The sequence below is a fragment of the Chanodichthys erythropterus genome, chromosome 10 (genome assembly GCF_024489055.1).
Source record: "Chanodichthys erythropterus isolate Z2021 chromosome 10, ASM2448905v1, whole genome shotgun sequence".
NCBI lineage: Eukaryota > Metazoa > Chordata > Actinopteri > Cypriniformes > Xenocyprididae > Chanodichthys > Chanodichthys erythropterus.
This window is the reverse complement of record NC_090230.1, coordinates 36472345-36616523: the sequence shown is the minus strand read 5'-3', so window position 1 is coordinate 36616523 and position 144179 is coordinate 36472345. Positions and strand designations below refer to the sequence as shown.

At 38.6% G+C, this 144179-nt stretch overlaps 10 protein-coding genes and 3 pseudogenes across 11 annotated transcripts; 5 read left to right on the top strand and 8 right to left on the bottom strand.

Moving 5' to 3' along the window:
- Positions 1-829: 829 nt before the first annotated feature.
- LOC137028297 (trace amine-associated receptor 13c-like) lies at positions 830-2419 on the bottom strand (annotated as a pseudogene).
- A 2712-nt stretch (positions 2420-5131) lies between these two features.
- Positions 5132-6127, bottom strand: LOC137028296 (trace amine-associated receptor 13c-like). Its single transcript, XM_067397069.1, has one exon. The coding sequence runs from the start codon at positions 6125-6127 to the stop codon at positions 5132-5134; it is 996 nt and encodes a 331-aa protein (XP_067253170.1).
- Positions 6128-10523: 4396 nt separating this feature from the next.
- Positions 10524-11498, bottom strand: LOC137029484 (trace amine-associated receptor 13c-like). Its single transcript, XM_067399098.1, has one exon. The coding sequence runs from the start codon at positions 11496-11498 to the stop codon at positions 10524-10526; it is 975 nt and encodes a 324-aa protein (XP_067255199.1).
- Positions 11499-13954: 2456 nt separating this feature from the next.
- LOC137028295 (trace amine-associated receptor 13c-like) lies at positions 13955-15007 on the top strand (annotated as a pseudogene).
- A 6307-nt stretch (positions 15008-21314) lies between these two features.
- LOC137028294 (trace amine-associated receptor 13c-like) lies at positions 21315-22317 on the top strand (annotated as a pseudogene).
- Positions 22318-28317: 6000 nt separating this feature from the next.
- On the bottom strand, positions 28318-29313 carry LOC137029483 (trace amine-associated receptor 13c-like). The gene has a single exon (XM_067399097.1). The coding sequence runs from the start codon at positions 29311-29313 to the stop codon at positions 28318-28320; it is 996 nt and encodes a 331-aa protein (XP_067255198.1).
- Positions 29314-68530: 39217 nt separating this feature from the next.
- Positions 68531-70735, top strand: zgc:172131 (uncharacterized protein LOC100002821 homolog). Its single transcript, XM_067397067.1, has 3 exons — positions 68531-68734; positions 68825-68901; positions 70084-70735. The coding sequence occupies exons 1-3, from the start codon at positions 68531-68533 to the stop codon at positions 70733-70735; spliced, it is 933 nt and encodes a 310-aa protein (XP_067253168.1).
- Positions 70736-73492: 2757 nt separating this feature from the next.
- Positions 73493-74681, bottom strand: zgc:113625 (uncharacterized protein LOC553227 homolog). Its single transcript, XM_067397066.1, has 2 exons — positions 74633-74681; positions 73493-74253 (listed from the first exon to the last, which is right to left on the bottom strand). The coding sequence occupies exons 1-2, from the start codon at positions 74679-74681 to the stop codon at positions 73493-73495; spliced, it is 810 nt and encodes a 269-aa protein (XP_067253167.1).
- Positions 74682-74861: 180 nt separating this feature from the next.
- On the top strand, positions 74862-81311 carry LOC137028290 (GTPase IMAP family member 8). Its single transcript, XM_067397065.1, has 5 exons — positions 74862-74871; positions 77395-77992; positions 78093-78169; positions 79821-80407; positions 80616-81311. Exons 1-5 carry the CDS (start codon positions 74862-74864, stop codon positions 81309-81311), a joined length of 1968 nt encoding a protein of 655 aa, XP_067253166.1.
- Positions 81312-82275: 964 nt separating this feature from the next.
- Positions 82276-84707, bottom strand: pcna (proliferating cell nuclear antigen). The gene is made up of 6 exons (XM_067399096.1): positions 84226-84707; positions 83586-83683; positions 83376-83443; positions 83087-83281; positions 82874-82997; positions 82276-82792 (listed from the first exon to the last, which is right to left on the bottom strand). The coding sequence occupies exons 1-6, from the start codon at positions 84444-84446 to the stop codon at positions 82716-82718; spliced, it is 783 nt and encodes a 260-aa protein (XP_067255197.1). The 5' UTR covers positions 84447-84707; the 3' UTR covers positions 82276-82715.
- A 5938-nt stretch (positions 84708-90645) lies between these two features.
- On the top strand, positions 90646-98228 carry trim69 (tripartite motif containing 69). 2 transcript variants are annotated; one of them, XM_067399095.1, is made up of 6 exons: positions 90646-91225; positions 91302-91397; positions 93469-93702; positions 94883-94905; positions 95010-95125; positions 96016-98228. In XM_067399095.1, exons 1-6 carry the CDS (start codon positions 90704-90706, stop codon positions 96558-96560), a joined length of 1536 nt encoding a protein of 511 aa, XP_067255196.1. In that variant the 5' UTR covers positions 90646-90703; the 3' UTR covers positions 96561-98228. The 2 variants fall into 2 exon arrangements, with proteins under 2 accessions (XP_067255196.1, XP_067255195.1); XM_067399094.1 differs by having other exon boundaries at positions 95007-95125.
- A 1775-nt stretch (positions 98229-100003) lies between these two features.
- Positions 100004-136306, bottom strand: bmp1b (bone morphogenetic protein 1b). Its single transcript, XM_067397589.1, has 20 exons — positions 136177-136306; positions 131818-131937; positions 128659-128808; positions 128251-128368; positions 120928-121106; positions 120651-120756; positions 115855-115979; positions 115342-115457; positions 113432-113534; positions 113104-113220; positions 112864-113009; positions 109226-109421; positions 109022-109147; positions 106182-106342; positions 103811-103991; positions 103328-103453; positions 100933-101060; positions 100602-100815; positions 100273-100523; positions 100004-100162 (listed from the first exon to the last, which is right to left on the bottom strand). Exons 1-20 carry the CDS (start codon positions 136304-136306, stop codon positions 100028-100030), a joined length of 2928 nt encoding a protein of 975 aa, XP_067253690.1. The 3' UTR covers positions 100004-100027.
- A 2526-nt stretch (positions 136307-138832) lies between these two features.
- On the bottom strand, positions 138833-143263 carry npffr1l1 (neuropeptide FF receptor 1 like 1). The gene is made up of 4 exons (XM_067399093.1): positions 143194-143263; positions 142387-142680; positions 142038-142137; positions 138833-140669 (listed from the first exon to the last, which is right to left on the bottom strand). Exons 2-4 carry the CDS (start codon positions 142661-142663, stop codon positions 139859-139861), a joined length of 1188 nt encoding a protein of 395 aa, XP_067255194.1. The 5' UTR covers positions 142664-142680; positions 143194-143263; the 3' UTR covers positions 138833-139858.
- Between the last annotated feature and the right edge of the window lie 916 nt (positions 143264-144179).

The window sequence follows — 144179 nt, the reverse complement described above, 5'->3', positions numbered from 1 at the left end:
TGACAGAGTGTTCATCACAGTACAAATCATGTTCAGTTTTCTCAAGAATATAAGAAAGAAAATTCAGACAGAAAACAGAGTTTACTTTGGGGCTATAGGTTTTATAGTGCTTTTAGCAATACATAACCTGTCATGACACACTGCTAATGCCAAGGCAAAGAATGTGCAACTGTTTCTGCACAAAAACACTTTCTACCAGATCTGTATACAGTTATTACTTCAATTTAGATTTGTTTATTCTTTATGTACACTTGAGGTATTGTGTTTCAATCTATTGACCCAATTTAAATGATTTAATTTGACATGTACTTTAATTTATTTTTACTGATGTTTTTCCACTTTTGCATAAGTCTGGCCCATTGTTTGATTACATTAACTTTGTTAAACTAAACAAACATTTGTACACAAGTATGTGGGTAGTTGAAAACCGTTAAACCTATTTTTTCTAATATAATCATTATAAAGAACTTATTATAAATTCTAACTTCACATTGAGATGATATATAATGTATTTGTACTTGTATTTTGGTACCATTTAAGATCAAGTGAACTACTAAGAGGTAAAAAAAAAAAAAAAAAGAAATGCACACCATACACATTTTTTAAACATAACTTAAAATCTTGATGTAAGAAGAAACAAGTCCTATTTGCTGGGGTTCTATGAATATTATGTATGTATTTTCATCAGGGAGCTTTTAACCTTAACTTGCTTGCTCAAATGCAAAGTAATGAATACTGTACAAGAAAACAATAAAGACTAGATCAGTAACTCTTTAAGCAAAATCCTTACAAACTCTTTTAAAATTATTCTTAAAAACATATTCCTTAATTATTTATCCTCTGGGAAAAGGCTAAAGTATTCTGAAGATGGTTTACATATTTTTAGAGTCACAATGTGTTTAGCTGATAATCGGAACCATTTATAAAACAGAGCATAGATAAGGGGATTCATACAGGAATTCATGTACAAAATCCAGCATGTAACATTAAATTGAACTGTTGACTTATTTCCTTCAATAAGAGTGACTATATAGTATGGTATCCAACACATAAAGTAAACCATTACAACAATACCCAAAGTTTTTGCTGCCTTTCTTTGTGACCTGCTGACACCTGTGACAGAATTTACAACCTTGGCCTGATGCTTTGCAACACAGAAGATTTTCACATATATAGACATGACTACAGAAGAAGGTGTGACAAAAGTGACTATGAGGTCTGTGATAACATGTTCGAATTTAAAAGCAACTGTACATTCGCCGTAACACTTTCCGTGTATCTCTGTGTAGAACATAGTATTGTACAAGATAATAACAGAATATATGCTTGAACACAGCCAGTTTGTAATAATGCAAAAAACAACTTTATCAGTTGTGACCCTCACTGTGTATCTCAAAGGGTCACTCACAGCAATGTAACGATCAACAGATATAAAGACTAAATTACCCAGAGATGCTGAAACAACCATAAAATCAATGAATAAATATAGAGAACAAAATGTCTCTCCAAAGTACCAGCATGATTCTATGAATGTGATGCCCATAAATGGTGTAACAATCAGTCCCACAATCAGGTCGGCCACAGCCAGAGAGAGAATGAGCAGGTTGGTTGGAGTGTGAAGCTGCTTGAAGTGAGAGATGGAGATGATCACCAGCAGGTTCAGAAACACAGTGAAGATTGATAATAAAGAAATGAAAATGTACAAAATGACGTATTCCACTTTGACTTTGGTTTGATTTCTCTGAAACATGACAAACTGTTGTTTGGAAAGCAATACTGGATTTCTTGACTTTTGTCCTCATCCATTATATACTCATATAAAACATTTTCACAACTGATTATATCCTCATATGTAGCCTGACCCGTTCTTCATCAAAATACCGCTTTGTAGCTGTGGTGTAATGTTCAAGCTGTCAGTTAGACTTACTGCCTTCCTTTACTGACTCAACTCTAATTTAATAATGTACAGAAAACAGGGACAACCAATGAAATGTGAGGTTTGATTATACTGCATTAAACCCACCTACAATTTAAATATTCAAAGCATGCCATGAGGAACTGGATGATGTATGTATTAGGGGTGTAATGGTATGCAAAATTGACAGTTCTGTACAGCAGGAGTTTAAAAACTAAACTTACTTTTTGCTATAAAATTAAATCGTTACAATTAACAACAGAGCCCTAAATCCAGTTGCTATTTATTTTTAGATGTAATAATCAACACTCACAAATTGTATGCAAACATGTAAATTGCATATAAGCCAGTTTTTGCATTAACTAAATCTTATTTTAAAATTACGTTTCTACTCCTGTGAATGTGTAGGGCTTTAAGGGCGTACTCACACCAGGCACGATTGCCTTGTACCGTACCCTGGTGCGATTATCCCTCCTCCCCACTCACCTGCTGGCCTGCACTCATATTGCACTTAACCTTCGGGGCTAGAGCACGCTTACGTCATTTGCAGTGCAACTTTTTGTTTAATAGATTTATCAATTAAGCCACATAGCAATTTTCACTTGATTGTGCTGCACGTATCAGATTATTACAGAAGCAGCTTTTTTACAGAGACAGAATTTGCAGTTTTACTCCAAAAAATTATAATTCCAGTTCATTAATAAAGGTGAGAACCTGACCAGTAAAAAACCTAAATATAGTCGATGATGATGTCATTAACCTACCTAACTACCTGGCAGCTTCTCTGTACAAATAGTGAAGCTGTGGGTTTTAGTTACTAAGAAATATACACTAGAACTTTTCAGTTTCTAAGCTATTTTACTGATAAATCACAGAACAGTGCTGACAATACATTTCTGCATACTGAATGATTCCGTGAGCGTGCGCGATCTGCGCGCTACTGTCTGTGTGTGCATAATATAGCAGCGCAATTTAGAACAGCAATTAACTTGTACAATAAGCTGTTTTGCTTGCGTCCAATCAATACTGAGAATTCAGATTGGAAAATGTGCCTGACTGATAAATCACCGTCCAATCAAAATCACTTTACAATTCGCGACATGACATCGGGAAATGCCTCTTTGCATTATGCTATCGTATCGCATGTAGACTAGAAAATTGGCCTTTATTGCTTGTTCAGCCTCGCTGGTGTTCAAAATGATTAAAAAAAGTGATAGTGGTGCGCAAAAAAGGAAAAATAAGCTTGAAAGGGAGAAAAGGGATGCTAATCTTACAGCAAAAATTACAAAACTAACTAACTGCTTCGGTTCACATAAAACATCCGAGCCAGTGGAAGACCCCACGTACAGCGACAGCTCACAATTTCACCCACCGACACCGTCGCCGTTCTGCGTGCTTTACACGTTGAAAAAGGTGAGATAGCAGCTGCATCAAGTTATTATTTTTATTACGAGTTAAGCCCTATAGTAATTCGGATAGTAATTGTTTCTCATTAAAACGTAAGGTGTTTTCATCATTTACAGGGACGAGTCGATTGACTTTATTGCCGTTTGAATTCAGAATGTCAGTGTTTTTCTCTCATCATCATCACCCGTGTAAAAATCCCGAATTAACTTTCCTACAGTTTTTTGACGAACACCAATGTCGTGTGACTTGTCTCCATTATCTGCCTTTGAAGCACATTTTATCAGTTGCAGTTCTGGTGCCGCATCCGTACATCTCGACCTCGACACATTCACATCACATGTTAACACAGCGGTAGAGTTACTCACGGGACACTGCACTTATTCGCTATCACAAAAGTTATTTGCATGTGCTTTAAAGCCCTGCCGGTTAAACATGCCATTCGTGTGCTGTTCTGAGATGCGCTTTTTCTGACCCCATACACCCAAAGCGTGCACACAAGCCTGTCAAACAGCACCTGACTACTGGACTTCATCTTTCTCGTCTGATTGCGCTATAATACTGTCAAATACACAAAAGGTTTACATAAACACAGTTGGTTATGTCTGAAGTGAGTTGAGAAAATCGGACGCGTGCAGGTCTTAAAGTGACAGCATCCTAATACTTAGCATGCGGACCCTTGTCCTTAAAGGGATAGTTCACCCCAAAAATTAAAATCCTGTCATCACATACTCACTTTCAAGTTGTTTTAAACCTGAATGAGTTTCTTTCTTCTGTTGAACACAAAAGAAAATATTTTGAAGAATGTGGGTAACCAAACAGTTGCTGGTCCCCATTCATTTCCATAGTAGGAAAAAAATATATATAATGTGGAAATCACTGGGGACCATCAACTGTTTGGTTACCCACATTCTTCAAAATAGTTTATTTTGTGTTAATCAGAGGAAAGAATTATTGTGTCAGCAATATATGCAATACAATTTTAAAATATGTTAAATAGCATGGAATAGTTAGTGTGCTTATGTAAAATGATTTGATAAAATGAAATTTGTAAAAAAATATAAAAATAAAAATAATAATAATAAAAAAAAAAAATCTTGTGGTACAAGACACTGTGGCATGGCAATCATATGAAAGGGGGCCCTTAGTGTTGCTATAGCCCCAGGGCCCAACGTGTTCTTAATCTGGGCCTGTCTATAGGCCATGGCCAGCGACCAGCGACTAAAGTCGACTAGTCGGTAAAATATAAAATGTACTTGAATTAATTGAAAAGTGTTTTCTCCAAGTAGTAATAGCAGATGTTTGCTGTCGTAATGGTGACAGTAGCACACACAAGAGTAGAAGCTGTTCCATGCTAGGGCACGGTAAGTGTTCACACTACATGCGTACTGCGCCCGAGCCCACCTCTTCAAGAGGGCCAAGACACAGTACGGAGCGATAACACCAGTCAAAGGAACCAGACTTTGGGGGTCAAACATGCTCAGGAAAGGAAAAAAAATAGTCTGACAGAAATGTTGGAATAAAAATCATGAAAAAGCTTACTTTGGGTCTATTTGCATCTTTCAGTCTGTTCAGTGTTAAACAGCTTATTTTTTCATAACAGAAACAGCGCTCATAGTACAAAACGTGTCTAGTTTTCTCAAGAATAAGACGAGGAAAAAAATATCAGACATTGCCAATGTGTCAAATAAACCTTCTTTTGAACAAAATTTCAAGCAATGTGACGTTCTAAAAGTATTTAACTTCTAAAAGTATATAAACAGCATAGAATTTCATCAAATACAAATAATCATAATTAATAATTACATAATTTCATAATTTATCCTCTGTGAAAATACTAAAATATTCTGATGATGGTTTGAATATATTTAAAGTCACAATGTGTTTAGCTGATATTCTAAACCATTTATAAAACAGTGCATAGATAAGTGGATTCATACAGGAATTCATGTACAAAATCCAGCACGTTACATGAAGTTCAACTGATTCTGTTGACTTGTTTCCTTCAAGAAGGGTGACTATGTAATACGGTATCCAACACATAAAGAAAACTGCAACAACAATTCCCAGAGTTTTTCCTGCCTTTCTCTGTGACCTGCAGATACCTGTGACAGAATTTACAACCTTGGCCTGATGCTTTGCAACACAGAAGATTTTCACATATATAGACATGATTACAGAAGAAGGGGCAACAAAAGTGACTATGAGGTCTGTGACAAAATGCTCAAACTTAAAAGAAACTGTACATTCTCCATAACACCTGTTGTGTGTCTCTGGATAAAACATAGTATTGTACAAGATAATGAAAGAATATATGCCACAACACATCCAGTTCGTAAAAATGCAAAAAACAACTTTATCAGTTGTGACCCTCACTGTGTATCTCAAAGGGTCACTCACAGCAATGTATCGATCAACAGATATAAAAAATAAATTACCAAGAGATGCCGTAACAACCATAAAAATAATGAATAAAAATAGAGAACAAAATGTCTCTCCAAAGTACCAGCATGATTCTATGAATCTGATGCCCATTAATGGTATAACAATCAGTCCCACAATCAGGTCAGCCACAGCCAGAGAGAGAATGAGCAGGTTGGTTGGAGTGTGAAGCTGCTTGAAATGAGAGATGGAGATGATCACCAGCAGGTTCAGAAACACAGTGAACACTGATAATAAAGAAATGAAAACATACAAAACAATGTATTCCACTTCAGGTTTGATATCTTTGAAACATGATAAATTGTTGTCTGGAAAGCAATACTGGATTTCTTGACTGTTGTCCTCCACGATCCTCATGTCAAACATTTTCACAACTGATTATATCCTCATATGTAGCCTGGCCCTGTGCACCCTGTTCTTCATTAAAAGACCGCTTTGAAGCTGTGGTGTAATGTTCAAGCTCTCAGTTCAACTTTCTGCCTTCCTTTACTGACTCAACTTTTATTTAAATCTACAGAAAACAGGGACAACCAATTAAATGTGAGGTTTGAGTATACAGCGTTAAACCCACCTACTATTTAAATATTCAAAGCATGCCATGAGGAACTGGATGTGTGTAATATTGTGAATGTGCAAGCAGTGAATGTGTAAGGCTTTAAAGCATTAGTTCACCCAAAAATGAAAATTCTATCATTATTACCCTCAGTCATTCCAAACCCGTAAGATCTTCATTCATCTTCAGAACACAAATTAAGATATTTCTGATGAAATCCAAGAGCTCGCTGGCTCCTCCATAGACAGCAATTTAACTACCACTGGCAAGGCTCAGAAAGGCAGTAAAGACATTGTTTATTGTTTATTGTTTATTTTATAAAGCGACAAGAATACATTTTGTGTGCAAAAACAAAACAAAAATAATTTTATTTAAGAAATTTGTCTCTTCCCTGTCAGTCTCTTATGCTATTTACGTTCAGCTCTTCTGGGTTCTACGCCAGGATGCAGATTAATTATTGGCCAGCTCCTGCGTCAACATCACACGCATGCGTCATGGTGCTCACATGTACAGCATCGGCCAATAATGAGTCGCTGTTCTGATGTAGAACCTAAACAGACTTTTAAAAATGGTGGTTGAAATAAAATGCTGTGTGGAGTCAGCCAATCAAAATGCTGCATGAACTCAGACAATCAGCTTGTTCAGTTCCCAAGTCCCACCCCTGAAAGTACCTGAACTTTAAAAAAGTACTACCTCGCGAACAAAGACTTTTTGAGGGGGAATTTTTACCTGGAACTTTATTCAGACTAGGGATGCTCACATTGACCGTTTAACCATTAACCGAAAGTAAGAATTTTAGCCGATTAATACTATCAGTTAAACTTTTTTTTTTTTTTTTTTTGCTGTTTGCTGCATGGTTAAAGAAAAATATGCTATATATACATATATGCTTATTTGTTAACTCGCGGGGCGTTTCACACTTGCCAGACATATTTCGCTAAGCAACAAGCAAAATGAAGCAAGCGAAAAGTACTGACCATTTCGATAGAAAGGGTCAGGCGCGCCGTTGGCACGGGAGACAGGGGGGTCAGGACCCCCGCAGTTTTGAAAAGACAGAATTCGACCCCCGCACTTTTGATAAGGGCTGCTTCAATCAGTCTCAATATATCATCTTTTAGCTTAGGATATTTTCTTTCAAATGAGACCATTTTCATGTTTCTGTGAGCTTTCGTTCATAAATAATCAACTGTTTTGTTGCAGATGTGAAGAAGAAGAAACACGCGATCTCCAAGCAATTGATCAAAGCGTGCTAATGTTTTAGGACAGGTCGATGGTATATAAATCGTGGCCGAACATTAGCGTTTGTCAATCAAGCAAAACCGTCCATTAAGAAACCGAGAAATTTGACACTTTAAGGTAAGAGGCTGATCTCTCAGATTGACGCGCGAGCTGGCTTGACTGAAGTTTTCGTGAGGATTTGTAGTTTATGGACTGTTTTGAGTTCGGTATCTAGAAAGTTAAAAGCATTGATGGCATCTATAAAAGAGATATCTAAAAGCGAAACGAAAATTATTGCCTCGACCGGCGACACAGTGGGGAGGACGCACGAGAGGAGACCTGCGCGTTTAATTTGTATGTGTATAGCTACTGTAATACTGCATTTACAAAGCTTATCAGTGGCATGCACTTTCTGTTGTTTATCTATTCTATGCTGCTGTTTGCATGTTAAAATAAACCCGTGGAAGACACAGACACTCGTCAATTGTATTTTTTATTTAATGTCATAGCCTATATATGTCATATTATCATCATATAGGCTATACAATATTATAATCTTATCAGTTAACGGTTAATAATCGGATAACGAGCGTCGGTTGTCAGTCGAGAAATTTAACCGAAATGAGCATCCCTAATTTAGACCCTGGCTCCTCTGGTCAAAACACACCGAGTACCACCCCAAAGTACCTAGTTCTTGGAGAAAGTTCCTGCAGTGGAATCTGAGCTATAGTCTGACAGAAATGCTGGAATAAAAATCATGAAAAAGCTTGCTTTAGGTCTATATGCATCTTTCAGTCTTCCCTGTCAGTCTCTTATGCTATTTACGTTCAGCTCTTCTGGGTTCTACGCCAGGATGCAGATTAATTATTGGCCAGCTCCTGCGTCAACATCACACGCATGCGTCATGGTGCTCACATGTACAGCATCGGCCAATAATGAGTCGCTGTTCTGATGTAGAACCTAAACAGACTTTTAAAAATGGTGGTTGAAATAAAATGCTGTGTGGAGTCAGCCAATCAAAATGCTGCATGAACTCAGACAATCAGCTTGTTCAGTTCCCAAGTCCCACCCCTGAAAGTACCTGAACTTTAAAAAAGTACTACCTTGCGAACAAAGACTTTTTGAGGGGGAATTTTTACCTGGAACTTTATTCAGACTAGGGATGCTCACATTGACCGTTTAACCATTAACCGAAAGTAAGAATTTTAGCCGATTAATACTATCAGTTAAACTTTTTTTTTTTTTTTTTTTGCTGTTTGCTGCATGGTTAAAGAAAAATATGCTATATATACATATATGCTTATTTGTTAACTCGCGGGGCGTTTCACACTTGCCAGACATATTTCGCTAAGCAACAAGCAAAATGAAGCAAGCGAAAAGTACTGACCATTTCGATAGAAAGGGTCAGGCGCGCCGTTGGCACGGGGGACAGGGGGGTCAGGACCCCTGCAGTTTTGAAAAGACAGAATTCGACCCCCGCACTTTTGATAAGGGCTGCTTCAATCAGTCTCAATATATCATCTTTTAGCTTAGGATATTTTCTTTCAAATGAGACCATTTTCATGTTTCTGTGAGCTTCGTTCATAAATAATCAACTGTTTTGTCGCAGATGTGAAGAAGAGGAAACACGCGATCTCCAAGCAATCGATCAAAGCGTGCTAACGTTTTAGGACAGGTCGATGGTATATAAATCGTGGCCGAACATTAGCGTTTGTCAATCAAGCAAAACCGTCCATTCAGAAACCGAGAAATTTGACACTTTAAGGTAAGAGGCTGATCTCTCAGATTGACGCGCGAGCTGGCTTGACTGAAGTTTTCGTGAGGATTTGTAGTTTATGGACTGTTTTGAGTTCGGTATCTAGAAAGTTAAAAGCATTGATGGCATCTATAAAAGAGATATCTAAAAGCGAAACGAAAATTATTGCCTCGACCGGCTACACAGTGGGGAGGACGCACGAGAGGAGACCTGCGCGTTTAATTGGTATGTGTATAGCTACTGTAATACTGCATTTACAAAGCTTATCAGTGGCATGCACTTTCTGTTGTTTATCTATTCTATGCTGCTGTTTGCATGTTAAAATAAACCCGTGGAAGACACAGACACTCGTCAATTGTATTTTTTATTTAATTTCATAGCCTATATATGTCATATTATCATCATATAGGCTATACAATATTATAATCTTATCAGTTAACGGTTAATAATCGGATAACGAGCGTCGGTTGTCAGTCGAGAAATTTAACCGAAATGAGCATCCCTAATTTAGACCCTGGCTCCTCTGGTCAAAACACACCGAGTACCACCCCAAAGTCCCTAGTTCTTGGAGAAAGTTCCTGCAGTGGAATCTGAGCTATAGTCTGACAGAAATGCTGGAATAAAAATCATGAAAAAGCTTGCTTTAGGTCTATATGCATCTTTCAGTCTGTTTAGTGTTAAACAGCTTTTTATCCACAACAGAAATAGCACTAATACCACAAAACATGTCTAGTTTTCTCAAGAATGGGACAAGGAAAAAATATCAGACACTGCCAATGTGGAGAGACAAAGAATGTGCAAGTCTTTGTGTCAAACAAACCTTTCTACAGGTCTGCATATACAGTTACTACTTAAAATATATTTTAAGAATAATAAATATAAATTTAAGTACTTTGTTTCTATAGTGCCCATTTAAATTATTTCATTTGATGTGAACTTTATTTTTTTTTTCACATTTATTTTCAGATTTTTTTTTTCCAATTTTGCACAGGTTTGCCCCACTGTTTGTTTACATTAATTTTATTTATTTATTTTGAATAAACATTTATAAAAAGTTACGTGGATAATTGGCATAAAATTCCAAGCAGTGTGACATGCTTTACTACTTCTAAAAGTATTTAAATTCTAAAAGTATATAAACAGCATAGAATATCCTCATATACAAAATAATAATCATATATATACACATATATTTACAAATACATATATACACACACATATATATTATATATTGATCATTTATCCTCCTGGAAAATACTGAAATATTCTGATGATGGTTTGAATATATTTAAAGTCACAATGTGTTTAGCTGATATTCTAAACCATTTATAAAACAGTGCATAGATAAGTGGATTCATACAGGAATTCATGTACACAATCCAGCATGTTACATTAAATTCAATTGATTCTGTTGACTCATTTCCTTCAATAAGAGTGACTATATAGTATGGTATCCAACACATAAAGTAAACCATTACAACAATACCCAAAGTTTTTGCTGCCTTTCTTTGTGACCTGCTGACACCTGTGACAGAATTTACAACCTTGGCCTGATGCTTTGCAACACAGAAGATTTTCACATATATAGACATGATTACAGAAGAAGGGGCAACAAAAGTGACTATGAGGTCTGTGACAACATGTTCAAATTTAAAAGCAACTGTACATTCGCCGTAACAGCTTCCGTGTGTCTCTGGGTAGAACATAGTATTGTATAAGATAATGACAGAATATATGCCTGAACACAGCCAGTTCGTAATAATGCAAAAAACAACTTTATCAGTTGTGACCCTCACTGTGTATCTCAAAGGGTCACTCACAGCAATGTAACGATCTATAGATATAAAGACTAAATTACCAAGAGATGCTGAAACAACCACAAAAACTATAAATAAAAATAGAGAACAAAATGTCTCTCCAAAGTACCAGCATGATTCTATGAATCTGATGCCCATTAATGGTATAACAATCAGTCCCACAATCATGTCGGCCACAGCCAGAGAGAGAATGAGCAGGTTGGTTGGAGTGTGAAGCTGCTTGAAGTGAGAGATGGAGATGATCACCAGCATGTTCAGAAACACAGTGAACACTGATGCTAAAAAAATGAAAATATACAAAATAACATACTCCACTTCAGGTTTGATATCTTTGAAACATGATGAATTGTTGTCTGGAAAGCAATACTGTATCCTTTGCCTGTTGTGCTCCATAATTCTCGAGTCAAACATTTTCAAAGTTGAATACATCCTCATATGTAGCATGCCCCTGTTTTTCATCAACAGACCACTTTTGAAGCTGTGGTAAAATGTTCAATCTGTCGGTTTGACTTACTGTCTTCCTTCACTGACTTGACCCAATTTATATGTACAGAAAAAAGGGACATCCAATGAAATGTGAGGTTTGTTTATACTACATTAAACCCACCTACTATTTAAATATTAATAGCATTCAATGCCTGTGTTTACATGTGCACCAATAATGTGATTATTTCCAATAATCAGAGTAAGGACTTAATCACAGTACGATGTTTACTTGACCCAAGCAAACGTTGTCACCTATTTACATGGAATTTTCATTCTGATTATTCGCTAAGAACTGTAGTTATTTTTAACACAATTATTCACATACCACAGTGTACAGCACAAATGACAGTAAATAAACCTTTTCAGGGCTTTGTGGTAAGGTTCAGATTATTACTTGCCCTGCCAAAATTTTCACTAGCCCCATCACAAAAAATTAATAAATGAAAAATATTAGCTGCCAGGGGAGTCACTAGGCCCTTTTTAGGGGGGCTTCAGCCCAGCCCCCCTAAAAAAATATTTGATTAATAAATTTTTGATCGCTTCAGTCCCCTTTAAAAAAAACTCATTTGAAACGGCGGCAAGCTGCGTCAAGTTTCGGCTGAGTCTGAGTCTGCTTGGATTTAGCGCATTTTTCAATCTGCAGGGGCGCCGAGCAGAGCGAACATCAGAAAGCACAAGGTGTGTGTCGTGTGTGCGTGCATTTATTGATAGATTGCTAATGCTATGATATTACATCTGCATCGGTGCAGTTCTTTGTCATAAATGCATTGCAGTTTACATAATGTAATGTTACTGGAGCATTGGGAGCACACGGGACGGCTCATATTGGTCACTATTTACATCTCATATCATCTGTAAACTCTTGCGTTACCAGGGCAATGACTGACACATTTGTTTACATTGCAAAGGGCGACCATAATCAGCGCCACAGAGGAAAATGAAACTGTAATGAAGTTTGGGAAGGATGCAGGAACTGGTGAACGTTCAAAGTAGCTTGTAATTCATTATTAGTCATTATAAAATAAACTAATAACAAAAAGAAAGTAAAGCAGCAGCCCCTTACGCGCGACTGCCGTATAAAAACATAATAAAACAACATAAATAATCCAGGCCTGGTCCTTTCTCATCTATCCCTGTCGTCACTCCTTTTTTCCTTCAAGGAGTTCTTCCTTGAGGCTCTGTTCCGACAGCTCTCGGCCCCACCCTGCTTGCCACAAAAAACCATATCCATACCAACTGTCCCAGATCAGCACGGAATGGAAGAGCGGAATGGTTTGGCACGACGGTGGAAAAGTGGATTTTGTTTTTGTTGATTTTGATGCATTTAACCTTGTATTCTTCGAAAATATAAGCCCTTACTTTTTTTTTTTTTTTTTTTGTCTGTTTGTTTTAAGTAAAATTCTGCAGTTTCCTGTGAATTTTAAAATACAATTTTAAAATACGGTTTGTACAGTATAAAAACCATTATGCCAATGGAATGTCCCCACAATTCACAAATTGTGTGTGTGTGTGTGTGTGTGTGTGTGTGTGTGTGTGTGTGTGTGTGTGTGTGTGTGTGTGTGTGTGTGTGTGTGTGTGTGTGTGTGTGTGTGTGTGTGTGTGTGTGCTTTTGTTTATATTACATTGTGGGGACCAAATGTCCCCATGATGTAATATAAACCTGAGTTCACCTACATCGTGGGGACCAGCCAGCGGTCCCCACAATGTAAATGGGTTTATAAATCATATAGAATGAGTTTTTGTGAAAAAGTAAAAGTTTGCACAGTTTCCTGTGAGGGTTAGGTTTAGGGGTAGGGGCAGGGTAGGGGGATAGAATGTACAGTTTGTTCAGTGTAAAATGCATTGAAGTCTATGGAAAGTCCCCACAATTCACAAAAACAAACATGAGTGTGTGTGTGTGTGTGTGTGTGTGTGTGTGTGTGTGTGTGTGTGTGTGTGTGTGTGTGTGTGTGTGTGTGTGTGTGTGTGTGTGTGTGTGTGCGTGTGTGTGTGCTTTTGTTTATATTACATTGTGGGGACCAAATGTCCCCATGATGTAATATAAACCTGAGTTCACCTACATCGTGGGGACCAGCCAGCGGTCCCCACAATGTAAATGGGTTTATAAATCATATAGAATGAGTTTTTGTGAAAAAGTAAAAGTTTGCACAGTTTCCTGTGAGGGTTAGGTTTAGGGGTAGGGGCAGGGTAGGGGGATAGAATGTACAGTTTGTTCAGTGTAAAATGCATTGAAGTCTATGGAAAGTCCCCACAATTCACAAAAACAAACATGTGTGTGTGTGTGTGTGTGTAGATGGTATATGGGTTGGTCAGTCTGATCAGTCACTGTATAAATGAAAGGACAGTAAGGAAGGCAGAACAAACTCCTAACAGGAGGAGACTCACTCATGGCCTATGAGACAGAGGATCATGAGACTCAATACTGCTTTCCTAACATCAACTCATCATGTATCAAGGGAAAACGCTCCAGTCATGAATACAATATCATGTATGTGTTTTTTTCATTGCTGTCAGCATGGACTGTGTTTCTGAACCTGCTGGTGATCATTTCCATCTCTCACTTCAAGAAGCTTCACACTCCAACAAACCTGATTATTCTCTCTCTGGCTGTGGCTGACCTGCTTATTGGACTTATTGTGATGCCCATAGAGGCCACCAGGCTGATTGAAACATGCTGGTACTTTGGAGACACTTTCTGCAGACTGTTTTTAATAATCATGGGACTTCTCTTCTCAGCATCTCTCAGTAATTTAGTTTTAGTTGCTGTTGATCGTTATGTGGCTGTGTGTCACCCTTTTCTGTACCCACAGAAAATAACCACAGCTAAAACTTTAATTATTGTCTGTATTTTCTGGGTTTGCTCTTCAGTGTATAACACTGCAATAGTTATGAGTGTCTCACACAAAAAGTATGCATGTTATGGAGAATGTACTATTATGATTACTTTTGACTGGTCAGTCTCTGATCTGTTCTTGTCTTTCTTGTTTCCTTGTACCCTGATTATAACTTTATATTTGAGGATATTTTATGTTGCACATCAGCAAGTGAAAGTTATAAACTCTCTGGTGAAGACTGGAAAACATGTAACTGAAGGTTCAGTGAGGACGAAATCTGAAAGAAAAGCTGCTCTCACATTAGGAATCATTGTCACAGTTTATCTATTTTGTTGGATTCCTTTCTTTATTTTGTCCCTAACAGGAAACACAGGAATGGCTTCTACCACAGCCTATATTCTATTATGGATTTTGTATATTAACTCAGGTCTGAATCCTCTTATCTATGCTTTCTTTTACCCCTGGTTTAAAATGTCAGTTAAACACATTTTAACTCTTAAAATATTCAAGCCAGCATAATATCTTTTTGACTTGACCATAATAATGAATAGCATAATATTATCAATGACAGAAATTCTATGATTATTGGTTAATAAACACATGAGAAATTGTGGGCTAAACAGACATGAATAAAAAAAATAAATACTATATATGTGATAAATAAAAAAAATCATAAGAATAGAAGTTGTGCCAGTTCATTAATCACATTCCCATGATGTTATACAAGAAATCATAAGAGAAAAACCCTAACCCTAGACCTCTGGATCAATTTTAAGTTCTGCTCTTGATTTTAAAATAACAAAAGTTACATGATTCGTTAATTATATATATATATATATATATATATATATATATATATATATATATATATATATATATATATAAAAATTTCAGTAGCATAAATTACTACTGGTTAACTGAATGAGAAAGATGTCACTGACCAGTATTTTATTTATTATAATATTTTTCTTTAAAATGGGTTGTTAAATAATTAAAGAGAAAAGGTGTAATCTATATATATATATATAAAACAAATACTAATTAAATGTAAAGAAGACACATATATAAGTCTGAGCCATCAGCTGATAGAACAATTGTTTGGTCAATTAATCAAAAAAATAATAAACATTTATTAAACTGCTATGTTGCATCAGAGTGGGCAGAAGATAGGTTAGCCAGCCTGACCTAAACTACAAATATATTGGTATTAATTATAATATGGAATTGTTTCTGTAATTCTCACACTCTATAAAAAAAAATTAAAATTCTGTCATCATTCACACAAAAGGGGTCAACTAAACTTTAGGCTTGCCCTCAAAGACATTTATTGCCCAATGCTGAAAAAAAAAAAAAAATAATAATAATAATAATTTGTGGTGACTAGGTGGTACTTGGATGTCATAAAATGACAATCACAGTGGATCCACTGTTCCACACAATATAACAACAACAATCATCTTTTAAAAAATAAAAAAAAAGTCTAGAGCAGCTGGCTATTCTGAACTGCATACACTGGAAGAAAGGTAACTGAATAAATTAACTACAAAAAGATAATGCCATGATGTTAAAGTGGTATTATAATAGTAATATTTCATATTTTGTATAATATTTTTATGTCGTAATTATAGTAACAAATATAGCTGCAAGCAGCAATTATCAGGGCTAATCACAAAAAAGAACAATGAGACATGCCAGCATGGCTGGGAGTTTCAGAAAATGTTGTGGTCAGTGTGAGAAGACAATGACTCATACAAAGTTTGCTGTCAATATACCAAAACACCATAGAGTTACAGCTTCAGAATCAGCTTGGCCCCATGCCATCAAATTTCTTGATGCACTGTTTGAGAACGGTTTGGTCAATCAAAAAGCTTTTGAAAACTTTTGGCCGACATGGGCTGAAGATGGTCTGAGCTGATTTTGGTGAAAATTGGACCAAAGGTCTTGAAGGAGCACAGAAAAGTGGGTTCCCTTTTGTGGGAACTATCGACGCTGCATGATAGCGCATTGGGAACCTTCTGCGTGATGTCGTCACTGAAGCACTCAGCTCTCGAGGGGGCTCTCTGTGTCCACTGCGAAAAGCTCACCCTCAGAGTTTTAAGATCACGCCGGGCACTCTTTAATAATAAAGAGGGTGCTCCGGTTGGTGTTCCCTGCGGATCGGGCCCCGCTGTTGCCGAGGCACAGCGGCGGCTTCATTCGTGGGGTTCGCAAATGGAGCTGGCAGAGGGGGTTGAGACGGGCCCAGCCTTATCTCGCCCTTTACCTGCCTGCCCCAGTGCCTCTTCTCAGGCGGCGGAAGCACGCGTAGTAGTTTCTTCCCCCCAGAGAGAGGCACCAGCGCTTCACCTCTCTTCCTCCGAGGAGGTTGATATGATGAGCGTGGGGGAAGAGGACCCGCCATCCTCTTCCCCAGCATATGAGGAGCTCCTGGAGGTAGTGACCAGGGCTGTGGCCAAATTAAAAATCGACTGGCCAGCAGAGCGGACAGACACAAAAGCAAACTGGATGAGCGCTTTCTGCCCGCTCGGTCACTACCCCAGCGTCGGGGTTTGCCTTTCTTTCCTGACCTCCACACCGAGGTTGATGTGGCCTTAAGTGGCTGGGTGGGCAACGTCTGGGTTTTCAGCGACGATGCGGACTCAGGGGAGATATAGCCCGCAAGTGTCTCTTCCACCCGAGGCATCGCAAGGCTTACGCGGCAGCAGGTCAGGCGGCGGCATGTTTACACACCATGTCGCTTTTACAAGCATATCAAGCTGACCTGCTGGGGGAAGTGGAAAACAGCGGGGAGGCCACGTATGAGTGCATCCAGGAAATCAGGATGGCAACTGACCTGGCTCTCCGTGCCACCAAAGAGACGGCAAAAGAAATCGAAAAGAGGGTTACAAGATTCAATTTGGGTCTCGCCCGCCCAGATTCAACGGGGTTCTTCCCACAGTGGTAACCCCCGAGCAGTCTCTGGTTATGGAACAAGAAGTTACGACACTTTTGCGAAAAGGAGCTATAGAAAGGGTCCCTCCTACCAGCAATCAGTCAGGATTTTACAGCCGTTATTTCATTGTTCCAAAGAAGGATGGAGGTCTATGACCTATCATAGATTTACCTGTGCTAAATCGCTCAATACAAAAGCTCAAGTTCAAGATGCTGACACTCAAACAGATTATACCACAGATCAGATCCGAGGACTGGTTTGTGGCAATAGACCTGAAAGATGCGTACTTTCATGTGTCCATCCATCCTTCTCACAGGAAGTTCCTCAGGTTTGCTTTCGGGGGCGAAGCTTACCAGTACAGGGTTCTTCCATTTGGCCTATCATTATCACCCTGCACATTCACGAAATGCGTGGACGCAGCTCTGACTCCATTGAGGATCCAGGGCATTCGCATACTGAATTATATCGACGATTGGTTGATTCTAGCTCAGTCAGAGCAACTAGTTCAACATCGAGATGTTGTTCTGCCCCATATGAAGAGGCTTGGGCTGAGGCTCAATGCCAAAAAGAGTATGCTAGTTCCAGCTCAATCCACCAATTATCTGGGTGTAGTGTGGGACGCCACCACGATATGGGCACATTTGTCTCCCGCTCGGGTGAGTGCCATTCTTATGGCTATGAAAGGGTGGATCTCCTATGGAAAAATTTCGGTCGAGCGGAAGTCTACCTGTTTGCTTCGGGAGAGTCAACCCAGTGTCCTCTCTGGTACTCCCTAACACATCCAGCGCCTCTGGGTCTGGATGCTATGGTACAGACGTGGCCGAGGCTGCGCCTGTACGCATTTCCCCTGATCGCCCTGCTCCCGGGAGTTCTGGAAAAAGTACACCGAGAAGGGGCCAACCTAATACTGGTAGCCCCATTCTGGCCAACCAGGATATGGTTTTCAGACCTAGTGTCATTACTCAATGGCTCCCCAATGGAGCTTCCTCTCAGACAGGACCTCCTGTCTCAAGCGGGCGGCACGATTATACATCCCTGCCCAGAACGACTGAAATTATGGGCTTGGCCTCTGAGGGGGCCAGGCTCTTAGATGTTGGTCTCCCAACTGAGGTTGTGGAGACCATTCTTAATTCCAGAGCTCCCGCCACGAGGAAGTTGTATGCCTACAAATGGAATTTGTTTTCTACCTGGTGTAGACACAATAATACGGACCCTGTCCTTTCTTCCATTAGCTGTGTGCTAAAATTCCTCCAGGAAAAATTCTCTGAGGGTCTATCTCCCTCAACCTTGAAGGTTTACGTTGCAGCAATTTCAGCATATCATGCTCCTCTTGAGGGGAATATCTTGGTAGGTCGAGACCCCCTCGTCACACGCTTCCTCGTGGCACACTGAGGTTGAGGCCTCCAGTACGCACAGGGGTTCCGGCCTGGGACTTGGCCGTGGTCTTACAGGGGTTAGCTGAGGCTAAAATTATTTAAAAGCTATTTGCATTTTTGGAAATTTCATAATTTTTTACCAGAAGGTGGTGCTGATCCAAAACTTTTTGAATACCTTCAGGGAATGGTACAGAATGGCCTACACCCACTGAATCAAAAGAGACCAGTTTTATGATTAAGCAAACTGTTCAAAAGTTATTAGCAAAAAATATTTATCTTTCGCTGTGCCAAAACACTGCATGTAGCCTCTGGTCATGCTTGTGATGAAATGTATCAAGACTCAATCCAATTTGACATGCTCTTCATCAAATTCGGCCACCATTACTCGAGAACAGTTGGGTTTATCAAAAAGCTTTAGAAACGTTTTGCAAGCATGGTCTGAAGATGATATGATTGATTTTTTGTGAAAATTAGACAAACCATCTAGAAGGAGTTTGAAAAAGTATGTTTTTCTCAACATTCAAAATGGTGGAAACATTTTCATGACAGAAAAATAATAAATGCTAACATTAATTAATGTATTTTTTTTTTTTTTTTTTTTTTTTTGTAGCTCACAAATTTCACATTTTGTTAGTTTGGTTTTTTAACTTAGTTTGACATTCACTTGCATGGATATTCAATTCAGCTGATCAAAAGTGGTAAGTCAGGTCACTGACCCATGACTCATCAACAAAGAGAAGCTGTTGCATCAGTCTGTTATGTGTGTTTGCCTGTGTTATTCACACTTTTAATGAACAGGTTCCATTAAGGATCATCTCTGTAATCAGCAGAGATTTTAACATCACCCTCAGGGGCACATTTTGTAAAAACATGCCATAACCATAACTGGTCTTCAGAGTGTACTGTAATTGATTTACTCAGATGTTCATATCATCTAATCATGAGGGGTCACTGCCTAATGTTTACGGCTTTGATCTACTAACTGAAAGGCTCTTACTTTAGTCCCATGAAGGATAACGGGAATCATCTGGCATCTGTGGCCTTATATATCTAGTGGTTCACAATCAATTAATGCCAAGCCCAACATTAAGGCATTTACAAACATCACTGCTCATCTCATATCATATCATCGTTCATAACATGTCCACATTATGAACAGTTTTGGCTGTTGATAAACAAATTCAAGCATAGTTCTCTTCACAAGTTCTTAGCTGATAAAATTCCATCATATGTACACACCGGTCCTAAAACTAACTTTTTGCCACACCTGCCAATGGCCAGTGACATATATAATTTTATATGACTTATATAATAAAACAAAGACACAAATGAAATTAAAGCTGCAAGCAGCAATGAAAAGGGCCCTTGTACCTATGTCACCGCCACACAGTGGCTTTAGGAAAACAGAGCAAGGTGGGCAATATGCATTAGAGTATATAAATATAGGATGACTACATCAGTCATTTGTATTTGCCACACTTCCTGCTACCGTATGGTGGTGACTATAACTACATTTTTGCCGTGTAGTTGTCTTCAGGCCATTCTAAAAATGTTTTAGAATGTTTGTAGTACGTTTAGTACTCAATTGAATATTTTAGTATGTTGCTAGTAGTGCATCACAGTGGTAAACGTCACTTGGGTGCCAGTGGGTGGCGCTATTACTATAACTGAATATTGACATGTATTCCTGAGTTACAACAACTTCCCGTTTCATGGCGTTAATCGCATATACATTAACACATTTTAATTTTTTTGATCCACACCAAAAGAACCAAGAGAACCAGATTACAAGTGTGAACACACATTTACTCTGCCTCATGTCATTCCAAAACTAAATGACTTTCTTTCATCTGTGGAACATAATATAAATTGAGAAGTGTGTTTTTGTCCATACAAAATAAGTAAATGGTCTCCAAAGTTGTTTGGTTCCTAATGGTGTTCAACATATTTTGTGTTTAAATAAATTTTGTATTCTGCAGTTTAAATAAACTTTACATCCCACATATTTCAACGGGGTATCTTGCGTTTTTAATATGTATTATGAATTTTTTAATTAACCAAACTTTAACAACATGAGGCAGATGAGGCAGATCCATCGAGTGCAGCTGATGATTCTTTAAAGTGATGCTTGAGTGATCAAGAACATTCCAATATACAAATAACATTTCCTCAGTCCTCGTTTTCTTTCCTTGTATCCTTTCCTCACATCCTTTAGGTGACAGATTATTTTTTGTTACAGAAAAGGAATTAATTATCAGACAAACCATACTCACGTTTCAAAAGCTTATCCATCTCTATCTCTGAAAAATGAGAAATAATGGTTTGAGGAAGGAAGGAAGGAAGGAAGGAAGGAAGGAAGGAAGGAAGGAAGGATGGATGGATGGATGGAAGGAAGGAAGGAAGGAAGGAAGGAAGGATGGATGGATGGATGGATGGATGGATGGATGGATGGATGGAGTGCAAAAAAAAGTTGCAGCATCAGATTGGGTGGTAGATTGGTTGTGCCAGTCTGTCAAACACTGTATAAATGAAAGGACAGTAAGGAGAGCAGAACAAACTCCTAACAGGAGGAGATTCACTCATGGCCTATGAGACAGAGAAACATGAGACTCAATACTGCTTTCCTGCCATCAACTCATCATGTATCAAGGGAAAACACTTCAGTTATGATTACTATTTCATGTACATGTGTTTTTCACTTCTGTCAGCATGGACTGTGTTTCTGAACCTGCTGGTGATCATCTCCATCTCTCACTTCAAGAAGCTTCACACTCCAACCAACCTGATTATTCTCTCTCTGGCTGTGGCCGACCTGCTTACTGGACTTATTGTGATGCCCTTAGAGGCCATCAAGTTGATTGAGACATGTTGGTACTTCTGAGAAACTTTCTGTAAACTATTTATGTTCATCATGGGACTACTTTTATCAGCATCTCTCAGTAATTTAGTTTTAATTGCTGTTGATTGTTATGTGGCTGTGTGTCACCCTTTACTGTACCCACAGAAAATAACCATGACTAGAATGATAATTATTGTCTGTTTTTGCTGGCTTTTTTCTTCAATGTATAATATTGCAATTGTAGTAAGTATCTCATACAGAACAGATGCGTGTTACGGTGAATGTAATGTTATGCTTACATTTGAATGGAGAGTAATTGATTTAATATTTTCCTTCCTGTTTCCTTGTACCCTGATCATAATTTTACATTTGAGGATATTTTATGTTGCACAAAAACAAGTTAAAATGATAAACTCTCTGATGAAGAGTGGAAAATGTGTTGTTGAAAGGTTCAATGAGGAGGAAATCTGAGAGCAAAGCTGCTCTGACATTAGCAATCACTGTGGCAATTCATCTGCTTTGCTGGATTCCATACTATGTCTTGACTCTAACTGAAAACACAGCAATCCCACCCACTGTACTGTATTGTCTAATATGGGTCTTATACATTAACTCATGTCTGAATCCTCTTATCTATGCTTTATTTTATCCCTGGTTTAGAAAAACTGCTAAGTACATCTTAACTCTTAGAATATTTCAGCAAGCATCCTCTCGGCTTAATATTTTTACAAATCATCATTCATGAATTAACACAATTTGTGCTTCAAACTGGTGAAGCAATTCCTTATAAAGTGCGCCATATACTGTCATTTAGAACTTAGTTTAGATTATTTTAATAGGATAAATAATCCATAATTAATGTACTGTACGTACCAAATAAATAAATGTAACTTTTTGCAAATGTAACAAAACAAACCTGTTAATGTTTATTCAGATTGTCAGGAATCTTAATTATCCTGATCCTATGATGCTATTCATATTAATCAACTAATTACAACATTCATGTACATCTGCATCTCTAAATAGGTTCAAATCATTAAATAAGGAATATCAATGAAATTTAGTAGGTGTCAATTTGTTACAACATCACATAAAGACTTCACAATCTAATCTTCACAAGAAACACCTACATATACTATATAATTCTGCATTAAAATCTTCTCAGGCCAAGTGAGTTTCTTAATAAATGGACAGAGTGTCCCATTTAAAAGAGATTACTAGATGCCAGTAAAACCAAAATAGGGCCTTTACAGTTCCAGGACTTCGCATCTAATTTTGATAAAGCTTCACAGTCATTTGTCAAACTTTTTATTCCATCTATTTCTATAAGCTTTAATTCAATGTAAGTGAGTAGTCTGAGTTAACAGTACCATTGTGTCATCTTTCTCATTTTCTTTTCCTTTTTTCTATTGTAAACAAAAAAAAAAAAGAACACTACACTATGCTATTATAGAATTTCAGAGAGGGTGGTAGATGGGTAGACTATAAATGGAAGGAGAGTAAAGAGTTCAGAGCAAACTCCTAATAGGAAGAAACCACTCATGGCCTATAAGACAGAGGATCACGAGACTCAATACTGCTTTCCTGCCATCAACTCATCATGTATCAAGGGAACACGCTCCAGACATGAATACAATATAATGTACGTGTTTTTTTCATTGCTGTCAGCATGGACTGTGTTTCTGAACCTGCTGGTGATCATCTCCATCTCTCACTTCAAGAAGCTTCACACTCCAACAAACCTGCTCATTCTCTCTCTGGCTGTTTCCGACCTGCTTATTGGACTTATTGTGATACCCATAGAGGGCATCAAAATAACTGAGACGTGCTGGTACTTTGGAGACATATTGTGTGGAGTGTTTATAAATACCCTTGGGCTGCTCCTATCAGCATCTCTCAGTAATTTAGTTTTTATTTCTGTTGATCGTTATGTGGCTGTGTGTCACCCTTTACTGTACCCACAGAAAATAACCACAACTAAAACTTTAATGATCATCTTTCTCTGTTGGTTTTGTTCCTTAGCTTACAATACTGCCATTGTAATAAATAATAAATATTTTGACACATTTCACACAACAGACGTATGCTATGGAGAGTGCCCTTACATGATGAGTTCTGCCTGGAGAGCTAGTGACCTGATCTTGTCCTTTGTGTCTCCTTGTATCACAATCATAACTTTATATTTGAGGATATTCTATGCTGCACAACGGCAAGTGAAAATTATTAATTTACTTTTAAAGACTAGAAAAAGTGTAAAGGAGGACACCTTAAAAAGGAAATCTGAGAGCAAGGCTGCTCTAACTTTAGGAATAATTGTGACATTTCATCTGCTTTGCTGGATTCCATTCTACATTCTTTCTTTATCAGGAAGCACAGTCAACACTGCAATTATGTCAAAATTTCTAACATGGACCTTATATGTTAACTCCAGTCTGAATCCCATTGTCTATGCTTTATTGTACCCCTGGTTTAAAAAGGCAGTTAAATATATCTTAACTCTTAAATTATGTAAGCCAGCATCCTCTTATGTGGACATTTTTAATGATTACCATTAATGATTCATGTGAATGGCAGTACTGCAGATATTATACGACAAATACGAGAGATACCCTTTTAAGATCAAATTAACAAATTATGTTTGGAACAACACTGTATGTGCATTAAAATTATTGTTCTGACAAAAGATTTAAATGTTATGCCTAGAGTGTATGGTAATATATATCTGAAATGAATTGTAACATCATTTGACATCTATATTTATGTATCTTTTCAGAAGGCCTGTCACAATAACTACTTTGTGTTAGGCAATATATTGTCCCAGAAATAATTGCGATAAATGACATTATTATCATTTTAAGACCATTTTATACCACTGATTATATATTGTTAATATAACAGCATAATAATGCAAGTACACACTTTCAAATAAAAAAGATCTGAATTGAATTGAAATGTCAAAAAAGTAATATCAGAGGTAAATAAAATTTGAATGAATAATAAACCTTTCTAAATAAAAAGTGCAAAGTAACAAGCACGAAAAAAAACTAACATTTGACAAAGTCAGTTTAGACTTTTAAAGTGTACTTACATAGCAAAAAGGCACTTGTGTGATTTTAAATTAACAGATTTTTCTCTTTACTCTCTAGACATGTTTTTTAAAAGGTGAACTTCTTTTAACTTGAGGGCTCTGTGTTGAGGGCTGTGCGCTCTGTCGTGCACAAGACACTGCAAAAGATGCAAGTGCAATAGTTAAAGATGTCCATCTACCGCACGTTTACATAGAAAAACAATGGAAAAACAGAGCAGTGGAATGCAAAAACGCATTCTCTGCTTCAAAGCCATTGGTGAGCTATTCCATACAGTAATGTTTATATGTGCACTGGAACAGTGGATTGCGGCTTTGAAATCAAGTCAATCTGGACTGTCTGTAGTCCTCAGGAAAGCACTATAATGCCTCGAATAATGCCTTTTCTTCACCTATGTCCACTCTTTGTGTAAAGAGGAGCTTTCTCAGCCTTGCTTTCACCTCTGACACAGAGAGTAGACAAGATGACAAAGGCAGTACGACTGACTAAAATGTTTACTATTACAAACTGATATGGGCAGACAAGTATGATTTGAAACATGCCAATGCAATTCCACTAATGCCAACATAATGCAAATGCAGCACTATGATCCAGTAACACTACTAGACAGAAACAACCACGATCTGATGATAAAAGCAAATCATTTGTAACTCTAATGAGAGCAGTCTTAGTACTATGGTACAGTCTAAATTCTGACTGGAAACCTCACAAATACCATTTCTTTCTAAAAAAGGAACATAGTTGTGATGAGTCCTGATTATGTGACTTGAATACATATTAAAAATTTAATTTGGGGAAAGTACAACTGTACTTATTTTGTAGTGTTGTCAAAAGTACCGTTACTTCGGTACCAAGTCGGTACTGAAATTTTGAAAATTTGACGATACCCGCATTTCGGTAGTACCGAGATTCCGGATATATTCGGTACCCACTGATAGGGTTGTGGCATTTACTTGAATATGACACGAGTGAAGCACAAAGCTTTGATTACAAAAGAAATAATAGGTTAGCAATTAAATGTGACATCGCAGCCATGGAAACATTTTGGTTCATGCCTAATGACAGAGGTACGCGAGTCCATACATTTAAGCTTTGTATTCTGTTTTGCAAGTCGCGATGTGGTTATCTGATTCGCAGAGGATTTAACAATATTCCATTAGTTATTCCACATGGAATCTCTGTTTCTTTTCCCAAATCTTCACTCACGTAGGGGATTATAAACATTTCTTTTGTTCGCATTTAGGCCTATTATAGGCTATTCGCATTCTTTACTGTGGTAAAGTAAAAAAAACACCGTAGGACAGAAACCTTTTTACTTGCACGTCAATTTCTATTTAACAGTTTGTGCTCGTTATTAGACTATATAAGGTGCGTCAAGTTATTTTGTATATATCGCGTTTCATACACGCTGGTGATTTTTACTTTAGTTTTCTCTGGCAGCACTAAATCAAACATAGCCTGAATGTCTTGCCCCTGCAGAGGAAAAAACTCGCTCTTCAGACCTTTTACAACAAGTGTCAGTTGTTTTCTCAGGAGAAAACCAATATTTATTTAATAGTTTTACAGTCTGTAGTGTGTTGTTTCTCTGACGGAATAGCTAAAATAAACACGCACGTCTGTTACCCCTGTTGAAAAAACGAGCATATGCTGGTAAAGTAGGTTTTGAAGCTGGTATGCTGGTTTGAGCTGGATTATCCTGGTCCAGGACCAGCACTTTACCAGCATAAACCAGCTCAAACCAGCATACCAGCTTCAAAACCTACTTTACCAGCATAAGCTCGTTTTTTCAACAGTACAAAATGGATGTTTGAGGAGCATTTATTTTATTTATTTTATATTTCAAAATTTATTTCATTGAGGCAGCCTATAGGTACACACACAAACATGCTCCAAATCATATTTAATGTTTTTAAAATAGGCTATATAAAATAGTTAAATAGTTTCAACAGATTTTGCTGTGGTACTGAAATTGGTACCGAGAACTGTAAAATTTTCATGGTATCGGTACCGACTACTGTAATTTTGGTACCGTGACAACACTATTCTTTTGTATAAAATGAATGTCAAATTTGCAGAGGCATTTCAAATACAAGACAATTACTGGAAAAGCTTTATAAATGCAAATGCAAATGTAAAACCTTCAAATGTATTGATTGATTTTTGACAAATTTTATTTATAATCAAATGAGAAAATTTAATAGTTAGATTTGATAATTAAAATATTATATTAGACATTTTATTAATATTTTTCCTTTTACTCACAAGCACAATTAAAACTCAAAACATTTGAAATCATTAATTCAGTTGTTTTTTTAAATAAAAAAAATAATTAATTAACTATAAAAGTAACTGTTTGCATCGTTCAATAAGTGAAGTTTAGGGAGGAGCAAGCCCATCTAATCTTCCAATCAACAGCCAGAGTATATAAGCAGCTGTTTACCTCTCTTCAGTCTCAGCTGTTCCAGCATCCCTCCACCTCCCCAAACTCCACCTTCATCTCAGATACCTTGCCCTATGTAATCAAATCCTATATTTATTCACTGGGGGGGTGTGTATCAGAGCTCGAGTTGAAGATGCTTCATCGAGCCCCTCCTCAGTGGACAGCAAGCCAAATTAGCTAACCTAATACCCTAAATATTATATGGGCAAACAAACTCGTTAATTTGACCTCTAACAATAACCTCATCAGTTCCCATGACCTGTATATACTTTAGGTCAGTTTAAATTAAAGGAGACCTTCACTTTTAATAACAAAAATGTGTAAAGTAGATATAGATTTACTGATTACAGTATCATCTCTTGAAAGAAATTGTGCTTAGTCACACTTGGATAGGCTCCATATCTCTGTAGGTGTGTGTTAGACAAGTTAAATACAGTACAGGCACTATGGAAAAACAGGAAACGATCCATATCATCACTCTAACTAATCCTTAGTCATTTCATCCCATTTGTCTTGATCTCAGTTATTAACATTTTTAATTAATCTTTAGTGTTGAAACCTGAGAAGTCTTAATGAAAGTATCACTGAACATGACAAAAAAAAAAAAAAAAATTCTCTCAATTTCCATCCTTTACAAGCAAAGTGACTTTTTCCCATCACATTTCTCTGGCCTTTGCAGAATAAAACAGACCATAACTAACTTTAAAAAGTCCCTTTAGACACTACACATTCCATTGTGATAAACACTAACAGCAATATTCTTCATGTCTAAACACGATTTGTGTGTACATTAGTTTTCCACTTAGGAAATTCTTAGAAATAAGTTCTTTAGATGATCTTAGTCATTTGAAGGACTTTAAGTCAACAACAAAATCAGAACCATACATGCTACACAAAGATATAGTCTTTTCCTTCACAATGAAGATGATACTACTTATTTGGAAACGGATGATCTTAAATGACCCAAAAATCATCATTTACTCAAACTCACTGTTCTAAATGTACACATTTCTTTCTTATGTGGAACGCACAATTATATTTTAAAGAATGCTGAGTTATCTCTCAAAATATGCTTTACGTCTTAAAACAGTTTATGTTCCGAGGAAGAAAAAGATTTAGAACAACATGGGGGTGAATAAATGACATGATTTTCATTTTGGGTTGAAATATACCCTTTATGTGTGCTTTACAGGCTTTACAGTTATGCAACAGCTTGAGATCATTTCTCTTCCAGGAATAGGTTGAAGTATTCTGATGAAGGTTCGAATATTTTCAGAGTCAAAATGTATTTTGCTGATAATCGAAACCATCTATAAAACATTGCATAAATAAGTGGATTCATGCATGAATTCATGCATAAAATCCAATACATTAAATTAATGACAAAAGAGTCACCTGTGTCTTGCCCAAGAGTAAGAGCAGCTAAATAATATGGTATCCAACATAGAAGATAAACCATTACAACAACACCTAAGGTTCTTGCAGCCTTTTTTTCTGACTTGGCCTTTTGGTCTCTGAGTGAGTTGATATGCTCAGCTTGATGTTTTGCTACAAGGCAGATTTTCAGATATAAAGAAATTATTAAACAACAAGGTGTCACTAAAGTAACTAAAACATCTGTTATGATATATCCCAACTTAATAAAAAGTACACATTTTCCAATACATGTAAGATTTTTCTCTGGATAGAGTAAAGACTCATACAAAAGAAAAAAAGAATATATGCTGGAAAATACCCAGTTTACAACAATAGAAAAAACTGCTCTGTTAATATTTACCCTTGATGGATATCGCAAAGGGTCATTCACAGCAATGTAACGATCCACAGATATAATAATCAAATTACCAAGAGATGCTGTAGTAACCACATACAAAATATAAGGAAATATAGAGCAAAAAATTTCTCCAAAGTACCAGCATGGCTCTATCAATTTGATGCCCTGTACTGGCATAACAATCAGTCCCACAATCAGATCAGCCACTGCCAGAGAAAAGATCAGCACATTGGTTGGAGTGTGGAGCTGTTTGAAGTGAGCGATGGAGATGATCACCAGCAAGTTCAGAAACACAGTGAATACTGATATTGTAGAAATTAATATGTACACAATAATGTACTCGGCTCCAGGTTTTACATTTTTGGTGCAAGACAAATTGTTGTTCGGAAAGCAGTATTGGATTGTTTCATTTTCTGTGTTTGTCACACCCCAGTTAGACATATTGCCGATAGCTCAATTTTGAGTAGACTCTATGCTTCATCAGAGAACTATTCCAAATCCATACAAAGATGCGTGTCAGTTTGGCCTCCTGGAGCTCATCACTGACATGCCTCTGTTATATATGTACAGAAAGCACAGAGACCACCCTTTCAACATGACGTTTGATTATTCACCTTTCGACCCACCTACTACTTATATATTCATTTTTTACAGTTACATTGTACGCATTAAAGTATCTGTAATGACACACTTTCTGTAGGTTTGACGTAAACTACTATCAGAACAAATCTTTCAATTCCACTCAAATATTTATGCATGTTAATACAATAAACAACCCAATACAATAAACATGTACAGTTTGCACAGACAAAGGACAAAATTACAGTCATATTATTACTCTGAAGTTTGCATTCCAATCATACTGCCATCAAAACTAAGCAAATTTAAGAATGCCATAAAATGCACACTTCAGGTCTGATTTTCTTGTCTGTGGGAAAAAAGAAAATGCTTTTTCCTGTAGAAATCAAGAGTAGCCTAGTATGAACTAACCTGTAATAGTCTGGTCCTAATTGCATTTCACTAACCAGTCCATCCCTTCTGTTTGTTCATGCCATGTCAGAAATATGTAAAATATAAGTTCACAAATTCATTTTATGTTGGTGGGTATTTTGGTTTGGCAGTATAAAGTGTCTATCAGTAAAGATTTTGCTGTATTGTGAATTTGCATGTAAATATAGCTACACAACATAGGACTGCTGAATGTTTTTAGAGTGAAAGAAACATTTTGTTCTTATTTTTAATAACAGTGATAAAATAAAATAACAAAACTAACTATATGTTCTTAAATATTTTATTGTGAAAAATTACTCATATTGTAAAAAAAGATTTGTCATATCTCCCAACTCTAGTAGGCATGAATTGTGTATTAACATTAATACATCATGATGCACCAAAGTGTGTTGCAGACCACTGAATCAGCCTAAAGAATAATTCACTGAATCAACTCACCAAATCTACTGAATCAACATGACAACTTCCATGATAATGCATTATCACTTATAATTATGCTGCTCTTACTTGCTGTGCCACCAAGAAAGCAAAATATATATTCTTTCTTTATACCAGTCTTTGTTCCTGGTTTTTCTATTTTTATAGCCATCATTTAGAAAACAGACAAATTAATACTCTCATCTGAACTGGCACCACCTTTACTCTGACAAGTCTAAAGCCACTTTTCCACCATCGGGCCAAACCATTCTCATAACGATTCAGCCTAACAGCTCGATTATATGCTGCTCTGGCCCAGCCAGTACTGATATGGTTTCATTTCCCACTGTGGTGGGCTGATAACAGAGTTCTTTGGGATGTAATAGCAATACATCAGTCACTGACTTGGTTACGCAGAAGTTTACAGATGATATGAGATTTAAGTAGCGACTGTGCTATGAATAATGATTAGATATTTCTTTCAATTTTATTATTAACTTTGCTCAAATCGTGCACTTGGCCAATTACAGAGAGACTGGCAGCCAGGCAACAAACAATTGGCCAATCCTGAGTGGCGACGTCACGACACACATTTACCAGCACAGTACAGCACAACCGTGCTGAGAAATCTGGGCCGAGAATGGTTTGTAACTGCCGTTCCGAACCAATCTCATGTGGAACCGGAACCATTCTGAGAACCATTTGGCCGACGGTGAAATATGGCTTATGATTCGACAGTGTTGTACAGGGAAAGCATCTGTAATGATGATGAAAGTGGTTATGACACAAACAACAGCAAGGAGTTCAGGCTGTTCAACTACACTATCATTTTTTAAACATTATATACATTTAGCTGCCTCAGAAAACTAGACAACAATCTTGTCTCCCATGCAACAAACATCCTGCTGAAGAAGCAGACACTAAGATTAACTGAGATTGCAGCAACATGTATATTAACTGGCCATCTAACACAGAGGCGATCTAAACGCAAAGTGTAAAGCGCACGGCGCAGGTGCACTCAGGGCGTGTCCAAATCCACTTTTGCTATTTTAACGACGGAAAAACGGTAATGAAAATGGGTTGTCCCTATTCTTTTAATGAGTAATGGGCGTAACGTTCAATAAACCAATCAGAGTGTCATCTCCCATTCCCTTTAAGAGCGAGATGCGCTCGCGCCATGGCGGATTGCTATTTACCTGGCGGAATTTGTTGGCGGAAAAGCTGAACGCAACTTTTCAAGAGAAGAAACCAATCTGCTTGTGCGCGAAGTTAAAGCGGGCTTGCAAATGCAGGGTTTCAAATAGCTCTGCGCGATGAGTCAGTTAATATATATGTGTGTGTATTGGCACGATTGTTCAATTAATTAGCCAATTTCGTTCATCATTATAAGTAGCAATAGGCTGAATTGAAAATAGGTAGCTTAATTCTAATACACGCAATGACTATTCATCATTACATTTTTATATTTATGTAGCCTACACAATAATATTCTTTTACACTGTAATCCTTTTGTTTTTAATATTTGGCATGTTTGTGTGATGCGCATCCCTGTGTGTAATAAGCAAAGTCAACGCGCACTGTGGACGCGCCCAGAGGCGCAGTTTCTACCAACGCGCTCTAACAAAAAAATATTGCGACATTGACTTTAGCCTTTAGACCAGGTTTGAGTTGGCCTATGGCGCAGTCTATTTTCAGCTCCTTAAAATAGCAGTGCGCCGGCAAATGCGCCTGAACACACCTCTTTTTTAGACCAGCACGCCCATGGGCGCACTAACTGGCGCAAATGCATTTACTAATTTAAGGACGTGGCGCTGAACGGGAAAACACGAACGGCGCCGGACGCAAACTAGCAAACACACTTGCGCTGCGCCTTGCGTCGCATTGCGCCGGGTGTATTATAGGGCCCAGAGACACTAGTGTTACCCTCGAAATAAATAGAGGAGAAAAAAAACATTTATAAACCTTATTATTTACTAGATGAGGCCGAAACCTTGTGTTTATGCACACAGAAACATTCACAAAGTCTTGTTTTCTGCCAAATATTCTAAAGTTTAAACCATACATTAAAGTGACACTTTTGTTTGTCTTGTACAAAGTTTGATTGACGTTCTAAGTGTTTTGGTGTAATAATGAGAAACCCACTCCCATTGGGAAAGGATCTCAGCTATAATCTCTATGCTAGCTCTGGTTGCCTCAGCTCAAGACTGTTTACCTAACACCTTTGATTGTTAGGCTTCAACAGCATGTTTAATGAGACTTTGGATGACAAATGTCTGTGACAAGTACAAACGGACTCTCAAGAGAGTTACACATTTTGTGTTGATTGGACACAAGTGGTCACAGAATCATTGCATAATATGTCAAGCACAGAGACACTAGAGACCATGCTGAACTTAATTTCAGACTCATTACATCATTAGTGTGGAGAAGACTGAAAACAAGGTTCAACTTTGACCCTTTCCTTTAAACTCTCACCTTCATGATGGAGTGGTTTGACAGGATTACTCAAATTACATTTTTGTCCTTTTCTTCTTAAAGATGATGAATCCACTGATTAACAATACATCTATCTACCTACTTTTCAGCCTGGGGCTCTCATGCACACCTACTGACCAATCACTTGCAATGATTTTTCCAACACTTTTCCAGTTCTAGATGTGGAATGACATGTATGTAAATAACAGCATTTAACAGAATTTTTTAGTTCCAATATGATGAAATATTTACAGCTGAAATTATACCTAGAAGCATGTATATTTACTATGAAGCATTTTGATATTTTATTAATTTACATACATTTTCTATACAATGACTTTAAAAATCATCATTATAATGTATATAATTAAATATTTTTACAGCCAAGTATGTGAAGAAACATGCATATTTACTTCAATAACTAACTAAAAAATTCCATTACTTCTACAGGCCTGAAAACCAGAATATTAAAACGACAGTCCTACATCCAAGTTTTCTGTAACTGTGGGAACCCTAACATTAATGTTGAAGGGTGTAATTTTTCTGATGGTAAACTATTTCTATTATATAAAGACAAATATAAATTAGCTATTCATGGGTAAACACTGTGGCTACATGGTGCTCTCAAAACAATAAACTACGTTTTGGCATGTCAACTTCTAGTTCAAATAATGGCTTGAGACTGACAGTAGCAGTGTTTAGCAAAACAATTTAGAAACTATCATTATTTTTGCAATATTTTTAGTCACCAGTTACACAGAAATTACACACTTCACCTTAAAGAACTTTAAGGGTGTGTTCACACTTATGTTTGGTTTGATTAAAACGAACACTGGTGTGATTGCTCTGTTAGCGGTTCATTTGAACATCTGTGAATGCTGCCATCCGAAACCTGGTGCGCACCAAACAAGCGGACTGAGACTGCTGAAAAGATGGGTCTCTGTCCGCTTCCAAATGAACTCTGGTGCGATTCGAATGATATATGAACGTTACACAGACCAAAGACATGAAAACGGGAAGATGAGACCCTAAAAAGGACAGAATCCTCACGCATATCGTTTTTTCTTGTCATAGTCGTGAGTTTGCCTCTCACAGGCATCAGATGTGCGTCCCCACACAGCAGATCATTTGTGTGTGTGACAAAGGGATTCCCGCCACTGTTTTGACTCCTTTACACATTTTATAACCTCTTAACGGGTTCCCAGCTGGCCAAAATACCATCATATGCAGGCTAAGTACAAACAAGGAGTGCACTTATCTCAGCACACAGCATTGTTTTGGATGTTCAGTAAGTTCGGAACAAATGAAACAAACGAACCGAACTACAAGTGTGAACGCACCTGATAGTTCACCCAAAATTAAATTCATATGTTTGAACATGTTATGTTATGATTTCTTTCTTCTGTGAAAAACAAAATGAGATAGTTTGAATAACTAACTCTTATAGACAAAAAAAAACAAAAACAAAAAACAATGGAATCGTTTTCAAAGTATCTTCTTTTTGGTGGGATGAACAATCCCTTTGACTTTTTAAAATGACCATACCTCTCTTTGGCTTGCACAGCAGTATAGGTCCCTCTCTGGAGAACTGTGTGGTGTTGTTCAAGCCCCCAGATGTTGAAGCTTTTGATCCAAAGATTAAGGCCTGTTGCTGGAGCCCCAAAAAAGGGAAGATATATCAGAAACTCAAGCAGAGGTTCCTCAACAAAATCCTTGTTGCAAAAAAGAGAATGTATAATGAACAGTATTTTCTGGAGTACAGTGTAATTTTGTAAATTGTAAAAAATACAATTTACACCCACACAGAAAGTGTTTTGCTTTTAAAATTTTACATTACGCTACTTAATTTAGCCTGTTACACCATCCATGGAGCTAACAGTCTCGGTTAACGAAAGAAAATACTTGGCATAAAATATTCAATATCTGACGATCTACATTCTTAAATGTTTACAAATGTCTTAACATACAGTTTTTACTGTATAAACTGTTTTAAAAGAACTTTGTACCTGAAATGGGGATATTAAACCAAACGCTGTTTCGCGCTTGAGAGTAAACCTGTCCCAAGAGCTCCCCCTAAAGGCAGACTGGTGCTGGTGCACTAATTTATTTTTTCCACTTTAAGTTTTATATTTAAAGCTGCAGTCCACAATTTTGGCCCTCTAGCGGTTAATAAACAGAACTGCACACATCTTGCGGAAGAACATTCTAGCCGGAGCTACTTTTCTCCGTGTATGTCTATGGCGAGTCACGCAGTTACTGTGATACTCTGCGGCAGGTCCTACCAGTCCGGTCTGAAATAGTCAGAATATAAACACATATTATAAGTGTACAATAATGATTCAGGGTAAGACAAAAACATGGTTTGGAAAATGGATTCATGTTGCACATTCTCATTATGTAATTTTTGTAAATTTTGAACACAAAATTTACAGACAGCAGCTTTAAAGAAACAAGTTTTTTCTAAAAAAATATATATTTCTGGTACTGTCACAGGTAGAAATGTGGATTGCGTTTTTGTTCATGGCTTACTATAGATTATGATATTATAGATTATGATATTATAATGGACATTACCTGATATAGGCTGTTGTGCAATTGGTTATGGTGGATTCCAGATCTCCCTTTCCACAGGTGTGATCCTGTGTGATGATCTGTAGTGGATCAAGGAATGGATATGATCTATATAGAATGGGTAATACAATCATCTGGATAGACTCAGATGTTTAATCTTACCGCTTGTGTACTTGCAGCTCAGGCGCACTTTTGCAACATGCAATCAGTTGTTTTACTAAGTCACATTGCTCCAGATTTTTTTTAAAAACATACACTTTCCTTCCACATTGATAGAGAATGCTATCCAGGTTCTCATCTGTTTCTTTGTTTGGCCTTACTGATGTCTTATCTTCGCTACTGACTAGAACAACAACAGTGTTTTCCTCCATTTTCTTTCCAAACTTTTGCTGAAAATATGCAAATGTTTCCATATCTGCCTGAGAAACATGTTAACGCTGCAGAACAAATAAAAGCATACATGGACACCTAGATGATGTCTCCATATACCTCTGAGTTACAGCCTGAGACTCTTGAATAACAGTAATCCATCTGGCTCCTATCTGCAGTGATATCTCATCATCAGATGTTGACTGCTCTGGCAGGAAATGATCATACCCAACAATTTTATTTCCTACCAGACACTTACACCATCTGTTTGCCCCTATCAGAAGAAAATGTATGTCTCCACAGAACTTCTCAGTGTGGTCGTGTCCTGTAATGAAGTTCACAAAAGCATTGTTGACTTATTGGAAAGATTTCAAGGTGACATTTCACCATAAGGTCTATCTACATTATGAGCAGTTTTGAGATACTGAGCTTCAAGGTTTTTGCATTCCATTCAACTGTGTAGGTATAACCTTTTTGTTTTCTAAATAATAAGTCCCAAAAAGTCCCAAAAATGGCTTATGATGATTCGACAGTGTTGTACAGGGAAAGCATCTGTAATGATGATGAAGGTGGTTATGACACAAACAACAGCAAGGGGTTCAGGCTGTACAACTACACTCTCTCATTTTTAAAACATTATATACATTTAGCTGCCTCAGAAAACTAGACAACAAGCTTGTCTCCCATGCAACAAACATCCTGCTGAAGAAGCAGACACTAAGATTAACTGACATTGCAGCAACATGTATATTAACTGGCCATCTACCACAGAGACACTAGTGTTACCCTCGAAATAAATAGAGGAAAAAAAACATTTATAAACCTTATTATTTACTAGATGAGGCTGAAACCTTGTGTTTATGCACACAGAAACATTCACAAAGTCTTGTTTTCTGCCAAATATTCTAAAGTTTAAGCCATACATTAAAGTGACACTTTTGTTTGTCTTGTACAAAGTTTGATTGACGTTCTAAGTGTTTTGGTGTAATAATGAGAAACCCACTCCCAATGGGAAAGGATCTCAGCTATAATCTCTATGCTAGCTCTGGTTGCATCAGCTCAAGACTGTTTACCTAACACCTTTGATTGTTAGGTTTCAACAGCATGTTTAATGAGACTTTGGATGACAAATGTCTGTGACAAGTGCAAACGGACTCTCAAGAGAGTTGCACATTTTGTGTTGATTGGACACAAGTGGTCACAGAATCATTGCATAATATGTCAAGCACAGAGACACTAGAGACCATGCTGAACTTAATTTCAGACTCATTACATCATTAGTGTGGAGAAGACTGAAAACAAGGTTCAACTTTGACCCTTTCCTTTCCAAACATTACATCATGATGGAGTGGTTTGACAGGATTATTCAAATTACATTTTTGTCCTTTTCTTCTTAGAGATGATGAATTCACTGATTAACAATACATCTATCTACCTACTTTTCAGCCTGGGGCTCTCATGCAAACAGCATTCACATAGGGTTCCCACACCTACAGACCAATCACTTGCAATGATTTTTCCAACACTTTTCTAACTCTACATGTATGTAAATAACAGCATTTAACTGAATTTTTTAGTTCCAATATGATGAAATATTTACAGCTGAAATTATTCCTAGAAGCATGTATATTTACTATGAAGCGTTTTGATATTTTATTAATTTACATACATTTTCTATACAATGACTTTAAAAATCATCATTATAATAATTCAGTATATAATTAAATATTTTTACAGCCAAGTACATGAAGAAGCATGCATATTTACTTTAATAACTAACTAAAAAATTCTGTTACTTCTACAGACCTGAAAACCAGAATATTAAAACGATAGGCCTACATCCAAGTTCCCTTTCAGTCGATCACGTTCGACGTACGTCAGTAGTGACCGACGAATTGGGATATCGCTTAGAGAGCCCTATCATCTTCGTGTAAACTAAAACAAGCCAATGGAATTGGCGTGCGATATTTGCATAATGCGCACCGCCCCCGACAGGTGTATATAAATAGGAAGCAGATGCAATCGCACTCTGTCTTTCGCTTCGGAGCCATTCACTGGTGTCCTGTTTTAGAAGACTCCTTTCTTCGTTTGTTTTATTCTAAAACATTGCCTCAGAAGAGGATTTACAGCGAGCTTTCAGTGCTGGTGAAAGGGCACGTTCAGCGAGGTCGCGAGTCTCAGAGGAGCTGAGCTATAAGCTCGAAAACTGCTGTTTTCACAGCAACACAAAGAGTGTGTGCGTGTGTAGCGATTTGGGCCGGTTCCTCGGTGTGTCAGGGAGTGATGTACCTGACACATCGCGTCGCTCCCTGGGTGCTTCAGCACGAGTGAGTTGACTTCCCCTTCTAAAAGAGCTTTACAGACGAACCCTGACAGTATGTCATTTCGTCTGTGCGTTAATGGGTGCGGTCGTTCCCTGGTCCCTGCTGATGGGCACAATCGTTGCATCTCGTGTTTGGGCATTCTGCACGCTGAAGCAGCTTTTGTGGATGGTTCATGTTCCCATTGCGGGAACATGACTATCGCGATGCTGAGGTCGAGACTCTCCTTCCTGAAGTCTCAGGAAGCGGGGGTCCCCTCTCCTATGCCGCGTACGACCGTTTTTTCCGGCCCCGGGAACCGGAATGACGGTACGGCGCTGTATAGGAAGGGTGACCGGAGGATTACGATCAGGGCTTCCCTGCCGAGCAGAAACGCTCCTCGGGCCCCTGCCGCCTCATCAGCACCGCAACCCATCGTGCCACCGTTGGTTTCCGCTGGGCCCTCTATGGACTGTCCAGCCGTTACCTTTGGTGTGCTGGCGGCGGATCGGATGTCGATCGCTGCATCGGAAGGTGAGCCTCGGGGGAGGATTCTGACGCGCTGCCGCCCGGGACGGTAGCGTTGCCCGAGTCGGATCCCGAGCTCACGGCTGTGCTCTCCCGGGCCGCCTTGTGCGTCGGGCTTGAGTGGAACCCTCCACCCTGTCCCGGCCCATCTCGGTTGGACGATTGGTACTTGGCGGGGGGTCGCGCTGGTCAAATCCAGCGTCCCGCCCCAATGCCTTTCTTCCCGGAAGTACACGATGAGGTGACCAGGTCTTGGCAAGCTCCGCATGGGGCTCGTACAGGGCCTGGTCCCTCGTCCGCCTTCACCTCCCTGGACGGTGGGCTAGCCAGGGGGTACGCGAAGATCCCGCCAGTCGAGCGGTCTGTTGCGACGCAGTTGTGTCCAACGGCCGCTGGCTGGCGCGGTGAGCCGCGTCTCCCGTCCCAGGCCTGTGAATTCTCAGCCGGTCTGACTGAGAAAGCTTACAGTGCCTGTGGGCAGGCTGCCTCTGCCCTGCACGCGATGGCCCTTTTGCAGGTCTATCAGGCAAAAGCGCTGTCGCAGATGCCCCAGGAAGGTCCTGACCAACAGCTGCTTGGGGAGCTGCGCGCTGCCACTGACCTTGCCCTCCGGGCAACGAAGGTGACAGCGCGTTCTGTTGGCCAGGCGATGTCTACTCTGGTAGCCCAGCAACGCCACCTCTGGCTGACCTTGGCAGACATGAGGGAGACCGACAAACATCGGTTCCTGGATTCCCCCGTGTCTCCGGTCGGCCTTTTCGGCGACGCGGTGGAGAGCTGTGCCCAACAGTCCTCCGCTGCACAGAAGCAGGCTGAGGCTATCAGTCATGTCATGCCACGGCGGTCCGCTGCTGCCTCCACCCAGCCGCCCGTGGCTCAGCCTCAGCCCGCTCGTCGCCGAGGGCGCCCGCCTGCGTCTTCCTCCGCCCCTGCTAAGTTGGCAAAGCAGCAGCCTACACCAGCCAAACAGCAGGGTGCCGGGCGCGGACGTGGTGCCCAGCCCGTCTCTGCCAGCCAGGTGGCAAGCGGTCGGGGAAAACTCGGCCCTGAGACGGGCGACCAGGAGCGGAAGGTTCCTGCCCTTTGGGAGAGTATTCCATCTGCTCTCCCACCCCCGGAGGAGGGCCGGGGGGGATTTTGTGGTGGCTGTCCATCTACCGCCGCTGGCTCTCCGGAGTCCAGCGGTACCCACTTTGCCACAAAAAGAGCAGTTTCCTCAAACTCCAGGTCACAACAAGGGGTGTCTGCCAGTGTGCCAGGCTCCGCCTCGCTGCTGTCAGCTCCCTCCCCATTCGCCAGCAGGTGGCAGTGTGATGGTGCAGACCGCGTCCCGTGCGCCGTCTCCCATGCACACTGCTTCCTCGCAGAGTCCGACCCCACTCCGGGCCGCCCTCAAGCCGTCCGAGTCGGGTCCCTCTCTGCCTTGCTGCCCCACCCCCGGTGCGTCTGTGGTGCCTTTGGTCCCGCTGGCTCAGTGTCTGGAAGCGTGGATAGCGCTCCCCAGCCTGTCCAGTTGGCTCATTCGTACTATCAGACTCGGCTATGCGATTCAGTTCGCCCGGCGTCCCCCGGTCTTCAGGGCTGTCCACTTCACTCAGGTGTCGTTGGACAGTGCTCCTGTTCTCCGGGTGGAGATTGCTGTCCTCCTGGCGAAGGGTACAATCAAGCCGGTCCCTCCAGCCGATATGAAGTCGGGGTTTTACAGCCCCTACTTCATTGTACCGTAAAAGGGCGGTGGGCTACGGCCAATCCTGGACCGTCCCCAGGATTGGTTTGCAGCAATAGACCTGAAGGACGCATACTTTCATGTCTCGATTCTGCCTCGACACAGACCCTTCCTAGGTCGGTCTGCGTTCGAGGGTCGGGCATGTCAGTACAAAGTCCTACCCGACATGGTTGTAGCTCCCAACCGGTTGGGTCTTCAGGTCAACTGGGACAAGAGCAAACTCGCCCCCGGGTAGAGGATCTCTTGTTTCGGTCTCGAGCTAGACTCGGTCGCACGGACTGCGCGTCTCACCGAGGTGCGCGTCCAGTCGGTGTTGAACTGCCTGAGCTCGCTCAAGTGCAGGACAGCGGCTCCACTGAAAGATTTTCAGAGGCTCCTGGGGCATATGGCATCTGCAGCTGCGGTAACGCCGCTCGGATTGCTTCATATGAGACCGCTTCAACACTGGCTCCGCGGCCGGGTCCCGAGATGGGCGTGGCAGTGCGGCACGCTCCGTGTCCCCGTGACACCGAGCTGCCGTCGCACCCTTGTCCGGTGGTTGGACCCTTCGTTCCTGTGGGCCGGAGTACCCCTCGAACGAGTGTCCAGGCACGCTGTGGTCTCCACAGATGTCTCTGCCACGGGATGGGGGGCCACGTACAATGGGCATGCAGTGACAGGTCTTTGGACGGGGCCTCAGCTGCATTGGCATACCAATTGCCTCGAGTTGCTAGCGGTTCATCTTGCGCTGGCCCGCTTCAAGGAGCTGTTGTCAGGCAAGCACGTTCTAGTCCGCTCACTAAGCACTGCGGCCGTTGCGTACACCTACCGTCAAGGTGGTCTACGCTTCCGTCGCATGTTGCAACTCGCCCGCCATCTCTTGTTGTGGAGTCAGAAGGATCTGAGGTCCCTTCGGGCCACTCGTGTCTCAGGTGTGCTCAACCGTGCAGCCGACGAGCTGTCACGGCAGCATCTACTTGCGGGCGAGTGGCGGCTCCACCCCCAGGCGGTCCAGCTGATTTGGCAGCGTTTCGGCGAGGCCCAGGTAGTCCTGCTTGCCTCCCCGGAAACTGCCCTCCGCCAGTGGTTTTATTCCCTGACCGGCGGCACGTTCGGCACGGATGCCCTGGCACACAGCTGGCCCCCGGGTCTGCGCAAACATGCGTTTCCCCCAGTGAGCCTTCTTGCACAACTCATGTGCAAGGTCAGGGAGGACGGGGAGCAGGTTCTGTTAGTGGCTCCGTACTGGCCCACTCGGACCTGATTCTCAGACCTCGTTCTCCTCGTGACAGCACCTCCCTGGCCGATTCCTCTGAGGAAGGCCCCCCTGACTCAGAGACGGGGCACCCTGTGGCACCCGCGTCCCGATCTGTGGAACCTCCACGTGTGGTCCCTGGACGGGATGCGGAGGTTCTGAGTGATCTCCCGCAAGCGGTCGTAGACACCATCACTTCCGCTAGAGCTCCTTCCACTAGGAATCTCTACGCGCTGAAGTGGAACCTGTTCGTCGAATGGTGCGCCTCTCGCCGAGAGGACCCCCGATCATGTTCGGTCGGATCCGTGCTTTCCTTTCTGCAAGATGGGTTGGAGCGAAGGCTGTCTCCCTCCACCCTCAAGGTGTATGTTGCCGCCATTGCCGCACATCACCATGCAGTTGAGGGTAAGTCCCTGGGGAAACACGATCTGATCGTCAGATTCCTGAGGGGGGCCAGGAGACTGAATCCTCCTCGCCCTTCCTCCGTACCCTCTTGGGATTTGACCCTGGTTCTCACAGCTCTCCGGGGTCATCCCTTCGAACCTTTGCAATCAGTCGACCTGAAACTAATGTCTCTTAAGACGGTTCTTCTGGTTGCATTGGCTTCCCTGAAGAGGGTAGGGGATCTGCATGCATTTTCGGTCGACGAAACGTGCCTAGAATTCGGGCCCGGTGCTTCTCACGTCATCCTGAGACCCCGGCCTGGATACGTGCCCAAGGTTCCTACCACTCCCTTCAGAGATCAGGTAGTGAACCTGCAAGCGCTGCCCTCGGAGGAGGCAGACCCAGCCCTAGCTTTGCTCTGTCCCGTCCGCGCTCTGCACGTTTATGTGGACAGAACGCGAAGCTTCAGGACCTCAGATCAGCTCTTCATCTGTTACGGAGGCCAGCAGAAGGGAAAGGCTGTCTCCAAGCAGAGGATGGCCCACTGGATAGTGGATGCCATCGCCTTGGCGTACGAATCCCAGGGCGTGCCTTGCCTGCTCGGGTTGAGAGCCCACTCCACCAGAGGGGTGGCCTCTTCCTGGGCGCTGGCTCATGGCGCCTCGCTGACAGATATCTGTAGAGCTGCGGGCTGGGCGACACCTAACACGTTCGCTAGGTTTTATAGCCTACGTGTAGAGCCGGTATCCTCGCGTGTACTCGCATCCACTAGTCGGTAGACGTGTTGTACCCACTCTAAGTGTCGGCTTGCAATGCCATTCCCGCCACTGGCCGGATACGTGCATACTTTCACTCCAGTCGCGTTCCCCGCTTGGCGAACCCTGTCGAGTTCCTCCGCCTCCCCCTTCGGCTCGGACATTGCGGAGTGTCTGATGCCAGGCCTACATCCGTCGCTGACGCTGTCTGTTGGCTGGGGCCCATATGTCGTGACCCCTCTACGTGAGCGGTCCCATATGTGTATTTTCCACGGTTTAAAACTCCCTACGGGCCGAGTCCGTGTCTTTCCCTTAGCAGAGCCAGCTCTGCTGTCACCTGTCAGATGAGTCTCCCCTAACCAGGTGGAGCCATCCCAGGGACTCCATATGCGTACTGCCCCCCCGGGCCAGTCCATGTGTGTATTCCCACGTAAACTCCTCCCCCATTGGGTAGGTAGTGGTTTCCGCAGCGTCCCTTACGGGTTCGCTTCCCCAGTGTGTCTAGTTTACTTAGTGGGTAGTGGTTAGACAGCAGTAGACTCTCTCGGTGTAAGCTCGCCCCCTTCACCGCCAGCCGGTGCTATGGGCGGCTGAGCTTGTGCTGGGCACTGGAAGGGGTTTCGTAACTGTGGCGCTTTAGTTGGGATCCCAATTCGTCGGTCACTACTGACGTACGTCGAACGTGACCGACTGAAAGGGAACGTCTCGGTTACGTATGTAACCCTCGTTCCCTGAAGGAGGGAACGGAGACGTACGTCCCGTCGCCACAGTTTCTGTACCCTCGCTGTAGTGCGGACACCAGTTGTCTCCTCAGCGAAAAACAGAGTGCGATTGCATCTGCTTCCTATTTATATACACCTGTCGGGGGCGGTGCGCATTATGCAAATATCGCACGCCAATTCCATTGGCTTGTTTTAGTTTACACGAAGATGATAGGGCTCTCTAAGCGATATCCCAATTCGTCGGTCACTACTGACGTACGTCTCCGTTCCCTCCTTCAGGGAACGAGGGTTACATACGTAACCGAGACGTTTTCTGTAACTGTGGGAACCCTAACATTAAAGTTGAAGGGTGTAATTTTTCTGATGGTAAAATATTTCTATCATATAGATACAAATATAAATTAGCTATTCATGGGTAAACACTTTGGCTACATGGTGCTCTCAAAACAATAAACTACCTTTTGGCATGTCAACTTCTAGTTCAAATAATGGCTTGAGACTGACAGTAGCAGTGTTTAGCAAAACAATTTAGAAACTATCAATATTTTTGCAATATTTTTAGTTGCCAGTTGCACAGAAATTACACACTTCACCTTAAAGAACTTTAAGGGTATGTTCACACTTATGTTTGGTTCGATTAAAACGAACACTGGTGCGATTGCTCTGTTAGTGCGGTTCAATTGAACATCTGTGAATGCTGCCATCCGAAACCTGGTGCGCACCAAACAAGCAGATTGAGACGGCTGGAAAGATGGGTCTCAGTCTGCTTCCAAATGAACTCTGGTGCAATTTGAATAATATATGAACGTAACACAGACCAAAGACATGAAAACAGGAAGATGAGACCCTAAAAAGGACAGAATCCTCACGCACAAGGTTTTTCTTGTCATAGTCGTGAGTTTGCCTCTCACAGGCATCAGATGTGCGTCTCCACACAGCAGATCATTTGTGTGTGTGACAGAGGGATTCCCGCCACTGTTTTGACTCCTTTACACATTTTATAACCTCTTAACGGGTTCCCAGCTGGCCAAAATACCATCATATGCAGGCTAGTGATGGGAAGTTCGGATCATTTTACCGACTCGGACTTTTGAGTCTCGTTCAGCAAAATGAAAGAATCTTTTTTCGAGTCATTTTAATTTTAACGTTAATTTTAGCAAATGTAATTAAAGGTGCCCTAGAATTAAAAATTGAATTTATATTGGCATAGTTAAATAACAAGAGTTCAGTACATGGAAAATACATACAGTGAGTTTCAAACTCCATTGTTTCCTCCTTCTTACATAAATCTCATTTGTTTAAAAGACCTCTGGAAAACAGGCGAATCTCAACATAACACCGACTGTTACGTAACAGTCGGGGTGTACGCCCCCAATATTTGTATAATGCCAGCCCATGATTGAGGTATAACACAAGGGCAGAACATCTGGATGTGCACTGCTGAATAATCAGACTAGGTAAGCAAGCAAGGAAAACAGCGAAAAATGGCAGATGGAGCAATAATAACTGACATGATTCATGATATCATGATATTTTTAGTGATATTTGTAAACTGTCTTTCTAAATGTTTCGTTAGCATGTTGCTAATGTACTGTTAAATGTGGTTAAAGTTACCATCGTTTCATTCCTTAATCACATGACAGAACCATACACTAAACCAATGCAGTATGAGCTGGAAAGAGAATTGATTAGTTCATTTCATGAGTCTTTCGGGTTTTTGAGTCGTTCCTTAATCACGTGACAGACCCATACGCTATTTCTGACATTTCTGTCACTATGTTTTTGTTACTGTTTCTTGAGGATCTGTGGTGTGTTATTATTTTATAAATAAATAAAACCCTTTTATAAATAAAATATTGATTAATTTGTCTTTTTGACTATCTATCTGTACAAAAACACTAGGCTAGGGTGAATTGCCCTAATGTGGGACATTTTTTGCATTTCAGACTTCTGTGATATATTGCAATTTGTAGCCAAAACATTAAATTCACACACAATACCATTTTAAAAAACCCAGGATGTCTCCTATTCAAATCAAAAGAGAAAATGGAGATAACACATTCATAAAAGAAATTATAGACATATTAGTGTTCTTAGTGCAAGTTGTCTAAAAAAATCTGGTGTTACCTAATGTGGGACAGTTGTGTCCCTAATGTGGGACACTGAAAATTCTATGATAAAAGGCCAAAATCTGATGATGAAAATAAGAATAATGATAATAATGATCATAATAATTATAATAATAATGATAATAATGATAATAATAATAAAAGGTCTATGAAAAGGCCAAAGTCTATTATAAAAGGCCAAAATCATTTGATTCATGCAGAATAATAAAAATCTTCTTAAGTTAGTAATTCTCTTCTTGGTTATGGATGGACTGATTGATAATTGAACATCATCAGAAAAATAATACAATATGATAGTTTTGATGCATTTATTGTAAAGACATTAGGCAACTATTTTCATAGGCTATGTTATGTTATATATAGAAAATAATTAAATGCACAGTCAGAATTCTTTACTGTTCTCTTCAACATATAGCCTAGGCTTATTTGAATGCAAAATATAAAATCTTGCAACCTACAAAAAATAAATTAAAAATAGCCTTGAACAAACTTTAGGCTGGATTTAACATTGAGTCAAAATTCATAAAAGTGCTGCGAACTGCATAAATGTTAATTTGGCCTAATGTTTTCTATTTCACTAAACAACAAACACACACAATCATTCTATTATTGCATAACAACACTAAAACACTGTAAATAACCATTTTTGTCCCACAAACCATGCCCCACTACACATTTTTGACTGACTAAAGTACTGTCCCACATTAGGCAATCATACTGTCCCACTTTTTGAAACCATATTTCCTAAAGTGGGACAGTAGGAAATTTGATAAAAATATAAAATATATACATTACACATACATTGTTATAGTATTTTTTGATGGACATACATTTCATGAGCACATTAGGCCAAAAGATATCATGATTTTTTTTGTTTAAAATTAATTTATACTCCTTAATGTCAAGTTTGTCAAAACTCTATGTCATTGACCTTTGGGTGGCTTTCACACAAGGTCCTTCCTTTTTGATGATTGCTACATCCTCATATATGACTGGACATTTGAGAGGCTATGTGATTTTGATCACATGGCACCACAGCTTCAGATAACCTATAGTTTCACTGACATTCATGTATTTATGCGGGACCTACAAACACTAAACCTTAGGTGTCCCACATTAGGCAGTGTCCCACTTTAGGGCAATTCACCCTATATAATAATATAATAATCCAAGCCTACAATACAAAGTATTTATAGCCTAGTTTGTTCATTTTTACTCCAATTTTTAGTTTGCTGTTATAATTAGGGCCCAAGCGAATTAAGCGCGCAGGGCCCTCTTGTTCTTCTAAGGATTATTAGGGCCCAAGCGAAAATTCGCGCAGGGCCCTCTTGTTCTTCTAAGGATTATTAGGGCCCAAGCGAAAATTCGCGGAGGGCCCTCTTGTTCTTCTAAGGATTATTAGGGCCCAAGCGAAAATTCGCGCAGGGCCCTCTTGTTCTTCTAAGGATTATTATTTTTTTTTTTATTTTTTTTTTTTCCGTCTTCCGGGGCTTTTTGGGGGCCTTAACATGCTCAAAAACTCTTGAAAATTGGCACACACATTGGAATCCGCGGCCATTAGGACGCCGGAGAGGCTGGTACCCGGGCGTGGCAGGGGGGCTCGACAGCGCCCCCTTGAAAAAAGTCTGAAAATTTGGTCCATATATTAAACATGCTTGCACGTATTAGTATGAAACTCGGTACACATATAGACCTCATCGGGCCGAACAACTTTCGCGCTCTAAGTTAATCGCCACGCCAACAGGAAGTCAGCTATTAAGGGTTGTTTGAAAAACGCATGCTCTGGAATTTGATATACTCCTCCTAGACGATTAATCCGATCGCCACCAAACTCGGTCAGCATGAAGTCAAGACACTGATGATTAAAAATTGCCAGGGGATTTTTGATATCTCGAACGGTTTGGCCGTGGCTAGGCAACGAATTTATGGCGAGAAAAAGGAAACAGGAAATGTGTTATAACGTCTTAATACATATATTGATCTTTATGAAACTTCACGAGTGTGTTCGTTATAGGAGTCTGATCACATGGATGTGACTATTGTGAGTCAAAGTTATAGCGCCACCAACTGGCAGCAGGAAGTGTATCACTTTTTGAAATGTTTTGAGATCACCCTCTTATTTTTACCTGATTTGCTTCAAACTTCATCAGTGTAATGTCAATACACAGCAGATGTAGACCTATGACAGGATTTTTGATATTTGAAATATTGTTGCCATGGCAACAGGTCAAACTGTAATAATATTCTTGAGTGTTTTTGAGGCTCTTAACATGCTTCAAATTGCATGAAACTCGACACACACATCAATATTGTCAACCAGTAGACATGGACAAAGCCATAGAAATGGGCGTGGTGGAGGGGCTCAGTAGCGCCACCTTTTGACAAAAGTGGGGGTTAGTTTTTCCTACAGTCACCAAACTCGGTACACATATTATTCTCATCAAGCCGGACAATTTTCTAATTTACATTCATTAGCTCCGACCAACAGGAAGTCAGCTATTTTGGTTTGAATGTTAATTTTTTGAAAAAACAGGCTATGAATTTTATACTACTACTCCTACAGGGTTTATCCAATTTACACCAAGCTTTTTTTAACTTGTTGCGAACACATTGAAGTTGTTTAATTGCAAACGGATTTTGGATATCTCAAACGGTTTGGCCGTGGCGAGGCAACGAATTTATGGCGAGAAAAGGGAAACAGGAAATGTGTTATAACTTCTGCATACATTGATTGATGTTTATGAAACTTCAGGAGTGTGTTGGTTGTAGTAGTCTGATCACATGGATGTAACTATTGTGAGTCAAAGTTATAGCGCCACCAAATGGCAGCAAGAAGTGTATCACTTTTAAAATGCTTTGAGATCACCCTCTTATTTTTACCTGATTTGCTTCAAACTTCATCAGTGTAATGTCAATACACAGCAGATGTAGACCTATGACAGGATTTTTGATATTTGAAATATTGTTGCCATGGCAACAGGTCAAACTGTAATAATATTCTTGAGTGTTTTTGAGGCTCTTAACATGCTTCAAATTGCATGAAACTCGACACACACATCAATATTGTCAACCAGTAGACATGGACAAAGCCATAGAAATGGAGGGGCTCAGTAGCGCCACCTTTTGACAAAAGTGGGGGGGTTAGTTTTTCCTACAGTCACCAAACTCGGTACACATATTATTCTCATCAAGCCGGACAATTTTCTAATTTACATTCATTAGCTCCGACCAACAGGAAGTCACCTATTTTGGTTTGAATGTTAATTTTTTGAAAAAACAGGCTATGAATTTTATACTACTACTCCTACAGGGTTTATCCAATTTACACCAAGCTTTTTTTAACTTGTTGCTAACACATTGAAGTTGTTTAATTGCAAACGGATTTTGGATATCTCAAACGGTTTGGCCGTGGCGAGGCAACGAATTTATGGCAAGAAAAGGGAAACAAAGTGTTATAACTTCTGCATACATTAATTGATTTTGATGAAACTTTGGCTTAGTCTTCGTTGTACAAGGCTGATCACATGGATTTGACTATTGTGATTCAAAGTCATAGCGCCACCAACTGGAAGCAGAAAATGTGTCACTTTCAGCATACATTGAGATCACCCTCTTATTTTTACCTGATTTGCTTCAAAATTCATCAGAATAATGTTAAAACTTGGCACATGTAATCCTTTGAAAATGGGCAGGGAGGAGGGGCTCTATAGCGGCACCTTGTAGTGCAGTAAATGTGGAGTGAATTTGACATAGCCCTTTGATGTTTAACCGTTTTAAGTGCCTATTGCCCGCTGTGCGCAGTTGCCCTGAAGCCACCGGGGTGGCGGTGCCACCGGGCTTGGGCCCGCCATCGCTGCTCGCAGCTATATTTATTAGGGCCCAAGCGAATTAAGCGCGCAGGGCCCTCTTGTTCTTCTAAGGATTATTATTATTATTTTTTTTTTTTTTTTTTTTTTTTTTTTTTTTTCCGTCTTCCGGGGCTTTTTGGGGGCCTTAACATGCTCAAAAACTCTTGAAAATTGGCACACACATTGGAATCCGCGGCCATTAGGACGCCGGAGAGGCTGGTACCCGGGCGTGGCAGGGGGGCTCGACAGCGCCCCCTTGAAAAAAGTCTGAAAATTTGGTCCATATATTAAACATGCTTGCACGTATTAGTATGAAACTCGGTACACATATAGACCTCATCGGGCCGAACAACTTTCGCGCTCTAAGTTAATCGCCACGCCAACAGGAAGTCAGCTATTAAGGGTTGTTTGAAAAACGCATGCTCTGGAATTTGATATACTCCTCCTAGACGATTAATCCGATCGCCACCAAACTCGGTCAGCATGAAGTCAAGACACTGATGATTAAAAATTGCCAGGGGATTTTTGATATCTCGAACGGTTTGGCCGTGGCGAGGCAACGAATTTATGGCGAGAAAAAGGAAACAGGAAATGTGTTATAACGTCTTAATACATATATTGATCTTTATGAAACTTCACGAGTGTGTTCGTTATAGGAGTCTGATCACATGGATGTGACTATTGTGAGTCAAAGTTATAGCGCCACCAACTGGCAGCAGGAAGTGTATCACTTTTTGAAATGTTTTGAGATCACCCTCTTATTTTTACCTGATTTGCTTCAAACTTCATCAGTGTAATGTCAATACACAGCAGATGTAGACCTATGACAGGATTTTTGATATTTGAAATATTGTTGCCATGGCAACAGGTCAAACTGTAATAATATTCTTGAGTGTTTTTGAGGCTCTTAACATGCTTCAAATTGCATGAAACTCGACACACACATCAATATTGTCAACCAGTAGACATGGACAAAGCCATAGAAATGGGCGTGGTGGAGGGGCTCAGTAGCGCCACCTTTTGACAAAAGTGGGGGGTTAGTTTTTCCTACAGTCACCAAACTCGGTACACATATTATTCTCATCAAGCCGGACAATTTTCTAATTTACATTCATTAGCTCCGACCAACAGGAAGTCAGCTATTTTGGTTTGAATGTTAATTTTTTGAAAAAACAGGCTATGAATTTTATACTACTACTCCTACAGGGTTTATCCAATTTACACCAAGCTTTTTTTAACTTGTTGCGAACACATTGAAGTTGTTTAATTGCAAACGGATTTTGGATATCTCAAACGTTTTGGCCGTGGCGAGGCAACGAATTTATGGCGAGAAAAGGGAAACAGGAAATGTGTTATAACTTCTGCATACATTGATTGATGTTTATGAAACTTCAGGAGTGTGTTGATTGTAGTAGTCTGATCACATGGATGTAACTATTGTGAGTCAAAGTTATAGCGCCACCAAATGGCAGCAAGAAGTGTATCACTTTTAAAATGCTTTGAGATCACCCTCTTATTTTTACCTGATTTGCTTCAAACTTCATCAGTGTAATGTCAATACACAGCAGATGTAGACCTATGACAGGATTTTTGATATTTGAAATATTGTTGCCATGGCAACAGGTCAAACTGTAATAATATTCTTGAGTGTTTTTGAGGCTCTTAACATGCTTCAAATTGCATGAAACTCGACACACACATCAATATTGTCAACCAGTAGACATGGACAAAGCCATAGAAATGGGCGTGGTGGAGTGGCTCAGTAGCGCCACCTTTTGACAAAAGTGGGGGTTAGTTTTTCCTACAGTCACCAAACTCGGTACACATATTATTCTCATCAATCCGGACAATTTTCTAATTTACATTCATTAGCTCCGACCAACAGGAAGTCAGCTATTTTGGTTTGAATGTTAATTTTTTGAAAAAACAGGCTATGAATTTTATACTACTACTCCTACAGGGTTTATCCAATTTACACCAAGCTTTTTTTAACTTGTTGCTAACACATTGAAGTTGTTTAATTGCAAACGGATTTTGGATATCTCAAACGGTTTGGCCGTGGCGAGGCAACGAATTTATGGCAAGAAAAGGGAAACAAAGTGTTATAACTTCTGCATACATTAATTGATTTTGATGAAACTTTGGCTTAGTCTTCGTTGTACAAGGCTGATCACATGGATTTGACTATTGTGATTCAAAGTCATAGCGCCACCAACTGGAAGCAGAAAATGTGTCACTTTCAGCATACATTGAGATCACCCTCTTATTTTTACCTGATTTGCTTCAAAATTCATCAGAATAATGTTAAAACTTGGCACATGTAATCCTTTGAAAATGGGCAGGGAGGAGGGGCTCTATAACGGCACCTTGTAGTGCAGTAAATGTGGAGTGAATTTGACATAGTCCTTTGATGTTTAACCGTTTTAAGTGCCTATTGCCCGCTGTGCACAGTTGCCCTGAAGCCACCGGGGTGGCGGTGCCACCGGGCTTGGGCCCGCCATCGCTGCTCGCAGCTATATTTAGGGCCCAAGCGAAAATTCGCGCAGGGCCCTCTTGTTCTTCTAAGGATTATTATTATTTTTTTTTTTTTTTTTTTTTTTTCCGTCTTCCGGGGCTTTTTGGGGGCCTTAACATGCTCAAAAACTCTTGAAAATTGGCACACACATTGGAATCCGCGGCCATTAGGACGCCGGAGAGGCTGGTACCCGGGCGTGGCAGGGGGGCTCGACAGCGCCCCCTTGAAAAAAGTCTGAAAATTTGGTCCATATATTAAACATGCTTGCACGTATTAGTATGAAACTCGGTACACATATAGACCTCATCGGGCCGAACAACTTTCGCGCTCTAAGTTAATCGCCACGCCAACAGGAAGTCAGCTATTAAGGGTTGTTTGAAAAACGCATGCTCTGGAATTTGATATACTCCTCCTAGACGATTAATCCGATCGCCACCAAACTCGGTCAGCATGAAGTCAAGACACTGATGATTAAAAATTGCCAGGGGATTTTTGATATCTCGAACGGTTTGGCCGTGGCGAGGCAACGAATTTATGGCGAGAAAAAGGAAACAGGAAATGTGTTATAACGTCTTAATACATATATTGATCTTTATGAAACTTCACGAGTGTGTTCGTTATAGGAGTCTAATCACATGGATGTGACTATTGTGAGTCAAAGTTATAGCGCCACCAACTGGCAGCAGGAAGTGTATCACTTTTTGAAATGTTTTGAGATCACCCTCTTATTTTTACCTGATTTGCTTCAAACTTCATCAGTGTAATGTCAATACACAGCAGATGTAGACCTATGACAGGATTTTTGATATTTGAAATATTGTTGCCATGGCAACAGGTCAAACTGTAATAATATTCTTGAGTGTTTTTGAGGCTCTTAACATGCTTCAAATTGCATGAAACTCGACACACACATCAATATTGTCAACCAGTAGACATGGACAAAGCCATAGAAATGGGCGTGGTGGAGGGGCTCAGTAGCGCCACCTTTTGACAAAAGTGGGGGGTTAGTTTTTCCTACAGTCACCAAACTCGGTACACATATTATTCTCATCAAGCCGGACAATTTTCTAATTTACATTCATTAGCTCCGACCAACAGGAAGTCAGCTATTTTGGTTTGAATGTTAATTTTTTGAAAAAACAGGCTATGAATTTTATACTACTACTCCTACAGGGTTTATCCAATTTACACCAAGCTTTTTTTAACTTGTTGCGAACACATTGAAGTTGTTTAATTGCAAACGGATTTTGGATATCTCAAACGGTTTGGCCGTGGCGAGGCAACGAATTTATGGCGAGAAAAGGGAAACAGGAAATGTGTTATAACTTCTGCATACATTGATTGATGTTTATGAAACTTCAGGAGTGTGTTGGTTGTAGTAGTCTGATCACATGGATGTAACTATTGTGAGTCAAAGTTATAGCGCCACCAAATGGCAGCAAGAAGTGTATCACTTTTAAAATGCTTTGAGATCACCCTCTTATTTTTACCTGATTTGCTTCAAACTTCATCAGTGTAATGTCAATACACAGCAGATGTAGACCTATGACAGGATTTTTGATATTTGAAATATTGTTGCCATGGCAACAGGTCAAACTGTAATAATATTCTTGAGTGTTTTTGAGGCTCTTAACATGCTTCAAATTGCATGAAACTCGACACACACATCAATATTGTCAACCAGTAGACATGGACAAAGCCATAGAAATGGGCGTGGTGGAGGGGCTCAGTAGCGCCACCTTTTGACAAAAGTGGGGGGGTTAGTTTTTCCTACAGTCACCAAACTCGGTACACATATTATTCTCATCAAGCCGGACAATTTTCTAATTTACATTCATTAGCTCCGACCAACAGGAAGTCAGCTATTTTGGTTTGAATGTTAATTTTTTGAAAAAACAGGCTATGAATTTTATACTACTACTCCTACAGGGTTTATCCAATTTACACCAAGCTTTTTTTAACTTGTTGCTAACACATTGAAGTTGTTTAATTGCAAACGGATTTTGGATATCTCAAACGGTTTGGCCGTGGCGAGGCAACGAATTTATGGCAAGAAAAGGGAAACAAAGTGTTATAACTTCTGCATACATTAATTGATTTTGATGAAACTTTGGCTTAGTCTTCGTTGTACAAGGCTGATCACATGGATTTGACTATTGTGATTCAAAGTCATAGCGCCACCAACTGGAAGCAGAAAATGTGTCACTTTCAGCATACATTGAGATCACCCTCTTATTTTTACCTGATTTGCTTCAAAATTCATCAGAATAATGTTAAAACTTGGCACATGTAATCCTTTGAAAATGGGCAGGGAGGAGGGGCTCTATAACGGCACCTTGTAGTGCAGTAAATGTGGAGTGAATTTGACATAGTCCTTTGATGTTTAACCGTTTTAAGTGCCTATTGCCCGCTGTGCACAGTTGCCCTGAAGCCACCGGGGTGGCGGTGCCACCGGGCTTGGGCCCGCCATCGCTGCTCGCAGCTATATTTATTAGGGCCCAAGCGAAAATTCGCGCAGGGCCCTCTTGTTCTTCTAAGGATTATTATTATTTTTTTTTTTTTTTTTTTTTTTTCCGTCTTCCGGGGCTTTTTGGGGGCCTTAACATGCTCAAAAACTCTTGAAAATTGGCACACACATTGGAATCCGCGGCCATTAGGACGCCGGAGAGGCTGGTACCCGGGCGTGGCAGGGGGGCTCGACAGCGCCCCCTTGAAAAAAGTCTGAAAATTTGGTCCATATATTAAACATGCTTGCACGTATTAGTATGAAACTCGGTACACATATAGACCTCATCGGGCCGAACAACTTTCGCGCTCTAAGTTAATCGCCACGCCAACAGGAAGTCAGCTATTAAGGGTTGTTTGAAAAACACATGCTCTGGAATTTGATATACTCCTCCTAGACGATTAATCCGATCGCCACCAAACTCGGTCAGCATGAAGTCAAGACACTGATGATTAAAAATTGCCAGGGGATTTTTGATATCTCGAACGGTTTGGCCGTGGCGAGGCAACGAATTTATGGCGAGAAAAAGGAAACAGGAAATGTGTTATAACGTCTTAATACATATATTGATCTTTATGAAACTTCACGAGTGTGTTCGTTATAGGAGTCTGATCACATGGATGTGACTATTGTGAGTCAAAGTTATAGCGCCACCAACTGGCAGCAGGAAGTGTATCACTTTTTGAAATGTTTTGAGATCACCCTCTTATTTTTACCTGATTTGCTTCAAACTTCATCAGTGTAATGTCAATACACAGCAGATGTAGACCTATGACAGGATTTTTGATATTTGAAATATTGTTGCCATGGCAACAGGTCAAACTGTAATAATATTCTTGAGTGTTTTTGAGGCTCTTAACATGCTTCAAATTGCATGAAACTCGACACACACATCAATATTGTCAACCAGTAGACATGGACAAAGCCATAGAAATGGGCGTGGTGGAGGGGCTCAGTAGCGCCACCTTTTGACAAAAGTGGGGGTTAGTTTTTCCTACAGTCACCAAACTCGGTACACATGTTATTCTCATCAAGCCGGACAATTTTCTAATTTACATTCATTAGCTCCGACCAACAGGAAGTCAGCTATTTTGGTTTGAATGTTAATTTTTTGAAAAAACAGGCTATGAATTTTATACTACTACTCCTACAGGGTTTATCCAATTTACACCAAGCTTTTTTAACTTGTTGCGAACACATTGAAGTTGTTTAATTGCAAACGGATTTTGGATATCTCAAACGGTTTGGCCGTGGCGAGGCAACGAATTTATGGCGAGAAAAGGGAAACAGGAAATGTGTTATAACTTCTGCATACATTGATTGATGTTTATGAAACTTCAGGAGTGTGTTGGTTGTAGTAGTCTGATCACATGGATGTAACTATTGTGAGTCAAAGTTATAGCGCCACCAAATGGCAGCAAGAAGTGTATCACTTTTAAAATGCTTTGAGATCACCCTCTTATTTTTACCTGATTTGCTTCAAACTTCATCAGTGTAATGTCAATACACAGCAGATGTAGACCTATGACAGGATTTTTGATATTTGAAATATTGTTGCCATGGCAACAGGTCAAACTGTAATAATATTCTTGAGTGTTTTTGAGGCTCTTAACATGCTTCAAATTGCATGAAACTCGACACACACATCAATATTGTCAACCAGTAGACATGGACAAAGCCATAGAAATGGGCGTGGTGGAGGGGCTCAGTCGCGCCACCTTTTGACAAAAGTGGGGGGGTTAGTTTTTCCTACAGTCACCAAACTCGGTACACATATTATTCTCATCAAGCCGGACAATTTTCTAATTTACATTCATTAGCTCCGACCAACAGGAAGTCAGCTATTTTGGTTTTAATGTTAATTTTTTGAAAAAACAGGCTATGAATTTTGTACTACTACTCCTACAGGGTTTATCCAATTTACACCAAGCTTTTTTTAACTTGTTGCTAACACATTGAAGTTGTTTAATTGCAAACGGATTTTGGATATCTCAAACGGTTTGGCCGTGGCGAGGCAACGAATTTATGGCAAGAAAAGGGAAACAAAGTGTTATAACTTCTGCATACATTAATTGATTTTGATGAAACTTTGGCTTAGTCTTCGTTGTACAAGGCTGATCACATGGATTTGAGTATTGTGATTCAAAGTCATAGCGCCACCAACTGGAAGCAGAAAATGTGTCACTTTCAGCATACATTGAGATCACCCTCTTATTTTTACCTGATTTGCTTCAAAATTCATCAGAATAATGTTAAAACTTGGCACATGTAATCCTTTGAAAATGGGCAGGGAGGAGGGGCTCTATAGCGGCACCTTGTAGTGCAGTAAATGTGGAGTGAATTTGACATAGTCCTTTGATGTTTAACCGTTTTAAGTGCCTATTGCCCGCTGTGCACAGTTGCCCTGAAGCCACCGGGGTGGCGGTGCCACCGGGCTTGGGCCCGCCATCGCTGCTCGCAGCTATATTTATTATTATTATTTTTTTTTTTTTTTTTTTTTTTTTTCGTCTTCCGGGGCTTTTTGGGGGCCTTAACATGCTCAAAAACTCTTGAAAATTGGCACACACATTGGAATCCGCGGCCATTAGGACGCCAGAGAGGCTGGTACCCGGGCGTGGCAGGGGGGCTCGACAGCGCCCCCTTGAAAAAAGTCTGAAAATTTGGTCCATATATTAAACATGCTTGCACGTATTAGTATGAAACTCGGTACACATATAGACCTCATCGGGCCGAACAACTTTCGCGCTCTAAGTTAATCGCCACGCCAACAGGAAGTCAGCTATTAAGGGTTGTTTGAAAAACGCATGCTCTGGAATTTGATATACTCCTCCTAGACGATTAATCCGATCGCCACCAAACTCGGTCAGCATGAAGTCAAGACACTGATGATTAAAAATTGCCAGGGGATTTTTGATATCTCGAACGGTTTGGCCGTGGCGAGGCAACGAATTTATGGCGAGAAAAAGGAAACAGGAAATGTGTTATAACGTCTTAATATATATATTGATCTTTATGAAACTTCACGAGTGTGTTCGTTATAGGAGTCTGATCACATGGATGTGACTATTGTGAGTCAAAGTTATAGCGCCACCAACTGGCAGCAGGAAGTGTATCACTTTTTGAAATGTTTTGAGATCACCCTCTTATTTTTACCTGATTTGCTTCAAACTTCATCAGTGTAATGTCAATACACAGCAGATGTAGACCTATGACAGGATTTTTGATATTTGAAATATTGTTGCCATGGCAACAGGTCAAACTGTAATAATATTCTTGAGTGTTTTTGAGGCTCTTAACATGCTTCAAATTGCATGAAACTCGACACACACATCAATATTGTCAACCAGTAGACATGGACAAAGCCATAGAAATGGGCGTGGTGGAGGGGCTCAGTAGCGCCACCTTTTGACAAAAGTGGGGGTTAGTTTTTCCTACAGTCACCAAACTCGGTACACATATTATTCTCATCAAGCCGGACAATTTTCTAATTTACATTCATTAGCTCCGACCAACAGGAAGTCAGCTATTTTGGTTTGAATGTTAATTTTTTGAAAAAACAGGCTATGAATTTTATACTACTACTCCTACAGGGTTTATCCAATTTACACCAAGCTTTTTTTAACTTGTTGCGAACACATTGAAGTTGTTTAATTGCAAACGGATTTTGGATATCTCAAACGGTTTGGCCGTGGCGAGGCAACGAATTTATGGCGAGAAAAGGGAAACAGGAAATGTGTTATAACTTCTGCATACATTGATTGATGTTTATGAAACTTCAGGAGTGTGTTGGTTGTAGTAGTCTGATCACATGGATGTAACTATTGTGAGTCAAAGTTATAGCGCCACCAAATGGCAGCAAGAAGTGTATCACTTTTAAAATGCTTTGAGATCACCCTCTTATTTTTACCTGATTTGCTTCAAACTTCATCAGTGTAATGTCAATACACAGCAGATGTAGACCTATGACAGGATTTTTGATATTTGAAATATTGTTGCCATGGCAACAGGTCAAACTGTAATAATATTCTTGAGTGTTTTTGAGGCTCTTAACATGCTTCAAATTGCATGAAACTCGACACACACATCAATATTGTCAACCAGTAGACATGGACAAAGCCATAGAAATGGGCGTGGTGGAGGGGCTCAGTAGCGCCACCTTTTGACAAAAGTGGGGGGGTTAGCTTTTCCTACAGTCACCAAACTCGGTACACATATTATTCTCTTCAAGCCGGACAATTTTCTAATTTACATTCATTAGCTCCGACCAACAGGAAGTCAGCTATTTTGGTTTGAATGTTAATTTTTTGAAAAAACAGGCTATGAATTTTATACTACTACTCCTACAGGGTTTATCCAATTTACACCAAGCTTTTTTTAACTTGTTGCTAACACATTGAAGTTGTTTAATTGCAAACGGATTTTGGATACCTCAAACGGTTTGGCCGTGGCGAGGCAACGAATTTATGGCAAGAAAAGGGAAACAAAGTGTTATAACTTCTGCATACATTAATTGATTTTGATGAAACTTTGGCTTAGTCTTCGTTGTACAAGGCTGATCACATGGATTTGACTATTGTGATTCAAAGTCATAGCACCACCAACTGGAAGCAGAAAATGTGTCACTTTCAGCATACATTGAGATCACCCTCTTATTTTTACCTGATTTGCTTCAAAATTCATCAGAATAATGTTAAAACTTGGCACATGTAATCCTTTGAAAATGGGCAGGGAGAAGGGGCTCTATAGCGGCACCTTGTAGTGCAGTAAATGTGGAGTGAATTTGACATAGTCCTTTGATGTTTAACCGTTTTAAGTGCCTATTGCCCGCTGTGCACAGTTGCCCTGAAGCCACCGGGGTGGCGGTGCCACCGGGCTTGGGCCCGCCATCGCTGCTCGCAGCTATATTTATTATTATTTTTTTTATTTATTTTTTTTTTTTTCCGTCTTCCGGGGCTTTTTGGGGGCCTTAACATGCTCAAAAACTCTTGAAAATTGGCACACACATTGGAATCCGCGGCCATTAGGACGCCGGAGAGGCTGGTACCCGGGCGTGGCAGGGGGGCTCGACAGCGCCCCCTTGAAAAAAGTCTGAAAATTTGGTCCATATATTAAACATGCTTGCACGTATTAGTATGAAACTCGGTACACATATAGACCTCATCGGGCCGAACAACTTTCGCGCTCTAAGTTAATCGCCACGCCAACAGGAAGTCAGCTATTAAGGGTTGTTTGAAAAACGCATGCTCTGGAATTTGATATACTCCTCCTAGACAATTAATCCGATCGCCACCAAACTCGGTCAGCATGAAGTCAAGACACTGATGATTAAAAATTGCCAGGGGATTTTTGATATCTCGAACGGTTTGGCCGTGGCGAGGCAACGAATTTATGGCGAGAAAAAGGAAACAGGAAATGTGTTATAACGTCTTAATACATATATTGATCTTTATGAAACTTCACGAGTGTGTTCGTTATAAGAGTCTGATCACATGGATGTGACTATTGTGAGTCAAAGTTATAGCGCCACCAACTGGCAGCAGGAAGTGTATCACTTTTTGAAATGTTTTGAGATCACCCTCTTATTTTTACCTGATTTGCTTCAAACTTCATCAGTGTAATGTCAATACACAGCAGATGTAGACCTATGACAGGATTTTTGATATTTGAAATATTGTTGCCATGGCAACAGGTCAAACTGTAATAATATTCTTGAGTGTTTTTGAGGCTCTTAACATGCTTCAAATTGCATGAAACTCGACACACACATCAATATTGTCAACCAGTAGACATGGACAAAGCCATAGAAATGGGCGTGGTGGAGGGGCTCAGTAGCGCCACCTTTTGACAAAAGTGGGGGGGTTAGTTTTTCCTACAGTCATCAAAATCGGTACACATATTATTCTCATCAAGCCGGACAATTTTCTAATTTACATTCATTAGCTCCGACCAACAGGAAGTCAGCTATTTTGGTTTGAATGTTAATTTTTTGAAAAAACAGGCTATGAATTTTATACTACTACTCCTACAGGGTTTATCCAATTTACACCAAGCTTTTTTTAACTTGTTGCGAACACATTGAAGTTGTTTAATTGCAAACGGATTTTGGATATCTCAAACGGTTTGGCCGTGGCGAGGCAACGAATTTATGGCGAGAAAAGGGAAACAGGAAATGTGTTATAACTTCTGCATACATTGATTGATGTTTATGAAATTTCAGGAGTGTGTTGGTTGTAGTAGTCTGATCACATGGATGTAACTATTGTGAGTCAAAGTTATAGCGCCACCAAATGGCAGCAAGAAGTGTATCACTTTTAAAATGCTTTGAGATCACCCTCTTATTTTTACCTGATTTGCTTCAAACTTCATCAGTGTAATGTCAATACACAGCAGATGTAGACCTATGACAGGATTTTTGATATTTGAAATATTGTTGCCATGGCAACAGGTCAAACTGTAATAATATTCTTGAGTGTTTTTGAGGCTCTTAACATGCTTCAAATTGCATGAAACTCGACACACACATCAATATTGTCAACCAGTAGACATGGACAAAGCCATAGAAATGGGCGTGGTGGAGGGGCTCAGTAGCGCCACCTTTTGACAAAAGTGGGGGTTAGTTTTTCCTACAGTCACCAAACTCGGTACACATATTATTCTCATCAAGCCAGACAATTTTCTAATTTACATTCATTAGCTCCGACCAACAGGAAGTCAGCTATTTTGGTTTGAATGTTAATTTTTTGAAAAAACAGGCTATGAATTTTATACTACTACTCCTACAGGGTTTATCCAATTTACACCAAGCTTTTTTTAACTTGTTGCGAACACATTGAAGTTGTTTAATTGCAAACGGATTTTGGATATCTCAAACGGTTTGGCCGTGGCGAGGCAACAAATTTATGGCGAGAAAAGGGAAACAGGAAATGTGTTATAACTTCTGCATACATTGATTGATGTTTATGAAACTTCAGGAGTGTGTTGGTTGTAGTAGTCTGATCACATGGATGTAACTATTGTGAGTCAAAGTTATAGCGCCACCAAATGGCAGCAAGAAGTGTATCACTTTTAAAATGCTTTGAGATCACCCTCTTATTTTTACCTGATTTGCTTCAAACTTCATCAGTGTAATGTCAATACACAGCAGATGTAGACCTATGACAGGATTTTTGATATTTGAAATATTGTTGCCATGGCAACAGGTCAAACTGTAATAATATTCTTGAGTGTTTTTGAGGCTCTTAACATGCTTCAAATTGCATGAAACTCGACACACACATCAATATTGTCAACCAGTAGACATGGACAAAGCCATAGAAATGGGCGTGGTGGAGGGGCTCAGTAGCGCCACCTTTTGACAAAAGTGGGGGTTAGTTTTTCCTACAGTCACCAAACTCGGTACACATATTATTCTCATCAAGCCGGACAATTTTCTAATTTACATTCATTAGCTCCGACCAACAGGAAGTCAGCTATTTTGGTTTGAATGTTAATTTTTTGAAAAAACAGGCTATGAATTTTATACTACTACTCCTACAGGGTTTATCCAATTTACACCAAGCTTTTTTTAACTTGTTGCTAACACATTGAAGTTGTTTAATTGCAAACAGATTTTGGATATCTCAAACGGTTTGGCCGTGGCGAGGCAACGAATTTATGGCAAGAAAAGGGAAACAAAGTGTTATAACTTCTGCATACATTAATTGATTTTGATGAAACTTTGGCTTAGTCTTCGTTGTACAAGGCTGATCACATGGATTTGACTATTGTGATTCAAAGTCATAGCGCCACCAACTGGAAGCAGAAAATGTGTCACTTTCAGCATACATTGAGATCACCCTCTTATTTTTACCTGATTTCCTTCAAAATTCATCAGAATAATGTTAAAACTTGGCACATGTAATCCTTTGAAAATGGGCAGGGAGGAGGGGCTCTATAACGGCACCTTGTAGTGCAGTAAATGTGGAGTGAATTTGACATAGTCCTTTGATGTTTAACCGTTTTAAGTGCCTATTGCCCGCTGTGCACAGTTGCCCTGAAGCCACCGGGGTGGCGGTGCCACCGGGCTTGGGCCCGCCATCGCTGCTTGCAGCTATATTTATTTATTTATTTATTTATTTATTTATTTATTTATTTATTTTTTTTCCGTCTTCCGGGGCTTTTTGGGGGCCTTAACATGCTCAAAAACTCTTGAAAATTGGCACACACATTGGAATCCGCGGCCATTAGGACGCCGGAGAGGCTGGTACCCGGGCGTGGCAGGGGGGCTCGACAGCGCCCCCTTGAAAAAAGTCTGAAAATTTGGTCCATATATTAAACATGCTTGCACGTATTAGTATGAAACTCGGTACACATATAGACCTCATCGGGCCGAACAACTTTCGCGCTCTAAGTTAATCGCCACGCCAACAGGAAGTCAGCTATTAAGGGTTGTTTGAAAAACGCATGCTCTGGAATTTGATATACTCCTCCTAGACGATTAATCCGATCGACACCAAACTCGGTCAGCATGAAGTCAAGACACTGATGATTAAAAATTGCCAGGGGATTTTTGATATCTCGAACGGTTTGGCCGTGGCGAGGCAACGAATTTATGGCGAGAAAAAGGAAACAGGAAATGTGTTATAACGTCTTAATACATATATTGATCTTTATGAAACTTCACGAGTGTGTTCGTCATAGGAGTCTGATCACATGGATGTGACTATTGTGAGTCAAAGTTATAGCGACACCAACTGGCAGCAGGAAGTGTATCACTTTTTGAAATGTTTTGAGATCACCCTCTTATTTTTTCCTGATTTGCTTCAAACTTCATCAGTGTAATGTCAATACACAGCAGATGTAGACCTATGACAGGATTTTTGATATTTGAAATATTGTTGCCATGGCAACAGGTCAAACTGTAATAATATTCTTGAGTGTTTTTGAGGCTCTTAACATGCTTCAAATTGCATGAAACTCGACACACACATCAATATTGTCAACCAGTAGACATGGACAAAGCCATAGAAATGGGCGTGGTGGAGGGGCTCAGTAGCGCCACCTTTTGACAAAAGTGGGGGGTTAGTTTTTCCTACAGTCACCAAACTCGGTACACATATTATTCTCATCAAGCCGGACAATTTTCTAATTTACATTCATTAGCTCCGACCAACAGGAAGTCAGCTATTTTGGTTTGAATGTTAATTTTTTGAAAAAACAGGCTATGAATTTTATACTACTACTCCTACAGGGTTTATCCAATTTACACCAAGCTTTTTTTAACTTGTTGCGAACACATTGAAGTTGTTTAATTGCAAACGGATTTTGGATATCTCAAACGGTTTGGCCGTGGCGAGGCAACGAATTTATGGCGAGAAAAGGGAAACAGGAAATGTGTTATAACTTCTGCATACATTGATTGATGTTTATGAAACTTCAGGAGTGTGTTGGTTGTAGTAGTCTGATCACATGGATGTAACTATTGTGAGTCAAAGTTATAGCGCCACCAAATGGCAGCAAGAAGTGTATCACTTTTAAAATGCTTTGAGATCACCCTCTTATTTTTACCTGATTTGCTTCAAACTTCATCAGTGTAATGTCAATACACAGCAGATGTAGACCTATGACAGGATTTTTGGATATCTCAAATGGTTTGGCCGTGGCGAGGCAACGAATTTATGGCGAGAAAAGGGAAACAAAGTGTTATAACTTCTGCATACATTAATTGATTTTGATGAAACTTTGGCTTAGTCTTCGTTGTACAAGGCTGATCACATGGATTTGACTATTGTGATTCAAAGTCATAGCGCCACCAACTGGAAGCAGAAAATGTGTCACTTTCAGCATACATTGAGATCACCCTCTTATTTTTACCTGATTTGCTTCAAAATTCATCAGAATAATGTTAAAACTTGGCACATGTAATCCTTTGAAAATGGGCAGGGAGGAAGGGGTCTATAGCGGCACCTTGTAGTGCAGTAAATGTGGAGTGAATTTGACATAGTCCTTTGATGTTTAACCGTTTTAAGTGCCTATTGCCCGCTGTGCACAGTTGCCCTGAAGCCACCGGGGTGGCGGTGCCACCGGGCTTGGGCCCGCCATCGCTGCTCGCAGCTATATTTATTGCTTATTCTAGGCAGGCTTGACATATTGGTCTAATATATGTATAAGAAGATTGCTCAAAAAGGACATAATGACATAAATTAAATGACATTGGTTTAGCATATGGGTCTGTCACGTGATTAAGGAATGACTCAAAAACCCGAAAGACTCATGAAATGAACTAATCAATTCTCTTTCCGGCTCAGACTGTTTTGTCTGAAACAGGTGAACTACTACTAGCAGTACAGAACCTATAAAATATTGTGTATGCGCGACTGAACAAATCACCCCCCCGAGATGACTCGTTCTTCCCGAGTCACATGAACAAATGAACAAATCGTTCAAGAACGACACATCACTAATGCAGGCTACGCACAAACAACGAGCGCACTTATCTTAGCACACAGCGGCCCTGTCCCAAATGGCGCACTTCATGTGGACTTTCGGTCTCGTGGACTTAAATTGCGTGTGCTCGCCGAGTCTACGAGTCAGTAGGCCGTCCCATTCGTCATTTTAACGCTCTGATGTGTGCTCAGCAGCGCCGTCTTTGTACCCTTGAAGCGGACTTCCATGAAGCCCGCATAGATGCAGGCTCCACACACTTTAACTACCCAGGAATCCTTGCGAAATGCCAATCAGACAACAGATGGGAGGAGATTTCGCTCAAGAGCAATTGATGACATGGCTGAGAAGAAAATATTTAAGTGTAATTATCATTACGGTTTTAATGACCTAGGTGTACATTTTACCACTTGTTACCTACAGTTTATACAAACATTATGGTCATCGACCAATGGTCGATATCTCAAACATAATAATAGCGCGTTGGATAATACGATCGCATTATGATTCGTTAAATAAATAAAACCGAATGTCAGGGCTTTACTGAGTCATATGTAAACCTAGTATTTATATTTAAACCTGTAAATTCATCTGAAACTCACGCACATGTTTATTATGTGTTAAAATTGTAATCTTAGTTCAAATGGAACATTATGTATTATTACAACTGTATACATTATTTAAATAAGCATGTATATATTGTCTAATGCCCAGGTGGCATAAGCAAAAGCAGGCTGTGTAGTTGACATAGAGATAATATTTTGCAAAAGAAAAGAAACAACCAGACCGTTATTTCTGGCGTGACGATCGAGTCTGTCCCAAAAATACCTCTCAATGTGCCCTTGTGGACTCGCGCCAAGGGCCCTATAGGTCTGCACTACATGACGTCACCAAAGTGTGGACTCTGAGGAAGTCCACAAGTCCGGAGTGTGCCATTTGGGACAGGGCTTCAGTATTGTTTTGGATGTTCGATAAGTTCGGGCCAAACAAACCGCACTACAAGTGTGAACACACCCTAAGTGATAGTTCACCCACAGTTAAATTCATATGGATTTCTTTCTTCTGTGGAAAACAAAATGAGATATTTAGAATAACTAACTCTTACAGACAAAAAAACAATGGGATAGCTTTCAAAATATCATTTTCTTACAGGATGAACAATCCCTTTGACTTTTTAAAATGACCCTACCTCTCTTTGGCTTGCACAGCAGTATAGGTCCCTCTCTGGAGAACTGTGTGGTGTTGTTCAAGCCCCCAGCTGTGTATGTTGAAGCTTTCGATCTAAAGATTAAGGCCTGTTGCTGGATCCCCAAAAAAAAGAAGATATATCAGAAACTCAAACAGCGGTTCCTCAACAAAATCCTTGTTGCATAAAAGAGAATGTATAATGAACAGTATTTTCTGGAGTACAGTGTCATTTGTAAATTGTAAAAAATACAATTTACACAGATTTTCATCCACACAGAAAGTGTTTTGCTTTTAAAATTTTACATTAGGCTACTTAATGTAGCCTACTACACCATCAATGGAGCTAACGGTCTCGGTTAACGAAAGAAAATTGACATAAAATATTCAATATCTGATGATTTACATTCTTAAATGTTTACAAATGTATCAACATACAGTTTTTACTGTATAAACTGTTTTAAAAGAACTTTGTACCTTAAATAGGAGATTTACTGCCCAAATGACCTCCTCAGGCGATGGCGAGTTCCTATTGCCAGACATTAAACGGTGTATTAAATGATTCAGGCCACTTTAAAGTTTTACAATTATGGACATTAATAGTCGGCTTACTTTTCACAAAAACCATCAAGTAAACCTCAGGTGAACAGCACACCATCCATGGAGTTCGTGAAACCTTTATGAAGTTGTTTGGTCTGTTGGTCAGCCAGTCAGCCTGAAAAAAAATCCACATCAATGTCCAATATTGGCTAATTAACATTCATATATATAGAGAGAGAGAGAGAGGCATATATATATATATATATATATATATATATATATATATATATATATATATATATATATATATATATATATATATATATAACTAAAATGTGTTTTAGCTGAATAAACAGTTTTTAAAGAACCTTATACCTGAAATGGGGATATTAAACCACACGCTGCTCTCTCGCTTGAGAGTAAACCTGTACCAAGGGCTCCCCCTAAAGGCAGACTGGTGCTGGTGCGCTAATTTAGTCCACTTAAAAGTTTTATATTTAAAGAAACGAGTAGTACTAGAATATTACTACTTTTGGTATAAAATAATGATACTCCTGTAATTTCGCTGCCATATAAAAATGATATTTCTATCTATATGGCAGGTCACCTCTCACTGAGGTAACATGACCAGTCAAACACTGGTAACCTTGGAATAAATTAATCAGGAGTGACAAATATGTTTTTTTTAGGAGTGACAAACATGCAGAAGTACAAGAACATGTGACTTGAATCTGATTGTTCAGGGCACATAGATACATTTTACTCTAAAGAATCCAGGTCTGTCAAATCCATATCTTTTGAGTCTTTTTTTTTTTTTCTTATGTTTTTCTTGAGCTTACAGAATGAGTAAAGTCACTCCATGACTTATCACTCCATGTCACTCCATGACAACTATAATCTCAGTGTTTAGTGAGTAGCCAACATTTTTTTTGATCCGCCCCTTTTCATCGTTTACAAAAAGTTTCAACCTCACTGGAGTTTCACTTTCAGTCACTGTGCAGACTCTTACCAGAAATTCACTTTCAAGAAAATGTGTCTCAAGTTTTGTCTGTTTTTGTGTGAAATGATCTGAGATCTGATTTCAGTATGTCAAAAGGTAAGCTTCTAAAGTGTTTGTGGTTTTTTAATTTAATTTACATAGTTAAGGCTCAATAGTGAGGAATCTTTGAAACATTTATACATATGAGTTTTTCAGAAACTCACTGATGTTATCTAAGATAAAGCTGTAATTAGAGCTCTGCTGTAGCTCAAGTACTGATGTGTGGTGCTAGCAATGCCAAGGTCTTAGGTCTTTTTCAAGGGAACACACATATTGATGTAAATGTATTCACTTTGGATTAATAAATGCTGTGAAAACACACTGCTCATTAGTTTATGTTAGGTGATGCATTTACTAATATTAACAAACCGTCACCTTGGAATTATAAGGTTCTATCTGACATTTTTGTCAAAATTGAGTTATTCACATATTCTTATTCTGTGACTTATTTACATTATGTGTTTTTTTTTTAAGTTGTGTACAATTTGGGACTTATTATTTAGAAAACCAAAAGGTTCTATCTACACAGTTGAATGGAATGCAAAAACTTTGAAGCTCAGTATCTCAAAACTGCTCAGAATGTAGATAGACCTTATGGTGAAATGTCACCTTGAAATCTTTCCAATAAGTCAAAAATGCTTTTGTGAACTTCATTACAGGAAACAACCACACTGAGAAGTTCTGTGGAGACATACATTTTCTTCTGATAGGGGCAAACAGATGGTGTAAGTGTCTGGTAGGAAATAAAATTGTTGGGTATGATCATTTCCTGCCAGAGCAGTCAACATCTGATGATGAGATATCACTGCAGATAGGAGCCAGATGGATTACTGTTATTCAAGAGTCTCAGGCTATAATTCAGAGGTATATGGAGACATCATCTAGGTGTCCATGTGTGATTTTATTTGTTCTGCAGCGTGAACATGTTTCTCAGGCGGATATGGAAACATTTGCACATTTTCAGCAAAAGTTCGGAAATAAAATGGAGGAAAACACTGTTGTTGTTCTAGTCAGTAGTGAAGATAAGACATCAGTAAGGCCAAACAAAGAAACAGATGAGAACCTGGATAGCATTCTCTATCAATGTGGAAGGAAGGTGTATGTTTTTAAGAAAAATCTGGAGCAATGTGACTTAATAAAACAACTGATTGCATGTTGCAAGTTAGCAAGTTCACCTGAGCGGCAAGTACACAAGCATGAAAGGTAAGACTAAACATCTGAGTGTATCCAGATGATTGTAGTACTCATTCCATATAGAACATTCCTTGATCCACAGATCATCACACAGGACCACACCTGTGGAAAGGGAGATCTGGAATCCACCGGAACCAATGGCACAACAGCCTATATCAGGTAATGTCCATTATAATATCATAATCTATAATATCATAGAGGCGTGAGCTGTTAAAGCCCCTCCCTCTCTTAGAAATCAGGCAGGAGCAGCAGCTCATTTGCATTTAAAGGAACACACACAAAAACTATGTGTTTTTGCGCAAACCCTCGCTCAAAAGACGAGCTATAATAAATGATCTGTGGATTTTGAGCTGAAACTTCACAGACACATTCTGGGGACACCAGAGACTTATATAAGAACTTGTAAAGGGGGCATTATAGGTCCCCTTTAAATCAGTTCAATACTTCACACAAAATTAAAAGTCTAAATTTATGGCATAATAACACACATGAAAATAGAGATGAAGTACGCAGCACTGGCTCTGAACTTTGAGCCAGTGCAGTAGATGTCAGAAATTGTATGTAGGTCAGTACACATTCTTCATCAGGTAGAGATTAAAAGCTTTTAGACAGAAGATTTTACTGTCCAAGTATTCTTAAGTCATGTGAAATGATGTACCAAGACAAAGATGAAGAATAGCAATGGACTGCAGAGCACTGAGTGAAAAGTTAAAAGATTGGATCACTTTAAAATGAAAATTACCCCATAATTTATTCACCCTCAAGCAGGTGTATATGACTTTCTTCTTTCTGACAAATACAATCGGAGTTATATTAATAATCACCCTGATGCTCCTAAGATTTATAATGGCAGCACACTGGTTCAAACCACCTGTCTGAAATTCAAAAAAGTGCACCCATCCATCATAAACGTACTCCACGAGGCTCCAGGGGTTAATAATAAGCCTTCTGAAGAGAAGCGTGTTTGTGTAAGAAAAAAATATTCATATTTAACACGTTATAAAGTAAAATAACTAGCTTCTGCCAGACCATTTTCCGTATTCAACTTAGAAAGAAAACATAATGCCTCTCGCACTTCAAAACGCTTAAGCTACATCCTATGCCTTCCATATTCAACTTATGAAAAAAGCATAACTGACGTGATGTTAAAAAGCTTGGGAGCATCAGGGTGATTAACTCCGATTGTATTTGTCTGAAAGAAGAAAGTCATTCACCTAGGATGGCTTGAGGGTGAGTAAATCATGGGGTGATTTTCCTGTAGAAACAGAACAGAAAGGACGTTTAAGCAAAATTAAATTAAAATGTTTCATTATATTACATTAATTATATTTATTATATTTAAGGAGGTAACCAAGCTGCTATAAAGATGAAAAACACTTTGACCATTGTGTTGCTGGGACAAACAGGAAGTGGAAAGAGCGCTACTGGAAACACCATCCTGAGAAATCGACATTTTGAATCACATGCCAGTTCTATGCCAGTAACACAGGTGTGCAAGATGGCAGAGGAAACTGTTTGTGGAATCAAGATCAGGGTCATTGACACTCCAGATTTCTTTGATGAAGACCTAAAAAACCAACAAGAACAGATAAAGAAGTGCAAGAAACTCGGGCACCCAGGGCCTGACGTGTATTTGCTGGTCATGGAGCTTGGCCGTTACACAGATGGAGAGAGAGAGATAGTTCAGAACATACAGAGAGCGTTTGGTGCGGACGTGGTAAAAGAAACCATCGTTCTGTTCACTAGCAAGGAGAAATTAAGAGGGAAAACTGTTTCAGAGTACATTAATAACACTGACACCCAACTGCAAGAGCTGATCCGAAACTGTGGGTCAAGGTGTCATGCTTTTAACAACAATGATGACAATGTTTCTCAGGTCGAGAGACTATTAGAGATCATTTTGGAAATGAAGAGGAAAAATGGAAATCCGGACATTTTAGAACACTACTCGTATTCTAAAGAATCAGAGAAAAAAGACTGCAGAATCCAGTAGACACTGGCAAACTGTGATTACTGTGATAGTTGTTCAAAACTGATTCATTGTCTTTTGTTATGTGCTAATTTCATTTGAAACTATGTTTAGTTCATTTTTATTTAGTTAATTTTCAAATATAAAGTACATCATTGTTGCATGTCAATACAAAATAAAGATATTTTCTTTAAAAAGCTCATTCATGCACTACAGTTTCATTTATTCAATATGAACAACTACGTTTTAAACAACAAACAGTGAAATAGACCAAAACAATTTCATTTGCACAATTTTCATGTGCTAGTCAGAGGTAAAATTTCAAAGAATGTGGTCCTTCTACAAGTCTACATACTCTTTATGGTGTTTCGAGATATGCGCCAAAGTTTTTTGCTTTTAAAATGACGACAAGAGAAGGCAAACTATTCTCATTGGTTATCACAGTCCATAATTAAAATTCCTTCTGACAAACATTTATATATATATAGTTTCTTCCTTATGAGAAACATTCTGAAGAATTTCTTCTTGCTGAGAAACATCATGATGATCAACAGAGATGACAAATGGGTGTAGTGTTTACTGATTGTCGGTAAACTCATTATGGTTACATGAAGGGACTTTTTATTTCCTGTTGTGTTCAAGAAACATTATTTACATAGTCATGCCTCAAACTGGAAATTTAAGACCAATTTGCTAAAACTACATACATTATTTAGAAGTTCACCTCGGTCAAATTAAATGCATACACTGTATACTATCACATATAAAACTACCACTGAACATAAACATAAGGGCCTGGTTTCACAGACAGGGCTTAGATTAAGCCAGGATTAGCTCTTAGTTCAAGGGCATTTAGCTTTCATAAATGTGCCTTAGAAAAAAACATTACTGGTGATATATATCAGTGCAATTTGCTTTCAGTTAAAACAGCTCAAACATGCATTTTAGTCTAGGACTAGTTTAAGCCTTGTCTGTGAAACCAGGGGAAGATGTGTCTGATTTAAGTCTCTTTAGTAACCACAAGAGCTACTTTCAATGTCATCAATGTTTGCTGGAACAAAACGACTCTGTCATCAAGAACCCCAAGAAAGCTAAACTGATATTCCAGAAGCTCTGTGACCGCTCTCTCCAAACATGCTGAAGAATTTCTTCTTGCTGAGAAACATCCTGCATATCAGAGATGATCAGCAGAGATGACAAATGTGTAGTGTTTACTGATTGTCGGTAAACTCTTTATGGTTACCTGAAGGGACTTTTTTATTTTCTGTTGTGTTCAAGAAACATAATTTACATAGTCATGCCTCAAACTGGAAATTTACAAGTTCTAACAAGTTATTGTCAAGTATTTAAGTTAACTGCAACAGTTTTGAGCCCAAATGTCAAATGCATACCTGTAGCTCAACTACAGTAACACGAATAAACTGAAAAAAATATCTTGAATAAAAAATAAATAAATAACCCATATTGAATGCAAATTAAACTGATTTGAATAAAGTGGTCTGCCAAATGCCTAAATATAAAAATGCTAATTTTCTGCCCAGTCAAAAGCCATAAATTCCATAAATATCATTGTTTTAACCTATTAACTGTCAACCCCTTTTCTAGATCTGAACTTAAATGATTGTAATTCATGAATGCTTTGGAATGCAGGTTGGTCTCTTTTTAAAGAAGAAACTGCTTTTTTTTTTTTTTTTAAGTCAAAAAGTAAAATCCACTTCAGAAAATAAGTGTAAAAAAAAGTTTAAAAAGTTTACTGTAAAGCAAATGTACTGAATCCTCTCTATATATACCACATAGTGTTTAAGCTTTTGAATGATAAATAATTTATGATGATTACTAAAATATTTTGATGGGGAAATGGCAATAAATAAAGAGTGTCAAGGAATATTAAAAATTGCACTGTTAGACAAGTCAAGTTTCTTTTTTTTTTTCAAGTTTAGACAAGTTTCTGTGTAAAAAGAAAAATTAAATATAATGTATTAATTGGTCTAATACATTAAAAACATGCAGGCCTCTTGTTTTCACAGTATAACATTTTACTTGTATTTAACAATTTTACATTTATGTACACAGTATAACTGATTCTTAACAAATGTTAAAAGATAATGGAAAAAAGTGCTAAATTATGGAAAGTTTACAATGTCTTAAAATGAAATTAATAAAGTCACATCATTATTCATAGATTACTTTATGAAGAAAGAATAAAGACAGCAATACAATGGTCTACATTAATAAAGTAGACAGTTTTCCTTTGTGAATTCTGAAAATGATTTTGATGCCTGTAATTACAGTACATTAGGCATAAAATTAACTGCTAATCAAATGTATACGCATCACTATGTACTGTAAACAAAAACAAATGTGCTAGAGAATACAGTGTCTTCACGAAGGAGTCTGTTTCCACATATTCATTCTGCAATGTGCTGCAGACAAATTATAACACTTTAAATAAGATCTTATTTCCCCACAACAGAATTCATTTTTCTAACATGGTAAAATTAAACTGCACAATAAATGTCACTGTGAGGTCAGTTAGATAAAAGTATAGGATTATAACATCACATAAATGAGTAAGGTGTAATATAAAACAACTGCTGAACAAAAACATAAGGGCCCGGTTTCACAGACAGAGCTTAGATTAAGCCAGGATTAGCCCTTAGTTCAAATAGGGCATTTAAAATAGCTTTTATAAACGTGCCTTAGAAAACATGCATTTTTGTCTAGGACTAGCTTAAGCTTTATCTGTGAAACCAGGGGAAGATGTGTCTGATTTAAGTCTCTTTAGTAACTGTAAGAGCCACTTTCAATAGCAAACTGTTCACGAACGCCTTCCATCAATGTTTGCTGGAACAAAACGACTCTGTCATCAAGAACCCCAAGGAAGCTAAACTGATATTCCAGAAGCTCTGCGACCGCTCTCTCCACTTTCTGTTGCTGAATTTTTTCTTCCGCTTCTTGAAACATTTCTTGAGTGAAGCATTCTCCCCCATTTACTGACACCATTTCATCAATTTTCTCCATTAATTTCTTGACTTGAGCTCGATTCTTTGAGTCATTGTTATTTAAAGCAATATATCTACTACCACACCTCTGGATCACTTTGCGGAGTTCTGGATGGCCTCCTGATACGTAGTCTTCTATTTTTTGACCATTGAGTGCATCTCCGTGAGTGAAGACCACTATCATGTATCTTGAAGCATCTTCTCCAAAGAGCTCTTGCAGGGCTTGGACAGATTTTTGCTCCTCAGCAGTGAAACGGCCAATTTGTATCACCAGCAGGAACACATGAGGACCTGGTGCTGAAACCTGAATACATCTCACTATTTCTCTTTTGATGAGGTCTTTCGCTTTGCTGGTATCCAAGATTCCAGGTGTGTCGATCACATAAATTTCTCTACGGTCATAGACCATTGCTTTTTGGCACAAGTGAGTAACAGAGTTTGCAGAGGGGCTTGAGTAAAAAACCTTTCTACCAAGGATGGTGTTCCCCACAGCACTTTTTCCCACTCCAGTTTTTCCAATCATTACTATGCGAAGTGGTCCTATCAACACAGCAAAAATAAGAACAAAAAATACAGTGACAGTGACAGTGACATAAATTTAACTGCATTGGTAGACATAGACAGAGACTGTGACATACAGAATTGTGTAAAATTGAGTTTTGCATTTTAAACCTGGCCTAATATTGTATCATATTAAATGTACTTTTTTTTTTTAATTATTATTATTTAAAATTGTCAAACAATAATTGGCAAAGCCCTGTTTAAAGTCTATTGTCAAATAGTCCCTAAAACAGTTCAGTTTCACTGTTCCCACTTTCCATTTACTCAAATTATTTGAACATTTTAATGTTTCAGCAGTTGTGACTTTCCAACACCAGAAATCTTACTAAACAATCAAAGCCAAAAGCACAAAACTTACTTCGATCTGTAGTAATGGAACGACAACACAGACACTTTATACAGTCCATTTCCTTCAGCAACAGTTTCTCTCAACAACGACTGAAACTATTTTTTGCGACACCGTATTAGTACCAGATTTTCTTGTGACGCCACTTATTTTTTGCAAATGTAAAGTTAGTTTTTACTTTCAGTTGATGACTATTTTCCTGCTTCACCACATAACTTACTGAACAGACTAGAAATTCAACATGCCAAAAGGTAAGACGTAGTTGTCAGTTTGGGTTTTTGATTGGCTTTTTAAAAATTACTCTTTTGCTAATTTCTGTACATTCTGCATTCTGCTAGTTTCTACATTTTTATTGTACCTTAAATTACATATTGCATTTAATTGTGAGAAAACTGGTTTAACCCTTTATAGGAGAAAAATCTGAACAAGATTCAGCTGCATCGTCACCATGGCGCTGTTGGGACAAAACTGATAGGAAACACCATGCTTGGAAATAGCTACTTTCAGCCAGGAAAGTGAATGTTTCAAAAGGCTCTAGGAAGAATTATGGATGATCTGCTTGAAACACCCCAGATTTTTTCTAGAGACCAAACCAAGATCCAGAAGTTAACGACAGAGGAGATGAAATCAGCATTTCAGGTCCAGGCATATTGGAAATATTCTAAAATTTGTGGCATGTTTGAAAGAAATTAATATTTTTATTCAGCAATGATGCATTACTAAAAATGAAAGTAAAGACGTTTACAAGACAATCTATTTCCACAAAATTCTGTACTTTTGAATCACAGAAAGAAAAAAGATGTATCACAAATTCCACAAAACATGATGAGAAGAAATGTTTTTTGAGCACCAAAACAACATAGAATGATTTCTGAAGGATCATGTGACCCTGAAGACTGGAGTAGCTAATAGTAGGCCTAGCTTTAAAAAAAAAAAAAAAATCAGCTTTGTCATTACAGGAATAAATTACATTTTAAAATATATAAATGAATGAAGACTTCAGATGCAAAAGCCTCTATGTGCCATCTGAAATTTTTGTTTAGGTTCAGTAATTTCATTTAAATGGCAATTAATAGGTCCTTTTCATTGCCATAAAAGTGAAAGAACTGAACATAAACATACAAGCTTGACAAAAATGCTAATTTTAGAAGAAAATTTCAGATGGCACATAGAGGCTTTTGCATCTAAAGTCTTCAAATAGAAAGCAGTTGTTTTAAGTTGTAATAATCATTTACAACATGACTTTTCCTGTATATTTAATCAAATAAATGCAGATTAATTCTAATTTTTACTTTCTCATAGAGGAGAGTGTGAATGTCCAGTTATTTGTGACTGCGTGATCACAATGGCGTCACTGGGAATGAACAACGATGTCAAGTGCCTGATAGGGAACAGCATGACTCCAGCATGACTGTTTCTGCCTGTAAGAGACAGGTGTGAGAGCATTGTGGGTAGAGTAGCTGTTCTGCACGATACTGCAAGATAAAATGCTCTCACAGGAAGAGATGGAAATATTCAATTAAATGAGAGATTTAGAAAGAAAATTCTCGATAACATGCTGGTTGTGCTCATAGGAAGCGAAGAAAAGAACTCAATAGAGACATCTACCAAACTAATGAGAACAGGAGAGGGTATATGTTTTCAGGAGAGATGTGAAAAGCTGTTTTGACAGCTTATGGGACAAAAGAAAAACATGCAGGATGAACAGGAATCTGAGAAGAACTGAAGAGATCAGAAAGCAGCTTAGTCCACTTAGTATGTCCTGTGTAATTGAATTGGTGACAGATTTTGCTAAATACAGCAAAAACCAGTTATAATCCTACAGTGTAATGTCTATGTGTAACCAAAAGATGGCGCAATAAACATGCAAAACAACTGCTTGTGGTCCTTCATACAATCTCACCATCACCAAGATTATCTGAAATGAATCACTGTTCAAACACAATCTTTGCTAGAGTTTCAGGTAACATACTGGAAGAAAAGTAACCTGAAGCTGAGTCTGGTAAAGTTGTTACTTTCATAAAACAGCCAACGGCTATTTCCAGTAACTCCACCCACCATTGCTCAGATATTTTACCTTTAGTACAAATGGCATAAATTATTTAAAGTTTTCCTTGGGAACTCTCACTCATTTTCTACAGATAATCAAAGCCTGACTTAAATATGCATGGTCCTTTTAGATTAGGCTACTACATTACAAACATTTTCACAAAACATTAAAAAAAAAAAAAATGAAGTAGAGAAACGAAAGACAAGAGCAGCTGTTATCTAGCATACTAGTGACTCGACGTGTTATACCAGATTTTGGACAAGCCCTTTATTCTCATGCATTTAAGACAAGTTCATTTTTGCTTTCATTTATTCAAGACGGTCCTTTCTAAAGTGCTAGAAGCACGTTTAATGATTCTTACTCTGCTCATCATTTGTTTCTGTTAACGTGGAAGAACTCAACATGTCACAATGTAAGTAAGCAGCTTGACTAAAATACATTTTAGTCAATTTTTTTGTAAATCTGTATTGTATTGATTTGCTTTACAGAAAGACTGATAGTTACTCATAGTAATGGCATTTGATAATTTGATACTCAAGCTCAAATCCAACCTTACTAAAATAAAATGACAAGATTACAGAATCCTTCTCAAATATTTGTAAACAAGCAATGTATATTATGTTATCAAGGATAATGATTTAGGAATTAAGTTTATCCTAACCAAACCTCAGTTTTCTTTCGACTAGTTTTCAAAACTATGAATTATTCTTGTGATTTGTTATAGTGGAGAATGCAAAGGAGGTGCAATCTGGTGGAGTTGACAAGATCACTATGGTTCTGCTGGGAAAGAACAGCAATGATAAGTCTATGATAGGGAATGCCATACTAAAGGCAGAGCATTTCATAGCTGGAAAAGAGACATGCACAAGAGCTGAAGAAAAACTGGGTGATCAGATGGTCTGTATCATCAACACTCCAGACCTTTTCCACCAAAACCAAGATCAAGAAACTAACAACATAGAGGAGATTAAACCCCAATATTCAGGTCCACGTGCATTCCTTCTGGTACTGCATGATGAACAGATCTTGCAGGAAGAGATTGATATGTTTAGCGAGCTGAAAAAGAGATTTGGAGAGAAAATGGTGGAAAATACAATTGTTGTGCTAGCTAACAGTCAAGAGATGCAATCAGTACAGCCATATGACCAAGCTGATGAGAATCTCAAAAAACTACTAAATGAGTGTGGACAGAGAGTGTGTGTTTATGACAAGAAAGAAGACGATAAAGATAATAAGCTGACCAAACGGGTTATGGAAAAATGGAAGGCAATGCATGAGAAGCAGGCTACTGAATCAAGCAATTCCACACCTGCTGATGAGCCGTAAGACATACATATGAAAGTAGTGATTATGATCTCCGCACATACATATAAATCCCTATATGCCTATAATTTGACCTGTAATATCATCTCAATCCTGCAGGTTATATGAAGACATGGATACATATGATCCAAAAAAGGAAACACCTGAAGTGTCAAGGGTGCCTGAAAACAGCAAAGGTATATCTTACAGATTTCTTAATCAACTTACGTTTCTGTCATCTAAAAGGATATGATAAAATCAACATGCTGGGTTTTGTGTTTTTTCTAACCTGACTTTTACGTCAATCTAAAGTAGTCAAATGAGTAGTCGACTACCTTGTTAAGCAAGATAATGTTTTGGCTGTCATTTTCTTTCACATAGGGGTTTGAAATGTTGTTTGCACATCCTGATTTTGCAGTTACACATGTTCTTGGGCCAACATATTTTGATGATCCTGGAACAACATTCAGATCGGAAAATGTAGTTATAACTATACCCCTACTCATAAAAACAGTGGGAAATGATATGTAGATTACATTTATGTAAAAGCACCTAACCCTGATTGTAAGCTTAAACTTTACACAAACTGTAAACTTGTCCCTCAAATCTAACTGGTTGAAATCTAACATCTTTGTTGATCCAGAAGCATGTTGCACTTTTGAAATCAGGGTGTGCATGGAAGAAAAGAATTAGAATGTCTAAGAAATGATGTGCTGTAATCTGGTAACTGTTGGTGCGGCGTGAATTGAACTTAAAATTTAAAAAATTTGGGTTCAAGTGTATCCATGTAACCACCTAGATCATAAATGTAAAAAATCATTTACAGCCAATACAGGCAGTTTACCAAAGGAAATATGGTTTATAAAGCTTTTTAACAGTTATCAAAGTTGAGCCAAAAACCAAAGACTAGTTCACCAAAGCTGGTTTTTGGAATAATCTCCCATATTTAATGAACAATTCGATGGACAGCAGCAGTCCTAGAGGCAAAGGTCCTCAAAATGAGGAGTTTTACCATGTGATACATGTGTTGTGGGCATGTGTGAAAAATCGTGCAATACAAAAACTTTTATGCACATGAAAAACACGAAGGTGCCCCAGTGGCTGATTTATTTTGAATTTCTCACAGGCCTATAGGGCCGTGAGTCAAACAGCCAGTTTCGTTCCGATCGGCCTCCGTTATCCTGTCTGATAGTTCCTCAAAATTCAGTAGCGGACATGTTTTTTGAGATGTGACAATGTCCTCAGAAACAGCCATGGTACCTTGGACGAAGACACTGCATGCCAACTTTCAAGTCGATTGAACTAACAGTGAAGTAGTTATAGCCATTTTCATTTTTTTTTCCTGTTATAGCACCACCAGGTAGTCGCAACCACAGAATGAGCTTTTACATGTGCTGAGTTTGGTGAAAATATCTTATTCCAGAGTTATAGTCATTTTAGTAAAAGTGGCTCCACTTCACTTCCCTTAGGGACCGTGAATTGAAATTTCAACTTTTTTGATAACTATTGACTTTTTTGAGAATCTTGCTGCACTGGTTTGGTTCCAATCTGGTCAAAAACCCAGGATTAGTTAGCAAACTTTTTAAAAAAAAATCCAAAATACCCGACAATTTCGCCAGAATGACGAGCGAAGACGTGATGGTGTGGTGTGAGTATTACCAGCCCTCAAATTTTCAAGTCTCTACAACTTATGGTTTGGTCTGCCCGATCACTTTTAAGGAAGAATGCTGATCCTTGGAAATTTCAACAATTACAATGTAAAAACAGTTATATCCTGCTATTTCAAATTGCGAAGGATCAAGGAGGAATGTTTTTTAAAGACGTGTTAATTGTTTGAATTTATCTCAGAACTGACCATCCAGGAATATGGAGGTGACTGCAGGATAACAGTGATCCTGCTGGGAAAGGACAGCAACAATAAGCGTCTCATAGGGAACGCAATTCTTGACAAAGATCATTTCCGAACAGAAAAGGTCACTTGTGAGAAGATTGTGGATACCATTGCTGGTCAGAAGATCTGTATTATCAAGACTCCAGACCTTTTTCATAAACCAAACTCATCAGATCCAGAAGCTGACAGTATGGAGGAGTTGAAGCCATCATACGCAGATCCACGTGTGTTCCTCCTCATACTCAAGTACAAAACTGTGTCACCAAAAGTGATGGAGATGTTTACTGAACTAAAGAAGAAGCTTGGACAGAAAATTGTTGAAAACACAATTGTGCTGGTTAATGTCGAAAAAAAGTTACCTTCAAATTCAATGGACAAACTAGCAGCCTTCAAAAAAGAACACGCCACAATCCTGAATGAGTGTGGAAACAGATTGTGCGTTTACAACAGAGATATGAAGAATAATGAACTAATCACAGAACTGATTAAACTCATGAAAAGCATGCCAAAGAAACAAACATCTGAATCTGACAAAGAAAGGTGGGTGATACATAGTTATGATGGACAGCAAGAAATTAATTAATTTGTATAACCCTATATCAATCACTCTTTTAATTCCAAAAGGACACATGCTAATATGGAGACAGAGCGAGCAACAACGAACAAACCAGGTAACAAAACATTTGAGTTCAACCTATCAACTAGAAGACATTTAAGTAGCATGTCACCTGCATACTAGTAGATAGTAATAGTTTGGTATCTATGTACTGAAACTGAATGGACTGTGTCTTCTAACTAATTCTAACTATACATCAGTTCAGGTGTATGAGCCAAAACCAATGACCATTGTGCTACTGGGACAGACAGGAAGTGGGAAGAGTGCTACAGGAAATACCATTCTTAAAAAGCAACGTTTTGAATCACGTGCCAGTTCTGTTCCAGTAACCACAGAGTGCCAGATGGCAGAGGAAACCTTTCATGAAATTAAGATTAGGGTAATAGACACCCCAGATTTCTTCAGTGAAGACCTTAAAAACCAGGAAGAGCAGATAAAGAAGTGCAAAGAGCTTGTGCATCCAGGGCCTGACGTGTATTTGCTGGTTATGCAGCTTGGCCGTTTCACAGATGGTGAGAGAGAGGTTCTCCCGCTTCTGAAGAAAGAGTTTGGCGAGGATGTGACTTCAAAGACTGTGGTTCTTTTCACTGGCAAAGAGAAGCTGAAGAACAGGACTTTAAATGATTACATCAATGGCAGCGACAAAGAACTTCAGGAACTCATCAAAATCTGTGATTCAAGATGTCAGGCATTCAACAACAATGACAAAAACCATCATCAGGTGAAAAAACTGCTGGAGATCATTTTTGACATGCAGAGAAGTAGGGGCATGCCAACTCATTACAATCATAGAAAGAAGCATAAAGAGAACAAAGAGTGCAGTATCTTGTAAGAAATTGAACTGTGTGTAAATGTGCACAGCTAAACTATCCCAAGTAGTAAGCAGAACTTCACAAAAAATCTCACGCTGGGACACCCTCTAAACATGATTCTTTTTTTCCAAGAATGTTAAGATTTTATTTAGGCTAGTCTCCATTTGTTAAAATTGTGTAGGCTGTAATATTAAGGTTTGTTAGTATTTAAGCTTCCAATTCATGTTTGATATATGTAATGAACAGATATGTAATGGTGATATTGGAAATAAGTGACTAACAAAATAAAAACATTAAACCCTGCATGTGAGTCTATAGTTTCATCATGTATTTAAAACAATTAAAAAAAAAACACCACACATACCTATGCAATGACAGGATGTCTTCAAACTGCAAATATCCAAGTAGGTCCTGAAACCAGGTTCCTTCCAATGAACTGCAAAAAATAAATAAAACCACAACTCCTCGCCAGTTTGGCTAAGCTAGTTTCATGGGGACCAGTGTTTTTTCCCATCAACATCAACAATTTCTCAAAAGCATCATAAGTATTCAACCATTGGTCTCTAGACTAGTACGATTCAGATGCTTTTGGGAAACCCAGATCAGATCAGAACTGGTTCAATAAATTCCTTGAAAATATCACTAAAAAACGATTTTTTTAAGTTCCAATTAAATAGGCTAACTAGAATAGCTATCCTTAAGAGCATTCTCTTAAATGTTATTTCAATGGCATTTACTCGAGAGAAAAGTGCAAAATCCCTTTAGTCATTAACGCTATGAAAAGTTTATTTTTTTTATGAAGCTTGTGCAAACATGTTACTCTGGCTCCCTCAAGTGGCCAAATTTCCAAATAGTTCCAAACAGCAAAATTCAACTCACTACCTCTCACTTTATATTAAACATCGTTTTACACACACACACACACTTATATATATATGAAACATCTGAAATGTCTAAATGTATGTCTTTTAGATATATATTGGGAAAAACAAGCACAATTCATCATTACAAAAAGTTTTATTAATGGTTGACTGGAAGAACAGTGTCCAATTAGCATATTTACAGACAATTATCTATACATTAGAATGAGCAGTTGGACAAAAACCTGAAATGGAGTCAATAGGGACAAAGATTGAGAAAATGAGACTGAACCAAAGGGGAGTCTGTACATGCTGCCATAAGCACTCTAGATTCAGCCCACAGTGCCTGGTAAAGCTAAGAACCAAACTACCATCATTTAAGTGCACCCATATATCTGCCAGTCCTATGAAATGGCTTAGGTCACAGAATTGTGAATCCATTGAACTGGAAACCACAGCAGACACTGAGTAGCAAAATGCATTTTCCCAAAACAGCTATCCAAACAATTTCTGATATGCAGAATGAAATCTCAAAGATGACAGACTTCAGTCTTCTACTTGGATTTAAGAGGATTCTTCATCGATCTTGGGTGCCAGGTAATATTTGACATGCCCCATGTCTGCAATCTTGTACTCAACCACTGCAATGGGAAAAGGACAATCATTTTAATTGCCTCAACTAAAAAAATGCAATATAATGAGCATGTGAGCATTTTTCATACCTAGTGGAATGTCTGCAGACATGCTGAGCGTGACCGTCTTGGACAGAGGAGTGGCCTTGGTGAAGAAGTTCAGGTAGTTCAATGCAAAAATAAGCTGCACTGGCTCATTCATCTCAATTGTCACCTGCGAGGAACAAAGTGTTGTTGATTACCCTCATAAACATACAACAAACACTTGCTTTTATTTATGTGGCCAATGTTAAAGAATGTTACCGCTTCATCCTCCTTGTCGACGTTGCTGGTCTGTGAAAGCTTAATGTTTCCTGTACCCAGCTCTCCACTGGCAGAGAACTTCACGCCATCCTTGGCACATGAGATCATGACCGCATCACCGATCTGTGAGAGATCCCTGCAGATTCTGGCGAATTCACCAGAGGGCATCTTCACTACACAGCTGTATTCCTGCTCCTGAGGTGAAGAGGAGAACGAAACATCACCATTAGAGTAAAAAAAAACATGCACAATCATATCAGAATTTCAAGCATCTAAAATAAAGTCTTACTGGAATGCCAAGCTGCTCCACATCCAGATCCATCAGTTTCATCTCATAGTCGGACACTTTCTCCTGATCTAAAAACACATTAGAGATCAGAAATGTCTCTTTCAAGAACTTACAGCACACAATCAATAAAAACAAGCCATATCCGATTTAATCTGGCTATATGTACGTTTAAATATATAACTAAAGCTGAATTAAGTCTTATGAACTCACTGAGTGTTTCAAAGACAAGAGCCAAAGAGTCTGCATTGTCTTCTGCCCGGAGTGTGATGATATCTTCATTTCCAGCACACTTCAGAATCTTTGACATGCTAGAAAACAACAATTCCTTTAAAATTAATAAAATTGCTTTTTTTTATTTAAAACCTGCAGAATGACATGCTAAATATTTTTTTTTACTATTTGTATTTTAAAACAAATTACACCCATGTTAAACTACCAATACACAGTTTTATTAAATAAAAGTAGTGTGGTTTTCTTTTTAAACAAGCTCTCTTTGTCTAACTGCAAAGCCATATTGGTCATTCAGCAACCCGGCTTTTTTTCCCGCCAACATGCTTAAGCGCGCGTAAGTGACGTCACGACCAGCAGTGAGGGAAGAATACAGGAAACACTCTGCGCGCCAAATAATACTAAACTTATTTCTGACAAATTAAAGACTTATTAAAACACATAAAACTATGTATTTCAATACTAACAGCTGTGAAGGGACAAATATTCTTGCTTTACGTTTTTAAAATGGCGGGCTGCTGTTTGCTTGTCCAGTCGGGCATGCACAGACATGTTCAACTTTCACTCTCCCGAGAGGTTAGACGGCAAAAAAAATTAAGAAAAAAATAATTTCCATCATTACCTGCTCAAATTGACTCCCATGGCCAGGTTTCTGTCGCAGCGGTAGGAGTCGAACCCATCACTCCGGAGCGTGAGCTGCACCAGAGACACATGAGACGAGTCCATGCTCTGCAGAGAGATGCCCGAGGAGCTGACATCCCAACAGGCTTCGGTGATGAGGTCTTTCAGAGCCTCCAGAACCTTCTTAAGGATTGATCCTTGAACGAGACGTGCCTCAAACATTGTGCTTCTTTCTTATGGGAGGATGAAAAAAAAAAAGTTATCTAATTCCTGTTATGACACAAGCGCGGCCTGGTTTTCTGCTTGTCTTCAAGTGCAGGAACGCAGTACTCGTAGTCTATCGAAGTGTTTTAACAGTAACAAGTTCAAAGACTCTAAAAGAAACGCAGGTGTATCTGTCCCGTCTTCTCTTCTCTGGAGGCTCTGAATGTAACTGCGCGCGCTTTTGCTGGGACTTTGATAAACTGACCCTCTCTTGCCTTCGTCATTTCCTCTGACGCTTGACTCCTCCTGGAGGAACTGCAGCCACTGGCCACAAGAGGGCGCCATTTCACACGCATTTGATGTGTTGCGTGAGCTCGTCCTTTGTCAAACCAGCAAGTCTTTTGGAACTTATAACGGATTACTTTTAGTTTGTCAGCTATTTAACAACAAAGGTTTACTAATGACTTACGCTGAATTTCTTTCAGAATACAATGTACCAGTTACTCCAAAATAATTTGCCATGGTTATGGGAGCGATACCAACAGGAATCTGTATGCTTTTTAGGAATTCATAGAAGCAAACTCCTCACCTTTCAGTGAGAACTCACCTTTTTGAGATCAAAATAGGTCACCTATGGGATTTGCATAGATCCAGTGAGAAAGTCTGTTTATCGGGGGGGTAATATTTTATGTATTTGAGGTCTGAGATGTGGCAAACTATATTGCTATCTAATCAGCAAATATTGTCTTAAATATCCTGCATATCATTTCATCTTTTATAACATGAGATTTTGACCAAATGTTTATTTTGGTCAAATGTTGCAACAATATGTTCATTTTTTTTTCATGAAAAAATACAGCTTTGGACATAGGGTAATAAAAAATAAATGAAAAAAATATAAATAAGCATGTAAAGCAAATAATTTTTTTTTTTTTTTTAATTCCACACACAGCATGTGTGACAATAGACACTCCGAAATGTAAAATATGTTTTTCAGGAAAAAAAAAAAAGATAGAAACAATAAAGTTAGATACCTGTTTCTTGAAGATATTATCTCAATATCTCCTGCAATGTTTTACTGGAATAATTTATTTAAAAATTTAAATTGGAATATAGATTTGGTCTTTTCAACAAAAATATTTTATCACCAATAAAGCAAAAGAAGTATCTTTCAAAATAATAAATATATTTTACCCTGCTAAATATTTTTTATGATTAAATATAAAACCAATATTGATACAAGATGCTCATTTTGCCAAGTGCACACAGAAACTGTCTATCATCTATTTTGGTCATGTTTCTAACAACTATGGAAAGATATTGAAACATTTATTCAAGATAACATCCAACAAGATATATCTGTAACTTTCATATAATTTTTGGCCATTTTGATTCTGATTCTAATAAAAACAAAGCTTGTTTTGTTATAAATGTAATTTATTTTCTTGGCCAATTCTATATCTATAAATGTAAATTCACTAACTTTTTTTTTTTTTTTTTTTTTTTTGAAAGAATTTAAAATGTACCTTAACACTATTTCATCCTCTGTAAATAAGAAAGCAAGAAGAACAACCTCAATTTGTAATGACTTTAATTTATACTCTACTTGAAATGTAAATTAATATCTTACCCTCTTTTTTCCTTTTCTTTTTTCTGCTAATTTTTCTTTCTTCTTTATCTTTTTCTGTTTGCAGTTATTGTTTTTTTTTTTTTTCGTTTTGTATGTTCAGATGACATTGTACATAATGTTGATACATGTTGTATACTACAAAATTGTACATCATTAATGTCATCTTTGTAATGTTCGCAACCATAATAAAAAAAAAAGTCTTTTGGAACTGTTTTTTGAAAACATTTAATGAGAATGAGAAATTAAATTTAAAGACAGCATTTAAAACAAAAAAGACTGAAATTTAAAAAATAAAAAATCCTACAAATAACATGAATGTGTTATAACAAAAATGTATTTAGTTAGTTATTTGAATTTAATTCCCCCACAGTGTGACAAATTAATTATTAAAAGTATTGTATTATATGTAAATATACACGCATAGGCTATATAATAAATGATTGCATCTTGAAAACTCTTAATTGTAAATTGCATCCATTGGCCACAAGAGGGCGCCAATTCCAATGCCAATTATTAATTTGAGCCACAATGTTCTAGCTGTTCCAAGTATGGAAAAGAAAAAAAAAAGTTGATTTTTTTTTTTTTTTTTTAATCAAGTACATTTTTTTAACTAATATGAAGTAATAAAAGTGCATGTAATAATTATCCAAAAATAGATTTAAATGAACTATATTATGTCTCTGCCGCCACTGTGGGACAGTTTCCTGCTGGAATCAATCTATAGCATGACCTCAACGTGTTTATAATACATTCCTCCATAGCATGTTCTAACAAATACAGAGTAGGGATTTTAGAACTGTGTGCATGACTACATTCATGTAATGGGATCAAATGGTGACTCATGCAAAGGCCGTAACTATTGGGGGTGGGAGGCTAACAATTAGTTTCTAACAATTGTAGAAAAAAATAACACTGCGAAAAATCTGTTTGAATAGTACATTGAGAACTTATGTTTATTGTGATAGTTTCATTCTTACATCTACTATATCTACAATAGCTACAAGATATTGTTAGTCACGAGTTTCTTCACGTTAGCAAATAAATACATAGATCTGCAATTAGAATTTATTTTTCCCTAATGGCCTGGTGGTAGAACTTTTGTTAACTGTGTCAGAGGTTCCAGGTTCTAATCCGCCCTCGTTAGTTTTTTTCTCCATTAAAATCAAAGATGCTCTTCAGTGATTATATATCAAGATCTGGGATACATTTGTGTGCATTTTGTATTGTGAATTCACTGGAAAGAATAGAGTCTATACAACGGCATTAAGCGATAGATTGACACGCTCGTCTGTGTGAAGACTACGCACAAGCCAAAAGAGAACATTCCGCCACTGATAACATTATGCCCATGAACACTCAGCGTTGTTTCAAACACTCAGTGTTATTTCTTGTCTCGTCACACTCAGTTAGGAATCACGTAGCCTAAATGCATATTTTCAATTCACAACAGCCATTTTTGAGAAAAAAAGTAGAGTATTTTGCGTCGCTGGATGTTTCTGTTGATCTTTTAACATTTCTACACTCTTAGCCTGGATTTTATATTTACTTAAAAATATAATTACAATATACTTAAAATATTTAAGTTTGATTGCATTACTTATAAAATATAAGTAAATTCTACTAATTTGTGGGTGTATTTGAATGTGCTAATAAATGTAAGTTAAATGCACTTAAATTATGAAGTTTTTCTCCTGACCACGCCTCCTTCACACTGGTTTGTGGCAGGTAATGACGCCATTTTGTCGTGGTGTGTGTGAATTCAAGGAGCTGTTGATGAGCAGTTGGAACATTTGTTTTGGCTGTTCTACAGACATTTTTTTCCTAACATTTACCTTTTTATAGTTTTTCACTAGGAGAAAATCACAATTTTTAAGTTACCATCATCGAGGGTCAGGGTTTGTTTTAGTTGAGCTCTTGACCCTTAACTTTTTAATATTAGATTTTGTTTGGGCAGTTTTAACTGCAATAAAACCAACCAGACAAGCAAAGTTAAAAGATGATCAGGTGGTGTTGGTTATGTTTTCACATAATCATTATTTGATCTGAATCACTGAACTCATTTAGAGTCCAATCTCTGAGTTAGATTTACATTATTGATTACAGCAGCACTGTGATTCTACAGCAGAGGATCAACTTCTATAATACAATTTTTTTTTTTTTAAGTTGTCCTTATCACAAAAAAATATATATATATATATATATATTTTAGGCACATACAGACATCAAGAATCAGCCTGTGAATCTCAATGACGGTGACAAGCAACATGTTCTGATAAACAGATCAACTCTGAACATTAGAAAACAAGCTACTAAAAAGTCACAGAAAAACAGCAAAATTTAAATAGTGAGAATAAAGAAAATTACTAAGACAATTCAGCTCATAATTTATTCATGCAGCAATGCATGATGGGAGGCATGGATGAATTTTGATTGGTGGCAAGTTAACTTGCTTAGTACATTGAACTTAAATATACTAGTTGTAATAACTACAAAGTAATTAATATCACAAAACATTTTAAGTTAAATGAACTCGAATTATTAAGTTCACATTACTTAATCATTACTTAATTTTTTTAGGGCAACCAGTTTCCTCAAATTTTTTAAGTAAATTCAACTTATCCGGGCTAACAGTGTATCGCAAAACAGCTGATGTTTAAAAGAAGTTCTGCTTCTATGAACAGTAAAGTGAACCCTGCCTACTTTGTTTTATTGGCATTTTGACTTTGGCTGCATCCAAAAACTGAAAAATGGTGCCTATTCCAAGGTAGAAAGGCATCAAGGACCGTCTGAATCCAAAGTTAGTGTGTAAATGTACATTTTTGACCATCTTTTTCCACCTTTGATGTCATTTCTAGCAAGAAATTACTATTGTAGTACTTAAATATTCACTTAGTTGTCACCAAAGCTCGCACAATACCTGCAAAGTCATTGAGTGATAGGGCAGTGAGCAACAAGTCAGCTGCCTAGTTTCGGATGTAGCCATTGACAAGAGCTGTTACAAGACTAAAAATGTAACTTTTAAACTTCTTTGTCATCCTAACAACATACAGATAGATGGTAAATAAAGTGCAGCAGAGCAGTGCAAGAGGGGGGCAAATTTGTCCCCCTCAATGACTATGGTGGTTACGGCCCTCACTCATGCACTGAAACTCACATGAGGCTGTATGCGGTGAATCGCAGTGTTTGCACGAATCAGAGAGCAGTTCGCTCAGAATCCTCAACCGCAGGGCTTACCAGCTGGTTCCTAGTGTGGGTTTCTCATCTTCCCACTTTAGCCCCAAAACTCTTAAACCCACCCAGCTGAAGTGGGGTGGAATTTCCCAATGCAAGTAAACAACTGTAAAAGAGTTTCCGATTTTAAAAGCCCCTATCGTGACTGCCAAGTTTCCTGTGAAGATCGAGATACCACCACTGCAGTTGACCTAAAACCAATTTCTGAGTCACTCTGAGCCCTCAAGGCTTTGACTTTGTGTTTCCCAAGAGACACTCCACAACTATCTATGTTTATTCTATGTTTATTCAAACATCCGTTTGGTTATTCTTCTCTGCATTAAATTATAGCTTTAGCTCCATCTTTTTTTTTTTTTTTTTTCTTCTGAGAACTTGGAAGAGGGGAAGGATATATGGAATTAAACTTCAACAATACTGAACGAACAGGAAGGAAGCAGAGACCGAGCAGTCCAGGGGAACATGGGGAGAGAGTTCAAATCCAGCTCTTTCTTTTCGGCTTGCAGTCCCTTGAGATTCACTAACACAAGCCACTGCTGCAGGCATGTGCAGACCACAATGACACTTACAACATGATACGACGGTCTTCCTCAAATGCTAACTTGGAATAATATTGAATGACAATTTTGTTATTGTTTCTCTTACTGAGATATTTATTATCAATCAGGAGAGAAAAATAAATATTGTTTTATGGACGACAAAAGCGTGTGACGCAAGAAAAACACAACAGCATTTACAAAGCACAGAGAATGTAGCTGTTCAGGTTGAAATAAAATAAAATAATATTTTAAAACGTAATTGGCTGGAAGTTGTGAGACCAAACCTTGAGAAATGTAATGATGCATCAGAAAATTATATAGAAATAAAATTCATTTCTAAAAAGTAAATGGGTGGTATAGTTGTGGAACATAAACATAATGATGCATCAGAAAATTAGCTGTACTGTTTTGAATACATTTATATCCTTTATGGAAGTTTTGAAAAGAAAGAGTGGGAAAAAAGTAGGGCACATCTGGTTTTACTCACAAATTGTTTTGTGCTGACATATGCACAGTCACATGGAGGGGATTAAAAGGTTTTGGATGAATACCAGGTTACTGCATGTGTGCAATAAAGTTTCTTATACTAGATTTCAGGACCAATCTAGAAAAGGCTTTCTCTTAAAATAAACAGTCCATGGGCTCTAGACTCTTGGTTTCCTGGCTGTATAGGTCTGACGTCATGTTGAAGGAAAGCAGAGGGGACGTGCGACTCCAGCCAACTTTCGGCAGGATCAAGCCTGAGACAAGAGCCGCCCCCTCAGCTCCCCCTATCCTTTCTCACAGTCAACAGGAAAGACAGGGCCAGAACTCTGAGAGAGCAGACAGGGAAGAGACAAAGAGAAGAACAGCACTGAAGATCACAGAGAACAGACTAGATGTCCAACAAACTTCCCACACAGGACAAAATGGACAAGCAAAAGCTGAGGGCTGAAATCAGTCCTCGAGTGTCCAAGAGCTCTGCGCAGCGCCTTAGCAGGGACCTCACCTGCTCCATCTGCCTGGACTTGTTCAAGCACCCGGTTTCCTTGCCCTGCGACCACACTTTCTGCGAGGCCTGTATTACGAGTTACTGGAGCGGCCCTCGCGGCAAAGGCCAAGGTGGATCTGGTTCCTGTCCTCAATGCCGGACGGTCTTCCCTGGCCAGAGCTACAGACCCAACCGCATTGTGGCCAACATCGTGGAGAGCTACTGCCAGGGGATCGAGGAAAGTGGGGATCGGCTGTCCGGGTTGTCAGCAGACACGGTTCCTCCGACCCCAGTTTGCAGCCGACACAGAGAAGAGTTGAAACTGTACTGTGAGGAAGACCAGGAGCTGGTGTGTCTGGTGTGCGGGATCTCTCAGGAACACCGGGCTCATACGCTGGTGTGCGTGCAAGATGCACAGCAGAGATATCGGGTAAGAGTCAAAGACTTTCTCTTATTTTAGAACTTATTCAGCTCAGCAGAAAGCTCATTGTTTTTGTGTTGAATAGGCTTCTCTAACCACTTCTGCAAGCGCCCTTCAAAAAGAGCTCAACACTGCTCTAGAGTGTGAGAGAGAGACTGAAGAGGAGGTGAAGAAACTGAAAGTAAGAAGAAACTCCTGCCACACAATCTCATGCGCAATCTCCTTGGAAAGCATTGGAAATGATCCCTGATCATTATCTGATACAGTGTTAGTTTAGTGTCATTGAGATACTCCTGTAGTTTTTTATTAACTTGTTTAGGTTTTTTTTCTTTCTTTCTTTCTTTTTTTGTTTGTTTTGTTTTTCTTAGTACATCAAGTTTAATGAAAATAAGTTAACACATATTATTTCAAGTAATGAAAATGTTTTTGTTATTTTGTGCACAGAAAAACCCCCCAGTGTTAAGTTAACTTAGCACTGCCACTGCCAGTGTTTATATAAACCACATGATCTAAATTCTTGACCATTTCCAGCAAGTAGTAGATTCAAATAAACATGAATAACTTTCTTAAAATGATAGTTCATGCAAAAATGAAAAGTCTGCCATCATTTACTCACCTTTGTCATTCCAAATTACAAAAAAGAAGATATTTTGAAGATATTTTAACTGTTTTTGTCCATACAGTGACATAAAAAACAACATTGTTCCCCAGTGACTTTCATTCTATGGACCAAAACATTTTTACAAAATATCTCCTTAATGTTCTGCATAAACAAGAAAAAATAAGGGCTCTTTATTAGCATGATGGTTCCATGAAGAACCTTTAATATCCATTGCACAAAATGTTTTTTAAAGGGTTGAAAATTACCCCATGATTTACTCACCCTCAAGCCATCCTAGGTATATATGACTTTCTCCTTTCAGACGAACACAGTCGGAGATATCCTGGCTCTTCAAGCTTTATAATGGTAGTGAATGGGGGGCTCGATTTTGAAGTGAAAAAAAGTGCTTCCATCCATCGTAAAAGTACTCCACATGGCTCCGGGGGCTTAAAAAATGCCTTCTGAAGCGAAGCGATGGATTTTTCTGAGAAAAATATCCATGTTTAAAAAGCTTAGACGCTTCTCACGCTGTAATTCAAGCTCCTTTTCTCTTCCTCTGACATTTCTCTTTAAAATTTCTTGTTTTAGACTAATTCGTGACCGGTGTTTTGTTTTGTTTTGCTCTATCCTCTGCATTTCCCATATTTCATAGCATCATGCATCGAGTCAGGGGTCTGCCTGAAGTTAGTTATTATAGTTAATGAAGATTTAAATAAGGATATTTCTTACAAAAATGCATCACTTCACTTCAGAAGGCCTTTATTAACCCCCTGGAGCTGTGTGGAGTACTTTTAGGATGGATGGATGGATGGATGGATGGATGGATGGATGGATGGATGGATGGATGGATGGATGGATGGATGGATGGATGGATGGATGGATGGATGGATGGATGGATGGGTGGATGGATGGATGGACTTTTTTTGCTTCAAAATTGAGCCCCCCATTCACTACCATTATAAAGCTTTGAGGAGCCAGGATATTTTTAAATATATATCTCTGATTGTGATTGTCTGAAAGAAGATATACATGTACACCTAGGATGGCTTGAGGGTGAGTAAATCATGGGATCATTTTCAATTTTGGGTGAACTATCCCTTTAATTTGGAAAACAAATTATTACAATGTTCTTCACATTAAGGAAAAAAAACTGGTTTCTTTAAGAACTGTTCATTGAAAGTTTTTCTGAGGAACCAAATCTGGTTCTTCTATGGCATCACTCTGAAAACCCCTTTTTGGAACCTTTATTTTTAAGAGTACAATTTTGGAACGCATTGAGGGTGAACAAATAGTTCCATACTTCCATAGTATGTCAACTGTTTGGTTACCTACATTCTTCAAAATATCTTCTTCTGTGTTCCGTAATTTATACAGGTTTGGAACAAAATGATGGTGAGTACATTTTTGGGTGACCTATCCCTTTAAGATCTACCAAAAACTTTGGAAGAAAACAATTCTGTTTCCATTGTACTATAAAAATGCTCACTTTTCACGATCCAGTCAATTTCAATACATTCAATACAATTTTCAATACATTTTCTTAAATATTCTGTTTCACACAAGCTAAATGGGTTGCAAATACCAAATACATGTGTTGACTCCCACCTCTGAGGGAAAACATTACCTCAAATTGTACTGCTTCTGTACCCAGGACCACACTGCAGATCTGAAGCAGAGAATCGAGGCACAGTTCAGCGAGCTCCATCAGTTCCTGTACCAGGAAGAGAAACTCCTGCAGGTCAAGCTGAAGACGGAGGAACGGCGGGAGCTGATAAGGCTGGACGAGCACAAGGCCCTGCTCAGTGTGGAGATATCACGTCTGCGCAGAGCTATGAATGATATCGAGGAAAAACTCAGCGAACAGGATCCTTACAAGCTACTCAGGGTGAGTACATAGCCACAAGCTCACACACACAGATATTTGCAGCACAAAGGTAATTTTCAATGCTGGTGATAACTGAAGCATCAGGTTATTGCTAATGGATGTGCAGACAGAGAAGCTGCCTCCGCCTCCGCCTCCTACAGTTAAATACTGCAGTGATTCACAGCAGTGACTCTTTAAAGACAAGACAGATTGTTATTTACATTATTAAAATAAATATATTGTTGCGCTGCAGTGAAGTGTTGCATATAATAAAATACAATATACATAAAAATATGATAAATAATAAAAATAACGACAATGATAGTTGTAAATCATTTTAAAATAAATATTAAATATTAAAAACTATACATTTAAAAGTATAACTTAAAATGTATATAACTTTACATTTTCAATGATATATATATATATATAATTTTCAAATTTTAAATGTATAGTTTTTATATAAAAAGGTTTTGCATTAAAACATTTATTTTTATGTATTTTACACAAACATAAATATGATACATTTTTGTGTTTTTTTAAACAAATATTATATTATATTACTAGATTATTAATGTAATATTATTGCTTATAATATATGTTGTAATATTAGACATAATCAAAGAACGTATCTCAACCAGGGGCGCATCTGGAACTCACAAACAAAATTATGGGTGCTCCAGAAGGGAAACAAAATATCAGAAATGGTAGGTGGATCCTGTTGTAAAGCAAGAAAATCCACATCCAATGCGAGTGCCTGGATGTGAACAGGATTCATCTACCATTTTTTATAATATTAGGAGTTTTATTTTTTCTCTGTATAAATATGTATAATACTAAATATTAGTAAATTATCTGAAATATATTATTAAATAATAAAAATGTAAAAAATAAATATAAAATATTATTTATAATATATCTTATTATATATTTATATATAATAATTTCAATAGTTAACAGCTAACAAAAATTCTGTGGGACATCATTTGGGTCGTGTCAACACAGGATGCAATATAATGGTCTCACCCTTGCAATAGGAAGATAATGCCATTAGTGCAGCATAAGGGGATTTTCCAGAGTCGCGGATAAAGAAATGAGGTGTAGCTTAGTTTCAAACACTGATCTCATGTGGAAAACTTCTGCCCCTGCCTCTCGAACTGAGCCAATTTCATCAATCTCCTTTTTCCTGTCTTTTTTGCAGAGTATAAAGGGCCTGCTTCAAAAGTAAGTGGCCTCCATGGATCTGTTACATTTAATGTGTTCACTAATATTTTCATGAGGAAGTGCTTGAATTGTTTTTGTGTCTGGGCTTTTGTTGTTTCAAGCAGGCAGCCACCGAAGTTCGAGAGGCAGGCACTGACCCCGCCCAGCCTGTGTGAAGGCCGCTTCGCTGGGCCCCTGCAGTACAGAGTGTGGAAGTCACTGAAGGGTAGCATCTATCCAGGTTTGAGAATGATCCTGAATTAAAGATGAAATATGCATTGTCACATAGTTATGTGTAGAGTCAGTAAATGCAGTTAAAGGATTAGTTCACTTTCAAATTAAAATGTCCTGATAATTTACTCACTTCATCCAAGATGTTCATGTCTTTCTTTCTTCAGTCGAAAAAAAATGAAGGTTTTTGATGAAAACATTCCAGGATTTTTCTCCATATAGTGGACTTCAGTGGAGCCCAAATGGTTGAAGGTCAAAATTACAGTTTACAGTGATCCCAGACGAGAAATAAGGGTCTTATCTAGAGAAACCATCACTCATTTTCTAAACATTTTTTTACAAGTTTTATATGTTTTAACTATAAATGCTCATCTTGAACCAGCTCTCTTCTTCTTCTCTATTTGAATTCCAGCAGTGTAGACACTGCTAAGTGTATTACTGCCCTCCACAGGTCAAAGTGTGAACTAATTGTTATATACTTGCACTAGCATATTGTATATGACAATTTAGTTCAAATTTTGACCTGAGGTGGGATTTATTTTTAAAAACGTACTTTTTTTTTTTCTTTTTTTTTAAGAAAATGAGCGATGTTTTCTCTTGATAAGACCCTTATTCCTTGTCTTGGATTGCGTAGAATGCTGCATTGAAGCTGCACTGAAACTGTAATTTTGACCTTCAACCGTTTGGGCTCCATTGAAGTCCACTATATGGAGAAAAATCCTGGAATGTTTTCATGAAAAACCTTAATTTCTTTTCGACTGAAGAAAGAAATACATGAACATCTTGGATGACATGGGTAAATTATCAGGAAATTTTAATTTGAAAGTGAACTAATACTTTGTCTTATCTGATTTCTATGTCATTAACTAACACTTCTCTACTACATTGTTCCCTTTCTAGTTCCCTCAGCCATCACATTTAACTCCAAAACGGCCAACCCCTGGCTCAGTCTTACATCTTCGCTGACCTGTGTGCGCTACCAGACCTTCAACATCACGGTGCAGGACAACCCACAGCGCTTCAACGCCGCCCTGTCTCTCATGGGCAGTCAAGGGTTCACTAAAGGCCGCCATTACTGGGAGGTGGAGGTGTACAGCAGCACGGTGTGGACTGTAGGAGTCGCTCGTGAATCCGTCACCAGAAAAGGAGTCATCAATACCATGCCTGCCAATGGCTTCTGGACGCTCTCACTGTCGTATGGAGTTCAGTACATGGCCGGGACCTCTCCACCAACATTACTGTCCTTGGAAGAGCAGTTGGCAAGGATTGGCGTGTATCTGGACTACAAAAGAGGCCTGGTGTCCTTCTACAATGCTGAGAGCATGACGCACCTCTACACTTTCAAGGACACCTTCACTGAGACCCTCTACCCTTATTTTAACCTGGGCTTCTTGGATAAAGTGCATGAAAATGAACCTCTTAAGGTGTTCCTGCCCAAAATCTGAATTTGAGCTTTTAATTTTTATACTTTTTTCATATTTCATAATATTAAAGGGGACCTATTATGCCCCTTGTAAAATAAGTCTTTAATGTCCCCAGAGTGTGTATGTGAAGTTTTAGCTCAAAATACCCCACAGATCATTATTTTTATAGCATGTGAAATTTGCCACTTCTTGGGGTGAGCAAAAACGCGCCGTTTTTGTATGTGTCCCTTTAAATGCAAATGAGCTGGTGCTGCGGCCCACTTCCAAGAAGAGGGTGGTGCTTCAAGAGCTCATGCTCCGGGCTACTGGCGACAACAAAACAGGACAATCTCACGCACTGAAAATGTCAGAAACCGTCAGTAGCGGTGTTCAGCCTTATATGTTTCAGAATCAACCTTTGTGAAAATCCAGCGTTGAAAAAATTATTGGCGCAAACGTACAAGACGATTTTCTTCAGGACATTTCCTTTGAAAATGAAATTTAACCATAATGTCCTTAGTGACTCACAGGAGTCTATGGAGACTCTTATGTGCATTGGTATATCCCAAGATGCAACACTTGTAATGCCTCTTTAGCGCAGACATTGTACATCTCCAGCTGCTACAGTGAGGATACAGAAATGCCGGACTCAGGCTGTGTCTATGCTAATAGGGCAGATCATCACCGGCTGTGGGCGGAGCTTCTCCCTCTGATGATGTCATTGTATGGCAGAATCTGAATCGGCTCGTTGAAGAGACTGCTTTTGATTCATGGGAATTAGAAAAAAAAAATGAGTGAGTGGATTTTTACCAGTATAGGCTGGTTGTTCTCACACACCACTGACACACATCAGTGTTACACCTTTTAAAAGTGATTTTATTTTATATTATTTTATATTTATATTTTTTTATGCATAACACTAGGCTGGACCTAGATATTTAAAGTTTTAAAAATTAAAAAAAAAATTGCAAAAGCATTTATGATTAGAACATCTTAACATTGCAGTGGGTTAGTGGAGGCACATGGAAATGAAACCAAATCACCTGTATAAAAAAAAAAAAAAAAAAAAAAAAAAAAATGGTTGGACCATGGCTTATGATCCTTTCTCACTTTAATGCTGCTGTAAGTGATTTTATTTTGAACTATAAGCATAAGATACCCTGACATATATCACTGCCTTTGCATATACAGGTTTATGTGATATTCCTAGGTTTTGTAAAGAAAGGGGCGAGTGAAGATTTGGCTGGTAAGGGGCTAGTCCAGTCAGCCCCTGCTGGTAGATACAGTAATTACATCGTTCTGGGAACAATAAACATTTATTTATTACAAGAAGCAACATAAACAAAATTATTACAGTATATATGTAACCAGTGACTGATTCTTTTCTGAAGGACCTTAAAAGCATGAAAATGGTTTTAAAAGCATGAAAATTGCTATTCCCTTATCTGCCGCCTTTGATGTCACAGCTCATTGCTGTAAATAGCAAAACAGTCAGTTCAGGTTAGTCACCAGTGAAAATGCCACTGGGCATAAAGAAGCATGGTCATTATACAATTCCTGCTTTTAAAAAAGAAAAAGAAAAGAAAATATACAGATATAAACAAAATAAGAAATCACATTTGACTATACAGTATTAGGATAATGTGCACTCTTCTTATAGTTATCATTTTTATACAAACATGTACAATTTCTGGAAGAAATGAATTAAAAACTAACAACAAAATGTTTTGCTTCATTTTTACTGTCTGGTAAATATGTAACAAATTCTTTCATGACTTCATACGATCAATGCAGTTACCACCACTAACCGCAAGGAGGTGTAATCTTGTTCCAACACACAGTGATAGAACGCTGACTCTCCGTCTAGTTTTCTGGGAACTACCTTTTATAGTCTATGGGAACTACAGAGTGATTAAAAATAATTAGGCTTACGCCAAATCTCTTGTTTTCCACCTTTATAATTATTATACACAATGGCTTAACCAACAAGTGGCATGAGTTATGATGTAATTTAAAATTACACACAATGAAACCGATCTGATTTTATTTTGCCATGTAGGGTACCTCTTAGCTACATGGTTATATACAGTATGTAGTAATAAAAGACCCTATAATTACTTTGTGAAAAACACAAAGTGTGGCATACGGCTTTAAATAAATCAAAAAAAGAATAGTTCCTGGATCTGGATAATTGATACAATAATACAGTATTCCAGATGTACTAAAATGTATGACATGAAGTCAGTCTAGTTTTGCAAGCATCTCTGCTCAGCACACATAGATAAACATAAATTGTTTACGTAGGCTACAACTGCGAGGGACTATCTTCCAGCAGACGGATATCATTTAAGGATGTTTGCTGAATAAAATGTATTAAATGTACCATAAAACAACAAATGCACTTGAGGCCGTGCTATATTGAATATGAAATGGCCTGATTTGTTTTTTGTTTTTTTTTTAATGTCTAGGGCCTGACCAGGCTAGGGAGACCATAAAAGGTTTTTATCCAGGTTGGCTCTCTGCAGATTACACAAAGGCTGTAATAGTATAATAAACAAAAACATTTAAAAACTAGTAGCCTATAGTTTCAAAATATCATGATTTCTGTTAAAGGTTGTTCTCTAAATCAGACACTACTCATTGATGATCCTAGCTCATTTTATACACACAAATTTTATATACAAAGGCAAAAGAGCAATAAAAAAGCTTCAAATAATGTCCGCTCAAATAATGTTTATTAGTCACAATAACATTTCTTCAGATGGACAATTTCATGTCAAATAATTTAAGTCTAAGGGAAGGCTCTCAATGTGTCGGTATTCATTGACACACAATGTTCCTCTCATCACAAGTGTTGCCGAATCCCTCTTCATTGTTGCTTTGATGATTTATTCCATGCATCTTGTGAGTGGGTAAAGTTGCACCAGATCTATTTCTACTAATATAATTCTAAGTCTAGGAGTCTGAATAATCATGTACAACTCTCATGTAACTGCTTTTTACAAAAAAAATATAATCCTTGTAATTATCATTGACTGATATTTTATACATTTCCAAACTCAATTATGACCAACCTAGATGTGTGGCAATAAAGAATTATGATTTTTTTTTATAATAAAACAATCATCTAAAAGTATTTTAGATGCCTTAGAACAAAGTGCATCTGGGAAATTCTGAATCCAATTAATTCTTCCTCCTTGACTTACAAACAAAAAAGCTCTTCATACTGATTATATCTACCAATCTGATGTTTCATTTCCTGTGGAGTTCAATTGACCCTTTGAAGTACGACAGGGCAAAAATTGTTGCCATATCCCTACATCAAGCTTTTCCTCTCTGCTTCTTATAGCTGAAAGGCTACATATGTGTTTGGCACCATGATGACTTCCTCTTTGCAGTCTGGAGTGGAGGGAACAAGGGCCCCGAGTGGCATCACTAATACTGGTGCACGGGAGGCATCTGAGGCCCCTGGCTGCAATGTTCTCTGGAGCTCTTCTCTCATGAGGAACTCACTTACTAGTGTGCAGGGTGTCCTGGAACTTGGTGCTTGTGTACCGAACATGGAAACCTTTCTTGTTGATGGTGTCGTCCGAATGAAACTTGATGACAATGGCATCACCAGCTGAGTAGATCTCCTCTGGTGGCTATAAATGATAAAATTGAGACATACAAATTATTGCCTTGTAAAATGTATAGACATTATGAAGCATAATGTTTGCATGTGCTTATGTTGGTTTAACAAAATCTTGTTTACCCCAGACCCACAGTAGCGTCCCAGCCTGGGTGCTTTGACATCAGCACCATCAAACAGCTCCACGTAATCATAGCCGCAATCAGCTTCCTCTTCAATCTCAAATGTGTGGAAGATGAGCTCCACCCCATAGCCCTTTTCCGCTGAGATCACCCATTGGCAGTCTGAAGCTCCGGGATAGTTGTTATCTCCAAACTGAGCGTGGGAATACAGATCCTTGGTCTTAATCTCTGCCTTCAGACTACCACCACACTCTGAGAACAAGGACGATTATCAGTAACCAAAATTAAACATTCATGGAGAACCTCAGGACCACTCAGAGAAAGAAATACCTGCTGAATGAGAGGCCTTAAAACCCCTTTTCTGTACTGAGTTGTCCGAGAAGAACCGCAGGAACATAGTGTTACCACTGGAAATGACCGGCAATGGCTTTTTGCTCCCACAAAAGCGTCCGAAACTGGTCGCTTTGCCATTTTGGCCATCATATATCTCCAAGTGGTCGTATGTACACTCCTGATGAGCCTCCATGTCAATCTCTTCAAAAGCCTATGGGAGAGAATACAATTTGGATTAATCACCACACAAACAGAGCTGGTGGAATGGTTTACTAGTGTACTATGTATCTTGAATCATTCGGCCTAACAAAATGATTGTTTAAAGTACCAGTTTAATGCGATGGCCTGGGGTCGTGGATAGGGTCCATGTGCAGGCCTTCTTGCTGGGGTATTTATCCGGCCAGTTTGGACTTGTGATGATACCGGACACACTGGTAATGGCTTGATCACAGCCCACTGAAAGCACAAAACCAGGACATAGGTGCTTGTTGTGAATCCTCAATTAAAGAATGGTTAGAAAGCTTAATGAAATTACTGTATATCTTATTTTCATACACTCTAAAAAATGTTTGGTTAAAACAACCCAAGTTGGGTTGAAAATGGACAAACCCAGCAATTGGGTTGTTTTAACCCAGTGGTTGGGTTAAATGTTTGCCCAACCTGCTGGGTAGTTTTATTTAACCCAACTACTGATTAAAAATGACTATATGGCTGGCTTAAAATTAATCCAAAATAGGTGAGAAATTAAAAATCAGACACATAATTACTAGAGGCAACAATAATAATCAAAAGGTGTACATTTATTAATAAGCAATTTAATAAATGTTTATTGTTTATTATTTATTATCTTATTAATAAATGCTAATTTATTAAACATATTAATACATGTTAATTTCCAGCATATTTTGGGTTTATTTTAAGCAAGCAATACAGTAATTTTTATACAACAGTCAAGTTAAATAAAACTACCAGCACGTTGGGCAAACATTTAACCCAACCGCTGGGTTAAAACAACCCAATTGCTGGGTTTGTCCATTTTCAACCCAACTTGGGTTGTTTTTAACCCAGCATTTTTTAGAGTGTAGTTTTAAGTACTGAAAACGGTAGTTAGCAATGTAATATATTACATTACATTACACATTTTGGGTAATATAATCAAACTACTTTTTCAATTCAATTTCAATTCAATTCAATGGATACTCTTGTACTATAATGATAAAAAAAAGTAAAAAAAATTAACAAAATTAAGTGCATTAAAGGGTTAGTTCACCCAAAAATGAAAATTTTGTCATTAATTACTCACCCTCATAAGACCTTTGGAACTTTGGAACACAAATTAAAATAAAAATTGTGAGCTTTATGGGCTCCGATAGACTGCAAAGTTATCTCCACTTTCAATGCCCAGAAAGGCAGTAAAGACATTGTTAAAACAGTCCACTTCACTACAGTGGTTTAACTGTAATGTTGTGAAATGACGAGAATACTTTATGTGCGCAAAAAACAAACAAAAATAATGCTTTATTCAACAATTTCTTCTCTTCCATGTCAGCCTCGTATGCAGTTGACGTAGTAAACACAGTGCAGCACTTCCGTGTTCAACGTCAGAACGCTAACTCATTATTGGCCGGCTCCTGCGTCAGCAGAAGTGCTGCACTGTGTTTACGGGTTTGGAACATCATGAGGGTGAGTAATTAAGGACAGTTTTCAAATCTGGGTGATATAACCCTTTAAATGTCAGGGCTTCCCAAACTGGAGTATCTGAACATATATAAGCAATAGGCTTATAGACAGAAGACAGAAAAGAAGAATTAGTGAGAATCAATAAATTATTAATTATTTTGTGAATAATAAATAATCATGCAACAAAGATTATTGATATAGAAAGATGGTTCAATCCCATTACTCATGAATGGGAGAAATTGCAACACGCAATATGACATCCCGCCTTCTAAATAAAATAGCCAATTGCTTGTAAAAGTCATTGCGTCACTGCAGCTGCTGTTAGAGGCTCCAGTTCCTATAGAAACCGGAGACTCGCGCTTAGGATTGCAAAAGTGCATTAGCTGGTCTAGCCTGAAAAAACAAATTTGAGCATAAGAAACATTTATGGGACAGTTCATGTCAGATTTTGTTGCTGATTTGAAACATTTTATTTAATTGTGAGCTCGACAAGCAGTTTTTTGAGATTTCAAGATCCCCCCATTCAAAAAGATAATACTTGGATGCCCGAAATAGCTGCACAGAGGTGTTGCAAATATGGCCGCCGACTGAACAGACTTTCCTTGAAAGGGACTACAGATCAATAACTGTAGTCTGATTCTAAAAGAAAGAAAATCTAAAAGAAAATTAACATATATTCATTTCAGGAATTATTTTCATTTTGATTAAAAAAAATTATTAAGACATAATCGTAACTTCATGTTCAGGTTTAAAGAGTTTACAAAAAGCAAAAGGAAGTGTTTTTTTTTTTTTTTTTGTACTCAGGGCAGCTTTGGAGCAATAACAAAATGGAGCTTTGCAAAAAAACATTAATCTCTGCATATGTACGAGTTCAAAAAGAATAGTTCTTAATTTCGTCATATTTGTCAAATTAATGCCTTCACAACCTACTAAATTTTAGATTTGCCAAATTATTGTTTCCCTGCCTCTCTAAATCGTTTATTTCACAGATCACTAATATTTTCTAATACAAGAATGACTGGTAACGTAATGTAAAGCCAAACCTTCTTTGCAGTCGTGTTTATTGGTGTGCAACACAAAGCCGCTGCGACACTGACAGCTGTAGCTCCCAAACGTGTTAACACACTCATGCTGGCAACCTCCATTCTCCCTAGAACACTCATCCATGTCTGCCAGAGAAAAAGAGGAACTGCATTATTCTGTAGTTTGTTGATTGACACAATACGCCCATTTATATAAATAACAGTGAAAGAGGAGTCTACGACATTAATGAAGGCTATTAAAGGAAACTTGACAGTACTGTACTTTGCCACAGACTTCCACTGTAAGTACATTACTGTAAAAGTATGTATTTACAAACTGAAGGACAGCTTGACATTACTTTCTGAAAGTTCTTGTACCAATCCCAGAATTGTTCTTTAAAAGAGTCAGAAACTGTCAGAAAACAAAGTCAAGAAACGTAATAATATTGTTCGTTAGCCGATTAACATTGCAGAAGACAACCGTAAATCAAATCTCATGCTCACCAGAAAAGAACTGAGCTTTGAAGCCTCTCTTAGACACAGTGTTGTCTGATTTGAACTCAACACGCATACTGTTGAGCTGGGACGTGATCGCCTCTGGTTTCTCTGTGCCACAGAACTTCCCATGAAGCTTTGTGTCAGTGGACAAACCACTGTGTACCTCAACATAATCATATTTACAAACCTGGAAACAGAGAGACAACAACTAATGATTTGTATTAAAGGTACGCAATGTAACTTTTTTTTATTCTAAATTAAAATAATGAGTCAATACATCATTAATCCTTCTTCCAAAATTTGTTTTTGTCTTACCCTGATTAATGGCAAGCCTATTATAAGTGGTCTGGCTCTAATATTACACATGCGTATGTGTGAATGAAGGTGTAGAGAAGCCTTTTGTCAGGTTTTATTAAGTTTTTTTTATTTTGCATGATCAGAAATTCAGTTTTTCTTTTTGTTGCCTCAGGGCAACATTGTGCGATCAGGGGTACTTTTCAGAGATGTCTTGGACCATACCTCACATTAGCAAATAATGTGTGACAAGAAGGGAAGATGCAGGGTTCCTGGGTGCACAGGAACACCCAAAGTGATGTGCAAAAAGTGTAACGTACACCTCTGTTTCACAGTAGAGAAGAACTGCTTTTTGAAGTACATTATATGACATGACACAAATATGATATAAAAATGACACAACATGATACAAACCTATGCATGTGTCAAATGGAAGTGGCATAGGTTGACATTGTGCAGCTAAATATCGAACCTTGGGGAATCACCCATTTAAAAAAAAAACGGAGCAAAGTCTTCTGGCAAATAATGACAGCGTAATGCTTGTAATAAAACAAGAATCAACATTCGCTTAGCTTTTTAGGGATGGCAAGAACTGTGGGGTTTAAAATTTTGTAAAGACAATGTGGAGATGGTGTTTTTATTACTCAAAAGGTGAGTAAAGTATTTTATTGAATAGATAAATTGCCATATGTAGCTCTCTAACAGAGTTTATTGTAAAGCATTATCTATTGTGAAGAATCATTTCATTATGGTTGTTGTAGCGCTGTGTTGGAATTTATTTTCAAGGAACTACCTTGTCTATTAAAGCGGAACTCAGTAAGATTTGTGAAGCTCCCCCTACAGGTTCCTTCAGTGAATCACACTGTCGTAAATACTCCAAGCGCAGCTCTGGACTACAATGACTACAATGCTCACCAGCGCAGTAGTTTTGCAAATACGGTACAAGAAATCTCGATGGAGGTGGGTAATTTTCGAAATAGTCATAATATATACATTGTTTTTGAATTACCGTAAAGCATTTTCTCACTCTCGCGTTAACATGAACATGAGGCGAGATTGTGTTGGGTTGGCGCAGCTCAACTTGCAAGTGCTGTTTTTTGGCGTAGACGTGCCAGAGGGGGTTAGCGTTCGCCTCAAACACACCACTACAAGTCAATTAACCATCGTAAGGACTTAGAAAACTATTTATGAAGGTAAAAAAAGTTACTTGGTTCTGCTTTAATGGGTATAACTACAGTAACGTCTTCAGCTAGTCAGCTTGAGATCCTTTCTATCTAAGCTGGTTATATATCTTAAAGGGGTCCTTGATTATGATTTGACTTTTTTAGCTTTAGTAGGTGTGTAATGTTGCTGTTTGAGCATAAACAACATCTGCAAAGTTACAACGCTCAAAATTCAATGCAAAGGGAGATATTGTCTTTCACAGAATTCGCTTTTTAAGGACTACAACAAATGGCTGGTAAGGACTACAACAATGAACAATGAACAATGTAAGGCTTTGACAATGTAAGGCCCTTACTGACAATCGTCATTTTGGCTGCGTAAGATTCTCCAGCTTTGTTGTCGTTGAGCAACCAAAGCGTGAGCTGTTAAAGCTCCGCCCTCTTCTGGGAGGCAGGCAGCAGCTCATTTGCATTTAAAGGGACACACACAAAAACAACGTGTTTTTGCTCACACCCAAATAGGGTCAAATTTGACAAACTATAATAAATGATCTGTGGGGTATTTTTAGCTGAAACTTCACAGACACATTCTGTAGACACCAGAAACAAATTACATCTTGTGAAAAAGGGCATAATAGGTCCCCTTTAAGCCTAGTAGTGAATGTTTTAAGAGCAGCAGGATAATCTCTCACTCTTTTTTAGTTATGAGAAAGAACCATATTCATCCGCACAGTCACGTAGCGCCGAAGCACAACCAAAACTACATTCTTCTACAAAATGCATGCAGTTTTGTTTTTTAACCACTAGAGGGCCAAAACATAGTGTACCTTTAATGTATTTCATTGTCATTGTGGTCAAAAGATAATTTGCTCTTGGAAACCATGGTACAAGTCACACAATCCCCAGCATAGTCAACTTACATCGTTCCCCTCGATCTCAAAAGTATCAAAAAGCAGCGTGATGCGGTACTGTACGGGTGCAATGAGCTGCCACACGCAATTCTTGTTGGGCGGGTATTCCTGCGGCCATCCTGGACTAGTAAAGGAGCCGTTGAGTTTGGAGATGAATCCTCCACAGGCAGCTGCTGGGATCAAATAGAGAAGTCATTATGTAGGTTTGATAGACTTAGACTTTGAGGCAAGTCAACATACATAGATTGTTAAACATGTTAAACACGAATATTCTGACTAGCAAAAATCAGACTACACCGCTTTTAAAGCCTTTCATAAGAAATGTTCCTGCTTTCAACAACTCTATTAATTTTTGCCATTGCCAGACACATCAAAGCTGGTCAAAGATCTAAAGCAAACTGAATGCAAGCATCAATAAATCAACTGTATGAAAACACATTAGATGCAGGTCCATGTAATCCAGAATTGCTACCCATTCTTAAACATGAATTGAAAGTTTGCTTGGCATAATGAATGCATGAGCAACATAAGCCTTTTATTAGTCCATATTCCTAGAATTAGTGAAGTGTCTTTGCTGTTATCTTTGCACTGAAAAGATCGTCTCATCAAAGAGCTGCTAACAGAGAGAGTAGGGATCTCTTTCCCTAGATGCTGTCTATGTGTGCTCTTTTTATGAGATACCAAAGCTCTGTGTGCAAAATCATTAGTCCACCAATGATTATGGTTCATGCACCAGAAAAACAAGTTTCAGAAAACTATACTGCCATCCAAGATGATTCCTTTAATAAAGCAAATTGTCTGCAATTAATTATATATTGATTTTTACATTTCTTAAAGACAATGTGACCAGTAAGTCTAGCAGAAAGTCTTACTTTTTGGTATCAAATTAGGCCAATGCCAATGTATGTTTTATATAACTAGCTGAAAAATGCTAATGAGAAAGTAAGACTAGTCTTAGCGGTTTATGTAACCGGCCCCTGGGTGGATGAGTACTGGCTCAAGGCAAGACAGATCATCTCTAATTCTCTATAAAATTCTATTTTCCAGTACAATTACATGAACAATGACTGCAATCAAAATCTGATATGATGTAAAGTAGGCTACCACTCAGAAAACCCTCGAAGCCTAATTGGAGAGCAGTGAATGAATTAGTCCCTTTGAACCGGAATATAATTATCACACTTTTTTTTTCTTGATCGGTAATGGCAATTTGTTAAAGAGCAACCAGATTTCACAGTCGGTTCCTTAAATGTACAAAAGGCCTGATAATAAGCATGTGCTCACTTCCAACTTGTCACATGTGGACTCTTTGTCAGAACCCCTTGATGTCACTTTTTAATGCACAGGGTTCACCTTTAGCATCATCAGCATGCACTATTCAGACATTTTTGAGCATGACACCCAACCTCTACCCGAAACCTAACCTTTTGTATATTATAGAATATAAAATGCAGGATATAACAGGCAGATAATTCTACAATCACAATTTATTCCAAGTGTTTTGAGGCCATTTGTTAAGCCTTCACCGTCCACAACCGTAAAGCTCACATTCAAAAATGTCCACCAGAAGAAGCATTATGTCAGCTTTGATTCTGAAATGGCATTGGCTCTCATTGAGTCATGCTAATGTTTCGGTGTATCTTTTGAATGCGATAGGACTGTGTTCACTGAGCTGGATAATTTTCAGCAATTACACTCTTCTTTTTAACTATTACTTTGTAATAGTTTTATGCTGTTTTTGCCCAGTTTTTGCAGCAAATATTTGTGACTGTAATTTTATTTGCCTGTTATGTGTTTTATATTGTTGAGAAGTGGTTAGGTTTAGGGTAGAAGTGGGGGTTAGGTGCTCCAAAATATCTATGCAAGAATAAATATTTATAAAATTCTATCTATTTCCACAAATGCATGCAAAGAATTAAATGCATCTTGATCTGACGCTTAAAGGGTTAGTTCACCCAAAAATGAAAATTCTGTCATTTATTACTTACCCTGATGTCGTTTCACACCCGTAACACCTTCTTTAATCTTTAGAACACAAATTAAGATATTTTAGTTGAAATCCGATGGCTCCGTGAGGCCTCCATAGGGAGCAATGTCACTTCCTCTGTCAAGATCCATAAAGGTACTAAAAACATATTTAAATCAGTTCATGTGAGTACAGTGGCTCAATATTAATATTATAAAGCGACGAGAATACTTTTGGTGCGGCAAAAAAACAAAATAACTTATTTAGTGATGGCCGATTTCAAAACACTGCTTCAGGAAGATTCGGAGCATAATGACTCAGTGTATCGAATCATGAATCGGATCGCGGGTCAAACCGCCAAACTGCTGACATCACGTGACTTTGGCGCTCCGAACTGCAGATTCGACACACAGATTCACAATGCTCCGATGCTTTCTGAAGCATTGTTTTGAAATCGTCCATCACTAACTAAGACGTTATTTTGTTTTCTTGGCGCACCAAAAGTATTCTCGTCGCTTTATAATATTAATATTGAACCACTGTACTCACATGAACTGATTTAAATATATTTTTAGTACCTTTATGGATCTTGACAGAGGAAGTGACATTGCTCCCTATGGAGGCCTCACAGAGCCATCGGATTTCAACTAAAATATCTTAATTTGTATTCCGAAGATTAACGAAGGTCTTACGGGTGTGAAACGACATCAGGGTAAGTAATAAATGACAGAATTTTCATTTTTAGGTGAACTAACCCTTTAAGGCAAACAGCTAAAGGCAATGGAGTACCTGCACATGATGCTAAAGGGGTAGATAACTAGGATGTTCTGCATGGTTTTTAGCACTTTGCTGGGCATTTTACATGAACAGTTCTTGGTATCACCTGCGCAGCTGCGGCGGTCCGGGGCGAGTTCGTAACCAGGGTCGCAGGCGCAGTGGTAGCTGCCCAGGGTGTTGATACAGCGCTGCTCACAGTGCCCGTTATCAGGCCTAGAGCATTCGTCTATCTCTGCATTAGAAGCAAACCTCAAGGTCAGAAGGTCACAAAAGTAGTCAAAGCAGTCAATATGCAATTTTGGAGTATCACCTTTAAAGAAATTAGCTGCGAACCCAGCTTTGTTCACAGAACCGTCCGATACAAATTTCATCCACAGCTGGTTGGAGCTGCTTTTGACATCATCTGGCTTTTCATAGCCACAGAAACGGCCCAGTAGAGGACTGCTCTCAGAATCGCCGTCTCGCACTTCCAGGTAGTCATAAGCACAGTTGTCATGTTTCTCAATCTGAGTGTGAAAGCAGAGAAGCTCATGAGAAAGGATTTTAATAGAAATGTTACTTGTGACATCTCTCTGTCAGAACAGTCAGTGAGGAACAACGCAAGACTGTCTTATTGCTAATAACCACTTTGATGTCATGACAACAAGCTCAAGCCGCAGTAAATCACAGACATTTCATGGATTAATGTTGTATTTTCTACTTATCAATGGCTTTAACATTTGATGTAATTCCCCAGTCCATTTCCCCCTCTTTCTTCCCATCGTTTGATGTTCTCTCTGCACTTTCCTTCATAATACCACTTGTGAAAACGTGTGTTTAATTCTAGTTAAAGGTGCGGTAAGTAGATTTTAAAACAATGGACATTGTTGATATTTGAAATCAGCCCAAACAAATCCACCCCTATCTTTATTGCTCTGAGTCTGTCTTGAACCCCAGCCCGTCCGCTGCTGGCATGCGAGACGAGTGCACTGACAATGACGCTAAACACCGCATTCTCGCAGTTGTCAGTGTGCAGTGGTTTAACTGCTCAACTCTCACTATCTGGACACTGTTACACACACAATGTGAGCGGATGTTTGTTTATCACAGCTGACACACTACAAAACGCTTCTCGAAAAATAAAGCGCAGTTGATGAACGAACAAGGAAGCACAAAAAAATGAACATACAGTACACAAGAGTAAATACAAAGTGTTCATTGTTAGTCGCAAACAGCACAGCAGCTCCAGAAAAGCAAAACCGTGTTACCCACACGAGAAGCGGGATCAAAGCAGCCTCCGCATCTGATTTCAGGCCTTCCCACTTATCTCTCTCCAGCACAGAAAAGCTTTTCTAATATAAACGCGGTTCTAAAGTACTTGTCCTGTCATAAACCTTACTTCCAGTGATATCCCTTTGAGCTCATTTTAATATGTCCCATCTCTCGTTCTGCAGGGTTTTTTTTTCTTTTTCCTATTTTCAAACTCCCTTTTGCTCATTCTGTCTACTCAACTATCATACGCCCCCTAATGCTGATTGGTTAGACGTTTGTGTTGTTGGTGTCGGCCTGACTTTAAATGTGCTTGTAGAATACTTCAAATCATAAAAGTATATTTTTATAAAAATGTAGTCTACTTGCAGATAATATAACATTAATGAAATTAAAGTACACTTTCATACATACTATCCCCCAGTTTCACAGACAAGGCTTAAGCTAAACCTAGACTAAAATGCAAGTTAAAGCTATTTTAACTGAAAGCAGCTTCTATTGGCATATCTTAAAATACGTCACTGCCATTGTTTTGTCTCAAGATGCACACCAGTAATGTTTTTTTTCTTGTTCTAGTGTACATTTATAAAAGCTGCTTAAATGCCTAATTGAACTAATGCCTAATCCTGTCTTAAGTTAACCCCTGTCTGTGAAACCAGGCCTATATTTCATAACACCCTTAACCCTCTGGTGCTCTTCGCCTGTCAGTCAAAAATGACAGAATCTTTTTTTTTTTTTTTCAATGAAATTAATGTACTATATTTTAGTTTGATAATGTTTTTTTATTTAATATTTAGTATTTTTAGGGGATTTTATGGTACAAAATTATATTTGCACTGCAGGTATAATCCATTTATTCACTTTTTGAGCACAGACTTGAAAATGAAATGTCATACATTTTAAATGTTTTAGAGCTAAGACTTCATTTTAATCTCTTTTCAAAGACGACACTTGGCAAATTATTGCTGAAATTTAAATTGCTGAAAGTTTAAAAAAGTTAACTTAAAAAAAGTTATAGAATTTTACATTTATTGTTATGAAAAATGCACAAAAATACTATTTTCAATTCTTTTATGAAATATATATTTTCAAAAACACGTTTTAATCTAAAACTGCAAGAAAACCAAAGCCATAAAATCTAAACAAATTGTTTTCAAATTTAAACTTTATATCAAAAAATTAGCTTTCAGTAAGATTTTGTTTGGCCACAGTACCAAAAGTTTTCACTAGATGAAATTCATCTCCTATTTATTTCCAATCCGGTGTGAATATTTTTTTTCAGGACCATTTAACCTTTTTGAATCATGTCCATGGTTTTTTGTGTGTGTGTTTATATATCAAGCGCCAAAACCTTTATCAAGTTTCATACCATTCTAATGAAGTAAAAAATAAAAAAAAATTCGAAGAGCACTAGAGGGTTAGGTTCACTTTTTTAAAAAAGTTAAATATAAAGTACATTTTAAATCATACTGGGCCCAATTTACTAAAAAGTGTAAATTAGCGCAAGAGCACAATTCCAAAAAATTGGAGAGTGGAAAGTTCTGCGTGAATTACTGACAAAGTACAAATTAAAGAAAACAGCCATATTGACCACAACGCAATCTACCACAAATTAACATCTGATTTGAGACATGCTTCTTTTGGGTGGTAAATAATAAACAACTGACTAGCACAAACCTTAGTAAATCACCTTGCATGATTCTTTTAAATACTCTCCTCCCATAAATTTTGCGTCTGAAAGGGAAACCCCAACAAAAGCATATGCAATAAAGTCAGATGCAAAAATAACCCTGTCCACGCCTTTTCTGCGCTAGTTTTTTGCTGCGTGTCTTTAGTAAATCCTGACAGTAGTTTTTTAACGCCAAAAGAGAGTTTGTGCTGGTGTAAGCTGTTAGTAAATCTGGCCCTTGACCTGTTGCTTAACATACTAAAGCATATGTATACTTGATTATAACTTTAACAGTAGTGCGTTATTCGATATTACATGTAAAATGTATATATTTTAAATGGTTAGTTCACCCAAAAATGAAAATAATGTTATTTATTATTCACCCTCATGTCCTACACACATAAGACCTTCGTTCATCTTCGAAACAAAAAATTCAAGTCAGTGTTTTGAAATCGCCCATCACTAGATATTGTTGAAAAGTTGTTTTTTGTTTTTTTTTGGCACACAAATAGTCGTTTTATAATATTAAGGTAGAACCACTGTCGTCACGTGAACTGTTTTAAATATGTTTTTAGTACCTTTCTGGGCACTGAAAGTGTAAATTAACTTGCTGGCAATAAGGCCTCACTGAGCCATCGGATTTCATTAAAAATATCTTAATTTGTGTTCCAAAGATGAACAAATATCTTACTGGTGTAGAACGACATGAGGGTGAGAAATAAATGACATTATTTTCATTTTTGGGTGAACTAACCCATCAAACATACTAAATTGCAACCTCATCATTACAAGATTTTTGGTATATTTTTGGACATATTTATGTATTTATAAAAATGAGGAACAATCATTTTTTGCAAAAACAAACAGTATTAAAAAGTGAAATGATAAATAGAGAGCACTTCTTGAGAAGCACCCACCTTGATATATTTATTTTTGTTGTTTCAGACACTCACTGCAGTGCTGTCTGAGGCTAGTTTTAGAATACCACATGACAATAACAAACAAAAAAAAGCAAGACTCATGAACCCGACCTCAAATGACTGGAAGATGAGGCCCACGTGAAACCCCTGGGGTACGATGATCTTCCATGTGCAAACTTTATTAGGGCGATAGTCGTCAGGGTAATTGGGTGACTCGATCTGTCCACTGTCTCTTCTCACTTCCCCTCCACAAATAGCTGAAACCATGGACAGAACATCACAAATTAACACTACATCAGTTCAGATGGGCAGATGAGCCTCTCAGCAGATGATCAGTGGACTTATACATACCTTCATACACAGCAGAGAAGCCTTTCCCCACCCAATTACTGCTGCTGCGGAATTCAATCCACAGTCGACTGTCAGTGGAGACAATGGCCTCGGGTAGCTGGTCTCCACAAAAACGGCCTGAAGCATTGCAACAAATTGATCAAAAAAAAATGATGGAGGGTTGATGGAATATTCAATTACTTATTACGCATTACAAATTGTATCCATGTCCTTCTTTCCAGTAATCCTAAAGCCAAGATAAGTCTTATATACTAACAAAAAAACAATTAAAACACATTTAAGACAAAAAGATAAATAATAATAAATAATAAATAATAAATATGTGAACCTTTCAAAGGAGCATCTCTCCAGTATCCATCCCGGATCTCCACATGGTCGTACCAGCACAAGTGACTTCTGTACAGATCCATTGAGGTAAAATTAAGAATGATCTAACAAAGAGAAAGAAACACAGGCAAATGACAGAAGCTGGAGGTCAGAAGAAGGTTATTTATGGGTCAATGAGTTGATGGGTCTTTTTTTTTTTTTTTTTGAAAAGGCCTTAATAATAAAAAACAAAGATATGACATCCAAAGTATGTAAGGAAATACAACTAGATCTCTTTTATTGAATCCAAAAGGTTTTAATTATATTTTGCTACACATAAAGGGATTTTAAAGATTTTGAAGTGTCAAAAGGTCATTCGGTTTTAACCGTCCAAAGGCCAATACAGCCATTTCATTTGTGATTAAAATATCTTAAAGTGAAATAATTTTTTTTTTTTTTTATTGTGGCATGATTTTATAACATCATATATTAACATAGTGCAAAATGGTATTACAATTATGTGTAGAAGTCGTTGCTTTGTTATGAGAAAAAATGTCTGGAAAAATGAATTTCATTCATGTCATTCGGAGTAACCAATATAAAGGGACCATTTTGGATCAAGTCATGCAGTCAGTATCATGTGACAGAATGTGACATCATTCAGACACCTGCAAAGGACCACATGGTCATGAAGCAAAGTAACTAACTCTCTTTTAACTATTTGAAAAATTCATGTTTTCACTTGAAAGATCATGGTAGCATTTCCCAAAAGCATCGTAAGCCTAAGATGGTTTCAATGGAGCTACGATCAACTTAAAAAAAATATTTTAAAAAATTGTTCCAAATATAAATTTTTTGATTGTCCATTTGCGAGCTAGCTAGATAGCAGCCTGTTAGCATTGTTTGAAAATATTATCTTTCACTAAAACCAAAATTTTGGTTAAACCAAATTATTTTTTTAGTGACAAATTTTGTCCATCTTGTAAAAAAAAAATGACAAAAGCAGTGTTAATTGATTATAAAAAACACATAATCTCATTGCTAACACTTAATAAAACTTCAAAATCAATACATTATGGTTTTTTACACTTTTAAAAAAATTATTCATCAATATTTACTACCATTTGTGGTCGGTAAAATTTCAAAAAAATGTCTCTTATGCTCACCATGGCTGTATTTAGGTGATCAACAACACTGTAAAAAACACTAATACTGTGAAATATTTTACAATTTAAAATAAATTTTCTATTTTAATATAAATTAAAATGTAATTTAGTCCTGTAATGTCAAAGCTGAATTTTAGCATTGTTACTCCAGTTTTCAGTGTTACATGATCCTGTTCTAATATGCTGATTATCAATGTTGAAAACAGTTGTGCTGCTTAATATTTCTGTGGAAACCAAAACATTTTTTCAGGATTCTTTGAATAATGTAAAATCAATAACTGAATTTATTGCATCCTATTGCATGCTGAATAATAATACTAAAAAAAACATACTGAAGCAAAACATTTGAATAGGAGTGCATATTACAAGTGTAGATATAAATGCTTTTCAAAAGCTGTTTGAACAGTATAACAAGCATACTTTGAAACAAGTATAATCTTTTATTAATATTTAAAAGAATATATATATATATATATATATATGTTTGATTGTTTGATTGATTGATTGATTGATTGTTTGTTTGTTTGTGATTGATTGATTGATTGATTGATTGATTGATTGATTGATTGATTGATTGATTGATTGATTGATTGATTGATTGATTGATTGATTGATTGATTGATTGATTGATTGATTGATTGATTGATTGATTGATTGATTGATTGATTGTGTTTTGTTTTATTGACTGCAAAATGTGTTATGAAACATCCATCATAATGCAGCTCATATTGGCATACTGTACATATTCTATGTGAAGTTCTTCTACCTTCTCCCCAGGCGTGACCGATATCCTCCATATACAGTGAAGATATGCGGCGTATCCGTTAGGGAACCCAGGGGAGGAGAAGTTTCCAGTGCTGTCCTGAAGGCTCTCACCACATCCTGTGCACAAACCAGAGTCAAAACCACACTGAGAGAAACTCACAGATGCTTGACCTGGAAACCAGATCCTCTTATTGGAAAACAGTAGGAGTCTTGCAGATGGTAAGGTCAGTTTTAAGGATCATGCTTTTATTTTGAAGTAGGAAATCACCATCGTTCCAGCTAAGATTAAAGAAGATGACTCAAAAACAATGGAAAACAAAAATCACCCGAAAACAAATGTCCAGTTACAGGAGATAAGTATATAGCTGCTTCATCCTCCCACTATAAATGGATAATTAAACTTATGTCACAGTCACAGATGCATCTGTCAAGAACATGCCAAACTTTAGAAGCAAGTGCAGAAGGAAATCTAAAAACAGTACAAAAAATGCCTGAGGCGTGAAGGACCACTTACTTGGACACTTGTATAATTTTCTTGCTTGAGCGATGTCCCCTTTACTCAGTCTCGTCCGCTGTCCGATGGGAGGCCGGACTCCATCAACCTCATACCTTGGCAGCATGGTATCAAGATAGATGCCCCTATTCGTCAGACATAAAAGCAACAGCTCCCCAATTATGTGAGTGAATTCTCAAAAGGCTTATAGAGGATCTAAGAGACAGCAGCAGGGAGAATGCATCTGAAAAATGAATTCAATCATATATTGAGACATGTTATGAAACTGACAAGGGACCCAAAGATTTCCTACATGGTGGATTTGTGATGGGACCAAACACCACACTCTAAAATCTGCTGGGTTAAATATGGACAAAACCAAGAATTGGGTTGTTTTTACCCAGCCATTTTTTTCAACCAATTTTAGACAGCAATATATTAATATAGTAAAAGGCATGTTTTTGCTCACCCCCAAATAGGGGCAAATTTGTGGGGTATTTTAAGCTGAAACTTGACAATACCAGAGACTTATATTACATCATGTGAAAGAGGGCATAATAGGTGCCCTTTAACCCAACCTGCTGGGTTTGTCCATATTTTACCCAGCTTGGGTTTTTTTAACCCAGCATTTTTTAGAGTGCAAAGTGGCTCAAAAAATCTGAACATTCAAACCACAATTAAAGGTGCAGTAGGCAGTTTCTAAGAAATGCTGTTGAAAATTGAAATCAACACCCAAACAAGCATTTTTGTGATTATTCTGTGTGTGTGTGCCACAAATATTGTGTTTGTACATATTCCTGACTGTGTAAATAGGTGAAAAAATATTATGGATTTTTATGGATTTTATTTGTTGAGTCCAGGCCAAGCTAAACTCACCAGTGGAAATAGAAAAAAGAAGCATTGTCTTCATGCATGTGGCAATGTAGAAAGCTTTGTTTTTGTTTTCCAGCGGAATTGGGCAACTTTTACACAGTTGCCGCGGGTTGAAATCGCAGAAATGCTATTGCACCTTTAAACTGATACTGCATGAAAATCCTGCACAAGCTTTTCTTTGAACTTAGGTTGCATCCCAGGACGTATGTCACTTATTGTTGTTCATTTTTTGGAGATAATTTTGCAATTGCTTTAAAGCTACAATATGTAAATTTACACCACTAGCGGTCGCTCATTCAAAACAAAGGCGTAGCTTGATGACACCTTGATTTTGTGAAATCATAGGACGTGTTGTCTTCACGTCTACAGCCGGTGGAAAAGAATCAGGATGGGACTTGGGCAGAAATCATGTTCATGGATGAGATTATTAACATTACTGTAGTATGAAGCAGAGCAGGGCCGAGTGTTGCGGGAGCTGAACGAGGCCGCTGGAGCGATTGATAATGAGAGATGAGCATGACACATGGCTCAACAGCAGCGGAACTTTTATTATGCCGCAGTCGCCTCTTCCACTTCTTCCGGTCATGAATATGTGGGGTAAAGCAGCGCTGTTTTATCATATTAGATACATTTGTGTGTTGAAAGTTGTTATAATGCTAACTTGCGTTCACTCGGCAGCTGCTATTAGACACTTGTTGCACACTGCAATAAACTAGATCAAAAATAGGCATGCTAAAACATGGTACTCGCTGTAAATCAAGAAAACGAAATTTTAAACAATAAGATGTACTGTGTTTAGCTATAACATGATTAGTTTTCTGTCGATGAATGTATCCATCCAAACAGCTGCTCACCTGTCTAATAAGACACATAATATACTAAAGCGTCTTTGGTGTTTCCATGGTTTCTACAAAATAAAAACGGAAATCGAGGGTAACGCGGGTTTGACGTCATTGATAAGCGACGCATGGACACGGTCTGTGTCCTGGTTAAAATTGGTAATTTCTCTGGATTTAAACATTCTTGGAAGCATTTGGGATAATGTAAGTACAATAGTCAACAAAATATATAACATTGTTCTTGTGGTTTTTTGATTTTTTAATCCAAAAAATATTACATATTGTGCCATAAAAAATAAAATACTTTTATATGTCAATTTTAAACAGCATATGCATAAATGTATAATTTAAAACCTCTTTTATGTGAAATGTTTTGCTTAAAAAGTGTGTTTCTTTAAAATAAATGGCACTTGGTTTCTGTGGTCAAATTGTTTTAAGTGTCTTTTTGGAGTCCAAATATGTTTGGGGGCCACTGTTTATGACATCAGAGATCCAGCTTGCACTCCAACCAATGCCAATATACCAAAATCAAAATATCTGCCTGAATAAGTATGAACCATATTTGATTGCCCACTATATATTTCCCTCTGGTGCTTTGAGAACAGAATTATTGCTCTTTATGCTCGTCTAGTTCCCATGATGACAGCACCCTGAAACAGCATGTGGACGCAAAGCGGTCAGGACAGAGTTTAAAGCATTGTCTCCCTGGATTCCGACTCCCTGGAGCCCACCCTGCATGCCAGAGAACAACAGCACTCCAGCACTGCAATTGTCCAAGACAAAAAGCCTGAAAGGGCTTTATTTGTTTTGGCCTAATTCCAGGATCCCATGCAAAATGCTGGAGGTAAAACAGCACAATGTGAATATTCCTAGTTGAGAGGCCATAGGACAGGGCACTAAAATAACAATCAGAGAGAAACCAGGCCAGATTCCTAGATTCAGACTGATTTGCAAGCGAATCACTCAGACCTAATTGTGAATAGGTTTGGTTTAACTGATTAACTAAAAAGAACCTAATAAAAAAAAAGACTCAGGAGCACAACTATTTTACTCCACACGAATAGTACAGTATCAATCCATTCCATAAAATAAACATTTTGGAATGGAACAAACCTTTACAGAAGCTGACCACAACAACCTTGAATATAAATTCCTTCTGGTTGAGACTACATCATAATTAGCCACTGTTTCCAAACTGTTTGCAGGTTTTCAACAGCCAATTCAAAGAAGATTTGTAAGACCCAAAAGAACTGACACTCTACCAAAAGTCTAAAGGACACTCTACCAAAAGTCTAACTGCACTTCAGCCTTGGCTCCCTGTCTGGATTCCTTCCTCTCATCCTAAACAACAGCTCCACCAAAGCAGCTGGCTGCATCTCCATCCTAAAACCACTAACAACAGGTTAGTCAGCAGTCTGTAAGAGCGTCAGGTCCTCAAGTCCTGCTGGACTGCCTCATCAGCTCAACACTTGTCCTAAAACCAAGACACTAACACATGCAATGATGTCCCTGTCATTTATAATTAGTGTAGAAATTAATATATGTATTTTTTTTTTTACATTTTACAATAAGGTCTCATTTGTTAACATTAGTTTAAGGGTTATTTTACCCAAAAATGAAAATTATACCATAATTTACTCACCCTAAAGCCATCCTACTGTAGGTATAGATGGCTTTATTCTTTCAGACAAACACAATCAGAGTTATATTAAAACAATATCCTGCCTCTTCCAAGCTTTATAATGGGAGTGAATAGTAACCGTGATTTTGAAGCCTTAAAGGTGCCATTGAACGTTTTTTTTACAAGATGTAATATAGCCTAAGTCTAAGGTGTCCTCTGAATGTGTCTGTGAAGTTTCAGCTCAAAATACCCCATAGATTTTTTTAAAATCATTTTTTTAACTGCCTATTTTGGGGCATAATTAGAAATGCACCGATTCAGGCTGCGGCACCTTTAATTGCTCGCGCTCTCCGTCCCCCCAGAGCTCTCGACTCTATCACTGCATAAACAAAGTTCACACAGCTAATATAACCCTCAAAATGGATCTTTACAAAGTGTTCTTCATGCAGCATGTCTAATCTTTTTATTTATTGTATTTATTTGGATGTTTACATTTGATTCTGAATGAGTTTGATAGTGCTTCGTGGCTAACGGCTAATGCTACACTGTTGGAGAGATTTACAAAGAATGAAGTTGTGTTTATGCATTATACAAACTGCAAGTGTTTAAAAATAAAAATAGCGACACTCTTGTCTCCGTGAATACAGTAATGAACAATGTTAACTTTAACCACATTTAACAGTACATAAGCAACATGCTAACGAAACATTTAGAAAGACAATTTACAAATATCACTAAAAATATCATGATATCATGGATCATGTCAGTTATTATCGCTCCATCTGCCATTTTCGCTGTTGTTCTTGCTTGCTTACCTAGTCTGATGATTCAGCTGTGCACAGATCCAGACGTTAATACTGGCTGCCCTTGTGTTATGCCTTTCATAATGTTGGGAACATGGGCTTGCATATGCAAATATTGGGGCCGTACACCCCGACTGCTATGTAACAGTCGGTGTTATGTTGAGATTCGCCTGTTCTTCGGAGGTCTTTTAAACAAATGAGATTTATATAAGAAGGAGGAAACAATGGAGTTTGAGACTCACTGTACGTCATTTCCATGTACTGAACTCTTGTTATTCAACTATGCCGAGATAAATTAAATTTTCAATTCGATGGCACCTTTAAAAAATGCATCCATCATAAAAGTAATCAACACGGCTCCAGGGGGTTAATAAAGGCCTCATAAGTGTGCCCAAGCAACATCGCTCTGCAAAATTGCCCAGCAACATTGCTCAAAAAGTTGCCCCGTGTATCGGGGCATTAAGATTAATACATTTAGAAGTGTTGTTTATTGTTGGTTCATGCCATTAACTAACAGAATATAATTCCAGTGTCAATGGGAAGTGGCATAATTACACTGAAATAATGTATTACCAGAAATTGTATTCCTTTGTAGGTTATATATTATCCAATTATTTCTAAAATAAAAATAATAATATCTAGTTGAATACAAGTATATTAAACACTTATATGAGTCCAAACCTGGAAAAGGTGTTTCTGGCGTAATGCATGATACTGTCAAAGTCGTAAACCTCCCCGAGTGAATCCACATCATCTGGCTCCATCTTTATGAAATTGTACTCCTGACCTGTAAAGTGCAACATAGACTCCATCACACAAACACTTCAACTGAATCCCAGCAATTACAGATTATTCTGGATTTATATAAAGTATAATGCATAAAAAGGTACAACTTTAAGCATATACAGAAGTATGAGATGTCATTCTAGTCAACCAGAGGCTTAGATAGTTCTTGTACCTGGCTGGATGTTTTCTCGAAATATATCAACATGTTCGTCCCGGTCGGGTCGTGTGTGCTCGTGCCAGAATCCAATGACATGTCCGAGTTCATGCACCACGATGCCAAACTTGTCACAGTTTTTCCCAATAGATATGGCCTGTGGACCTCCACCCCTCCGCCCGACAAATGAGCAGCACCTTCAAAGAAGCCAGCCTGGAGTTAGAAAACACTTTTGAACATATCTAGCAGAAGATTTTGGTAAACAGAGGCAAATTAAAGGATTAGTCCACTTTTAAATAAACTTTTCCTGATAATTTACTCAAGTTTGTATCATAACTCTCTTGTCTGTTGCAGACAAACAACATCAAACAGCGTTTCGTCTGGTGGAAGTTTAGGCAAAGATCAAGAGACTTTCTCAGATGAAGCTACACTACTGTTTAAAAGTTTTATGTCTGTAAGTTTGTTTTTTTAAGAAATGAATAATTTTATTTAGCAAAGACAGATTAAACTGATAAATTGACAGTAAAGTCATTTGTCATGACAACTCTCAGAGTGTTTAGATCTGTTCTGCTATGCTGCTGCTGCTGTACGTCATTGCTGCTGCTGAAGAGCAAGTACAGGACTTGCTATTACCCAGCAGATCTATACAGGTGGAGCTGGGGAAGGAGGAGGGTTTCTGAAGCATGATGCGCTGCCACAGCAAATGCTGACCAGTATTTGAAGGTTGAGCAGCAAGCTCATTGGCTACTGATACAGCAGGAACCAATCAGTTGTGCCCTATAAAGAATAATGTGATTGCAGATTGAGTTAAAGACCTATCAGCATGTGCCATCTTCAGATTCATGACAGAACTTGTATTTATAGTATTACAAAAGATTTCCATTTCAAATAAACATTGTTCTTTTGAACTTTCTATTTATCAAAGAACCCTGAAAATAAATGTATCATGGTTTCCACGAGTATTGGGTAAGTTACTGTAAAAAAGTAATTAATTATTAGCTACTAATTATATCTTCAACAGTGTAATTACATTACTTATTACTAATTACTTTTCAACCTCAATCTCAACCAAATGATGCTGAAAATTCAGCTATGCCATCACAGGAATGAATTAGATTTTAAAATATATTTAAATGGTAAACAATATAATTGTCACGGCTTCACAACCTGCACCTTCAGACACGGACACTTACGCCACGCCCACTCGTTCACAATCACCGGAATACTGAACACCTGTGCATCATCACCAGAGCCACATATAAGCACACCAGTCCCATTCACTCATTGTCTGGTCTTGCACCGATCCCTACATGTCACTCGACCTCGTCTTACCTGGACATTGTACCTACCTGTTGTCTTCATCTCCAGTCCTGAGTCCCCCGTCATCATCTGTGTCTTCATCGTCATCTGCCACGGAAAGTTATCATTGTTATACCTATTGTCTGTTCTACGTGTCAAGATTCTCTACCTGTGTCATCACCTGTGTCTGAAACCTCTGTCAATAAACACTGTTGCACTTACCTCATCTGTGTCCTCGTCTGTGTCTGACAGAAGACCAGACCTGATGCAGAGCTCTTCAGGCACAGGCGGGGACCGCACCACGGATCCCTTCCTGGCACTGGTCAACGCTGTACGGTCCTCACTCCTTCAAAATACCACAACCACCGCACCGTCATCATCAACACCTACTCCACCGCTCACTTCTTCAGCTGCCCCTGCGAGTCCCATGGCCAAACCAGCGACATACAGCGGTGCGGCGGAGGATAGCAGCGGGTTCCTACTACAATGCTCCCTTTACATGGAAGCCAATAACCATCTATTCACCACCAAAAGAAGCCGGGTGGCATTCATCATCAATCTACTATCAGTTAAAGCCCTGCAATGGGCCCAATCAATATGGGAAGCAAATTCTGCGATCATTGGTTCCGTGTCCTCATTCTGTTCCCAGTTAAAGGAAGTCTTCGGCCAGCAGACAGCTGACTTATCCATTTATTCAGTTATTCAACATTCGTCAAGAAAGGAACGAGACCGTGAGTTCATATGCTGTGCGCTTCCGCACCCTCGCCTATATCAGCGGCTGGAATGAAACCGCTCTCCTCACAGCTTTTCGCCATGGATTGCGCGAAGAAGTTCAACAACTGATCGTAGTATATGAAGATTCCCTGGGATTAGAGAGTTTGATCCAAAAAACTATCCGGGTCTCCCAACGTCTCGCTGCTTGCAGTCACACCGCTCCCGCTGTAAATCCTCTGCCCGTCTCACCATCTGCCGCGCCTCCAGCACCTGAACCCATGCAAGTTGACACATACCATCTCACCACCTCAGAACAACAACGCCGCATCAACTTACGGTTGTGCCTGTATTGTGGGGGAGATGGACATCAACTACCCACCTGTCCAGTTCGACCTCCTCGTCCAGCGGTGAGTACCATTCAATTACCTCCTCAAACAGCACGTTTAACTAAGACCTGGGTGAACCTAAGACATTGTCAATCTTTTGTTTCAGTACAAGCCCTCATTGACTCCGTGTCGGCGGGGAACTTCATCAGCCAACAAACCCTCAATCAACTGAATGCCAAACGTCAACGTAGCCCCGTCGACCTGAAAATAACTACCATACAGGGAAAACCGCTGGGCCGAGGTCATGTCCGTTACTTCTCCCCCACACTCATCCTTCGCGTCGGTCACTTGCATGTGGAGGACATCACATTTATGGTGCTGGAGGAGTCAACCGCTGACATTATCCTGGGATGCCCATGGTTAAACCAACACCAACCTTACATCCATTGGTCAAATGGTGAAATCCTCAAGTGGGGTAAGAACTGCCATGAAAACTGCATTACCTTACCAGTAAGAGTTCTTCAATCATCTTCTTCATCCAGAAAACCACCACTGCCGATCCAATCTACCTCAGTCGAAAGTCCAGAAACCCAAGTCCAAGTAACCATTCCTCCAGCTTATCGGGCGTTCCAGGATGTCTTCAGTAAGCAGTTGGCAACCCAACTTCCACCTCATCGGCCATGGGACTGCGCCATCGACCTCCTGCCTGGGGCTACATTACCAAAGGGAAGAGTATACCCATTGTCCATCCCGGAGCAGAAGGCCATGGAGGAGTACGTCCAAGAAGCTCTTCAGCAGGAGTTCATACGACCATCGACTTCCCCTGCCGCGTCGAGTTTCTTCTTCGTGGCCAAGAAGGACGGAGGCTTGCGGCCGTGTATTGACTATCGCCATCTCAATTCACAGACAGTTAAGTTCAGCTATCCCCTTCCTCTGGTCCCAGCTGCCCTGGAACAATTACGTGGAGCCACCATTTTCTCAAAACTGGACTTGAGGAGTGCCTACAACCTGATTCGCATACGGAAGGGGGACGAGTGGAAGACAGCGTTCATCACCCCGTCCGGCACTACGAATATCAGGTGATGCCGTATGGGTTGTCCAATAGTCCGTCTGTGTTCCAGAATTATATGAATGAAGTTTTCCGAGATTACCTGAACAAGTTCGTCATTGTATATATCGACGACATTCTCATCTATTCTCATCGTTATGAAGACCATGTGAACCATGTCAAACTCGTCCTCCAGAAGCTCCGTGAACACCAACTCTACCTTAAACTGTAAAAATGCGAATTCCACACCTCCTCAGTCCAGTTCCTGGGTTATGTCATCGATTCCAATGGTGTGAAGATGGACCAGGGGAAGGTGGAAGCCATCACTCACTGGAAGCATCCCAACACCATCAAGGAGCTTCAGAGGTTCCTGGGCTTTGCTAATTTCTACCGCCGTTTCATTAACAACTACAGCATGCTCAGTTCACCACTCAACTCTCTTCTCCGTAACCGGCCCAAGTCTCTGTCCTGGAACCCCACGGCCACGAACGCCTTCCATCAGTTGAAACTCGCCTTCAAGTCCGCTCTGATCCTGGTCCATCCCGATCCAAACCGTCAGTTCATCGTCGAGGTAGATGCCTCTTCCCCCGGGGTAGAGCGGTACTGTCCCAGCGGCAGGGGGATCCTCCATGACTCCATCCATGCGCCTTCTATTCCAAGAAGCTATCCCCGGCGGAGCAGAATTACGACATAGGAAATCGTGAGCTCCTGGCGATCAAGCTCGCATTGGAGGAGTGGCGACATTGGCTGGAGGGAGCAAAGGAACCGTTTGAAGTCATCACTGACCACCGCAACCTTGAATATCTACGAGACGCAAAAAGACTCAACCATCGCCAAGCCCGATGGGCCTTATTCTTCACCAGATTCAACTTCAAAGTCACCTACCGTCCAGAAAATCAGAACAACCGTGCTGATGCTCTATCTCGTCTTCATCAATCAGATCCCGATCCTGAACTTCCAGAGCCTATCCTCCATCCAGCCATGATCGTAAGCCCTATCCAGTGGACCAACAGATCCAACAAGAGAACCTCCTCCAACCTGCTCCGCCGGAAGGTCCAGAGGGTAGGATGTACGTACCACCTCAGCACCGTATCACCCTCTTGGACTTAGCTCACTCATCTCCGGGCTCTGGACCCCCAGGCAGGAGAAGGACCCTCTCGCTCCTTCAACAACATTACTGGTGGCCATCCATGCTTCAGGACATCTCCCGGTACATCAAGGGTTGCTCAGTCTGTGCCATCGCGGATACCCCTAGGAGATTACCTGAAGGAAAGCTTGTGCCTCTGTCCATCCCAGAACGACCCTGGACCCACATTGGAATAGACTTTATGACAGATCTTCCTTCCTCGCAAGGATTCACCTGTATACTCGTTGTGGTGGATAGATTCTCGAAATCCTGTAAGCTCATTCCTCTCAAAGGACTACCTACGGCCTTCGAAACGGCAGAGGCACTCTTTCACAACGTCTTCCGCCACTTCGGCCTACCTGAAGACATCGTTTCTGACCGCGGGCCACAGTTCATCTCCCGGGTCTGGACCGCATTCTTCCGCCTAGGGGTATCCGTCAGCCTCTCGTCAGGATACCACCCTCAGACCAACGGCCAGACTGAGCGGAAAATCCAGGAAATCGGGAGGTTCCTGAGGGTCTACTGTCCCCGTAACCAGGACTGTTGGAGCCAGTATCTGCCCTGGGCCGAATACGCCCAGAATTCCCTCCAGCAGTCCACCACAGGGCTCACCCCGTTCCAGTGTGTGTTAGGATACCAACCTCCCTTGTTTCCATGGTCGGGTGAGCCCTCGGAGATCCCAGCGGTAGATCACTGGTTCCGACAGAGCGAGAGGGTCTGGGACTCAGCTCACGTGCACCTCCAGCAGGCAGTCCGGAGGCACAAGGAGCAAGCTGACGCCCGCCGACGACCCACTTCTCAATATCAACCAGGACAGCAAGTCTGGCTCTCCACTCGGGACATCCGCCTCCGACTGCCTTGCCGTAAGCTGAGTCCCCAGTATATCGGACCATTTACCATCGAAAGGCAGCTGAATGAAGTGACCTACCGTCTCCAACTCCCAGCACAGTACCGCATCTCACCATCCTTCCATCTGTCCCTTCTCAAACCCTTCACTGACCCTTTGTCTCCTCCTTCCACAGAGCCTGGTGATGATGCCGTACCTCCTCCTCCTGCCATCGATGAAGACACCAACATCTACCGGGTGAGAGCTATCCTTGACTCGCGGCGACGTGGGTCCCAACTGGAATACCTAGTGGACTGGGAGAACTACGGATATCCTTGACCCCAGTCTACTCCCCGATTTCCACCAGGAACATCCCGACCGTCCCGCTCCTCGAAGCCGTGGTAGACCCCATCGCCGCCGTCGTTCCCAGCCGTCAGGAGCCGCCCGTGGAGGAGGGGGTACTGTCACGGCTACACAACCTGCACCTTCAGACACGGACACTTACGCCACGCCCACTCGTTCACAATCACCGGAATACTGAACACCTGTGCATCATCACCAGAGCCACATATAAGCACACCAGTCCCATTCACTCATTGTCTGGTCTTGCACCGATCCCTACACGTCACTTGACCTCGTCTTACCTGGACATTGTACCTACCTGTTGTCTTCATCTCCAGTCCTGAGTCCCCCGTCATTATCTGTGTCTTCATCGTCATCTGCCACGGAAAGTTATCATTGTTATACCTATTGTCTGTTCTACGTGTCAAGATTCTCTACCCGTGTCATCACCTGTGTCTGAAACCTCTGTCAATAAACACTGTTGCACTTACCTCATCTGTGTCCTCGTCTGTGTCTGACAATAATATAATAAATAATATTATTTCACAATATTAATGTTTTGCAACCATCAAGTTCATCCTTCAGCCTTTTGATTTATCAAAGTTTTACTCAATTCAACAGAAACATACAATGAGCAATGCTACAAACTCTTTATCATTCAGACCTTGAGATCAGGATCTGTCTCTGCTGTAAAAATAGAGCTTTGTGGTGACTAAATCCAAAGCAAGGATGTTTTTGTCACAGGTGGCACATGGCCTGTTCTTCTGAGAAATGTGGTGGAGTGACGTGGCTGTCAGAGCCAAGAAAACATAAGCAAGGTCCATCTCTTTACTAACAGCAACACATATACTCCAAATCAATCATTTATTTAGGCTATAACTTTTTTCTCTCTTTTTTTTTTTTTTTTTTTGCTACATTTTTAATCAATAAGTGCAGCCTTGGTGAGCATGAGAGACTCCTTTCAAAAACAACAAAAAAAAAACCCTCTTACTGACACCAAACATTTGAACAAAAGTGTATGGCTCTAGTCTAAGGGATCTTTTAACCTGTTTTATCATCTGTCAGGCAAAAAAATGAATATCGAATTGCTTAGGATTGTATAATTATATTAAAATATTATTAAAAGGATTGTACAATTATATTAAAGGGTTAGTTCACCCAAAAATTAAAATTCTGTCATTTATTACTCACCCTCATGTTGTTCCACACCCGTAAGACCTTCGTTCATCTTCGGAACACAAATTAAAATGTTTTTTATAAAATCCGACGGCTCAGTGAGGCCTCCATTGACAGCAAGATAATTTACACTTTCAGATGCCCAGAAAGCTACTAAAGACATATTTTTGGTTGAACTAACCCTTTAATAAATGTACATGTGGTCACTCTGAAAAGTAACAGAGCCATGTTTTTAATCACAACCCTATTTACGTTCTTAATGCACATTTCATATCTCACTGTGAATTATTCTAAACAAACAATTACTTGGTCTCTGTTGTTTTTCTGTTAATGTCACCAAATCAAGAAAACTGCTAAAATGATTGGAGCTTTATAATGCTGGCACAGGTGAGTTTCTGTGCATCAGGGACTGAGGGAGAAACTGGAATAATCAACAAGGTGAGCAACAGTAGTCTCTCTATAGAGACGGTCAGTGTGAACTTACCCACATGGCCGGATGGTAAAGACGATGTAGCTCTCCTCCGTGCTTCTTTCCATGAAGGTCACGCAAGTGTGTTTCTCCCAGTGACGCATGGCTTGCTTGAAAATTGCTCGCTGGCTGCCTGCAGAGCGTTTGATTTAAATCAGTAAAGGACTGAATTCATCTAGGTAACACTGAGCACCAGCATATTAATGAAAAATTACAAAGGATAATAAGACTTTAACAAAATAGTACAAAGCAATTTAGAATTAGTGTTAAGCTTACTGCGAACTAGAGCTTTTGTGTGAGGTGCAATTACAAAAAAAAAAAAAAGTTACATTACCCTGGAACATTAGAAGAGCATGCAAAAAAAAAAAAAAAAAAACTTAGCATAACTAAAATTTAAAAAAAATTAAATATATTCGGCCTTACCACTAAAGTTGCCACTAATAATATAGGGTATTATGCCATCAGGCCAAACTCTCTCAGATCTGGCTGTGGCTGCTCTCCTTCTGCGTAGGAAGCTTCGATTGGCCAACACTGGGTCATCTTTTGCATTGCTATTAGCTGAGGATCTGTTTGCTAGGGCAAAGACAATGCTTTAGACAAAATGTAGTTGTCTATTTAACTTTAATGTTTCATAAAGATTGTAAAGGGCTGATTACACAGAATAAAGTATGATGCATTCATTTAATAATTAGAGCTGGCTAGAATAATTATAAATTACTGTGAGGAAAACTGTAGCCTGTAATGTAATCTATTAGATTATACATTTTATGTAATATAATCAGACTACTTTTTGATTACATTTAGATTACTTTTGACCTAAAGAAAATGCATACTATTCCTTGTTATCAACAAAAGTAAAACCCGCAAGGGAATTCACATTCTATTGACATGGAGCGTTTTCAGTTCATTCCTATAACTTTCATAGCAATTAATTGAAAACACTCGCTCCGCACCGTTATGAATGGCCGTGCGCATTTTACTTACGCTTTATCTCAAATTAACAATTTAAAGCAAGCTGAAATTTCTTATTTTATTTATTTATTTTTGACATTGATTTTTTGGGGAGGGGGCTCATGTAAGGGGTTAATAATGGACAACATTTTATTGTTTACTGTTTTTATGATGTCCTATTCTGTACTGTCCCTAAAAACCAATAAAAAAGATTGGGAATAAAGCGAGCTGCAAAAGAGGAGAAGGCCCCCCGGTGATACCGGTTGTCACACGTCGATTAAAGGGTTAGTTCACCCAAAAATTAACATTATTCCATGATTTACTCAAGCCATCCTAGGTGTATATAACATATATATCTTCTTTCAGACAAAGACAGTCGAAGAAGAAGCTGTAGATGACGTTCTACACAATGACATGACGTACTACGCATTATAGCATAGGACATACCGTGGTACGTCATGGATATTTTTAAATATATCTCCGATTGTGTTAATTGGAAAGACGATAATCATATACACCTGATGGCTTGAGGCTGAGTAAATTATGGGATAATTTTCATTTTTGTGTGAATTATCCCTATAACTGGTGGGAAAATTTCCTCACCATCACAACCCTAGTTCCCACAACAATGACAAACCATGGTTCACCGCAAAACAGTGAAAAGCAGTGAAAAGTACGAAATGACTCATAACTCCTGAACCTTTCGGCGTAGACTCAAGTGTCTTATATAAGGTCTATGTCGAATGTCACATGACCAAACCGGAAAACTCATTGCATCCGCTTGTCAGAGAAAGTGTTAAAGGAACACTCCACTTTTTTTGAAAATAGGCTAATTTTCCAACTCCCCTAGAGTTAAACAGTTGAGTTTTACCGTTTTCAAATCCATTCAGCCGATCTCCTGTTCTGGCGGTACCACTTTTAGCATAGCTTAGCATAGTTCATTGAATCTGATTAGACCGTTAGCATCGCGCTTAAAAATGACCAAAGAGTTTTGATATTTTTCCTATTTAAAACTTGACTCTTCTGTAGTTAAATCGTGTACTAAGACCGACGGAAAATAAAAAGTTGTGATTTTCTAGGCCGATATGGCTAGGAACTATACTCAAATTCAGGCGTAATAATCAAGGAACTTTGCTGCCGTTCCATGGCTGCAGCAGTGCAATGATATTACGCAGCGCCTGTGAGCCCCTGCTTGCACAGGGAACGTGCCTTGCAACCATGGAGAATTTTGTGAGAGACGCTGCGTAATATCATATCACACGATTTAACTACAGAAGAGTCAAGTTTTAAATAGGAAAAATATCAAAACTCTTTGGTCATTTTTAAGCGCAATGCTAACGGTCTAATCAGATTCAATGAACTATGCTAAGCTATGCTAAAAGTGGTACCGCCAGAACCGAAGATCGGCTGAATGGATTCGAAAATGGTAAAACTCAACTGTTTAACTCTAGGGGAGTTGGAAAATTAGCCTATTTTCAAAAAAAGTGGAGTGTTCCTTTAACAGCAGAATGAACTGATGGCATATCTATGGACTTTTAAGTTAATCAGCAAAACTACCTAGTTCAAATTGTTATAGGTGTTTTATTCTATTAAATATCTAACGTTAGCATGAAGAAGAACAATTTAAAAAGCTTTTAAATAATAATCTGCATATGCGGGGGACATCAGTTATTATCAGTTGTCTTGAATAAAACAGCAATTTTTTTTTGAAAACACATGCACATGCAAAAGACCTAAACCGGAAGCGATCTGATCTGTTTTACAGAAAACCGAAGTTAGATTGTCCAAAACCCCTATTGTTGGAATCCTTGGCTCAAGATTCACTGTTCCTAAGCGCCGCCGAAAACTTTGAAGTGAGCGGAGGCACTTTTACTAAAGTACTCGTGAATGGAGTGAGATATTTTTACCAAACTCAGCACACCTATGTAAGAGCTCGTTCTGTGAAAAAGGAGATTGGATTGGTGGTTCTATAAGAGGGAAAAAAACGAATGAAATGAAAATGGCCATAACTAGTCTGACTGACTTGAAAATTTCATGCAGTGTCTTTTTCCGAGGTGACATGATTGTTTATGAGGACATTGACGTATCTCAAAAAACATGTCCGCCATTGGTCAATAAATTTTGAGCAGCCATCAGACAAGGTTAACGGAGGCCAATCGGAATGAAACTTGCTGGGCCTGTTTTCACATGCATAAAGGATTGTGTCTCGAGCATTTTTTCGCACACGCCCACAACATTCATACCACATGGTAGAATTCCTCATTTTGAGCAACTTTTCCTCTATGACCACTGCTGTCCATCGAATCGTTTGTTAAATATTGTATATCAAAAACTTGCTTTGGCAAACTAGTCCTAGGTTTTTGTCTCAACCTCGATAACTGTTAAAAAGCTTTAAAAACTATATATTTCCTATGGTAAATTTCCTGTATTTGCTGTAAATGGTCAATTTACCAATTAAATAAAATACCTTTATGGTCTTTTATTTTAAAGCACTTATGTGTATTTTTGATTATGAGTATTTTAAAATGTAATAAATGGAAAAATGGAATTTTATTACATGATCCAGATTACATGTAATCAGTTACTACTTAGCACTGAATATCATTGCATGGTAGCAGCAGTCTGTGCAACAGTACTCACCTGAATCAGGTATAGAGAAGTTAGAAGAGTCATTCTCTTTAGCATCCATATAGTTCGCTTTAAGCAAGCGCAAGTCCTCCTCATCTAAGGCAATGTCCCCTAGAAAAGCAGCTAAACAAAGAAAATGAGAATACGTCACCAGCTGAATTTCTCAAGGTGAAGTAGCATGCAACCCTACAAGACTGATGAGGAGGAAATAAACTTCACTATAATGAGGAGCATTCAGCTTCATGTTCTTGATAGCTGCTCACAGGTCCCCATAAAACTAAATCTGAGTTCATAAGGTTAAAGTTAGAATAGTGGAAGTGCCAGAGGGAGAGTAGCTCAGTAGCTCACACATGCAACTTGTAGATCTCATCTTAACCTTTTTAATAAGCTAACTTTCAAGCTGGCCGGTCAGATTGCAGGGAGATGCTGAATATGAACCACACACCAACACCATCATCTGGAAAAAGACTCTAGTGAATTTGCTAATTAATGGTATGATATGTAGACAGAATCCCTTCATAAAGTGCAGGTGCAGGAGCTTTAAATGGAGGGATTTGAAAGGCATTTTACAAATGAACAGGGATTATTTTGTTTGTTACCTTTTATAAGAACCTGTTAGCTGCCTTTCAGCAGACACTTTGCATTTTCCAGGGACTTACAGCACAGTAATTGCACGGATGGTCCCTCTGTATTGGCGATTACAGAGCAATTTTGTGATTCTAGTAACTCTCCCGTGTCTGGAAAATCACCTTTGGGATTTCTGTTTGCTTTCTTGTTTGTTGGGTTTTTAATCCTTTATATTCATTAGAACTTTAATCTTTAAGTCACCACCATCTTCAAACTGATGTATTTGTCTGTATATTAAAATATAATCCATAAGTGAAGGGAGAAGTGAGTTTTTTCGCAGCTAAAAAAAGTTTCATAGCTGTTAATTAGGTAAACAAACCATTCTGCAAACATGCAATTCTTTAAAGATGGATGAAAAAGCAACTATGTTAAAGCATAAAACAGACATCTAAAGAACAATAAGTTGTCCTTCAGTAAAAGCTTAAAGCATTCATATACAGTTTATTCATTCATTTTTGTTACAAAAGCCCCATGAAATGGTTTAACAGCCCTAATTTTGTTTCCTGTTTTAATGCATCTCTTATTGACAGAAAAGAAAAAATGGTAACATTAACAGGCTAAAAAATTTAATTAAACAAAATAAAATGGCTTTTTAAATAGCCAACAGCTGTTATATCCCTGTTTTATTAAGAAGAAGGAGCAATGCCATTCGAGAACATTTTATTGTACAAAACGAGAAGATGAATCATCTGTAATTTCGGTCTTGTTTGTCACTGAAATATAAAAGTGAATTTTGTCAGCTTTTCAGAGAGCTGTAAAAGCAACAAAACCTTATTTTGATATCGTCTTTCATTTCCACTATTTTTTTTTCTTTTCATTCTTTATATTCTGTAAATACATCATAACTCTGCATGATTGGCTGTGAACATTGATCACGTCTGGAATGCGTGACCTTGCAGCAGAATTCATTGTTTTATGGACTCTGTGGCAGCAGGGATCAGTTATTATTTTACCCTGGTGTTCTCAGCCCGGCAGGACACCTTATTAAGCCTGAAACCTTCGCTAAACAAACCAAACAAATACATGAGTATGTTTTTGCCTTGCTTGAATTTTTCGCCCAAGCTGTCAAATCTATGAACATGCATATAAAAACATACATTCACGCCCTCCTATCACACTGTCTCACCAAGTTTCAAAAGAAGAAAGAAGCAAGTCACAGCATACCAATTTAAAGGTAAAGCAGTTCCCAATTAAAGGTTAAATTTAAATCAGCAGTCTAAGCAGGTTGACAGATAAATGGCCACATGTCACTATTAGCATCTTCACTGCTGTTCTGCTCAAAACTGAATGTGTACAGAGTTGCTGTGTTGATTCACTTAGCTAACAAGACAAGACAACAGACAATATTGGGTTCACAAGATTTTTAAGAAACACTATATTTTAGTCTTGGACTGAAAGGTGCATATTACAACTAATATAGGGTTGTCACTAACAATTATTTTGGTAATCGAGTAATTGGTCAATTATTGTGACAATTGAGTAATCAGATTTTTTTTTGTGGTGAATCCCCTTTAAAATGACTTAAAATATATATAACAACAATGAGGCAATAATAATTGGCTTACATAAAGTATCAAAAGCAAGTAATGTTATGCTTTATTGAACAACACTGTTAAAATACATAATGTAATACACAGTAGATAAACAATCAACTTGTTTTATGTATTATAACAAATGCCTGCAAAGGGTGCCGATGAATTAAAGGTATAGTTTGCTCAAAAAATTAAAATCATTTACTCACTCTCAATTTGTTCTAAACCTGTACAAATTTCTTTGTTCTGCTGCACACAAAAAGAAGATATTTGGAGGAATGTTAAGCAGAGGTTTTCCCACAGAATTAAGGCTGCATTTGAAAATTTTAAAATGCTGCCTTCGGAAGACACATTCCAAGGTAGGAAGGCATCAAGGCATGTCCGAATCCAATGTTAGCTTCACTTCCTGTCTCCTGAGATACCTTCATCTGATTGATTTTTTGAAGGCAGCAAGGATGCATTCTTTGATATCCCACAATCCTATGTGTTCCATTCGATGACAGTTCAGCTAGAAAAAAATTGCATCAGTGTGTGTGTAAATGTACATTTTTGACCAATGTTTTTCACTTCTGATGTAATTTCTAGCGAGAAATTACTACTGAGGTAATTAAATATTTGTTTAGTTCTCGCTCTATTTTGCTGTAGATCATTAAAGTGTTACACTGCCTCAGAAGTCTGTCCAAAATCAGTTCTGTGAGGTACTTTCGTGTGCCTGCAGATTTATTGCCTAGAAGGCAGTGAGGCAACAAGTCAGCTGCCTAAGTTTACGGATACAGCCTAAGTTGTTGCCGTGAGTTCAAATTCAGTGGAGAATTCGGACACCCGATGGAGAAAATTGAACTGGACTATTTTTGGGCTACTTTTGTTGAAAAGACCTGGCAACCCTGCCTTGCACAGACACAAAAGCCATCACTTTGCCACGTCTCAGGTAAAACTTTAAAGACATCTAACTTTTCACCCTCACCTTGTTCTTAAACCAAACAATTTCCAAAGACAAGCCTTCAGATTTAAAATCTGTTTGTTTTGTTCCATTAAATCTAGTCATTGCCACCACATCAACTTCAACAGCAGCAGCAACACAGTAGTTGTTCCTCTTCCAATTTCCCATTTCAGTTCTTCTCTTTGTTAGCATCAAATTAACATTCTCAATTTAATGCTTGTTGAGTCAAACCAAATTCCTGACAGGTTCCAATGGCCTGAAGTCCACTACATGCTGTGAGGGTAATGAACTATTATCCTAAACACTGGGCAGCCCCTGTCAGAAACATGATTATTAATATATAACTTATTTAAATGTAAATTCAAAAGTGTTTCTCTGCTTTCTGTGATTTTGATTGCTGACCAAGAAATATTTAAAAGCACTACACTTAATTAGTCAAGTTCAATATTACAAGGTTAATAATTTCATCAGCAGGTGGAAATCGCAAACGCTTGGCCACTGGCTCAGTAACATTGCCTCTAAGCAAGTGGACAATGTGTTGATTTCATAAAGCATAGTAAAAAGTAATAATGAATTTCCACTCAAACAATAATGAAAATAATATATGTAGATATTTTTCTTGTGCAAACATCTTTGCTTCAATTTGCAGAGCATTGTTTGCCCATAATGACATATTATATTCAGGTATAGCCGAGACAACATTTAATCTACTGTCAATTTAGTTGCCAGTTGATAATTACAAAGATTTGCCCAGTGCTTTTGTCTGTTAGACGTTCGTTTAAACTTTTACAGGCCATCAAAACTTGGTTGGGTCACTTAAGCTTTTCGTGCTGTAAATTAGTCAACATTTTAGGTCTGCACACTCTGCCCAAGGATGCTGATTTTGGAGTTGGGATAGGGGGAGGTGCTGAATCACCAGGATCCCATTCACTTGTCCCAGATCCCATGCTGTCATGCAGTACACAGCTAAACAAAACAAAGCAACACAAACAACACAGCACAACAAAATAGCACAAAACAACGCAAGATTAAACAAAACATAAAACAAAATATTCACCAAAACAAAATATAAACAAGCTAGACAACAGTAAACAAATATAACAAAACAACTTTAATCAAAACATAAAGCAAACATCACAAAACTTTAAACAAATCAAATAATAATAACAATCACAAAACAAAACGGTATTAAACAAAACAAAATAACATAAGATAAATACCAAACAAAACACACTATTAGTTTAGAAACATTGTTTATATTACCAGCTTTGCATGGGTCCTTGTAGTCAACTTCATCACTTTCTCCAGGGTGATAGTTTAAATCCACTTTCAATGCGATCGTCAATAAAATCCGAAGACTGAACATAAGTAAACATGTCCACAGGGAATTCATGACGGGAATGAGTGCGGATGTGGATTTGGATTTGGACCTGGAGCCGGAGGAGAGCTGCGGGCTGCGGTGGGAGTTTGGAAGGACTTGGGAAAATGGGAGCTCCCGGGAAGGCGGGTTTCGAGAAGCGAGGCTTTGCTCTCTTCAATGCCTTTATTCCAGTCCAGTGATTCGCTCAAATACCCGGGCCTCGTGCCAACATCAAGCTTTCAAACATCACAGATCGGAGGTCAGTGCACTCAAAGTGCCCTGAGCCCATCTGTGTGGGAGAACGCAATCGCTCGTGCATTTCTCTCCAGAACAGATGCAAAAGTGCTGTTGTGTGCTCTTAGCCTGTGAATAATATTGATGTTTGAGTTTGATGACATTTCTGGATGGCGGGATTTGGTGATGCAAAATTTGAGAATACAAAAAGAGATTTAAAAAAAAAAAAAAAAAATTATTTAACCAGGCAAGTTAGCCTATATTATTGAATGAATATATGTCTATTTTAAAGCAAGATTTAAGCAAAAACAATCGGTGTTACAAAAAAAGTTATTTCAAGTCTGCTATAGCAGCCTTTTTTGTATATGATTCAGGCACTGTTTTGGGAAAGTCATTCCCTTTAACCAAAACATTCTGTACAGCATCACCATATTCAGTTTGTAATATCTTTTTTCTGAATATCTTGACAGATGTTATGACTTGTTCAAGGAACAATCTATTAAATGAGGGTGTGTTCATCAAAAGTCTATCATGCGCAGAAGCTCCAGCCTCGAGCCTCGTATAGGTTTGCAGGGTAAAAAAAGTGCTATATTGCACTAAAAGTGGTTCTTGGCTCGTAATCACTTTTGGTGATATGCAGCACCAGCTCGATCTCACGGCAATTCGACGACCTCACTCCTATGAATTCTTACGTTTTTTGCTAAATCGTACGTATTTTTCGAGTTGACAAATTCGTATGAATTCATACGAATGGCCTACCCCAAACCCCGCCCCTAAACCTACCCGTCACTGGGGTTTAGACAAATTGTACGAATTCGTACGAGTGAGGATATTTAAAGGTGTTCTACAGCGCCTTTGTCAAATGGAGCTATGTAGAACCCATAAGAGGTGCCATATCGCATTTTAGCTATTTCTTCAACAAAGATGGTGCTAAAAAGCACTAACAGTGGTTCTTTGGCTCATAAAGAACCTTTACAGGAGCTTAACAGGTTCTTTGCACAGCAGTGGTCCTATATAGCACCTTAACCATTCAAAAGAACCACTGAAGAACCATACAGGCTTAACAGGTTCTGTATATGGTGCTATATAGCACCTCAGTCATCCCAAAGAACCAGTGAAGAACTGCTGAAGAACCACTGAAGCACCAAGATTTGGTGCTATCCAGCACTTAAAGTGGTTTACAAGCCAAATAACCACTTTTAGTACTATATAGAACCTTTTTTTTTAGAGTGTATAGGGCTCAAAAAAATAACACTAATTTGGAGTGCACTATAGGCTACAATATGTTTCCAAGCCTCATTTCAAACATTTACATGTTATTTTGCTGCACTAATAACAACTTCTAGAATGCAAACCAAAACGAATTCTTAAATAAATGAACAATCACTACTGTCATAGTATGCTTTTTTTCTTTCAACACCTTTATTATAATAACAGCACAAATTCACTTACAGTATAACATAAGCAATGTTACAAAAACAAGAAAATATATGCTTTAAAAAAGTTCAATTACAGACATTTTTGTAAAGCCTCATAGATTAAAGCTTGTAGCTTATAGAACCAGAGTACGTTTGAAGGTCAAGCTTCAATACAATTGGCAAACCTGGTGCAGATATATGGCCCTGACTAAGAGCTTCTGATTCAAAGAGCAACATGTCAATCTGTTTACTTTAAATGGCCCTGTGTAGAGGTTATTTTTGAGCACTTCTGTTTGAAACAACCTTACAAGATGGCTACCATGCTCTTAGAAAAAAAAAAGATACAAAAGCTGTCACTAAGGCGGTACCCTTGGCTTTCAACTAAAGAGTGCATATTAGAACCTCAAAGTTACATATTGGTACCATAACGAAATGTTTTAAAAGGTACCGATCCAATGTTCCAATTTTTCTGTGAGTGCATCATTCTCCCTTTAAGGCCCTGCAAAGACATAATATATGCTTTTAGGATATATGTCATAAAATTACTTTGACTAGTTATTTAGAAGATTGCTTGTGCGCAAAACAATACACAGAGTTAATCTGCCGGAGTTAACCTGGAGGTAATTGTCTTTGTCTGGTTATAGAACAGGGTTATGATTTATGCTGTTCCTTATCACTCTATACTTGCAACTGAACATAAACTTCTGCGTTGGTAGCTCAGAGGCATTTGGCAGCATCAATCCATTAAAATATGAATTACAGCCCAAGAGTGGAAATTTAAGCTTGTTTTACAAAATGCACATGGTACAAATTTACTAAAATATTACTATTAACAGAGCATGTGTGGATTTTGTGAATTTACAATTTACGAATTTACAACAAAAAAAAAAAAACTTGACTCCTGTAAACATCTTTAGCAGTCACATGTCACACATTAAATGGCTTTATTTTCCAGTTAGGTGATGTTTATCTTCAGGTATGGTTCCATGAACTTACAGTGTGTATTATTCATGAACACATATAAGTAAAATAATATATGGTGCTTTCAGAGGCAATAACACTGAAGTGAATCCTAACTGGGTAACTGGACAACAAGAACTGAGCTGAACGAATTCTATTTAAATAAGAATAACAGCATGGCATTAACACACATTAAATAACCTCACAATGTATATAAAATATCATATTTTTCTTTTTTCTCTCTGCTTCTGTATTTAGCATTACACGTCACAGCAATTTACAGTAATGGCAGCAAAAATAAATATGATAAAAATAAATAAATATATATATATATCAATAAATAATTTTTTTATTAAAGCAAAAAGTAAGATTTTGTTACAAATATACAGTACTTACAAGGCACCTGTTATCTGATGTGGTCTGTACAATGATGTCAAGTACTGTATTTACAACATTCGAAAATATCTTTTTTTTTAGTGGGTATAATTTTTTGCTCTTTTGAATTCATTTATTCCCAGATATGTGTGATACATCCTGTTCTGTGTGTCTTTTTTGTTGTTGTTGTTGTTTTTTTCCTGAGTGGCACTGCATAGACCCTGTAGAGAAAATTCTCAAATGTCGTGCTGCAAGCCCATGTACTTAGTAGGGTCGGATGTGTAACGAACGTACACCGGTAAAAGTTGTGCGTGTAAACTTCCCTCCCCTAATCACAAGAGGCGCTTTAGCAACTGATGCCAGAGACGACGGGTCTCTATCCTCCTTGTTAGAGCTCCCGACTCTCATGCCGGCGGACCCGGGTTTGAGTCCCGCGGTTCCAACAGGAGAGATCATATTGGTGCCGTGACCCGGATAGGAGTGAGGTTTAAGGGGGTGAGTGTAACGGAGAGAACTGTGCGTGTGCACCAGCCGAACATCTTGAGTTGAAGAATGCTACAGTTTTCTCCTGGAATACAAAAGTCCTTAATTACACCATTCACTCAATCCAGGCTCCTATAACTCTGTGGGAGGCTGTAATTCCATTCATGTCCTCAAGGAGAATTCCCTGAATACCATGAGCCGTCCCTTGGGCCATTACAGGGAAGCAGCAATCTTTCTGCCTGCTGTTCACACCTCTGTTCCCGTCGGATACTTTGTTAGAGGGCGGGAGAGCAAAGCGCATGTGACGCATCTCCAAAGCAACAGAGCTGCAGGAGCGGCAGGCTATAGCGGCCTGAAAACCCCTCCGGAAGTTCTCGTTGAAGAAGCCGTAGATGATCGGATTAACACCACTGTTGAAGAACGCCAGCCAATGAGCTACAGGAAAAAGATAGCTGCTCAAGAAGTCAATCTGTTGGCGGTCCAGATCCTGATAGTCTGTAAGAAGCATCAAAGTCCAAAGCGGCAGCCAGGACACCATGAAGAGAACGGCAACCATGATGAGCATCTTGATGACTTTCATCCTCCTCCTGGAGCGAACGCGATTCTCACGTAGGCTGTTGGAGAGTTTGGCAGAGATGCAGCCGTACATGATGCTTATGAGACCCAGCGGGGCCAGATACACGTGGACGAAGATTACCGTGGTGTAAACTCGCCGCATGTCAGCTCTCGGCCAGTCCTCAAAACACACAAACAGTGGGTAGATCTGGTTGTCCTGGACCATGTAGATGTCATCCAGGCGAATGACTGTCAGGGTTGCAGCGGAAGGAAAAATGATGGCAAAAGCGAGCAGCCAAATGAAGATGATGGCGAAGAGCGCACTGACCGGCCTCAGGCGGTGATGGAAAGGGTAAACAATCCCTGTAAACCTGTCGATAGACAAGAGTAATGCTTAAGTACTCAATTAAAGAGTTATTACCATTAAATAAGACAAAAACTATTAAAAACATCTTTGTTTATTGAAATAAACCTGAAATAAAATATAAATATTAGATGAAAGTTTAATTTTAAAGCAAATAAATCAAAACTTAAACTGAACTAAAACTTAAAATGGAAAACAAAGAATAAAAATGATATCTTTCGAGAAAATTACTAAAAAATAAACATTTTCTTTAAACTTGTTTTAGTTGTTTAGATTCTATTGTGTGGATGTATTCTGCTGATATTTTACACATTTCATGCTTGTGCACCTTATTAATAAAAGGAATCCTGTGCAGATCACAGATATATCTGTTGAGCATGTGAACAAAATGGCCAATCAGAGGTGTTTACAAATCCACTCAACAGCGCTCAAAATGCTACAGGGAAATGCTTGTATCATCACATTTTAAAAATTTCAGTAGACTTGGTACAGAAGTGGTACTTTTGATAACCCAGGTGAAAAAAGTACACTTCTATAATGTACTTAAAGTGCTCTATTGTATTTGTTCACTACTGTTGTACACTATGGGTTCAAATGTACTATAAGAGATATCTAAATACATTTTTAAATACAGAGATAGTATATTAAAAACACATTTTAGTTCATATTTCATGGTGTCTCAAAATAGCACAGTTGAGTACACTTAGATGTTTTTAAGATGTACTAAAGAAGAATTTTTAGTATATTAAGTACAAAATTAGTGCACGAAAATAGAGCACTTTAAGTGTATTATAGAAGTGTACTTTTTCACCTGGGAACACTAGTAGCTGGAGCAACTTTTCTCTATTTATGGATATGACGAGACACGCATGGACGAGTGACGTATGTATGCAATATCCCGCAAAAAAAAACATCCCGGTTGGACTAAAATATAAAAAAACTTATAATAGACTTTCCATAGTGAATCAGGAATAGACAAAATCATGTTTTGTACCTTCAATAAAGATTATTGCTAAAAAATAATTATCAAACTCTAAAGTATCATAATTGGTTGGCATGCTCAAATAACGCATTAAACAAACACCGTAACATTATACAGATATGGGCAATGTACACTAATATAGCAATTACTATGCAGGTAAATTGCATTCAATTAGTTTTGAATAACACACCGAGATTATCAAAGAATGCTTTTTGAGGTTGGCTATTTTCCAGCAGCAGTGTTTTGTAGTCCCTGAGTGCACTCGTTGCAAATTATACCCTAAACCACCACAGCCCTTCTCATCTCTCAGATGCGAAAGCTTATTCATTGCACTATACACCAACCATTATGTCCTAATTAAAATGTTCAGTTACTATAATTACTAATCATTACCTGTCAACGGCTATGGCAACTAGAGTAAAGACAGAAGCGGACACTGACATGCCCTGGATCAGGTTGCTCATAGTACAGGTGATTTGGCTGAAAGGCCAACCTGTGGAGAAATCAAGGACAGGATTCTCACATGAAGAAGAAATCAGAATATAAAGGAGCAGTTGCAAATTTGCATTTCATGAAGATATGAGAATAAAGATGTCTGCCAGAATCATAAAAGTGCTAGAATCACCAGATTGTCAGATTTTTTACCAATAAAAACAATGATGACTTGTGATTATATTGATATTGATGGTCACATTAATGAAGATGATTTTACTAATGATGATGAAGACGATGACCCACCGACCTGAGATGAGGCTGTCAATCAATGTGGTGGGCACACAGAACACGCCCACCAGCAGATCACTAATTGCCAAGTTCAGGATGAAGAGATTAGTGACCGAACGCATGTTGCGGTTCCTGATGACCACCAGGCAGACAAGTCCATTACCCACGACACAAAGGAGCAGCACCAGCAGGTATGAGAGGATGTAGCTGACCGCCATCCCTGCTGAGTGGATGTAATACGGCAGGAGCGTGCAGTTGTCCAATGTGAGGTTGAGAGCAGAGTAGTTCAGGGTCATTTTGTCTATTTTGGATGCTGAAAAAAATAAATGAAATTAAATGACAATTAATTCTGGTTAAAAAAAAAAAAAAAAAAAAAAAAACTTGAAACATAAACTGTACACTCAACCACACCACAAAGGACTATCTTGATAAAAAATTAACTTGTTGTATTCAATTATTCATTGGACAAATTATTCTAATAGGACAAAGACTTTAATTTATTTAAGAGCTTGTGCTGGTGTAAACTAGAAGAGATGTAAAATAATGAAAATGTTTAGGTTTAGGCTTCAATAACTGCATAACAAATTCATAAAATCAATTATTTTAATTTTACTTTATTTTTTACTGCACATGTTATTCAAAGTATAAACACTTTAATCAGCTCAGCATCTATGGCCAGAGACTATGATCCTTTCAATAAAAGTTTGTTTTTGTTTTTTTTATTACAATACAATAAATACAAAAAAAAAAAAAAAAAGAAAAGTCTTACAACACTGCATATCATAGAAAAGATTATATCAGTCAAAAAGAGAACAGGAATGCCTACCTGTTGCTTCTTACACGTGAAATGCGTGTGTCTGTGTTAAATCCACTCGTCTTCTCATCGGGTTGCTCTGTTCGGGCTGCAATGCGCAACTCTCACTTCATGGCGCAATGAACTGGAAACAAGCGCGCGACGCGACAGTAGATTCCACTAGTGTTGCGCCTGTCAGAACTGTATGTCCAGCGAGTGACGTCATCGATTCTAATAGCTTTTAATGTCGTAACACGTCATTTAAACGTACAGTTACATTAAATCATGTATTAGATGTTTTACCCTAGTGGATTATGAATTAATAAATAACCTATATGAGTGCTGTATGTGTTTACTGTTCTGCTATAAATTAACATAAGTTTCAGCTACAACTAATCATTTAAAATGTAACCATAACGAATCCGGTTGGTCTTTTAGTAGCCTACTTTTGAGGAGATATTCGAGGGGAAAAGAATGCACGTCTTACCTTTACTGCCTCCAGCAGTATTGTGCCATATGATGAAATCAGATTTCAAAACATAGATGAAACCATAAAGAGATTTAGCCTAATGCTATTCTTGCACAGGTGTGTTTAAACTGACTTAACAGGTTCACACAAAAGTGAAAAAAAAAAAAAAAAAAGTAAATTTAAATTTATTATTTTTATACTTTAGTATCATTGTATGATGTATTGGTTGTGTATACTGCTGGAAATTGTGAATAAATAAATAAAGTATTTAAGGTAACACTTTAATACACACTAATATGCATTAATTCATGCTTAAATATTGCACAGATAATCATTTTTTAATGTATGACTCATGAAGAACTAAACCATTATTTAATGATTACTGCATCAGCAACTAATAAAGTTTCTATATGATTAATAGATTAAGTAATATATGAATTGTTATTAATTAAATGTGTCATAATGTATTAATTCCTTAATAACATATTTTATTAACTAATAATTTAATGTGTTAATTACTACAATGAAGCCACGTACTTCAACTTCCAGT

Bases quoted from the DNA above. Each gene is read 5' to 3' on its own strand.
- bmp1b (XM_067397589.1), bottom strand. From the start codon at position 136,306: ATGAATTCCCTGTGGACATGTTTACTTATGTTCAGTCTTCGGATTTTA. The intron at 115,458-115,854 runs GTAAGTGGTCCT...GTTTGTGCACAG, and splicing joins AAAATTATACAAGTGTCCAA to GATGTGGTGAGAGCCTTCAG. The intron at 101,061-103,327 runs GTTTGGCTTTAC...TTGTGCTTTCAG, and splicing joins TAAACACGACTGCAAAGAAG to TGGGCTGTGATCAAGCCATT.
- pcna (XM_067399096.1), bottom strand. From the start codon at position 84,446: ATGTTTGAGGCACGTCTCGTTCAAGGATCAATCCTTAAGAAGGTTCTG. The intron at 83,684-84,225 runs GTAATGATGGAA...GTTGTTTTCTAG, and splicing joins ATGGGAGTCAATTTGAGCAG to CATGTCAAAGATTCTGAAGT. The intron at 82,793-82,873 runs GTATGAAAAATG...TTCCCATTGCAG, and splicing joins GTCTGCAGACATTCCACTAG to TGGTTGAGTACAAGATTGCA.
- LOC137029484 (XM_067399098.1), bottom strand. From the start codon at position 11,498: ATGGAGCACAACAGGCAAAGGATACAGTATTGCTTTCCAGACAACAAT.
- trim69 (XM_067399094.1), top strand. From the start codon at position 90,704: ATGTCCAACAAACTTCCCACACAGGACAAAATGGACAAGCAAAAGCTG. The intron at 93,703-94,882 runs GTGAGTACATAG...TCTTTTTTGCAG, and splicing joins ATCCTTACAAGCTACTCAGG to AGTATAAAGGGCCTGCTTCA. The intron at 94,906-95,006 runs GTAAGTGGCCTC...TGTTGTTTCAAG, and splicing joins ATAAAGGGCCTGCTTCAAAA to CAGGCAGCCACCGAAGTTCG.
- LOC137029483 (XM_067399097.1), bottom strand. From the start codon at position 29,313: ATGTCTAACTGGGGTGTGACAAACACAGAAAATGAAACAATCCAATAC.
- zgc:172131 (XM_067397067.1), top strand. From the start codon at position 68,531: ATGGAGGAAAACACTGTTGTTGTTCTAGTCAGTAGTGAAGATAAGACA. The intron at 68,735-68,824 runs GTACACAAGCAT...CTTGATCCACAG, and splicing joins CAAGTTCACCTGAGCGGCAA to ATCATCACACAGGACCACAC. The intron at 68,902-70,083 runs GTAATGTCCATT...TTATTATATTTA, and splicing joins GGCACAACAGCCTATATCAG to AGGAGGTAACCAAGCTGCTA.
- LOC137028290 (XM_067397065.1), top strand. The intron at 78,170-79,820 runs GTATATCTTACA...AATTTATCTCAG, and splicing joins GGTGCCTGAAAACAGCAAAG to AACTGACCATCCAGGAATAT. The intron at 80,408-80,615 runs GTGATACATAGT...AGATAGTAATAG, and splicing joins AATCTGACAAAGAAAGGTGG to TTTGGTATCTATGTACTGAA.
- LOC137028296 (XM_067397069.1), bottom strand. From the start codon at position 6,127: ATGTTTGACATGAGGATCGTGGAGGACAACAGTCAAGAAATCCAGTAT.
- npffr1l1 (XM_067399093.1), bottom strand. From the start codon at position 142,663: ATGACCCTGAACTACTCTGCTCTCAACCTCACATTGGACAACTGCACG. The intron at 142,138-142,386 runs GTCGGTGGGTCA...ATTTCTCCACAG, and splicing joins GATTGACAGCCTCATCTCAG to GTTGGCCTTTCAGCCAAATC. The intron at 140,670-142,037 runs GTAATGATTAGT...GTCTATCGACAG, and splicing joins GTTGCCATAGCCGTTGACAG to GTTTACAGGGATTGTTTACC.
- zgc:113625 (XM_067397066.1), bottom strand. From the start codon at position 74,681: ATGGACTGTATAAAGTGTCTGTGTTGTCGTTCCATTACTACAGATCGA. The intron at 74,254-74,632 runs GTAAGTTTTGTG...CTGTGTTGATAG, and splicing joins TTCCATTACTACAGATCGAA to GACCACTTCGCATAGTAATG.